General features: G+C 47.4%; 2 protein-coding genes across 2 annotated transcripts; both read right to left on the bottom strand.

Moving 5' to 3' along the window:
* Nucleotides 1-753: 753 nt before the first annotated feature.
* On the bottom strand, nt 754-22,739 carry LOC147121026 (calpain-1 catalytic subunit-like). Its single transcript, XM_085980330.1, has 9 exons — nt 22,677-22,739; nt 16,426-16,485; nt 15,010-15,067; nt 14,053-14,117; nt 13,430-13,498; nt 12,619-12,697; nt 9,217-9,333; nt 3,515-3,573; nt 754-1,521 (listed from the first exon to the last, which is right to left on the bottom strand). The coding sequence occupies exons 4-9, from the start codon at nt 14,056-14,058 to the stop codon at nt 1,498-1,500; spliced, it is 354 nt and encodes a 117-aa protein (XP_085836456.1). The 5' UTR covers nt 14,059-14,117; nt 15,010-15,067; nt 16,426-16,485; nt 22,677-22,739; the 3' UTR covers nt 754-1,497.
* A 2,346-nt stretch (nt 22,740-25,085) lies between these two features.
* On the bottom strand, nt 25,086-109,739 carry LOC147121027 (calpain-2 catalytic subunit-like). The gene is made up of 12 exons (XM_085980331.1): nt 109,306-109,739; nt 103,682-103,751; nt 58,660-58,778; nt 57,833-57,966; nt 53,829-53,997; nt 39,843-39,926; nt 36,945-37,030; nt 34,230-34,304; nt 29,159-29,319; nt 28,348-28,517; nt 26,924-26,935; nt 25,086-25,301 (listed from the first exon to the last, which is right to left on the bottom strand). The coding sequence occupies exons 1-12, from the start codon at nt 109,540-109,542 to the stop codon at nt 25,086-25,088; spliced, it is 1,533 nt and encodes a 510-aa protein (XP_085836457.1). The 5' UTR covers nt 109,543-109,739.
* Between the last annotated feature and the right edge of the window lie 34,440 nt (nt 109,740-144,179).

A 144,179-nucleotide genomic window follows, 5' to 3' on the forward strand; every position in this document is an offset into this window, starting at 1 on the left:
TGAGGGAAAAAAATTACCAAAAATTTTAGATAGCAGTTTGAGCAATCTGTGGGGAAAATATAACACAGAACTACCCTGTGGCCGAATTGGGCAATTATAGGCTGATGATGATGATTCTAAGTCCTAGGCAGGAAACTGGAGGGAGCCAATAACCTTCCTGCCCAGAAGTTTGAGAGAAGTCACAGTCTATTTTAACTGGCCCTCATTTACATCCTGCCAGACAGCAGCCTAAAATTGCAGTGCGTCTAGGCTGCTGGCAAGCACCAAGTCGCATGCGGCTGGTGACTGAGACCTTATCTCTCTAACGGGGGGACTGCGGAGCACAGGGCATTAGAAGGCCAGAGTTTCCATGTGGGCCTGTGACTGACACCCTATTCAGTTGGCTGTTAAAATGCCATTGGGATTCTTTGGATGTCATAGGCAATCTCGGCACCTGCCTGACTGAGGCTAACAAAAGGACTTAGAATGGTGGCTGGTGGGAATCATGCAGGAACAGGGCAGTAAATCATTGCAGTGCTATTTTAACTGCACATCTGCCTCGTGCCCATTGGGTGGGATGGGTTAGAATTGCCCTTTAGCAGTTTCTAAAAAAAATTGACAAGGCTTTATTGCCAGGAAGTGCATGGGATTTTTTTAATAAGATAATTACATATTGCTGTATCATGCTGAATAATCACTGTCCCTTAGTATGTACTGGGAGGGAGAGAGTATTGAACAGTATCAACTTCTGGAACAAACCATAAGCAAATGAGCCAGTTACCCATATTCTGTATTTAATTCCCAGATACATTTTTGTCCAAATAAAAGCAGTTTTTAATTTGAGTATTCAGTTTAGTATAAATCAGAAAATATATCAAACAGCTCTACCAAAACCATCCAGCATCCTTGTCAAAAATATAGTAAAAACACCAGCTATTTAATTTTAATAGAAATTCAACTAGGTTTAGGCATCATTGGCTACTCAACCAATCAGGAAAAATTGGCATGAGCTCAAACATCACATCCATTAATTTTAGCTACAGAGCAGAAAGCAAGCATTCTCTAAATTTAAAGCTCACTTCAGTTTGAATATTACATTTTAAACTTGGGAGGTTCCAAATCACCATCCCGATTCTCCTCATTGCCTGACATCATGATGCTGACCTCATTTTAAAAATATGCGAAGTTTTAAAGCTTTGGACTTTTTTTTAAATAAAAGTTAGTGAACATGTTGACAATTGCAGTGAATTATGGGGGTCTCGGAAATGCAAATCATTGCATTATATAATATGGATTGATGCACAGTTCTGATTGGTTAAAATAACAATTTCCAAAATTCTGCATATAGGACAAGACAGCAATGCACTAAAAGAAAAACAAACCTGTTCCCTCACTCCACATTAATAATGCCCAACAAACTAAAATTAGTTCCCATTTTACTCCTTTATAGCTTAGAGATGTCTGTGGGAAGTGTCTGTTGATTGACCAAAGTCTGGCTTCTTGCAGCAGAGCAACACTTCAGTTTAGGCACAAAGTCAACCACTGTTGAGAAAAAGAAAAACAAATGAATCTTGGGTTACACTCAAAACTCGGGAGACCATATCCCGTTTGGGCCAGGAAAAAAACCCAACAAGCTTGGGATAAGCTGATTGTATAACATGAACTTAGTGTGCTGCCATAGCAAACTGACTTTGTCTCTGATCGAATCCAAAATACTAAATGCACAATAAATTAGAATGTTAACTTTTAGTTGGAGAATGGCCAAAATGCTGATAACATTTTAAAGTAACCGTCAGTGTGGTGAAAGAGGAATGTTTCAAACTATATTTGAATCTTTCCAGGCAGATTTTGGACTGATTGAAATGAAAGTTTACACCAAATTTCTGCTGTCGGCTCACTGGTAATAACACTGGATCGAAACCAGACAAGTGGTGGGAGAGGAAAACTGTATGTATGTCAAATTTAAAAGGGATGAGTACAATTAATGGCGAGTGTCACAATAGGGGCCAAGGCAGACGGGGCAGGGGACCAAGACATAGGAGAATATGAAAGGAAAGGAATTCCAAGGTGCAGGCACGATGCAGCAGTTTTTCTAACTGCTCACCACCACCTTTTTTGAGGGCAATTAGGGATGGGCAATAAATGCTAGCCTTGCTAGTGACACCCACATCCCGTGAACAAAAAAAAGTGCTGTGTGAGGTTGCTGCAAGGATAGTTGTCCTCAGTGCTACTCTGTCGTAGCATCCCCAAAGGTCAGCAATGCCTGCAAGGAGATGAAGCCAAGCTTCAAACCACAACTGACCATTACAGTCACTGCATGTGTCAGTAGTTATAGGTATCGGTATCCATACAGCAGTTCACATAGCTTTGCATCATCTTCTGGCTCAGACCATTCTCCATTGGCAGGTAGATGTATTAAGAAAATGGTTGGTTGAATCCACCCACGATGCCACCAATCAGGCTACACTGGTTCTTAGAAAAACCCAATAACCTTCTTTCATGCATTACATAGAAACATAGGAGCAGGAGTAGGCCCTTCGAGCCTGCTCCGCCATTCAACGAGATCATGGCTGATCATCCAAACCCTAGCACCCGGTCCCTACACCGACAGCCATCCCACCCAAGCCCTATCCCCGTAACCCCACGTATTTAATCCCCCCTAACACTAAGGGTCAATTTTTATCATGGCCAATCAACCTAACCCGCACATCTTTGGACTGTGGGAGGAAACCGGAGCACCCGGAGAAAACCCACGCAAACACGGGGAGAATGTGCAAACTCCACACAGACAGTCACCCGGGTCCCTGGCGCTGTGAGGCAACAGTGCTAACCACTGCCATTGAAAGCAGGAGATACTGTGATTGGGGTACATCAGAGGATATTGGGGTTAGTCAAACATTCACACATCTAAGTCACTCAAATCTGGTCTGTTCCAGCTTCCTTTGGGAAGATGAACCTCTAATCTGCATTATTCATTTACTAAAGTGAGGCATATTCACCTCTCTGCAGATATGGGTGTGCAGTCATTGGTGACTGGATAGAGAGCATTTCAGGCATTCTTGGTTTTCCTCCTCTTCCAGACATGTCAGAGAGGGAGAATCCCATTGGGAAACCTAGTGTTGCCAGTAGGGAGGGTGGGCTGGGGAGAAACCCATTGACCTTTATATTCCTGTGTCATCTCGAATGACCATCTGGATGCTTACTGCCATCTATCAACCCTGCAGACTCACCCTGCCTGCAAGCCTGACACAGCCCAGATGTGTATTAAAATGATGCATCCACTCATTTGAGGCAGACATTACATCAAAATATGTATCAGCGGCAAACCCACTGCATTTCCAGCAGGACGGTTTAGGCAGTACAGCTGAGGAAAATCCCACCGGACATGTTTTTGTTTAAAATGACAAATATACTGTGCATGCAAATTATTCCCAGTTCACACACTGACGTAGAACAGGTGTGAATAAATACATTAAGGCATGACGAGCTCGTGTTTGTATGGCTTCTCTTTCATTTGGCAGCATCAAATACATACCTGAAGTATATCCAGCTCCACCATTCCCTCATCAGCCTGCTCTAATTGTTTGAATATTCCTGAAAAGGCAAGAACATAAATGGGCACATTTCAAAATTGAATCATCTTTCTCGTTTCTTTCACTTAGAGGGTTGGGGATCTTTTGGGATTTTCTGTAAAACAGCCAGGTGTTTCAGTATCTTTTTAGGTAATTCTGCAAAGCATAACTGAAGGCAGCAGCATAACAGGGTGAAATCTTCAAGAAATACATTTGAAGTGTAACCTTTTACCCACATTTGTATGCAAACTGAGTCTGATATTTTTAGTTTAAGAAATTAGACTAGGGTTACACACTTGTGCCAGCTGAACAAGGAAATACTGGGGCTAATAATCTCAAAGGTTGGCATCCAATCTGCTGTATTATTTGACATGGAAGCCCAAGCTTTGCAACGTGCTTGAGGCAGCCAGTGCAATCGGGGCATGCACAAGGTTTGCTGGGCTACACTAGCAGCGCCTGTTTGGAATGGGCGCTGAAGAAGAGACTGCAATTCAAAATTTTTTAGCACCATCGCCCCCATTATCTTATGCCCCCTTAAATTCAAGGCCGCCCACCACTGTAAAATTGCCTAGTATTAGACAAGTAGCCAGTCACTGGTTTCTGGCATCCTAAACCGTAGCCCTGGTATTCCTGGCATGTCACCGGAACACTAGAAAACATAAATGAGATAATCTTGTATTATCGGTGAGGCCAGCTCACTTGTTTGTAGGTACATGCAATGTGTGAACAACACTAGCGGGGGCCATATTATAAGAACATAACATAAGAAATAGGAGCAAGAGTAGGCCAATTGGCCCCTCGAGCCTGCTCCGCCATTCAATAAGATCATGGCTGATCTGATCCTAACCACCAATCTACTATCACAGAACCATCTCCTGAATCTAACAGAATTAGACACACGAAATAGGAGCAGGATCAGGCTACACGGCCCCTGGGCCCGCTCCGCTACCCACAGGACCATGTCCGATCCGAACCTAGACTCATGTCCAAATTCCTGCCCGCTCCCCGTAACCCTCAATTCCCTTTACTTCTATGAAACTCTCTATTTCTGTTTTAAATTTATGTAATGATGTAGCTTCTACAGCTTTTTGGGGCAGCATATTCCATGGACCTACCACCCTCTGAGTGAAGTAGTTCCTCCTCATCTCAGTTTTGAAAGAGCAGCCCCTTATTCTAAGACTATGCCCCCTAGTTCTAGTTTCACCCAGCATCGGGAACATTCTCCCCGCATCCACCCGATCCAACCCCTTCACAATCTTATATGTTTCAATAAGATCGCCTCTCATTCTTCTGAACTCCAATGAGTAGAGTCCCAATCTACTCGACCTCTCCTCGTATATCCATCCCCTCATCCCCAGGATTAACCGAGTGAACCTTCTTTGTACTGACTCGAGAGCAAGTATGTCTTTTCTTAAGTATGGACACCAAAACTGTATGCAGTATTCCAGGTGCGGTCTCACCAATACCTTGTACAACTGAAGCAATACCTCCCTATTTTTATATTCTATCCCCCTAGCAATGAAAGCCAACATTCCATTGGCCTTCTTAATCACTTGCTGCACCTGCATACTAACCTTTTGAGTTTCGTGCACCAGGACCCCCAGATCCCTTTGTACTTCAGTACTTTCCAGTTTCTTGCCATTAAGATAATAACTTGCTCTACGATTTGTCCTGCCAAAGTGCATAACCTCACACTTTCCAGTATTGTATTCCATCTGCCAAATCTCTGCCCACTTACTTAGCCTGTCTATGTCCCCTTGCAGGTTTTTTATGTCCTCCTCACTCACTACTTTCCCTCCCATCTCAGTATCATCTGCAAACTTTGATATGTTACACTCGGTCCCCTCCTCCAAATCGTTAATATAGATTGTAAAGAGTTGGGGACCCAGCACTGACCCCTGCGGAACACCACTAGTTACTGATTGCCAGTCTGAGAACGAACCATTTATCCCAACTCTCTGCCTTCTGTTAGATAGCCAATCCTCCATCCATGCCAGAATATTACCCCCAATCCCGTGATTTTTTATCTTAAGCAATAATCTTTTGTGTGGCACCTTGTCAAATGCCTTTTGGAAGTCTAAATACACTACGTCCACTGGTTCCCCTTTATCCACCCTATATGTTACTTCCTCAAAGAACTCCAGCAAATTTGTCAAACATGACTTCCCCTTCATAAAACCATGCTGACTTTGTCCTATTAAATTATGATTATCCAAATGTCCTGTTACTGTCTCCTTAATAATGGACTCCAAAATTTTACCTACCACAGATGTTAGGCTAACCGGTCTATAGTTTCCAGCCTTCTGTTTACTGCCCTTTTTAAATAAGGGTGTTACATTAGCAGTTTTCCAGTCGGCCGGGACCTTTGCTGAGTCCAGGGAGTTTTGGAAAATTATTACCAATGCATCCACAATCCCTACCGCCACTTCCCTCAAGACCCTAGGATGTAAGCCATCAGGTCCAGGTGATTTATCCGCCTTGAGTCCCATTATTTTACCGAGTACCACTTCCTTAGTGATTTTGATCGTGTTTAGCTCCTTCGCCCCCCCCCCCCCCCCACCCCCCTATAGCCCCCTGTTTGTCCAGTGTTGGGATATTCTTAGTGTCTTCTACTGTAAAGACTGATGTAAAATATTCATTCAGTGTTTTTGCCATCTCCATATTTCCCACCATTAATTTCCCGGTCTCATCCTCTAAGGGACCAACATTTACTTTAGCCACCCTTTTTCTTTTTATATAACTATAAAAACTCTTACTATCTGTTTTTATATTTTTTGCTAATTTACTTTCTTAATCAATCTTTTTGTTATTTTTTGCTGTCTTTTAAAGTTTTCCCAATCCTCTATCCTCCCACTAGATTTGGCTACCTTATATGCCCTTGTTTTTAGTCGAATACTATCCTTAATTTTTTTACTTAGCCACGGATGGCTCTTTTCTTTTACACCCTTTTCTTCTCAGTGGAATATATTTTTTTTGGAAGTTGTAAAATAACTCCTTAAATGTACACCACTGATCATGTATCGTCTTACCCTTTAATCTATTTTCCCAATCCATTCTACTCAATTCCGCTCTCATACCTTCATAGTCTCCTTTATTCAAGCTTAGCACACTTGTTTGAGATCCAACCTTCTCGCCCTCCAATTGAATATGCAATTCAACCATGTTATGGTCACTCATTCCAAGGGGATCCTTTACTAGGACATTTTTAATTAATCCTGTCTCGTTACACAGGACCAGATCTAAGGTTGCGTGCCCCCTGGTCGGTTCAGTTACATGCTGCTCAAGAAACCCATCCCTAATACACTCAATGAACTCATCCTCAAGGCAGCTCTGCCCAATTTGATTTGTCCAATTAATATGAGAGTTAAAATCCCCCATAATTATAGATGTTCCCTTATTACAAGCCTCAACTATTTCCTGATTGATACTCCGTCCAACAGAGTTGCAACTGTTCGGAGGCCTATAGACTACGCCCACTAGTATTTTTTTCCCCTTATTATTCCTTACCTCCACCCAAACTGTTTCATTATCCTGATCTTTTGACCCAATATCATTTCTCTGTATTACAGTGATTCCTTCCTTTATTAACATAGCCACCCCACCTCACATTCCTTCCTGATCGTTAAATAACCTGGTATGTTTAATTCCCAGGCATTGTCACCCTGCAGCCATGTTTCTGTAATGGCCACAAGATCATACCCATATGTAGTTATTTGTGCCATTAACTCGTCTATTTTGTTACGAATGCTACGTGCATTCAGATAGAGAACTTTCAAATATGTTTTGTGACACTTAGTTCCTGCTTTTTCCCTTTTTATTACTTTACCTTTCACTCCATACTATCTGCTCCACTGTGTGATGGAGGCTCCCGTCAAATTGAGATGAGTTTCCGTTGAATACACTGATGGGAGAAGAGCCCAATCCTAGATGCAAATACTGTAAATAGCTGCACAAATCGCACTGAAAGCCAGATGAGGCAGGTAGATGAGTTACCTTGTGTGCCAGGCGTTTGGCAGCCTGATCTCAACCTGGCAGCCTCACTGGGTATGTTACAATCATTAACCATGTATATTAAATTATTTACATTAGCAGATAAAGAAATAGTTAATGTCATTTTTAAATCATTTATTGTAGTTAGTTAATTTCTGGAGACATGAGGAATTAAGGGGTATTGTGACAAGGCAGGTAAGTGGGACTGAGATACGCCAGAACTTTCAACTACGGCAGGGACATAAAACAGATGTTGGCCCGTTTTTTCTGATCCCTACGGGTGTGTACGGGCTTGACACCTGCCCTGGAGAAGGGCCTTTGCGGGTGGAGAGTTCCACTTTCTGCAGAACCTCCGCCCGCAGAAAACACTTAGAAATCTTACGCCTGGTTTTACCAGCATAAGAGTTGAAAAAGTTTAAAAAAAAAAAAAAAATTCACTCATTTATAATTTAAAAATATTTTTAAAAAGGTAAGTTTATTTTTAACCCCGTAAAAAACTTTAATTTTTTGCAAAAAATTACATTTTTGTTTAAAATATTTAATTTGTCATTTTAACTCATTTTTAAAAAGTGATGGGTTTTTAAAAATGCATTTAATGTTTTTAAAAAGTGATGGGTTTTTAAAAATGCATTTAATGTTTTACTGTGTTTTTGGGGTGATCTCCATTCATAATATTTGACAGGTTTCTGTCAATAGTATGAAGGGAGATTCCCTTCTGCTATTGGTTGGCCTGGCCCACGTGATCCCAGGGACGCTTGTGAACTGCATGCGCTTCTGGGATACGTGGGCCCTGCGCATTTTGAGTTTGGAGAGGCCCAGGATCGGAACTATCCGGACCTCGGGCGTCCTCCGGTAAGTTCGTAGATTTTTTCCCCGATAGGAGGCCTCCGCACGCGGGAAGCCTCCTATCGGAAATTACGGGCCAATATATGACGGTGCCCATTCTACATCCCATCTGATTTGCCTTTCCATTGACTTTTTGTGTTTAATGGATTTCAACTATTCCTATAAATTCTCAAGTTCCTAAATTGTTAATTTCTACTGGATAGACCCAACTGGGCCAAATTTCAAGTAGCTGGGGAGGGCCAAATGCCTGCCACAGGGTCGGGATTAGGGCAGAACCTCTGTCCACAGGGTTACCGTCTGGTTTAGATTCTGGCTGGGGAGTAGACCTTCTTGATGTGGCACATCCAGAGAAGAATGAAGGGAACAAGTATAAATTGTTGATGAACCAAGTTTGGGGAATGTCTGGGGGAGTTCCTGGGCTACCCTTTGGAATTCTGTCCAATATGCCATTAAGCCCAGCTGAGAAGGGATTGATTACTTCTCCAACAATGGCCATTAGCATGTTAAAAATGTATCACCTGCTACTCTTCAGCCAGCCCAGGCCTCCATTCCACCCTCTTAGTGTTATGGTACTCGTCTAAGTTTCCTCTTTATTTTGGGAGAAGCCACTCTGATGCTCCCTTACAGGCAAGGGCCACATGCCCCCGTGTATTTAAATGGCCTATTCCCCCATGATTTGGCAGAGGGTATGGGTCCGTCTCCATGAGTGGATGGGAGTTCTATTCTGCTGCACTTTCACCAGTGGAGCGGGGCTCCCAGAATTTTGGTCCCAACGTGCTTACTGAACTTGGGGCTTTAATGTAACAAGACATTTTGAAAAATAACTTACTGAACATGGTTTCCAGACGGATCAAACAGCCAACAAAATTATCAAAGTCAATGAGAAGGTTAGTGTCTGCGTAACGAGTAACAAGGATCTGAGTCAACATACTGTTCAGAGTGAAACCTGGGGAGAAAATCAGAAGTGTGTATATAAATACAACTGCTAATTTTATTGACAACCCATTCTACGTGCGTACCTACTTCTTACCACTGAGTTGGAATAAACGGGTCTTTTTCCGAGTGGCAGGCAGTGACTAGTGGGGTACCACAAGGATCGGTCCTAGGACCCCAGCTATTCACAATATATATTAATGATCTAGACGAGGGAACTAGATGTAATATCTCCAAGTTTGCAGACAACACAAAGCTGGGTGTGCTGTGAGGAGGATGCTGAGAAACTCCAGTATGATTTGGACAGGTTGGGTGATTGGGCAGATGCATGCATGGTAGATGCAGTATAATGTGGATAAATGCGAGGTTATCCACTTTGGTGGCAAAAACAGGAAGGCAGATTATTATCTGAATGGCAATAAGTTGGGAGAAGGGGAAGTGCAACGAGACCTGGGTATCCTTGTGCACCAGTCGCTGAAGGCAAGCATGCAGGTGCAGCAGGCGGTTAAGAAGGCAAATGGTATGTTGGCCTTCGTAGTGAGAGGATTTGAGTACAGGAACAAGGATGTCTTGCTGCAGTTGTACAGGGCCTTGGTGAGACCACACCTTGAGTATTGTGTGCAGTTTTGGTCGCCATATCTGAGGAAGGATGTTCTTGCCATGGAGGGAGTGCAGCGAAGATTCACCAGACTAATACCTGGGATGGCAGGAATGACGTATGAGGAGAGATTGGGTCGATTGGGCTTATACTCGCTGGAGTTTATAAGAATGAGATGGGATCTCATTGAAACTTTTAAAATTCTAATAGGACTAGACAGACTAGATGCAGGAAAGATGTTCCCGATGGCGGGGGAGTCCAGAACCAGGGGTCACAGTCTAAAGATAAGGGGTAGCCATTTAGGACAGAGATGAGGAGGAATTTCTTCACCCAGAGAGTGGTGAACCTGTGGAATTCTCTACCACAGAAGGCAGTTGAGGCCAATTCATTAAATATATTCAAAAAGGAGTTAGATATATTACTTAAGGCTAAAGGGATCAGGGGAGAAGGCAGGGACAGGGTACTGAATTTGGATGATCAGCCATGATCTCATTAAATGGCAGAGCAGGCTCGAGGGGCCGAATGGCCTACTCCTATCTTCTATGTTTCTATGAAATTATGGATGCATTAGAGTTGTTCAGCATGCAGGCACTGTTTGAGCAAGGTTTGGCATTGACTATGATGAGGTGGTATGAATGGGAACTATAAGAGTTAATCTGCAGAAAAAAGGTTTGGAGATGATGGTATTTGTGGAGAAAGTACATGTGGCTGTAGAGGGTAGCCTTGATCTCCCAGGGTGAAAGAGTACAGGCATGGTGGACTGACTTTAAACAGAGATTTTAATTAGGTAAGGGTATTAAGAGATATTGAACCAAGGCAGGTAAATGCAATTAAGATGCAGACCAACCATGATCTAATTGAATGGCATAACAGGCTCAAGAGACTGAATGGCCTACTCCTGTTATGTTTTTCCTCCAAGAAACAAACATCCAAGGGTATTCCCAATGGGAAACCTATTTTGCACATTTTAAAATGGGGGGGGAGAAACAAAGTTTCAGCACCAGGGAGTAATAGTGAAGTGTCTCCAAAAAAAAGCTCCAAATGAGATCAGCTTTCTATGAATCCTTTTACAGTAGCAGCTGAGCACTTTAAATTAACTTTGCCTTTTCCTCTGCAAAGTTGAATGCCCATTTTAGATGTGTAATTGATTCTTAGCTTTAAATGAGGCAATAAGGATGGAAAATGGGATACATGATAGCATTACCACCTCATTTAAATAAGCTCCCCGCCCACCCCCCACTGCCACTTGAGGGTGGGCGCTTCTGTTGCTGGCCAAATTATTATGGCAGACCATTGAGTAGGGATCCAGTGTACCAGATCCCTGCCTAAATTCTGCTCCTGCCCTGCTCGAATGTGACCAGAAAATTGGGCAGCAAAAGAAAAATGTAGGCTAGGACTAGAATCGTTACAGTGCAGTAGGAGGTCATTCGGCCCGTCGAGCCCGTGCCGCTCTCCGCAAGAGCACTTCACTCGTCCCACTCCCCCGCCCTTTCTCCGTAGCCCTGCAAAAATTTTTCTTTCAGGTAGTTATCCAATTCCCTTTTGAAAGCCACGATTGAATCTGCCTCCACCAGCCCTTCAGGCAGTGCATTCCAGATCATAACCACTCTCTGTGTAAAAAAGTTTTTCCTCATGTCGCCTTTGGATCTTCTGCCACTCACCTTAAAACTCTGTCCTCTGGTTCTCAACCCTTCCGCCAATGGGAACAGTGTCTCGTGCTCTACTCTGTCTGGACCCCTCATGATTTTGAACACCTCTTATCAAATCTCCCCTCAATCTTCTCTGCTCTGAGGAGAACAACCCCAGTCTATCCATGTAACTGAAGTTCCTCATCCCTGGAACCATTCTTCTAAATCTTTTCTGCACCCACTCTAAAGCCTTCACATCCTTCCTAAAGTGTGATGCCCAGAATTGGACACAATACTCCAGTTGTGGCTGGACCAGTGTTTTCTAAAGGTTCATCATAATTTCCTTGCTTTTGTACTCAATGCCTCTATTTATAAAGCCCAGGATCCCGTACGCTTTTTTAACCGCTTTCTCAACCTGTCCTGCCACCTTCAAAGATTGGTGTACATATACCCTCAGGTCTCTCTGTTCCTGCACCCCCTTTAGAATTGTACCCTTTAGTTTATATTGCCTCTCCTCGTTCTTCCTATCAAAATGTATCACTTCGCACTTCTCTGCGTTAAACTTCATCTGCCACATGTCCGCCCATTTCACCAGCCTCTCTGTGTCTTGAAGTCTATCCCTATCCTCCTCACTGTTCACTATACCTACAAATTTTGTGTCAGCCGCAAATTTTGAAATTGTGCCCTGTACACCTAAACCCAAATCATTAATATATATCAAGAAAAGCAGTGGCCCTTGTACCGACCCCTGGGGAACACCACTGTATACCTTCCTCCAGTCCGAAAAACAACCGGTCACCACTACTCTCTGTTTCCCGTCACTTAGCCAATTTCGTATCCATGCTGCCACTGTCCCTTTTATTCCATGGAAAGCCTGAAGGAGATGGTGATAAAGCAGGTTGATGAGACAAGAAGGAAGGTCTTGTTGGGCCTAAAACCGTTTTTTGTTTATAAGAACTCAAGAATTTTTAGGTCAGCTAAGTATACACTGAACATATTATACCCTAGAAATCAATAACTAACTCTCCAAATGCAGCTCAGTGAAGTATGGATGGCTGGTTTCAAACATTACCTGCTTCTTCAAGTGCTGTTCGCATTTCATGTGAACTCATGGCACCAGAATGATCAGCATCCATCTTCTTGAAGATTTTCTAAATGGAGGAAAAGAAAATGATTTAAGCTTTTCTAATCTTATTTTAACTTGTATCAAAGTTTTAGAATGAAAAAAACTCTCTAAAGCAGAAGGGACATCAAAGAGTAACAGATAAAACTGTGGTCACAGAGATGCACCAGGCTGGATAGGCCAGTCAGGTGGAAGCCAGAATTCATGAGCAGCGCCATATAACTTTTATAAAACAGTGCTTTCTCACAATTTCCACTTTTTTCTAATATTAAAAATTTACTTTCAATTGGGAAAAAAAGTACTCTCTCCCATGAATGTCACGTGCTCTACACACTCCTTTCAGTCATGATCGCATTGAATGGCGGAGCAGGCTCGAGGGGCCGAATGGCGTACTCCTGCTCCTATCTTTCTATGTTTCTATTGCAGGCTCACTTGTTCTATGGACTTCTTTAAATGTGTCATTCCAAGCTGCCACCAGGGGGTGTACAGATCACACTTAAAAAGATTTAACTGTGTGCTGTAGGCTTGAGGTTGATTTTCATATATAACTTTAACCAGATGGGTAGTAGGTGGATATACAGCCTGCTATCCTGATGGAATCAATGTGGTGTCTTGGTTGGGCCTCATTTAAATTAATCTGGCAAGGAGTCTGTGCGAAACACACTTCTTAAAGGCAGCTTGCCGATCTAGGAGCAGGAAATCTGGTAGGGAGGCTGACTTTGATCAGGAAACAAGGTTATTGTAAAAAGTTTTTACTTACCAGCATTTTCTGTATCTTGTTCCAAAATACCCTGAATTCCACTAGTCCAATTTTTCCAGATCCATCCTTCTGTTTTACAATTCTCATTCAGGAAAACTACTTGGAAATATGTCCAGTTATAGAAATATCAAATTCTATTGAAACCTGCCTTTTGTGTAAATCTTTAGAACCAATCTTAATTTGGGATGGATTGCTCATCTGCCAAGACCTTATCAGGGTTGGGGGTTGGGACCAGCTTGCGGCTGGGCCATTTGGAAATGAGGGAGACATGGTGGTCCAAACACGTTGATTCACCAGCACATGACAATGATAGGACATGGTTCACAATCTCTACCGGCCTATCTGGGAGAGGCAGCAAGTGAAGAGAAGGCACTTCTCCATGGTGAGGCAAAAAGACTGAAGGCAACTCATTGCAGCTTTTAAGCACCATCTGATTAGAGACTGACAATAGCAGAAGCCTGGATACAGATCATCTGATTGACAAGAGGATATTAATAAAGTTGACAGAGTTTTTTTAAATAACTGAAAGGTTTCATATCTGAGGACAAAAAATTAAACTTCCCTCTTACCCAGATGAAATCAAAATCTGGGTGAAGAAACAGGTGTAGTCATTAAAAGGATACATCCATTAGACTGATTACATTTCGACAGGTCTCCAAAGTAAAACCATCAGTTTTAATGTCGTCACCTGAAAATGAAACAGCACATATTATTATGGAATGGGGTCATGAGAATATACAAAAAGTTAATATTTATACAACAATATTATTGAGGCAACCAACTATTCTGTCGAGGAGGCTTCAGAGGCCCATCCTTTCTTTCAATTTAATGAAGTTTCCAATCAAGATTTGGAGTAATATTTGTGCTTCTATGCACTACATCAAACCTAGAGGCCTTAGGTGCTACCTGACTCTGGTTTCTTTCATGGTGATTTTTCCACATAGTAGAGGGAGTTGAAACCCAGGGCATACCTGGTGCACTTCTACCTTTAAAAGAAAATTCTGTTATGGACTCGATAATCACTTGTGTGTTCTGGGATTTAGAACGCTAGCTCAATTGCACTCGTCCAAATAAATCTAAGCAGAATCAGGGAAAAAGTAGTTTGGATGTGTCTGTATCTGCAGGAAACTCAGTTTTCTTTCAATTCAGCCAAAAAGGAGGGTAAATTTCCTGGCTTCATTTAGCTGGTCCACCTGGTGTAACTTTGCAATGTCAAAATACCTCTGCCTTCTACAAGTACTGATCAGACACGAATCCTGGCAGTTTTCCCCCCTGCCCAACCTAGAGGCATCATGGCCATATGTAGCACCCGATTACCATCCCAGCTGAGATCAGCTAACTAAACACAGACTAAGGATTGAACCAAGCATCCTTATTCTGCATGGTCCACCAACTAAGCCGCAGGTGAATCAAGGTTAGCACTCTATTCCACGGCATCATCATGGGAAGCTCATTCAAAAAAGGACCTGGTTTTCTTCTTTTATCCATGTGAAAATGCTCGCATGCAGTTAACAATAACTCCAATTCGAGCACCAGTACAGTCACTGGTGTGAACCTATAAAATGGATTCCTTTACTTACGGTTGGACACAATTCTGTTCAGTATTCTTTGCAGTTCAAAAGCCGAAATCTCTGAATCCTGAATTTGAAAGAGCAAAGAAAAAACTCAAAGTTCAAATAGCGGCCATGTCCTTTCCAGAAAATCAGCCCAAATCCAAACAAGTCAGGAGATGCCAAGATCAACCTTTTGTCTCAAAGTGGAAGGAAAATATTTGGGGTGCACTTCTCCCTGTTTTTTCAACTAATTATCCAATTCACTTTTAAATGATGTTATGATCTCTGCCTCAATAGCCACTTGTTTCGTGTTCTAATATACACCTTCTGTATAAAAACATTATTTTAATATGTCCCTTTGTTCTTCCAGTGATAATCCTTAATCTGTCATCTTGTTACCAATTTGTTAACTAGTGGAAAGTTGGCCAGATCAGAGATAATGTAATTACCCTATTATTTCTACTTTCTTGAACAGAGGTGTAACATTTGCCATCCTCCAGTCCTTTGGCACAGTTCCTATTTCTGAATACTTTTGAGGAATCATGGTTAGTGCCTATGCCATCTCTTCTACAACATCCTTCAGCTTTCTGGGATGCATACCATCTGAGTCTGGTGGCTTTTCAATACCTAATCCCATTAACTGTTTTAATACAGTTTTCGTTATGTATCTGTAATCATGGCTCTTTGACAACCTCCTCAGGTGCTCCTACAGTCCTATTCCGCCATTGTAAAAGCTGATGTGAAATACTTAAGCATTTCTGCTATTCTCTTACTTTGAAGTGCAAGATGCCCTCCTTTATCGCTCAGTGGTCATTCTCCATCTTTGACTATCCTATAGCCCTTGCTATTTCCATTTATGTTGAAATGCTCTTGCTCTCTTTCTATACCTTTTGCAATATGACTTTTTAAAATCATAATTTTTCACTAACCTCTCTATTTATACATGAAACTCCTGCCTTTGGCATACCCCTTTACTTCTCGTTGGAATGCATTTAACTGTACTTTATTTCCTATATGAATTATCTCCTAGTGATGGTCTGCTGTTTAATCTGCTATTTTTCCTAACAATTAGGGCTAGGTGCCCTTTCATGCCTTTGAAATTAGTTCATTTTCAGTCCAACACCTTTATGTTTATTTAATTTTAACGTAAACCTCATTAGGTTATGGATTACTAGATCTCAAGTGTCCTCCTAGGCTAGAGATGACCTATTTATCCTGTTTCATTATTCAGAACTGCTCTGCATCTTTACTACATGTGTACACCATACCGATTAAGGAAATATTCCTGGCTGCATTTTAAGAATCCCAGCCCATGTTTATCTCAATCTACTTTACAATAGGTAAAATTAAAATAATTATAGAATACTCTTCTAATGACATGCACGAGATTAAAGTTGGAAAAGACAAATGGAACAACCCTAGTAGTGAATGTAAATTTCTCACCTCCCCTGCTAAATGATCAAACAAATTCTCGAAGCTGGCGCTAATGTCTTCTTCATCAACCTTTAGGATTTTTTCCATAGAAGAAAAGAATTGAGTGCACATATAGCCATACATAGCCAGAAAAGAGAAATTAACCACAGTACTATATAGTATTGTATATCTGGGAATCAGACTCATCTACAATATAGCAGCTTACATACCATTAATATAGTGTCTTATACAAAGTTAAAAGCAAGAAGCCACACAACACCAGGTTATAGTCCAACAGCTTTATTTGAAATCACAAGCTTTCGGAGCGCTGCTCCTTCTTCAGGTGAAGTGGAGAAATGCATAAAGACACAGCTTATATAGTCAGAGAATCATGTCAGATGTTTACAGGTAACCTTTCCAACTGCCATTTATCACACCTCGGCAGAGAGATAATCACAGCAGTCAAAGGTGTGAATGGTGTCCAAACAGGTCAGTCAGGGAAACATTACATCAAAGAACAATGAGGTGGGGTCACAAGGGGTCAAATATTGCAGATGCTGGGGTCTGTGTGAAAAACAAAAAAAGACAAAAAACATTTTTTTTGGCTGGAAATCACAGCAGGTCCGGCCGCATCTGTGTAGAGAGAACAAGCCAATGTCGACTCGAGTCTGGATGACCCTGCATCAGGTGGGCTTACATGTAGCGTGACATGAACCCAAGATCTCGGTTGAGGCCGTCCTCATGAGTGCGGAACTTGGCTATCAGTTTCTGCTCGACGATTTTGCGTTGTCGTGTGTCTCGAAGGCCACCTTGGAGAATGCTTACCCGAAGATCGGAGGCTGAATGTCCTTGACTGCTGAAGTGTTCCCCGACTGGGAGGGAACACTCCTGCCTGGTGATTGTTGCGCGGTGTCCGTTCATCCGTTGTCGCAGTGTCTGCATGGTCTCACCGATGTACCATGCTCCGGGGCATCCTTTCCTGCAACGTATGAGGTAGACAACGTTGGCCGAGTCACATGAGTATGTACCATGTACCTGGTGGATGGTGTCCTCACGTGTGATGATGGTATCTGTGTTGATGATCTGGCATGTCTTGCAGAGGTTGCTGTGGCAGGGTTGTGTGGTGTCGTGGTCGCTGTTCTCCTGAAAGCTGGGTAATTTGCTGCGAACGATGGTCTGTTTGAGGTTAGGCGGCTGTTTGAAAGCGAGTAGTGGAGGCGTGGGGATGGCCTTAGCGAGGTGTTCGTCATCATCGATGACATGTTGAAGGCTGCGAAGAACATGGCGTAGTTTCTCCGCTCCGGGGAAGTACTGGACGACGAAGGGTACTCTGTTGGTTGTGTCCCGTGTTTGTCTTCTGAGGAGGTCTATGCGATTTTTCGCTGTGGCCCGTCGGAACTGTCGATCGACGAGTCGAGCATCATATCCCATTCTTACAAGGGCGTCTTTCAGTGTCTGTAGGTGTCCATCGCGTTCCTCCTCGTCTGAGCAGATCCTGTGTATTCGCAGGGCTTGTCCATAGGGGATGGCTTCTTTAACGTGGTTAGGGTGGAAGCTGGAGAAGTGAAGCATCGTGAGGTTGTCCGTGGGCTTGCGGTAGAGTGAAGTGCTGAGGTGTCCGTCTTTGATGGAGATTCGTGTGTCCAGGAATGAGACCGATTCTGAGGAGTAGTCCATGGTGAGTTTGATGGTGGGATGGAACTTGTTGATGTTATCGTGTAGTCTTTTCAGTGATTCTTCGCCGTGGGTCCATAGGAAGAAAATGTCGTCGATGTATCTGGTGTATAGCGTTGGTTGGAGATCCTGTGCAGCGAAGAAGTCTTGCTCGAACTTGTGCATGAAGATGTTTGCGTATTGGGGTGCGAATTTGGTCCCCATGGCTGTTCCGTGTGTTTGGGTAAAGAACTGGTTGTCGAAGGTGAAGACATTGTGGTCAAGGATGAAGCGGATGAGTTGTAGGATGGCGTCTGGAGATTGGCTGTTGTTGGTGCCATGTTCTTCGCAGCCTTCAACATGTCATCGATGATGACGAACACCTCGCTAAGGCCATCCCCACGCCTCCACTACTCGCTTTCAAACAGCCGCCTAACCTCAAACAGACCATCGTTCGCAGCAAATTACCCAGCTTTCAGGAGAACAGCGACCACGACACCACACAACCCTGCCACAGCAACCTCTGCAAGACATGCCAGATCATCAACACAGATACCATCATCACACGTGAGGACACCATCCACCAGGTACATGGTACATACTCATGTGACTCGGCCAACGTTGTCTACCTCATACGTTGCAGGAAAGGATGCCCCGGAGCATGGTACATCGGTGAGACCATGCAGACACTGCGACAACGGATGAACGGACACCGCGCAACAATCACCAGGCAGGAGTGTTCCCTCCCAGTCGGGGAACACTTCAGCAGTCAAGGACATTCAGCCTCCGATCTTCGGGTAAGCATTCTCCAAGGTGGCCTTCGAGACACACGACAACGCAAAATCGTCGAGCAGAAACTGATAGCCAAGTTCCGCACTCATGAGGACGGCCTCAACCGAGATCTTGGGTTCATGTCACGCTACATGTAAGCCCACCTGATGCAGGGTCATCCAGACTCGAGTCGACATTGGCTTGTTCTCTCTACACAGATGCGGCCGGACCTGCTGTGATTTCCAGCCAAAAAAAATGTTTTTTGTCTTTTTTTGTTTTTCACACAGACCCCAGCATCTGCAATATTTGACCCCTTGTGACCCCACCTCATTGTTCTTTGATGTAATGTTTCCCTGACTGACCTGTTTGGACACCATTCACACCTTTGACTGCTGTGATTATCTCTCTGCCGAGGTGTGATAAATGGCAGTTGGAAAGGTTACCTGTAAACATCTGACATGATTCTCTGACTATATAAGCTGTGTCTTTATGCATTTCTCCACTTCACCTGAAGAAGGAGCAGCGCTCCGAAAGCTTGTGATTTCAAATAAAGCTGTTGGACTATAACCTGGTGTTGTGTGGCTTCTTACATTTGTCCACCCCAGTCCAACTCCGGCATCTCCACACCAAAGTTAAAAGCATAACATAAAAGTAGTATGAAATATCTGGATATTCTTCTTTAGAGGACAAAGATATGTCTAATATACTAGCACCATCCTGCCTGAAATCTAGGGGGCCAGTGGAGGGTCTCAGTCCCATTTATTGGAGTCATTATTTCACAAGGACAGCCTGCAAGTCCACCAACTTTGTTGGGTCATTTTCAAGGATTACTAAGCCTTGGCAGATGGAGTGAAGATCCTCACCCTGAATACCTCCCAAGGCCGGTTCCACTGAGAGCTCCTATTAGTTTTCAAAAGAAGCACAAAACAATGAACTAGTCCATTACTCATCAACCTTTTATTGAGGACCACAATCCCAAACAGTGGCGCAACTTAGGAACTGTTCCCATGTGCTGTACCACAAAGTAATGAGATACGGGTCTGTGCCCATAACTCCTCACATGCCCAGGGTATCACAGTTGATGATGTGAAGACACATGAAAATCTAGAGAGAATGGCCATTTAGCCCATCAAATCCAGAGTCCATGCATGATTATTCTTTTGTGGACTTCCCTCCCACACCACACATCCTTCATAAATTTCAATGGCATCCAACAAATAAGCACTGGGTGCAGCAGGCATGAGAGTGAATTGTCAATGTGGTGTCTCATATCTACTATACACAACAGATACTTATGGCTGAGGAAGGTAATTTGGTCCATCTTAGTTTATCCATCCAGAATGACCCTGAAGGACACCGCCCCCCCCCCCACCACCCCCGGCACCATCCAATTGGTTCTTAAAGTTATTCCAGGGTTTTCGCCTCCACTACTCTATCCATATGTTCATCACTCTGTGTTAAGAACTTCTTAGGGTCCTTAATTTCTCTTTTATTTGTTTGAACTGGTAACCTCTGCACTACTCCTGTAATTTAATTTAAAATTATTTTTCAGATTTTACCTTTTTTGTTCTGTTTATATTCATATATACACACCGCTATAAAATTGCTTCTCTGGCCCCTCCTTTCAAGTCTAAAAAGTTCAAGTTTCTTTGGTCTTTCCTCATAGCTCGGGACTCTGGATTAGGAATCAGCCTTGTGGCTCTTCTCTGCACTGCCTCCCATGCTTGAATGTCTCCAGTGAGCAGAAGTGGACATAGTACTCAAGCTGCAGTCTGACTGGAGAAAAATACAGTTTGATCATGACTTTCTATGTGGTTGAATTCTTCTCTTCAGGGAGGAGTTACACCCAGCCCTCCAATTCTGCTCCAACCCCAACCCAGTCATCTGATATACCTGGTGGGATTCCCACTGCCAAGAGGGGAATCAGCCAGTGCTCAGCCATGAAATTCAGGCAGTCCTGTAGCCTGTGAAGAGGCGGCCGGGCATTTAAAGAGGCAGAACAGCGCTAAAGATTGGGAAATCGGCAGCCTTGTAGGCCTCTGCATTTAAGTGGGTGCCAGGTTGGAGGGAGAGGAGGCCGCTGAAAGTCCTCATGGCCGTTCCAGCGCTTCATATTTTGGTTCTGTCTTCACAAAGGAGGACACAAATAACCTCCCAGAGATGTCAGGGAACATAGGGTCTGATGAAAGGGTGGAACTGAAAGAAATCAGTATTTGTAGGGAAATTGACGGGATTGAAGGCCGATAAATCCCCAGGGCCTGATAATCTACATCCTAGGGTACTTAAGGAAGTGGCCCTAGAAATAGTAGATGCATTGCTGATCATCTTCCAACATTCAATGGAATCTGGAACAGTTCCCATGGATTGGAGGGTAGCTTATGTTACCCCACTATTTAAAAAAGGTGGTAGAGAGAAAACAGGGAATTACAGTAAGCCTGACATCGGTAGTGGGGAAAATGCTAGAGTCCATTATAAAAGATGTAATAGCAGAGCACTTGGAAAACAGTGACAGGATCGGACAAAGTCAACATGGATTTACAAAAGGTAAATCGTGCTTGACTAATCTACTGGAATTTTTTGAGGATGTAACTGGTAAAATAGATAAGGGAGAACCAGTGGATGTGGTGTATTTGGACTTTCAGAAGGCTTTCGATAAGGTCCCGCATAAGAGATTAGCGTGTAAAGTTAAGGCACATGGGATTGGGGGCAAGGTATTGACTTGGATAGAGAACTGGTTGGCAGACAGAAAGCAAAGATTTGGAGTAAACGGGTCTTTTTCCGAGTGGCAGGCAGTGACTAGTGGGGTACCGCAGGGATCGGTCCTTGGACCCCCAGCTATTCACAATATATATTAATGATCTAGACAAGGGAACTAGATGTAATATCTCCAAGTTTGCAGACGAATCAAAGCTGGGTGGGCGTGTGTGCTGTGAGGAGGATGCCGAGAAACTCCAGGATGATTTGGACAGGTTGGGTGATTGGGCAGAAGCATGGCAGATGCAATATAATGTGGATAAATGTGAGGTTATCCACTCTGGTGTCAAAAACAGGAAGGCAGATTATTATCTGAACGGCAATAGATTGGGAGAAGGGGAAGTGCAACGAGATCTGGGTGTCCTTGTGCACCAGTCGCTGAAGGTAAGCATGCAGGTGCAGCAGGCGGTTAAGAAGGCAAATGGTATGTTGGCCTTTGTAGCGAGAGGGTTTGAGTACATCTGGAGTATTGTGTGCAGTTTTGGTCGCCTTATCTGAGGAAGGATGTTCTTGCCATGGAAGGAGTTCAGCGAAGATTCACCAGGCTGATACCTGGGATGGCAGGAATGACGTATGAGGAGAGATTGGGTCGATTGGGCTTATACTCGCTGGAGTTTAGAAGAATGAGAGGGGATCTCATTGAAACTTATAAAATTCTGACAGGACTGGACAGACTAGATGCAGGAAGGATGTTCCCGATGGTCGGGGAGTCTAGAACCAGGGGTCACAGTCTAAGGATAAGGGGTAAGCCATTTAGGACAGAAATGAGGAATTTCTTCACCCAGAGAGTGGTGAACCTGTGGAATTCTCTACCACAGAAGGCAGTAGAGGCCAATTCATTAAATATATTCAAGAAGGAGTTGGATATATTTCTTAAGGCTAAAGGGATCAAGGGGTATGGGGAGAAAGCAGGGACAGGGTACTGAATTTGGATGATCAGCCATGATCGCATTGAATGGCGGAGCAGGCTCAAGGGGCCGAATGGCGTACTCCTGCTCCTATCTTCTATGTTTCTATGTTTCCTGGGGAAAGTTGGGACATGGGGATGGTGACACTTAACCTTTATGATAAAGAAGGACAAGCAAAACGAGCAGTTAGTGTACCTCAAAGAACAAACAGAGAGAGAATTAGTCGTATACCTCCTCATCTTCCAGTTTTGCATCAACGGCAACATCCATCACTCTGTAATAGGAAAATACAGAGTGAAACTTTCAGATGTGTTCCATATATCCAAAGCACATTTCAATTAAATATCTAGAAGCACATCAGTAATAATAACAAATTATAATACAAAACTACCAACTAATCCTTTCTAGGTTCAGTGATTGTTCTCGTTTCTTCCAACTTTCTCCTCATTTCCTCCTTATTCTGAAGTTAGGTGCACTGGGATATGGTTCCAAAGGCACGAGCAGCGCTCCAGTACTTTGCTCAAACAGCTGTTCTCACATGGCTGCCTAGACAGCAACTGCCTGCAAGCTATTTGACTATGTCAGCCATGGCTCAGTTGGTAGCACTCTTGTCTTTTTTGAGTCAGAAGGTTTGTGGGTTCAAGTCCCACTTCAGAGACTTGAGCACAAAAATCTAGGCTGACACTCCACTCCAGTGCCGTGCTGAGGGAGTGCTGCACTGTCAGAGGTGCCACCTTTCAGATGAGACGTTAAACCGAGGCCCCGTCTGCTCTCTTAGGTGGACGTAAAAGATCCCAAGGCACTATTTCGAAGAGCAGGGGAGTCATCCAATATTTATCCCTCAATCGAAATAACAAAAACAGATTATCTGGTCATTATCACCTTGCTGTTTGTGGGAGCTTACTGTGTGCAATTTTGGCTGCTGCGTTTCCTACAACAATGACTACACTCCAAAAAAAGTTCTTAATGGCTGTAAAGCGCTTTGGGGCATCTGGTGATCGTGAACGGTACTATATAAGTGCAAGTCTTTCAAGTCTTTCTTTTTATGGGGAGCATCACAGGCGAGTCCAATCCCACACTCAGCCAGTGTCCACCTGTGTGCACTTTCCAACACGGGAGAGCAATCAGGGGGGGAACGCTGGCCAAGCTTAACCTAGCTTAGGGATACAGAGACCAACAATAATGCCTCCCCCAGTTGAGATTGGCTAACTCATCAAACCTGGTACCTTCCTCGTCTGTATGGTTCAGATTTTAACACGTGCAAATCCACGGAGCCATGGGGACGGGGGGGGGGGGGGGGTGGTGGTGGGAGAGCTTGGTTTGGTATACTTTCATAACATTTTTGTTATGACCAAATCCATTAGTTGCATGCAATTTAATTCTAACCTTGACATTTAAAAAATATCCCTCTCTGCACATCCTTAACCTTTTAACATTTGTACATAAGAAAGATGAGGCTCAGATTTAGCAAACTATGCGAGAAAGGAATCTTGATTTCCAAACTGTATTTCTGCTGTTTTGTCTGAAATTAACAGTATAATGTTTGAGTGTATAGTATTTTTTTTCTTGAGAGATGCAAGTGTTAGGAAATTAAACACATTTTGCAGTGGTAGCGTTGTGCATTCACTGGGCAAACAGGCAGGGCTCATGAAATTAGAAGCTCCATCTACACTGATCTAATAATTTACTAATGTTCAAATGAGTGTCTGTGACTGTGCCAGTGTAACATTTCCACTCGGCACATCATCCACCCTTTGGACATGAGTGATGTTGCAGTTTCACAAAGCTCAGACTACTTATAATCATACGGCCCAGAAGGAGTTCATTCGGCTATTCTCGTGTTTGTGCCGGCTCTTTGGAAGAGCTATCCAATTAGTATCACTGCCTCCCCCCCCACCCCTCCCCACTCTAGCCCTTACATTTTTCCTTTACACGTTTTTATCCAATTCCCTTTTGAAAGTTACTATTGAATCTGCTTCCACCACCCTTTCAGGCAGTGCATTCCAGATCATCGTAACTTGCTGTGTAAAAAGAATTCTCATCTCCCATCTGGTTCTTTTGCCAAGTACCTTAAACCTGTGTCCTCTGGTGACCAACCCACCTACCAGTGGAAAGAATTTCTCCCTATGTACTCTATCAAAACCACATCAATTTTGAACACCTCTATTAAATCTCCCCTTAACCTACGCTGCTCAAACAATCCCAGCTTCCCTAATCTCTCCATATAACTTAAAAAACATTTTGTGTAGGATCCTTAGAACAGGCAGAGGTCGTTGGATGGGAATTTCCACAGAATTGGTCCTGCTCCATCATAATTTAGTCACAGGTGTAGTGGAAATCCCGTGTACACATGTAAACGAGGTTTCCACCGCACTTCCGTTGAAGTTACGGCAGCGGATCAGGACAAGCTCAGAGGACATTCTGGGCTGGATTTAAAGCCAAGTCGAGGGGTGACAAATATAGTAAAATCCTGAAAAAATCCTGAAAAAAAAGAGGAATGGCACCATCCAGTTCCCAAATGTTCCCTTTTTAAAAGAAATGATTTAACCACTGCCCTTCACAGCATTTGCTAATAGCCAATCCCTTTACCTGTGCTGTTTATACTTACTGTAAATCAACTTGTTTCTCTGTAAACACACGAATCGCAAAGTTTCCATTTTTATTTGGCTGGAAAGTGGATGGTATAATGAAATACTGTCCAGGTTCAAGAGCCAGCCGGCTCATGACCTCTCGCAGGTTGATGAAGGTTTCTGATCTCGCGCTGGATGCATGGGTCGTGAAAAAATCTCTCCTCAGTTGAATATTAGTTTGGCTTTTATACTAATTTATAGAAACAAAAAAAATGGCATCAACTTGTTTCTGATTTTGCAATGTTTTTGAAATGCTATTACACCACATAGATTATATAAAATACCTCAAATCTAAGATTTGTACTATAGACAGCACACAATTCATTTCCACTAAATGGGTTTCCCTCCAACTCCATTCACAATGATATCACCACTAACAGGCAAGCAACAGAACAGCATAGAATATTAGTCAACTCCTCATCCTCTTTCACTGTTAAGAATCCCCTTGAGGAACATGTTGTCTTGGTAGGGTTAGGTAGACAATGCAAGAGGAAAAAAATAATCCAATGGCATTCTTCATCCATTTTGGTCATTTGCAAATGTATGTTCTGGGCAGGCCTAACAAGGAGCTACACAGCACCCAAAGATACTGTCCAAACGCTGAACTGTCTATTGTGGCAAGACTTTATTGAATGCAAAAAGAGGCTAGAGTACAGTTAAAAAAAAAAATGGTGAACTCTGAATTCAATATCTGCTACTGGCAATATCATAGTTGAAGTTTCCAAGGAAAATTCCCTTCACAACACTAAAAAAAAGAAAAACTCCAAAGTAAAAGTTGCAGGGGCAGAAATTCGTCTTTCCGGCAGCACAAAACAGTCTTTGATATTGAATGGATATTGCATCAGCTGCCCGTTATACGCCCCAACCGATATTCAGTTCCATTGCCTTGGGCCACCCGATATTCAGTTCCATTGCCTTGGGCCGCCCGATATTCAGTTCCATTGCCTTCGGCCGCCCGATATTCAGTTCCATTGCCTTCGGCCACCCGATATTCAGTTCCATTGCCTTCGGCCGCCCGATATTCAGTTCCATTGCCTTCGGCCGCCCGATATTCAGTTCCATTGCCTTCGGCCGCCCGATATTCAGTTCCATTGCCTTCGGCCACCCGATATTCAGTTCCATTGCCTTCGGCCGCCCGATATTCAGTTCCATTGCCTTCGGCCACCTGATATTCAGTTCCATTGCCTTCGGCCGTCCGATATTCAGTTCCATTGCCTTCGGCCGCCCGATATTCAGTTCCACTGCCTTCGGCCGCCCGATATTCAGTTCGATTAATGTGACAGTACCCCTTTTGCGCTAGTGGCCAAGGTGAATTTCTACCCCACACTGATTTCTGAATGCTTGCCCTTGACCCCAACTCTAGAGCCACAAATTAGGGAGAGTTAGACAGCCGTTAGCCACTTTTGAAAAAGGACACTTACTGGAGTTGGAGTGTCAGTGTGCTATTCAATGGCATGGTAAAATGCGAGTCTGCTCTCAATTCCCCCCACAAAAATCCTTTACAGCCACAATGTCAGTGTCAAAAAAGGAGATTCTCCTTCACCAAATCCACTCTCATGCACCACCTAGCAGGTGACAAAGGAGTATTACTGGGAGCAGGTCAGTTACTCGCTCCCTTGGCTGGAGTATGGTGTGTAATAAGGGGAAAATATTAAATGAAAAAAAAACTTGCCATTTTTTTAGTAGCCCTCTCAGAACTGGTTTGAAGATTAACCGGGTAATACTCCATGTATTATTAAAAACTAGCAAAATACCACCTGCATATAAAAATCGAATTAAAAATTTGTAGTTCTGGATCTTAATCCTACGCACCTCGTCAGGGACCTATGGAATAAAGAAAACAGCGTAAGTCTAAAAGCTTTTACAAGGTTAAAAGAACTGCATAAGTTGTGTCATTCGAACACAACTGAGCTCATGTTTTCAAGTTCTGTGACAACAGTGAATCCCATAGTAACATCTCAGTAATAGCACTAATGACAGAGTTAATAATGTCTGTGCCATAAAATGCCTTTTTACATTGGTGAAGCTTCGGCACTGAGTCATGCAAGCACATTTAAGTTACAAGCAAATGGAATGTTTGTCACCATCTGCCCCTGGGAGCTACAAGTTTTTCTGCACAAGGAACACAAGAAAGTGTGGAATATGAAAAGGCCATTTACCCGTTAAGTGAGCTCCAACCTCTAACCATGTAAAAAATTTCCTGTCACGGACACTATTCCACTCATTTCATCACTTGAGGGAAAGGTTCTGCATATTTTTTTTCTATACCCAAAGTAATCAAGCAAAGCTCAAGAACATTCAACCATTCTCACATCTCCACTTGGGGGGGGGGGGTAACATTGCTATGGCAATATTTATTGCTCATCCCTGATTATCCTGAGGGCATTAAGAATCAACCATATAAATGTGGGACGAGACTCATTTAGTGGCTAGACCAGGTACGGGTGGCAGATTCCCTTCCCTAAAGGAAGTGTGTTTTACAACAACTTGGCAGCTTTAACAGTCATTTTGTAGTGCTAATCCACAGATTACCAGATTTACAAAATTTAAGGTCACAACTTGCCATATTGGGATTATAAAACGCAAGACATCTGAGTTACCAGTTACCACTAGGTTCCCAGCCTTCTGCCTGCCACGTTGCCATGTCAGCCTTAGCTTATTGGTAGCACGGTCACCCGAGTCACAAGGCTGTGGAGTTAAACTCCACTCCAGAGACTTGAGTACCAAGGTTGCTGACCAGCTCTGTGCGCTGGCTTAAAAGTGATTCAACTATCATTTGGCTACAATGTGCAATGCCGTGGCTCAACACTAACCAAACTGCACATGCTGCACCATCTGAACCAGTGTATTACAATAGGAGCCATCAGTCAATGGAAATACAGAAAACAAAGATACCTACTTCTTTAAAAGTTAGTGGCAAATGACTGGTAGAATAGAGCATCATAATCATGTGCAGTCCAGTGAAGTGACAGGTCTGGTTCAACAATAATATTCGAACAACAAACCAACTTTTGAAAAGTGCTCTTCACCAGACATGATACTATATTATTGAAATACTGACAAGTTTTCAATGGTCTGCACCATTAGCTTTGTATGGTCATTTTTTTTGTTTGTGTGAATATGTGAACCTGGAAAGCTCATAGAGATTAGTATTGAAGGAATCTATTATTGTATTTCTTTTACCCTTTTGTTTATTTTGTAAGGCAACAAGAGGCAAGTAAAATCCTAAAACCTGCCTCATAGACCGCGAAGCCTATGGTATGCATGTCCTCGCCCATTTTTCTTTGCCTTCTACGATTCTTTTGAATCACACCAACCAGAAAGCTACACTTATCATCGTCATCATCAGGATCATCATCCGCTTCATCCAACTGGATCTTAAATTGAGGATTAGTCCAAAATGTTTCTATAAATGGAAACCAAAATGGTTAGCAATCAGATCAGCCATTCAACAGTTGATGAATATACACATCATTCCAGTAGGATCGATGCAGAGCGGTTCCTTTTTTCACTACAGCCTAGAAATTACTGTTGGTGATACTAGTGAATGAACACATAACGTAGTGTATGACACTGCTTGGTCTGCTATTAACACCGGCATTAACCCAACCCATTTATTTTAAATGGTTAACACCGCTACTGAATAGTGGACAAAGGAATAGAATACAAAAGAAGGGAAGTAACATTAGATTTCTAGGAGAACTTTGGTTAGCCTCTGTTGTATTTGAATAAAAGTGTTGTCATTACTGATGAAAAAAATGGGGTTTGCTAGAGTTCACAGTTATTAAAAAAAACTGACTTAACAGAAACATTCAAAATAGACTGAATAGTACGGACTTGGCACAGGAAAACAATGTAAAGCAGTAATAGCGGGCCTTGATATTTACTAAATTATCTTCAGCCCAAAGTGAAGTCAAACCCGCACATTAAAGTGTCTAGGGCTGAGAATACGCAATGTCATTGCTCTGACAGTGTTGCCAAGTTACTAAACGTAATAAATTCAACAAAAGATAATGCCAAAAAGAGGGGGAAATTGGAATTTCGTACTTGGGTAGTTTCGACATCCCCCTGCAGTAGATCCATTCCTCCAGCTCCCATCAAACACCTTCATGCTCCACTTGTGAACTTCATCACTGGCAAGAGTGTCAGGAGTGAGGTTGCAGATTTCCACTCGGGAGAAATTGCTTAGAAAATCGGAAAATGACATCCTGCAAGGTGAGGGTAGGGGAACAACAAAAATGTTTTAAGACAATTGGGGACAAAGTACCCTTACTATTGTCAAAGAATGGCTAACTGTAATTTAATTACCCAAATGCAGTTATTTGTGAATGGGCTTTGTCTCTTAAATATAGGCACATTCATTACTTCTTGGGATTTTATATTCTGCAAGTCTTGAGATAAACCTTAGAATTCTATTAGCTTTTTAAAATAGCCTTAGCCATCTGAGGTGCTCTTTTTAATATCCGCTGGGGGCTAACCTCACCAACCTCCTTCCCATCCCGCTTGCCTGACCCCACCACTGCCCCTTGTATTCTGCCAAAGAATCAATCACTACCGTCTATGCATTTCCCTCTAAAATGTTAATTCACTACACCCATAATCTCGATCACAGACAAGGTCTTACCTGATGGCTTCCTTCTACCCCTTACCATCCACATCACCCTACCCTCTTCCAACCCCACACTCGTCTGTCTGCTCCGGAAATAACTCTCTTTCAAGCTCCCAACTGCCTAGCCTTTGTAGTTGCATTCACCACAATACATCTGCTGCCACTAATTTTTCTCAACCACTCCCTCACCACCACCTTTGATTTCCTTGTCCACAGGAAATCTCTGCTGTCTGCTATCCCAGTTGGTTGCTCTGGTGTGGTCCTCATCTTAACTCCCCCAAGTCCAAGGGGTGCAGACTTGAGTATATCTGCATATAATTGGCTTCAATGTCACGATCAACCATCTCTTTAAACCCCTTTCCTCTGCCTTCCTCCCTCGCCGCCAACAACTGAAAGGAGTTCATGGACTTCTTCGTAACTAAGATTTTAAAAATTCATTCCTGGGATGTGGGCGTCATTGGCAAGGCCAGCATTTATTGCCCATCCCTAAAGGCCCTCAAGAAGTTGGTGGTGAGCCGCCTTCTTGAACCGTTGCAGTCTACATGGTGAAGGTACTCCCACAGTGCTGTTAGGGAGGGAGTTCCAGGATTTTGACCCAGCAACGATAAAGAAACGGCGATATATTTCCAAATCAGGATGGTTTGTAACTTGGAGGCGATGGTGTTCCTATGTGCCTGCTGCCCTTGTCCTTCTAGGTGGTAGAGGTCGCGGGTTTGGGAGGTGCTGTCGAAGAAGCCTTGGCAAATTGCTGCAGTGCATCTTGTAGGTGGTACACACTGCAGCCATGGTGTGCCGGTGGTGGAGGGAGTGGATGTTTAAGGTGGTGGATGGGGTGCCAATCAAGCGAGCTGCTTTGTCCTGGATGGTGTTGAGCTTCTTGAGTGTTGTTGGCGCTGCACTCATCCAGGCAAGTGGAGAGTATTCCATCACACTCCTGACTTGTGCCTTGTAGATGGTGGAAAGGCTTTGGGGAGTCAGGAGGTGAGACACTCACTGCAGAATACCCAGCCTCTGACCTGCTCTTATAGCCACAGTATTTATGTGGCTGGTCCAGTTAAGTTTCTGGCCAATGGTGACCCCCAGGATGTTGATGGGGGGGGGGGGGGGGATTCAGCAATATTAATGCCGTTGAATGTCAGGGGGCGGTGGTTAAGACTCTCTCTTGTTGGAGATAGTCATTGCCTGCCACTTATGTGGCGCAAATGTTAATTGGCACTTAGCAGCCCAAGCCTGAATGTTGTCCAGGTCTTGCTGCATTCGGGCAGGGACTGTTTCATTATCTGAGGAGTTGCAAATGGAACTGAACATTGTGCAATCATCAGCGAACATCCCCACTTCTGATCTTATGATGGCGGGAAGGTCATTGATGAAGCAGCTGAAGATGGTTGGGCCTAGGAGACTGCCCTGAGGAACACCTGGGGCTCAGATGATTGGGTCCAACAACCACAACCATCTTCCTTTGTGCTAGGTATGACTCCAGCCAGTGGAAAGTTTTCCCCAATTCCCTTGACTTCAGTTTTACTAGGGCTCCTTGATGCCACACTCAGTCAAATGCTGCCTTGATGTCAAGAGCAGTCACTCACACCTCACCTCTGGAATTCAGCTCTTTTGTCCATGTTTGGACCAAGGCTGTAATGAGGTCTGGAGCAATGTGATCCTGGCGGTACTCAAACTGAGCATCGGTGAGCAGGTTATTGGTAGGTGCTGCAAAACCACCATCATCACCACCCCTCCTCAAAACTTCCACCTTCCTCCCCTCTGTTCTTGCAAACTACCGCCCATCTCCAACCTCCCTTTCTTCTGTAAAGTTCTTGCGCGCGTTGTCGCCTCCCAAATCCGTGCACATCTCTCACGAAATTCCCCGTTTGAATCTCGCTAATCAGCATTGAAACGGCCCTAACCAAAATCACGAACAACATTCTCTGTGACTAGGCTGCGTTATCTCTTCTCGTCCCCTTATGATTTCACTGCACTTCCATTCTCCTCAAATGTCCAGCTCTGTGGGACTGCCAACACTTGGTTCCACTTCTATCTATACTATCTGGTCATAGCCAGAAAATCTCTAGCAATGGTATCTTTCCTGCCCCTGCACAGTTAGGTGTAGATTTTCCGGAAGCTGTCGGGAAGGAGGCGGGACTACAACTTTCAGGTTTTAGTCCCGCCTACATCGAAATCCAGCCAATCCGCGCGATTTTCCCTTGATTGACCTTGTTGAGCCTGCCCAGCGGGCTCAGCAGGCCAATTAAGGGCCACCCGGCAACAGGTGACGTCACAGACTGAAATTTCATCTGTCAAGAGTTCTTGACAGATGAAATATCAGTGCTTCACAGCTGTTTGAAGCTGTCAAACACTGACAGTCTGACTTCTAACCTGAGTCCTTCTACACAGACTCAGTTAGAACTGTCAACGGCAATGAAAGCTGAAGGCTGTCACTTTTGACAGATCGCAGCCATTTTGCTTTCAGTGCCGGCTGAGTGATGGACTCCCGAAACCTAGAGGAAGAAAGGCTGTTAAGGTAAGCACAGGTAATTTAAACTTCTTTACACACTTTAGAAACACCAAACACACTTACCTTTACACTTATGCACCCATCACTCACCTGAGCACCGACATCGCGACCCCTCCAAGTCCTTCAACCCGACGGCCCACCTGCTCTAACCTGGCGTGGTTTGGAGCCGTCGGGAATCCCACACGACACCCTTCAAAATAAGGATTAGGCTAAAAACTGCCTGTTAACTACCTGTTAACAGGCAGTTAATTGGCACTAATCCCTTCCTGCCTCGGGTCGGCGGGTCCCAGTGCGGGGTGGGTACCCGCCTCCTGTGAAACTTACATGGAGGCGGGTTTTGGGTGGGATGGTGTCAGGACCCCCGAATTTGGGATTTCCCCCCCCCCCACATGCCTGAGACCCCGCCCGACGGCTCCAGGAAAATCTACCCCTTAGTAACAGTGAATTCCACAAGGATCAATCCTTGGCCCCCTCATCTTCATACTGCCCCTTGGCAAAATAATCTGCAGGCATAGGGTGAGCTCCACATGTACACCTTTCTTGACCCCTCCATTACATTTGTGTTGTCATACTGTTCATCTAACATGCAAGGCTTAGATAAACCACAATTTTCTCTAGCTAAACATTGGGAAGACCCAAGCCACTGCCATTGCTCCCCACCCCCCCAACCCCACCACACACTCTATAGCCTCGCCATTAACTCCAACCACCTCCGCAGTCACCGCCTCAGGCTTAAATCAGACTATTCGCAACCTCTGCATCCTATTCAACCCCATGCAGAGCTTCCTATCCCATACCCTCTCCATCACAAAGACCACCTACTTCACCGTTGTAACAATCATCCGACTCCGCTCTCACCTCAGCCCATATGGTTCCAAGACCCTCATCCATGCATTTGTTACCTCCTCACTATTCCAAGTGTCTCCTGGCTGGCCTCCCATCCTCTGCCCTCTGTAAATTTCAGCTCATCCAAAACTAGGCTGACGGTATCAAAACCTGCACCAAGTCCCACTTGCCTGTCACACCAATCCTCGCAGAGCTAGACTCCCCCCCTGCCCCGGTGCCTCAAATTTAAAATTCTCATCTTTGTGTTTAAGTGCCTTCATGGCCTTGCTCGACCCTACCTATGACCTCCTACAGCTCTACAATCTTCCCCCACCGAACCCCACCCCCACGCCCCAAAAAAGCTTCTGCATCCTCTGAATCTGGCATTTTGCGCATCTGCTCCCTTCACTCTTCTATTTTTGGCTGTGCCTTCAGCCATCTAGGCTCCACATTCTCGAATTCTCTTCCTAAAGCCATCTGCAACTCCACCTCCCTCTCCTCCTTTAAGACCCTGCTTACACCCACCTCTGACAAACATTTCATCACCTCTCCTGTATCTTCTTCTGTGGCTCAGCATCTATTTTTCAATTACAGTTTTGTAAAGCACTTTGGGACACTTTTCTATATTAAAAGGACCAAACGAATGCAAGATATTGTTCTACCTATAGTGTGTTGCACTGTGGGCTTACTACGTATCTACACTTTAAAAAAATAAAATAGGTGGTGGCGAACTGGTGCAGTAGTAATCTCTCTCTTTATGTATGTGGTCATTTAAAAAAAAATTTCATGGGATGTGTGCATCGCTGGCAAGGCCAGCATTTATTGCCCATCCCTAATTGCCCTCGAGAAGGTGGTGGTGAGCCGCCTTCTTGAACCGCTGCAGTTCGTGTGGTGAAGGTACTCCCACAGTGCTGTTAGGGAGGGAGTTCCAGGATTTTGACCCAGCGACGAAGAAGGAACGGCAATATAATTCCCCATCCCCTTTTCCCTTGCTGTGTTCCTCATTATAATCTGTAACATCTTCCAATTCTGACAAATGCTGCTGCATATTTCTAGCATTTTGTGTTTTATTTTAGATTTCCAGCTACCTGGTTGACCTGTTTTACCAGTATTATAACCATGTGTAAACAAGTCATAAAACCCATAAATAGGATCAGGGACTGAATCTACTTTACCAGAATTCGCCATCATCTGATTGGTTACATAGGCGCTCTTTTTCTTCATCAGGGACGCAATTCCACTCAGGTGCACTGGAATCAGATGAACAACACTTTGAAAAACAGTTATGTTGTTACAATTTACAGGAGTGGCATGTGAACATATGCATCAGCTTTCATCACAGTGAGCTCCATTATTTGCTCAGGTGCTAAACTGACTTGGGAACAACAAAGCTGATTTTGGAGTCCTATATATAATGGCCCATAATTTGAGGTCAGTGGCGAAGCAAAGACACTTGCCGCTGGCCCCGAAGAAAGCTGCCCACACAGAGATCTCGCGATCTATGTGGTGAGAAGCTTGCCTTTTTCGACATGTGATTGATTGCAGCGCTATCTGATGGGGATTCGCAGTGAAGAGCTGCAGTGATGCCAACAAGCTGTCCAAGCAGCCAATCACATTGAAGAATTCTCACAGACAGCAAACCAGGAAATGAAAAGCTGCTTTTATCTGACTTTTGTAAAATGTTAAGAGGGCGAAATAAAGATTGGGACTCTCACATGGAGATACGGTAGAAGCTGAAATATTATGAACAAACTTTAAAAGTTCTAAAAAAAAATTGTAATTTTTATATATTAGTGGAGCAATTCAACACTCCACAAATATAAAAATTAGTTTTTCACGGGCAGTACGTTTGTTTAGCACTCAACATGCTGTTAAAACCCCAGTTATACCTATTCCAACAAGGCTTAATATTTAATGGGGTATTTAACAGCAGTATTACAAAGGAAAAGCCCAAGTTTTTGTCAGTTCCACTGGTCACACCAACTACCAGCTATGAGGATGTTCCACAGCGCAGCCTGTGTCAGAGCAGTGAATGACTTACCACAACTTCAGGATTTCCACGTCTAGATGCGCATGTGCTCCATCCTGAAGTTGTGGTCAGTTTCAGAGGGGTAATGACAGCGAATCCGGGCCATTCTACTTATTTGCTTTGAAGGGCTGGTTCTAGGATCTTGTTTGATTGAATGGCATTACTACAATTTCAAAAGTGGTTTGTTAGTGTTTTAGATCAAAGGCCCAATTCCGCTAGTGATTCTAGCCCTCAGTTTGCACCTGGGATAAACTCTAGAACTGGAGAAAGGCACGTTTAGACAGCCAGAGGAAGCTTGGAGGGAGGATAGAATAGGTTGGCAATTGGCATCTGTTTTTTGGAGTTTATTGTATTAAGAGAGAATGTTGTGCTTTGTTATTCATGCGGATTACAGCCATACAGGAAATTATGCACTTATTTCATGCTAACATTCAATCAGGTGTTTATTTTTGGTGTAATCATGCAGGGACAAAGATTTGATGTATATTGATGTTCTAGGATGGGTACTGAACTGAAGGATTTGTTTATTATTTGAAGGTGAGGGAAGAAGGTCACAGAGAAGTTCTTTGACTGATGGTCACCCTGATGCTCTCCTCCAAGTACTTCTGCCTCCAAAACAGCTAGGGCTGCCTCCTCAAGAATGACTATGCCCAGATTTTTATTGATGATGAGTTTGTGCGGGGCACAGCAGGTCACAACTATGTGGCACACATGAACTGCAGCATATTGCAGAATCCCCCCCCCCCCGACCTGTCAAAGCAGAGACATTGGGCAGGATTTTCATTGGGCCATGGAGGGTGGCGTGTGGGGGGTTAAAATCCCGAAATTGGGGGGGCATGAACCCATCCCGCCCCCAACCCACCTCCATGTCTGTTTAAAAGGAGGCGGGTACCCACACTGGGACCCGCCTCCCTGAGGCGGGAAGGGGATTAGTGCCAATTAACTGCCTGTTAACAAGTAGTTAGGCAGTTTTTAGCCTAATCCCTATTTTCATTGGTGAAATGTGGGATTCCCGATGGCTCCAAACCACGCCAAGTTAGCAAGGCGTGCCGTTGGGATGAAGGGCTTGGAGGGGTCGAGATGTCTGGTGTTCAGGTGAGTGACGGGCGCATGAGTGCAGAGGTAAGTGTGTTTGGTGTGTGTAAAGTGTTTAAAGAAGTTTTACTTACATGTACTTACCTTTACAGCCTTCCTTCCTTCAGGTCTCGGGAGCCCCTCATCTCACCGGCACAGAAAGCAGAATGGCCGCGAGCTGTCAAAAATTGCAGCATTCAGCTTTCTGTTCTGGGGAGATCTCTAAATCATCCTGAGGAAGGAATTAACCTGAAGTACAGATTGTCAGTGTTTGACAGCTTCAAACAGCTGTGAAACGCTCATATTTCATCTGTCAAAAGGTCTTGACAGATGAAATTTCAATCTGTGATGTCACCTATTGCCGGGTGGCCCTTAATTGGCTTGCTGAGCCCGCTGGGCGGGCTCAACAAGGTCAATCAAGTCAAAATCGCATGGGTTGGCTAGAACTCGATGGAGGCGGGACTACAACCCCAAAAGTTGTAGTCCCGCCTCCTCAATGAAAATCCAGCCCATTGACTCCAAGACCTCGATGGTCCTCTTGATAACCGCTCTGGTTGAGGCACGTGCCGCCTTTTAGCACTCTTCTGCTGCTGCTGAATAACACGTAGTAGTGTCATTAACTATAGGAGATGGGGTCATGGCTTGTCACCCACAAACCGTCTGTTGACATGGGAGGGAGGGCAGAATTCTGAAGGACGAGTTCGTAGTGACAATTTCCAACAAGATCGTAAACATGTTTGATAACCATTATAACAGAAATGGGATTCTTGTATGCCCAAGAACCTACTTGTCACACCAGGATCCAGTCCACTCCACTTGACCCCAAGGGTTCCGGATCCGGATCAGTTTCTCCTCATCACCTTGATAATCCACCTACAAGGTTAAAATACATTCCCATAATGTTTCCATTTCATCCGTGGCCTCAGAAATAAATAAATAAATAGTCAGTGTCAGTTGTGTAACACCCTCCAGGAGAAATAAAGCAAAAATTACTGCAGGATTTTAAATGAGGCATTTCTCTTCCTGTGCTCCGAGCTAGTTTTTCCCCTATGGTGCCCAATGGAAGATGGTTTTTACCCAATTCATTGGTGATGTGACCACACTCATGGATGTCGCTCTAATTGTACAACAGCAGGTGGCTGGCTGTGGGTCTTGTTCATCCCAAGTAGAAAGGGCATCATAATCTCTAGTTTTCAAGCCAATCACTACCTCAAAGTTGTATTACATTTTTTAACTAATATATAATTTGCACACCCATATACATGCAAATATTGACAAAACCAAAATAAAGTCATGCTGCTGCACTAAGTAAAACTCTCCTAGTTAGAGTATGTGAGTAACGTTTTATTCAGGAAACAGTCAACCTGCCTCCATCAGGTATGGTAGCATAGTGGTTATGTTGCTAGACTAGTAATCCAGAGACCTGGACTAATGACCCAGAGACGTGAGTTCAAATCCCACCATGGCAGCTGGGGAATTTAAATTCAGTTAATTAATAAATCTGGAATAAAAAAAGCTAGTATCAGTAATGGTGACCATGAAATTTCTGGATTGTCGTAAAACCCCATCTGGTTCACTAATGTCCTTTTGGGAAGGAAATCTGCTGTCCTTATCTGGTCTGGCCTATATGCGACTCCAGACCCACAGCAATGTGGCTGACTCTTAACTGCCCTCTGAAATGGCAAGTCACTCAAACTGCTACAAAGAAGTATACTCACCCTCACCTCACAGGCTGCAAGGGTTCAAGAAGGCAGCTCACCATCACCTTCTCAATTAGGGATGGTCAATAAATGCTGGACGAGCCAGTGATGCCCACATCCCAGAAGCAAATGTTAAAAAATTCAGTAGATCAATAGCACGTTTCTGCAGAGATTGTCATGTGGGTATTGCAAAAATGAATCAGACTGGGGTCAACAAATAATGAGCACAGTTCAGCTAACTTCCTGAAGTGCTTAACTGAGACCTGGAAGGCAACAGCCTTCTTAGCCACGGAATGACATGTGGAGGTACCTTAAGGCTGAGGAAAAACTTGGCCAGGCAGGCAAAAGTAAACAATTCTTCAGTCTTGAGAACAAAAGATTAGCTTTAAATATAAACAGGGACCCAGCATTGCCTCAACGCAATACTTGTCTCAGATCCTTGTCCCGCCATCCTCCTCCTGATCAGTTCAGTGAGTTCTAAACCTCTTTTTAATGAAGCTGTGAGTGACTGTTTTGGGTAATGGCTGATATATCAGAGGCTTGCTGTACCTCTATAGCCACCTGTCCTGTCAGTATAACTCACAATCTTTAACAGAAACATAGAAGATAGGAGCAGGAGTAGGCCATTCGGCCCCTCGAGCCTGCTCTGTCATTCAATGAGATCATGGCTGATCATCCAAATTCAGTACCCTGTCCCTGCCTTCTCCCCATATCCCTTGATCCCTTTAGCCTTAAGAAATATATCTAACTCTTTCTTGAATATATTTAATGAATTGGCCTCAACTGCCTTCTGTGGTAGAGAATTCCACAGGTTCACCACTCTCTGGGTGAAGAAATTCCTCCTCATTTCTGTCCTAAATGGCCTACCCCTTATCCTTAGACTGTGACTCCTGGTTCTGGACTCCCCGACCATCGGGAACATCCTTCCTGCATCTAGTCTGTCCAGTCCTGTCAGAATTTTATAAGTTTCAATGAGATCCCCTCTCATTCTTCTAAACTCCAGCGAGTATAAGCCCAATCGACCCAATCTCTCCTCATACGTCATTCCTGCCATCCCAGGTATCAGTCTGGTGAATCTTCGCTGCACTCCCTCCATGGCAAGAACATCCTTCCTCAGATAAGGCGACCAAAACTGCACACAATACTCAAGGTGTGGTCTCACCAAGGCCCTGTACAACTGCAGCAAGACATCCTTGTTCCTGTGCTCGAACCCTCTTACTACAAAGGCCAACATACCATTTGCCTTCTTAACCGCCTGCTGCACCTGCATGCTTACCTTCAGCGACTGGTGCACAAGGACACCCAGGTCTCGTTGCACTTCCCCTTCTCCCAATCTATTGCCGTTCAGATAATAATCTGCCTTCCTGTTTTTGCCACCAAAGTGGATAACCTCGCATTTATCCACATTATACTGCATCTGCCATGCATCTGCCCAATCACCCAACCTGCCCAAATCATACTGGAGTTTCTCTGCATCCTCCTCACAGCACACACGCCCACCTAGCTTTGTGTCGTCTGCAAACTTGGAGATATTACATCTAGTTCCCTCGTCTAGATCATTAATATATATTGTGAATAGCTGGGATCCTAGCATCGATCTCTGCGGTACCCCACTAGTCACTGCCTGCCACTCGGAAAAAGACCCGTTTATTCCAACTCTTTGCTTCCTGTCTGCCAACCAGTTCTCTATCCAAGTCAGTACCTTGCCCCCAATCCCATGTGCCTTAACTTTACACGCTAATCTCTTATGCGGGACCTTATCAAAAGCCTTCTGAAAGTTCAAATACACCACATCCACTGGTTCTCCCTTATCTATTCTACCAGTTACATCCTCAAAAAAGAAAGGAAAGGGAGAAAAAAGGTTATTGAATTCATTAAAAGTTAGATTTGGCAGAGACCGCAGAGAAACAACTCCTCCCCCTTCCAGAGAAATTTAAAAGGGAGAGGAAGAAGGAGGAATATTAATAACATTGTTTTACACTTACTTTTTCTGCTCCAGTAAGGGAGTAAGCATGACCTTTGACCAACTTCTGTGAAGTAATTGCCTCAGTCTCTGCTGAGCTGGTGATCTAATGCATAAAACAGTATCAATTTAAATAGTCAACATTAACATATCATACAGGCCATTTATATAAATGTTTTATTAGTCACCCTCTAGGCATAATTTGTTACGTTATTTTTCATTTTTATTGCAGCACAAAATTTTAATCAATACAAGTTTTTGTATTTGAGAACCCATGAACAGTCAAGATCCATATTATATTACATTACCAAGCAAAGAAGAGTAGGAGGAGGTGAGGTAAATCAAAAAGTAGTTATTATCTGATGCTAAACCTGAACTTCAAAGGCTTGTAGATTATAGGATGAAGGGAAGAGTGAAGAAGGCCAGGAATTCCACAGTCTTGGGGGTCCTAGAAAATAATTAGATAGGAGATGGTGCGATAAAACAGCGAAGACAGAGGGAGCAAGAGCAGCATGCAGTTCAGTATATTTGGAGGCTTGCACTAGGTTCATGAGTTTACACAGATGCCAACAATTTAAAAGATGCAAATATGATCAGGTCCCTGAATTCAAGACCAAAGATACTGATAAACAGAAATTAAAAACTTTAATTCCTCTTAACTGAATTATAGCTGCAATGGCCTAAATACGTACTTTGTTCTCCAATCACACAATTATAGCCCCAATTACACACTCACCAGGATAGATTTACATCTTCACCCCCAGGACAGATTGCACGTACTTTATAGAACCTACCTGGTTTTCATTGAATGGAAAGAAAATAATAAAGAAAATAAAGATCTGCCCGACCAAGCAATAAAATCTACCCTCCCATTGGCACGATTCCTATTATATCTACAATACATCAGACCGTACATCAAAGTACAGCAAAGCAGAGGGACTTCACCTACGCTGCTGAGATGTGAAGGTTATTCCTTCATGTCCATAAAAAATGAATATTGGGTGAAAAATAGGAAGGCCTCCTATGAAGGCAGACAGTGAGAACATTTTAATGAGAATTGAATCGATATTTGAGGGAGTGGACGATATAGTTTTTGGGACCAGTCAGACAGATTTTCTTACTGCCCTTGGGTGTAAAGGATCCCTTGGACACAGCATGTACAGGCAAATTGTTCGGGGAGGATTGCTTGCATGTAACAGAGCCCATCCCACTATCTGTCCATCTAACATAATGGACAGGAAAAGTGGGCTGGCTCTGTTACAGGTGCGCGATCGCCCCCTGCACCATATTACTCTATGTACTGCGCCCAGGCAATCAGGAGATTTTAGAATACTGATAAATTTAAGAACATAAGAAATAGGAGCTGGAGTAGGCCATTTGACCCTTCGAGCCTGCTCCGCCATTCAACAAGATCATGACTGATGATCTATCTCAACTCCACCTTTCTGCACTATCCCCATATCCCTTAATTCCCCAATATTTATCGACGTCGGTTTTGAATATACTCATGACTGAGCATCCACAGCTCTCTGGGGTGCAGAATTCCAAAGATTCACAAGCCGTTGAGTGAAGAAATTTCTCCTCATCTCAGTCCTGAATGGCCGACCCTTATTCTGAGACTGTGACCCTGTGTTCGAGGTTCCCCAGCCAGGGGAAACATTTTCTCAGCATTAGCTCTGTCAAGCTCCTTAGAAATGTTGTATGTTTCAATTAGATCACCTTTTATTCTTCTAAACACTAGGGAATATAGATCTAGTCTACTCAATCTCTCCTCATAGAGAAATCCCCTCATCACAGGAACCAGTCTAGTGAACCTTCATTGCACTCCCTTCTAAGGCAAGTATGTCTTTCCTTGGGTAAGAGACCAGTACTCCAGGTGCGGCTTCACCAATGCCTTGTATAATTGTAGTAAGACTTCTTTACTCTTATATACTCCAATCCTTTTGTAACAAAAGCTAACATACCATTTGCTTTCCTAATTGCTTGCTGTACCTGCGTGCTAACTTTCTGTGATTCATCTACAAGGACACCCAGGTCCCTCTGAGTGCAAACATTTCCCAGTCTCTCACCATTCAAAAAATATTCTGCTTTTTTGTTTTTCCTACCAAAGTGAATAACTTCACACTTCCCCACATTGTATTCCATTTGCCATGTTCTTGCCCAATCAACCTGTCTATATCTCTCTGCAGCCTCTCTGCATCCTCCTCGCAACTTACTTTCATAGAGTCATAGAGTTATACAGCACAGAAAGAGGCCCTTCGGCCCATCGTGTCTGCGCCGTCCATCAAGCCCTGTCTAATCTAATCCCATTTTCCAGCATTTGGTCCGTAGCCTTGTATGCTATGGCATTTCAAGTGCTCATCCAAATGCTTCTTGAATGTTGTGAGGGTTCCTGCCTCTACCACCCTTTCAGGCAGTGAGTTCCAGACTCCAACCACCCTCTGGGTGAAAAAGTTCCTCCTCAAATCCCCTCTAAACCTCCTGCCCCTTACCTTGAATCTATGCCCCCTTGTTATTGACCCCCCTACTAAGGGGAAAAGTTCCTCTTTATCTACCCTATCTATGCCCCTCATCATTTTGTACACCTCAATCAGGTCCCCCCTCAGCCTTCTTTGCTCCAAGGAAAACAACCCCAGCCTGTTCAGTCTTTCTTCATAGCTGAGGCGCTCCATCCCAGGTAACATCCTGGTGAATCTTCTCTGCACCCTCTCCAAAGCAATCACATCCTTCCTATAGTGAGGCGACCAGAACTGCACACAGTACTCCAGCTGTGGCCTTACCAGCGTTTTGTACAGCTCCATCATAACCTCCCTGCTCTTATATTCTATGCCTCGGCTAATGAAGGCAAGTATCCCATATGCCTTTTTAACCACCTTATCTACCTGATCCGCTGCCTTCAGGGATCTATGTACATGTACACCAAGGTCCCTCTGACCCTCTGTGCTTCCTAGGGCCCTACCACTCATTGGCCTAGAAATTCAGTTGGCTGCGCCAGCCGTTAGCGCCTTAGGAGGAGCAGATCTCGAGCGCTAGGCGCAGCGCGATCTGCGCCTCGCCCCAACTTCAGTAGACATTTAGCGCCGGCGCAAAGTCTTTGCGCGCGCTCATCTGCGCGCGCAGATCATGACGTCATTTCGTCGTGCAACGCCCTTTGTGCGCCCGGAACCGGAACTTCACTCGCGCCGCCCCATTGTGCGTCGGGCGGCCCTAACGACTGTTGAGTGGAATGGTACACAGCCGAGGCGGGCCGCGGGGAGCGCAAATTAAAGGGCACTTACCCTGCACTATAAAGGGCAGCCATTTTGCAGCATTCACTCTTGTGCAATGGATTTTTGGAGAGAGACCAAGGAAGAGAGCTTACTGCTTTGGCCCAACACTAGGACAGGTATTTTTGGCTTCAGGCCAGAGCTTTGCAATTATCTTTGCCTTCATTGAGATCTCAGTGTTTGCCAGCATATTATGGGGGCTGCATTGGGTGCCAATGCTGAGTTTCAGCCTTATGTCGGAAGGGCTTACAGACGCCGTGAGAGAGTGGCAGCCCTGGCTAGACGCAGAGGGGGCAACAGGCGTCGCCAAGTGAGGCCTTACCCACCCAGGGTATACCGCCAGCAGTTCTCCTATCTCAACATGTCTGCCGCGCAGTGTGTTAGGAGCCTGCGATTCAGAAGGGAGGTGGTTGCAGACATCTGCCAGCTGCTTCACAGAGATCTGCATCCACAGCTGATGCGCAGGACGTCTCTGTCGGTGGCAGTGAAGGTGACGGTGGCTCTCAACTTCTATGCCACCGGCTCCTTCCAATCCGCTGCTGGGGACATCGCTAACATCTCCCAGTTCGCCGTGCATTGCTGCATCCGCCAGGTGACCAATGCCCTTTTCAGAAGGAGACGTCAATTCATCTCCTTCCCCATGACCCTGGACAAGCAACAGCAGCGTGCAGTGGGATTTGCAAGAATAGCGGGCTTCCCCATGGTGCAGGGCGCCATTGACTGCACGCATGTGGCTTTGCGGGCACCTCTGGAGCATGCCGAGGATTACCGCAACCGGAAGGGCTACCATTCCCTCAACGTACAGCTGGTGTGTGACCACAGGCAGCGCATCCTAGCTGTCAATGCCCGCTTTCCAGGCAGCAGCCACGATGCCTTTATCCTGCGACAGACAACTGTGGCCGACATGTTCCAGGCACAGCCTCACCCAAGAGGATGGCTTATCGGGGACAAAGGCTATCCTTTGTGTACCTGGCTCATGACCCCGCTCCGCGCGCCCACGACCCCTGCTGAAGAGGCATACAACGAGAGCCATCAAGCGACCAGGAACCTCATCGAACAAACAATCGGCGTCCTGAAGCAACGGTTCCACTGTCTGGATCGCTCCGGGGGAGCCCTCCAGTATTCGCAGGAGCGAGTCTCCCAATTCGTCGTCGTTTGCTGCATGCTGCACAACCTGGCTATCCGCAGGACTCAGGCACTGCCACCTCACGTTGGACCACCACCTCAGGAGGAGGAGCAGGAGGAGCATGAGGAGGAGGAGGAGTACCAGCCCAGGAGGGAGGCAGAAGGTCCAAGGGCCGCCCGTCGGCGGCTTATTGAACGTCACTTCTAGGCTCCCTGTCAGGGAATGGCTTGTGCCAATGAAAGAACATGATTGCAGCCGCTCCGCAAGCCCTCAGCCGGTTAAGGCAACAAACACTTCAAAGATCAAACATGGACAATGTGAATAAATAAAATGGTTTATTGTACAAACTCAGGGCCCTTCCCACATGAAAACCAAAAACACACGAAACCCCCAAGAAACACTCACACACATGACTCACTCCCACAACCTGGGGAGGATTAACAAAAGATGTAAACAAAAATGGCCTTCATCCTCGGCCTTCACAAAACACCCATTCCAAAAAACACAACATTTGGACACACCCTCTACTTTGTGGCCCGCGAGGGCGATGCCTTCTGCAAACTTTGGCGGCCCCTGCACGCCCTGCTGCTCCTCCTCAAAGTGAGGCGAGTGGCTGCTGCACGGCTGGGGTAATACTCCTGAGGGGCACATGTCGTGACGGCAGATGCCCTTGGGGGTTGGCCTAGACGAGGTCTGGCCGTCGAGGGGCCGGCTGGTGAATGCTGCAGCTGTGGCTGGGCAGCATCAGTCGCTGCAGCAGCTCGTGGCAGCTCCACTGGGGGAGTGGCAGTGGCGGCTGGAGGAATGGGGGCAAGCTGGCGGATGGCAGGCGCTCGCTGGTCATCTGAGACACTGGCACTCGCCCAGGCCAGCACTGCAGCATGCGCAGCAATCTGCCGAGGGACAGACCGCTGTGCTGCTGCAGCGCGCCGGGTGCCCTGGCGATGCCTGGCTGATACAGCGAGTGTGGCAGCAGTGAGTGCCCGTGTTGCCCTGTTCTGTGACCGCATCAGAGCAGCCAGTGACTGCACGGCACCACTGATCACCTGGCCAGTCGCTGCCTGACCTGCCCCAAATTCCGCCAAACTGGTGGCCTGCGAGGCCCCGAATTCAGTTACACTCCGAGACAGGGACTCGATGGCCTCAGGCATCCGTGCCACTACCCCCATGAGCTCCGTGTGCCGGCGCTCCGAGTCCGCGGACATGTCCTCGAGGCGGCGCATCTCCTCGGCGTTGACCGTCTCCGGACTGGAGGCCGGACTCTCCCTCTGGGGAGAAGGCCGCCGAACTGGCCGACCCTTCCTGCGTTGCTGGACGCCGCTGGGCCCAGCAATTGGACTCCCCTCCGACCCTTCCCCCCTCTGGGGAGAAGGCCGCTGAGCTTCCACCCCCCTCCCGCGTTTCTGCAGGCCGCTGGTCCCAGGAGCTACACTCCCCTCCGACACTTCCCCCATGCTCCCCTCCAGGGAAGACGTCTCCCCTACATTGGCATGGCTTGCCGTGGCTGAGGGTTCCCCTGATGGGCCGCCTTCCTCTTGCTCCTCCTCCTCCTCCTCCTCTTCTGAGGGGCTGTCACTGGCAACTTCAGGGACCTCCTCCTCACCATCTGAAAGCAGGAAGGCACAAGAGTAGCTTTAGAGTGAGGAGAGGGCGTCAGCGAGGGATGCATGAGTGGTGGCATTCAGTGCATTGGTCGGACAGTGGCAAAGGATGTAGATCTGATGCGCAAGTGGGACGAGAGAGGTCCAAAAGGTGATGTCCTTACCATTGGTGCCCAGAACAGGGTCGGCATCTCCAGATGCAACGGGGCCAATCACCCGGGCACCCATGATGCGCTCCACGCGCTGTTGCAGCTCGGTGAGCGGCTGGATCTGGGGTCCGCCTCCCACGGTCTCAGTCCGGCTCCTCTTATTATTGGCCAGCTTGGCCTGCAAGAGAAAGGACGGCCTCTAAGTACAGTGTGTAGCCCTGATCTTGTGTGCACTGCCTCCCATGGTGGAATAGCCTGGCCAGTGTGTAGCCCTGATCTTGTGTGCACTGCCTCCCATGGTGGAATAGCCTGGCCAGTGTGTTAAGTGCACAATGTGCAATTGATGTTCATGACTGTCCCATAGCTGCTGCATGAGGGCTGGCCATTAGGGCTTTCAGGTCCCTTTGCCCATAATGTGAGGTGCACATGCAAGGATGAGGAGGACACTGGAAAGGGTACTCACCCTGACAATCCTGGCGAGGTCATTTAGCTTTTTGCGGCATTGTACAGCGCTCCTGGGGACCTCACTGTTGGATGTCACCCTGGTGGCGACATGCCTCCAGGCTTTCCGGTAGACGCGGGCCGCCGGCTTCTTCCCATTGTCCGGAAACAAAATATGGCGTCTCTTCTCCACAGCGCCAACCAGCACCCTCAGATCATGCTCTGAGAAGCGCTGCGCTCGTTCACGGGCCTTCTCCATCCTTTCAGGCGCTATTTGGGTCCAGCAGCAGTGTTCAGGCCTAGCTGGAGGGCTGCAGTGTCCAGGGCGTGGCAGCAGACCAACTCGACCCTTCCCCCTTAAGAGCTGGCTGGCGCCAGGGTGTCTGCTGTCAATCAAGAAATGGCCGCACCTGCGCTGCGCCCGGCCTCGGCGGTATTGCTCAGCACCTCCGGCTTAGCGCCTAAAGAGAGCCGTGCATCGCCAGTTTTAGCGCTCGAGCAAACTCTTAGGGCAAAGCTAATGAATATCGGCGAAGTGGCCTCGAATTTGCGCCGGGCGCAAACTTTAGCGGCCGCCCGACTTTACCGCCCCAAAAGTGGCTATAATGAATTTCTAGGCCATTGTGTATTCCCTTGCCTTATTTGTCCGTCCAAAATGCATCACCTCGCACTTTTCAGGGTTAAATTCCATTTGCCACTTTTCCGCCCATCTGACCAACCCGTTTATATCATCCTGTAGCCTGAGGCTTTCCTCCTCGCAATTTACCACCCCACCAATTTTCGTGTCATCTGCGAACTTACTGATCATACCTTTTACATTCTCATCCAAATCATTTATGTAGATCACAAACAGCAAGGGACCCAGCACCGATCCCTGAGGTACCCCACTGGACACAGGCTTCCAGTCACAAAAGCAACCTTCGACCATCACCCTCTGCCTCCTGCCACTCAGCCAGTTTAGGATCCAACGCGCCAAGGCACCCTGGATCCCATGGGCTCTTACCTTCTTGACCAGTCTCCTATGCGGGACTTTGTCAAAAGCCTTACTGAAGTCCATGTATACCACATCCACAGCATTTCCCTCATCCACACACCTAGTCACCCCCGCGAAAAATTCAATCAGATTGGTCAGACATGATTTACCCTTGACAAAGCCATGCTGACTATCCCCGATTAATCCTTGCCTCTCCAAGTGGAGACTAATTTTGTCCCTCAGAATTTTTTCCAATAATTTCCCTACCACAGATGTTAGGCTCACTGGCCTGTAATTCCCTGGTTTATCCCTGCTACCCTTCTTGAATAATGGTACTACGTTAGTTGTTCTCCAGTCCTCTGGTACATCCCCTGTGGCCAGAGAGGTTCTGAAAATTTGTGTCAGAGCCCCTGCAATCTCCTCCTTTGCCTCACACAGCAGCCTGGGATACATCTCGTCCGGGCCTGGGGATTTATCCACTTTTTGGCCTGCTAAAACCGCTAGTACCTCCTCCCTCTCGATGCTAATATGTTCAAGTATATCACAGTCCCCTTGCCCGATTTCTATGTCTACATCGTCTTCCTCCATAGTGAACACAGATGCAAAAAATTCATTTAAAACCCCGCCTACATCATCTGGCTCTACACACAGATTGCCACTTTGGTCCCTAATGGGCCCTACCCTTTCCCTGGTTATCCTCTTGCCCTTAATATACTTATAAAACATCTTAGGATTTTCCTTTATTTTGTTCGCCAGTGTTATTTCATGGCCCCTCCTCGCTCTCCTAATTTCTTTTTTAAGTATGCCCCTGCACTTTTTATACTCCTCTAGGGCTTCCTCCGTCTTTAGTCTTTTGTAACTGCCAAAAGCCCCCCTTTTTTTCCTAATGCATTTTTGTATATCCCTTGTCATCCAAGGTTCCCTTTGCTTGTTGGTACCACCCTTGACCTTTACGGGAACATGTTGGCGTTGTACTCTCTCTATTTCCCTTCTGAAAGTCTCCCACTGCTTTGATGTGGATTTTCCTATAAGTAGCTGCTCCCAGTCCACTTTGGCCAGATCCTGCCTTATCATATTAAAATCGGCCTTCCCCCAATTTAGAACCCTTATTTCCGGGCCGTCTTTGTCTTTTTCCATGACCACCTTAAATCTCACTGAATTATGGTCACTGTCGCCAAAATGCTCTCCTACTGATACTTCCACCACTTGCCCGGCTACATTCCCTAGAATTAGGTCCAGTACCGCCCCCTCTCTTGTAGGACTTTCTACACGCTGGCTCAAAAAGCTCTCCTGGATGCACTTTAAGAATTCTGCACCCTCTAAGCCTTTCACACTCTGACTATCCCAATTAATATTGGGGAAGTTGAAATCCCCCACTATTATTACCCTATTATTTTCGCACTTCTCTGAGATTTGCCTACATATCTGTTCCTCTATCTCCGCCTGACTGTTTGGGGGCCTATAGTACACTCCCAGCAAAGTGCTTGCCCCCTTTTTGTTTTTAAGTTCTACCCATATGGCCTCATTAGAGGAACCCGCTAATATATCATCCCTCCTTACAGCAGTAATTGACTCCTTAATTAATATTGCAACACCCCCTCCCCTTTTACACCCCCCTCTGTCTCGCCTGAAGATTCTATACCCCGGAATATTGAGCTGCCAGTCCTGACCCTCCCTCAACCATGTCTCCGTGATAGCAACAATATCGTACTCCCATGTGTTCAACAACAACTTCAGTTCATCCACCTTATTTGCAAGACTCCTTGCATTAAAATAAATGCCTTCCAGCCTTGCCATATTCCCTTTTGCCTTCACATATTTGCTCTGCCTTCCCAGCTGACTTGTTTTTTCCTCCGTATTTGGCTGTAATTCACCCCCTACTATAGCTCCACTCTGTATCCCATCCCCCTGCCAAGTTAGTTTAAACCCCCCCCAACAGTGCTAGCAAACCTCCCCGCAAGGATATTGGTCCCCCTCTGGTTCAGGTGTAAACCGTCCGACTTGTACAAGTCCCACCTTTCCCAGAAGCAGACCCAGTGATCCAGGAAACTAAAGCCCTCCCTCCTGCACCAACTCTTTAGCCACGCATTCATCTGTTCTATCTTCCTATTCCTATACTCACTGGCACGTGGCACCGGGAGTAATCCAGAGATTACAACCTTTGAGGTCCTGCTCTTTAATCTTCTACCTAGCTCCCTAAATTCTTGCTGCAGGACCTCATCCCTCTTTTTACCTATGTCGTTGGTACCAATGTGGACCACGACCTCTGGCTGTTCGCCCTCCCCCTCCAGAATGCCCTGCAGCCGCTCAGTGACATCCTTGACCCTGGCACCAGGGAGGCAAGAAACCATCCTGGATTCATGTCTACGGCCACAGAAACGCCTATCTGTTCCCCTTACTATAGAATCCCCTACCACTATTGCTCTCCCACTCTTTTTCCTCCCTTCCTGGGCAGCAGGAGCACCCCCAGTGCCAGGAAGTTGGCTGCTGCTGCCTTCCTCTGGTAAGTCATCCCCCTCAACAGTATCCAAAGCGGTATACCTGGTTGAAAGTGGGATGGCCACAGGGGTCCCCTGCACTACCTGCCTGCTTCTATTGTTCCGCCTGCTGGTCACCCATTTCCCTTCTGCCTGTGCAGCCCTACCCTGCGGTGTGACCAACTCACTGTACGAGTAATTCGCGACCCTCTCAGCATCGTGAATGCTCCACAACCCATCCACCCGCAGCTCCAGTGCCGCAAGACGGCCCGTTAGTAACTGCAGCTGGATGCATTTCTGGCACATGTGTTGGTCAGGGATACTGGCAGCGTCCCTGAATTCCCACATAGAGCAAGAGGAGCACATCACGGGGCTGGGCTCTCCTGGCATGGCCTACCCCTTTAATCAATTTAAGTTAACTTAGTTCAATACCACCAGTAAAGTAAGCCTTACCTGGTCTCTGGAGCCCTTTGTAGGCCCGCTCTACCGCTGAAGCACCCGCCGAAGCTCTAAGGCCTTGCCCACTTTCCCACCTAACTTTGTATCATCAGCAAACTTGGATACATTACACTCAGTCCCTTCATCTAAGTCATTAATATAGATTGTAAATAGCTGAGGCCCAAGCACTGATCCTTGCGGTACCCCACCTGTCAACCCAAAAAAGTCCTGTTTATTCCTACTCTCTCTTTTCTGTCCATTAACCAATCCTCAATCCATGCTAATATATTACCCCCAATACCATGAGTCCTAATTTTATGTAATAACCTCTTGTGTGGCATCTTATCTAATATTTTTTGAAAATCCAAATACACTACATCCACTGGTTCCCCCTTATCCATCCTACTAGTTACACCTTCAAAAAACTAAGATTTATCAAACATGATTTCCCTTTCCTAAAACCCGATTTGCGCAGGGACCCGACACCTAGCGGCGGGAAGAGGATTATAGTCACTTAACTACTTGTTAACAGGCAGTTAAGAGGCTTTTTGCAATTTTGACAGGTCGACTGCGGGCTTCCCGACGTCCGGACACCACGCCAGGGTAAGTGTGATGTGCTGTGGGTCTACTGTAATGTTTGTGCATTGATGACAGCATCAGAAGTGGTGTGAAGGATCCAATGGTACACTGGTGAGTTTCAGAGGACATTTCTGTAGGTAACAAGTTTTGAAGTGTTTGTGTAGTCGCACCTCATTGGGAGAACCTCTCTCACCAGTGACAGATCGCTTCTGTAACCTCACCTGCAGCTGTCATCTGTTTTAACCTAAGGAGAGAGTCACTGGAGAGCCTGGTGCAAGGGCACACCTTTGTACAGTGATTGGCAGTGTTTGCAGCACCTCAATGCTGTCAAACACTGAAAAGTCATCTGTCAAAAACAAATGTGTGTGGCCCCTTTAAGAAAACCGGCAGATGATGCGTCATCAACTGACGTCATCTGACACCAGCTTTCTCTTAATTGGCGGGCTTAACAAGGCCAATTGACGCAAATTGGCGTCTGTGCGTCGGATGTCGTTGGGGGCGGGATCAGAACGTGGAAGGCAGCTGTCCCGCTCCTAGGCCGCACCAAAAGGTAAAATCCAGCCCAAAGTGTTTGTTTAATGTCTCTGCCATTTCCTTATTGCCCATTATAATTCCTCCTGTCTCTGCAAACGTTTACAATCTGTTTTTATGTATCTTGCTAATTTTTTTTTCTCTTTCCTTATCAATTTCTTGGTCCTCCTTTGCTGAATTCTAAAATTCTCCCAATCCTCAGGCTTTCTACTTTTTTGGCAACATTATAAGCCGCTTCCTTTGATCTAACACTATCTTTACCTTCTCTTGATAGCCACGGTTGGACCACTTTTCTTGTGGGGTTTTTGTGCCTTAAAGGAATGTATATTTGTTGTAATTTATGTATGAATTCTTTACATGCTAGCCATTGCTTGTCTACTGTCATACCTTTTAATGTAGTTTCCCAATCTACCTTAGCTAACTCGCCCCTCATACCTATGTAGTTTGCTTTGTTTAGATTTAAGACCCTAGTTTCAGACTTAACTAAATCACTTTCAAACTCAATGTAAAAATTCCATCATATTATGATCACTCTTCCCTAAAGGCCCCTTTACTACAAGGTTATTAATTAACCCTTTCTCATTGCGCAATACATTCCATGAACTCGTCCTCCACACTATTACTGCAAATTTGGTTTGCCCAGTCTATATATAGATTAAAGTCCTCCTTGTTACATGCGCCTTTAATTTCCTGATTTATACTCTGCCCTACATTACAACTACTGTTTGGAGGCCTATAAACAACTCCCATCAATATTTTCTGCCCCTTGCTGTTTCTTAGCTCCACCCAAACTGATTCTACTTCTTGATTTTCCGAGCCAAGAACCTTTCTCTCTATTGCCTTTATCCCACCCTTTATTATCAGGGCTACCCCATCTCCTTTTCCATTTTGCCTATCTCTTCTAAAATTTAAGCATCCTGGAATATTTAGGCCTAGAAATTCGGTGGCGCCCCGCTTGGGCGCCGGAATTACCGCTCTGGACGGAGCCGCTTGCGCCATCCCGATATTCAGTTTCAGCGCCCCAAACAGAAGCGGGGTGCTGCTCGAGGCGCCCCGCATCCCTCTTGGGGCGCTGCAACTGAATATCGCAGTGCAACGTGCCACAGCGCCACACGGCACACTGCGGTACTGCAGGCCTTCCTCCCCTTTAAAGGGGAGGGGCCTGCACCAGCGCGATCAGAGATCGCGAGTGCCGGCAAAAGAGCCCGGCACCGAGGAGAAGTGCCGGGCTCTTGGGACACAGCCGGCACTGCCCGGGGGGCTCAAGAGGCCAGGGATGGCGGCGCGAGGAGGTGCTGGCAGGCAGCCAGCAAAAAAAAATGGCCGCCCTGCACCTCCCCTTTAATTAGCGCCACTACCGCCGCAGGTAGGCCCCCCTGAATCGGTCGCAAATTGCAACCGCCGTTACCGCGGGGGGCGCGACCAAATATCGCGATCAGGGCGGTAGCGGGGCGCTGCGCACACCGATGACATCATCGGTGGCGGCGCAGCGCTACAGGCTAACGCCGCCATTAGCGCCCCACTAAATTTCACGGGAGGCGTGGCCAGTGGCGCTAAAACCATTAAGTGCCCTTTTTGGGCGCTAACTGGTGGCGCAGCCCACTGAATTTCTAGGCCTTAGTTCCTAACCTTGGTCACTTTGCAACCACGTCTCCGTAATGGTTATTAGATCAAACCTATTAATTTCTATCTGTGCTATTAATTCATCTATTTAGTTGCGAATGCTTCGCACATTCAGATACAGTGCCTTTAGCTTTGACTTTTTTCTATTTTTCCCTGATGACACCTTAGTCACTGATGCCCTATTATCTTTGTTAATTTAAGAAGGGTTTAATACAGCCTGACAAAGTTCAAGTCTTAGCATAGTTTATATGCTGCTTATAAACAAGGTGGTACAGGTGATTCCAGAATGACTCAGACCCACCCTGTGAGGTGGATTTCCAAGAAGCCTCTGGAGGAAAGTTGGCACTGCCAGCAAATGTTAAGTCTCCCATGGTAATGGTGCCGGATGCTGGAAATTGCCATTTGTTCTCAGGCAAGTGACACAATTTCTACTTTGCTACTATAGATTTTCCAATCACCACAGGGGAAGTTTCACGGCCAGAAACGTAAAACTGTGACTATGACATTTGAGCAACTTCACATATGCCTCGGTTTCAGTGTTGTTGCTGATGCTCTGATTACATCCCAGTTACGGGGCAACAGCAGACTTTCACACGTTACAGAACTGTTTACACTGCAATATAAACAAGGTGTAAAATGGGCCAATTTGGCATACTTGAAGGACCTAGATCTCCCAATCAGCACTTGCTAAGTGTATACAAAGCCTATTTGATGGATCGTCATTATAGTCAGCAAAAATCTTGAAGTAGACCAAAACCAGGAATGAGGAGTTCTGCTGACATTTTGGATTAAGTAGAGACTCACGTTAATAGAACAGCCAAGCAGTGATCCACATCTTAATGCCTTTTGGATGATCTTAAAGAGATTGCTTGGTGCTTTGTCTAATTCGTACCACTCCGAAATTCCTCCTGTAAAATCTTCAAACCCTTCAGTGGTGGATCCTCCGGAAAGTGCTTCATATGATCCATTTAACCTGGAAAACAGGCACATTTCAATCAGTCCATCTGACCGAGAACTGAATGGCAAGTTTCAGCCCGGTATGTGAAGCCAGTTTCCCCACTGAGAAAAGTGGAATTCGGCGGAAGTGGCAGAAAAATCATGCAGCTCGGAGGCGACCCACTGACACAGCAGGTGGCTGTCGGATGGGGTGGCGGGGAGTCCGCAGCAGGGGGAGGCCTAAGCTTTCCTTGTGGAACAAGAGGAGCACTCCTGCTCTTCCAGTCCCCGCAAGGAAAGTTCAAAATTAAAAAAAAGTTAAAAACCATATCCGTTTGGGCCTCATCAGACCCCAAATCCTCTTCCTATTGTCTTCACCTGGCGGGAAAGCCACTGCGGCTTCCCACTCAGGCCATGGAGTTAAAATTGCAGCTGTGTTCCAATGGCGTCATTGGGACCAAACAATTATATGTAAAAAAAAGGGCCCGCTGGCTTTGGGTGGATGTCCTTGCCACCTGCTCAGTTGAGCTGGTGAAAATTCGGAATGGCCAGCTCTCAAAGGCTCCAAGGCGGGTAAGTCATCCAGGCGATTTCAACTGCCCACCCGTCTCATCATGGTGAGCATCACAGCCTAATCCCTGCGCTCACCTGATGCATGCATCTTTTCCAGCAGGGCTACTGGACAACAATCGGCAGCAGGAATCCTGTAAGATTTTTCCTTTCCATCCCAGGAATACCAACTTTAACAACCTCACTCTCATCCTACCTGTGACCAGCTAATTCAACACAAACCAGGGACATAACCATTAGACTTTCCTGGTCCAAATGACACATGTATGCCAATGACACCCAACCTCACTGCACCCTTGATTGATCCCAGACTTTCCAACTGACAATTAAAATTTGTATAAGCAAAAGCCCAGGGATCCCTGGATGTCAAGGGATATACAAGAATTGATTAGGAAAAAAGGGAGGCTTTTGGTAGATACAAAGGACTAAAAACAGTGGAAGCCCTAGAGGTATGTAGAAAGTGCAGGGGGGTACATAAAAAAGAAATAAGGAGAGCGAAGAGGAGGCATAAAAAAACACTGGCGGGCAAAATAAAGGAAAATCCCACGGTGTTTTATAAGTATATTAAGGGCAAGAGGATAACCAGGGAAAGAGTGGGGCCCATTAGGGACCAAAGTGGCAATCTGTGTATAGAGACGGAAGATGTAGGTGAGGTTTTAAATGAATATTTTGCATCTGTGTTCACTATGGAGAAGGACAATGTAGGCACAGAAATCAGGCAGGGGGACTGTGATATACTTGAACATATTAGTATTGAGAGGGAGGAGGTACTAGTAATTTTAGCTGGCTTAAAAGTGGATAAATCCCCAGGCCCAGACGAGATGTATCCCAGGCTGCTGTGTGAGGCAAGGGAGCAGATTGCAGGGGCTCTGACACAAAATTTCAGAACCTCTCTGGCCACAGGGGAGGTGCCAGAGGACTGGAGAACAGCTAACGTAGTACCATTATTCAAGAAGGTTAGTAGGGATACACCAGGGAATTACAGGCCAGTGAGCCTAACATCAGTGGTAGGGAAATTATTGGAAAAAATTCTGAGGGACAGAATTAGTCTCTACTTGGAGAGGCAAGAATTAATCAAGGATAGTCAGCATGGCTTTGTCAGGGGGAGATCATGTCTAACCAATTTGATTGAATTTTGAGAGAGGGTGACTAGGTGTGTGGATGAGGGTAGTGCTGTTGATGTAGTCTACATGGACTTCAGTAAGGCTTTTGACAAAGTCCCACATGGGAGACTGGTCAAGAAGGTAAGAGCCCATGGGATCCAGGGCAATTTGGCACATTGGATCCAAAATTGGCTTAGTGGCAGGAGGCAGAGGGTGATGGTCGAAGGTTGTTTTTGTGACTGGAAGCCTGTGTCCAGTGGTGTACCGCAGGGATCGGTGCTGAGTCCTTTGCTGTTTGTAGTGTACATTAATGATTTAGATATGAATGCAGGAGGTATGATCAGTATGTTCGCAGATGACACAAAAATTGGTGGAGTGGTAAATAGCGAGGAGGGAAGCCTCAGGCTACAGGACGATATGGACAGGTTGGTCAGATGGGTAGAACAGTGGCAAATGGAATTTAACCCTGAAAAGTGTGAGGTGATGCATTTTGGGCGGACTAACAAGGCACGGGAATACACAATGACCCTAGGAAGGACAGAGGATCAGAGGGACCTTGGTGTGCATGTACATAGATCCCTGAAGGCAGCAGGACAGGTAGATAAGGTGGTTAAAAAGACATATGAGATACTTATATTCTATGCCTCTGCTAATGAAGGCAAGAGCAGGGAGGTTATGATGGAGCTGTACAAAACGCTAGTTAGGCCACAGCTGGAATACTGTGTGCAGTTCTGGTCGCCACACTATAGGAAGGATGTGATTGCATTGGAGAGGGTGCAGAGGAGATTCACCAGGATGTTACCTGGGCTGGAGCGCTTCAGCTATGAAGAGAGACTGGACAGGCTGGGGTTGTTTTCCTTAGAGCAGAGAAGGCTGAGGGGGGACCTGATTGAGGTGTACAAAATTATGAGGGGCATAGATAGAGTAGATAGAAAGGAACTTTTCCCCTTAGTAGTGGGGTCAATAACAAGGGGGCATAGTTTCAAGGTAAGGGGCCGGAGGCTTAGAGGGGATTTGAGGAAAAACTTTTTCACCCAGAGGGTGGTTGGAATCTGGAACTCACTGCCTGAAAGGGTGGTAGAGGCAGGAACCTTCACAACATTCAAGAAGCATTTAGATGAGCACTTGAAACGCCATAGCATACAAGGTTACGAACCAAGTGCTGGAAAATGGGATTAGAATAGACAGGGCTTGATGGCCGGCGCGGACACGATGGGCCTCTTTCTGTGCTGTATAACTCTATGACTATAAAATTCCTCCAGCTTTATGTCGACAAGTCCCATCAGTACCTACGTGCCATTAACCTCACCAGCTACCAACTTAGATCAAGTCCAGATTTGAATAACCATGGCATACTACTCAACCCCAAATTCAATTTCCTCTCCTATGTCTGATCATAATGAAAACAACCTCTGCTACCAATCTCCCCAACTGCTGCTGAAACCCAACCTCTTTATCCCCATAAAATTTGATTTTTCTAGTGTTCTTCTTGGTGGCCTCCACCATCCACAAACTACAACTCAATCACAATGTCGCTACCTACATCGTCACTTGCACCAAGTCCCGCACTCCCAGCGCCTATGTCCTTGCCAAGTTTCATTTGCTCCCAGTGGCCCAATTAATTGATTTCAAGAGCCTCATCCTCACCTTCCAATCTCTCATTGGCCTCAGCTCACCCTACCTCAACAATCGCCTCCTCCCGCTCCTCAGACACCAGCTTACTCATTGTTCTTCACTCCCCCTGCTGCATCACCATCTAGTAACTATGCCCATGGTTTCCGTAACTCTCTCCTTCAATGCCTCTACCTTGCCATCTACCCTCTTTCAAAAAGTCTCTCCAAACTTTTCTTTTTGACTGTTTTTGTTTGCCCCCCCTCACCTTTCTGTTTCCCTTCCCTGCTGCATGATGCCCATCTCTTGCTGTGCCCTGTGAAGGGCCTTGAGCCATCTTTCTGTACATAAGGAGTGCTGTAGAAGTTCAAGTAGCTGCTGTTGTCTGGCTCAGTTAACAGCAGTAAGGAGAGAGTCTTGGTGTTGGCTTACCAGCGCACCACATGATGCATTTACCCACTTATTAGGGAGGAGATTTACACAGATATTAAAAGCAAATACGCAAAGTTAAAAAGTTAAGACTGAAACCACAATTTCCGCATACAGATAAAGAACCGGATAATGGCCATGATGAGAATGTGGACTTACTTTGAATAGGCTTTTTCCAGCAGAGCACTCCAGAACTCGTTTCCGGATGCTGAATGCACAAACATCAGCTCATCACCCTTTGTGGGCAACCTGTCATCGATCACCACATCCACCCATTCTCCATACTGCCAGAACTGGACAAGAATATCGAGATATTATTACACTGTGGGGATAGAACTCGCACCTCCCAAATAAAGGACCAACAAGCTGAATTAATTAAATTCAGACATTTTTTAGCAAATCTCAGATGAATTTAGCATCCCTCTGCGTAGATAGTGCCACAAGTGGAGCCGCTTTTGTTCGAACAGAAGACATTTCACAGTGTTTAAAATTATCAAAGGATGGACCGAATTGATAAAAAGAGACTGTTTCCATTGATGGAGGGGTCCAGAATGAGGAGCATGCATACAAGGGGAATAAATGGATATGGAAACAGAGTGTTAGGACTACTGCTCACGTGGAGGACAATCACTGACAGACTGGTTGGGCCAAACAGCCTGCTTGCACTCCCGAAGATGTTGCATGCCTCTCAGCTGCCAGTTTTCCCTCCATCTCAATATAGTTTCCCAGCCCTTGCTCTCATCACTCAGTCTCCCCTCTTACCCCTCCCATTCCTCTCGTCCCCTTCCCCTCACTCTTACCCCTCTTACTGCCTCTTTCCCCACCGTGTGCACCCAAAATTCCAATATACGCTTCTCATGGGCAAGGCTCCTTTAACTCCCTGCTCTTCATTTAGAAGCAGAATTCGAGTCTTCAATTTCCACCACCTCTCCCCCCCCCCCCAAACACACACAGTAAAATCTAAAAACAACAGTGATGTGATTTACCTGGAAATGGAAGATTCCTGTATAATCAGAGCCAAAGTCTTGTCCACTGGGGACCACTCTGCTGAAGACCTCATTATTCAGGGTCAGCGATGCAATGGCAGCCAAGAGCCAGCAGTCACCTATAAAGAAAACCAGAGGTAACCGCGGAGTCATTTCACTTTTATATTCCCCAATCAATGCAAATACACGCATCCAGGCATCAGGTTTGTTTGTTTATTTATTTCAAAGTTCTGAAAGCTTCCTGAAACAGAACACCAGAGTTTCAGATATTTGTATATGTGCAGTTGGAAGAAGTGGGAGCAGTGTGATCAGAACCTGTGCGGTGAGGGGGGGAGGGGGGGTGGTTGGCGGCGGGAGGCTGGGAAAGAGACTATAAAAGATGTTGTAGATGTGTCCCGCTTAGTGGCTCAAAGAAGGAAAAAAACAATCTTTCCCTGTCTTTAGACAGCTAACTGTCCTTAACCAGCTGAGTTGAAAGTTGGAATAGTATTCAGCATCCCCACATCAATGAGCCCACTGTTAATGATGTACTCACCTGGTTGCAAGGGTTTTTACCATCATCTGTGTAAACAGCACGCAATATATACTCTGAACACACAAAGACAGCTTGCCCTTTGGGAGATATATGTGGAGGCACAAGATGATTCTTAAAGGACATTTGACAAGGTGCAGAGAAGCTGATCAGAGTGGTCAGGTGACCTTTCTGTTATGTATTGTGTGTTCTCCTCCCACCTGTGGTGGCGCTGTCACAGCAGATAAATGGTTGGGTGTTCTCTTGGTTAAGTTTAGCTCTCTTTGTTCGGAACTCTCCAGAACTTTCCTTTCCTTCCTGAATAAAGCACTTCATGTTTGAATCTCTGGGTTCTGAGTTCTAATTGTGTCTAGGTAGAAAGGTACCGACACAACAAAGTGGCAATGAGGATCGGATGAATCTGCGTTGTGGGAACTTTCTTGTTTTCGACTACAAAACACTCGGAACAGAGATTGCAGCATCACCTTAACGTTACGGGTGCAGTGAGTAAACAGAAATTTTAATTTGAAACGTGAGATGGCTACTATATTAGGAAACATCGGTGATTTTGATGAAAATGTGGAGCAATGGAGCGCTTATACGGAACGTTTTGACTATTTTGTATTGGCGAATGCGGTGGCAAACGAAAAGGTCGTGCCTACCTTTTTGAGTGTAATGGGACGGAAGACATTCAATTTACTTCGCAGCCTTGTGCAGCCAGATAAGCCAGGAACTAAAACATATAAGCAACTAGTGGAAATTCTTGGAGCACATTTTTCACCAAAACCTCTGGTTATTGCTGAGCGATTTAGATTTCACAAACGGAATCAAGAGAAGGGGGAATCAGTGACGATGTTTATTGCTGCTTTAAAAAGGTTGTCAGAACACTGCGAGTTCAAGGAGGTGCTGAATGACACCATTAGAGACAGACTTGTGTGTGGTCTGCAAAGTGCAGCCACACAGAAGCGCCTTCTTACTGAGGACAACCTTACTCTTGAAAAGGCCATTGAAGTTAGTGTCTCCATGGAGATGGCGGAAAAGGAGGCTCACCAGTTGAGTTCAACAGGGAGAGTTCACAAGGTGTCGTCTGAGCCTAAAGGTGTGCGGAACGGCACATGTTACCGTTGTGGGAAAACGGGCCATCATGCTAATGACTGCTGGTGTACGGAGCTGGAATGCCGAAATTGTGGCAAAAAGGGTCACATTGAATGCGCCTGTAGAGGTAAAAAAAGAACAGACAGAGCTGGGAAGCATGAAAGCAAAATGTCTGTATTTGGACAAGAGAGGAAAAAGAGTGTTCATTCAGTGCAGTATGATGGAACAAGCAAAACAGAGGGGAGCAACACCTCTGAGGAGGAAGAGGTGCACATACTGACGGTTGCAGGTGGTTCAAATGGCTACTGGGTGTCACCACTGGTGGAGGGACAATCAGTGCGGATGGAGGTGGACACAGGCGCGGCTGTGTCCCTTCTTTCAGACACTGTCTACAACAAAATGTTAAAGCATCTTACCCTTCAGCCAACAAACATTGTGCTAAAGACGTATACCGGCGAACCTGTGGCCATGAGAGGCGCCATTGAGGTGACAGTTAAATTGAACGGACAGACTGCGAAACTGCCACTATATGTGGTAAAGGGAAATTACCCATCACTACTGGGACGTGCGTGGCTAGAGAAAATCACGCTGGACTGGCCTGCCGTCGCATGATGTCAAAAGGGGAGTCAGGTCTGACTGCAGTGTTAAACAAACATGCAGAACTCTTCAATGGGGAACTTGGGAGCATGAAAAAGATCAGCATGAGACTGGACATTAAACCTGACAGCAAGCCGAAGTTTCACAAAGCCCGACCTGTACCCTATGCAATTAGGCCAAAAGTTGAGGCTAACTTGGAGGCCTTAGTCAAGAATGGAGTCCTGGAGCCTGTGAGCGTGAGCAAATGGGCCACACCCATTGTTCCTGTCCTGAAAAAGGATGGATCTGTTTGAATCTGCAGGGATTGTAAAGTGACTATTAACCCGGTGCTGTCTGTGGAACAGTACCCTCTTCCCCTCATTGATGATCTTTTTACGGGCCTGGCCGGAGGGCAAAAGTTCAGCAAAATAGACTTATGCCAGGCTTATCTACAAATGCATGTCGATGACAAATCAAAAGGAGCTGCTGACAATTGTGACACGCAAGGGGCTATACAGGTACTGCCGTCTTCCGTTTGGAATTACGTCGGCCCCTGCTCTATTCCAACGGGCAATGGATCAGATTTTAAGTGGACTGCCAGGAGTCCAGTGCTACCTGGACGGCATCCTTGTCACTGGGACAAATGAGGATCATCTTCTGAACTTGGATGCGACACTACAACGACTGAAAGAGTACGGATTCGGAGTTCGTAAAGACAAATGTGACTTCTTTCAGTCTTCAGTTGAGTACCTGGGGCATGTGATTGACGTTACTGGCCTGCATAAGGCGCCGTCAAAGGTCAAGGCGATCGTGGAGGCCCCAGCACCCCAGAATGTGAGCCAGTTACGTTCACTTCTGGGGCTACTTAACTACTATGGGAAGTTTATTCCAGACTTAGCAACATTGCTGAAGCCGTTACATCAGTTGCTATGTCAAGGCAAAACATGGAAATGGACTGAACTGTGCAACGAAGCTTTCGCCCAAGCAAAGAAAGCATTGCTGAAATCGGAGGCCCTGACACACTTCGACTCAAAGCTACCCGTGCAGCTAGCATGTGATGCGTCACCATATGGTGTGGGAGCAGTCATATCCCACATCATGCCTTCTGGTGAAGAAAAACCTATCGCCTTCGCATCACGCACCTTGAACAAGGCCGAGAGTAACTATGCACAGATTGAGCGCAAGGCCTTGGGAATCGTTTTTGGAATTCGAAAATTTCATCATGTTTGGGAGAAGGTTCACACTCCTGACGGGCCACCGTCCATTGACTTCAATCTTCGGGCCCCACACCGGAATTCCGTCTCTTGCTGCAAGCTGGATGCAAAGGTGGGCTTTACTGTTGTCAGGACACACATACATCAAATATCGCAAATCAGACTTGCACAGCAACGCAGACGGTCTCGCGAGGCTACCCTTGCCTGTTACTCCCCCAGAGCCTCGTCAGATAGACATCTTCTACTTTAGACAAGTGGAGGGAGCACCTGTCATGGCAATTCAGGTGCGAAGGTACACCCGCAACGATCCAGTCCTCTCTGAGGTAATGGACGATGTCATTCGAGGGAGAGCTATAGGAGATTCTCCTAGTTTGAAACCTTACGTTTCAAAAAGAAATGAGCTCTCCATCCAGGCAGGTTGTCTTCTTTGGGGACGCCGTGTCACCATTCCGCCACCTCTGAGGGAACCTATACTGCAACAACTTCATACAGGCCACAGTGGGATGGTTTGGATGAAGGAAATGGCAAGAAGCTACTTCTGGTGGCCAGGTCTCGATGGAAATATTGAGGAGAAAGCCAAAACATGTTCCCCATGTCAAAGGGTCCGGAATGTTCCATAGCTGGCAACCCTACAACCCTGGGATTGGCCTGCAAAAGTGTGGCAGCGAGTACATGTGGACTTCACCGGTCCTTTCGAAGAGAAGATGTTTATGGTGGTTGTGGACGCTTGTAGCAAGTGGCCGGAGGTCGCTGTGATGAGGTCTACCACGGCAGAGAAAACAATTGAGAAACTTGGTGAGATGTTCAGCCGTTATGGCTCACCAGAACAACTCGTAAGTGACAACGGTCCACAATTTGTATCACAGGAGTTTGCAACCTTCCTGCATGTGAATGGTGTCCAACACATCAGGTCTGCGCCCCATCATCCCTCTACTAACGGCCTGGCAGAAAGGTTCGTGCAAACTTTGAAGCGCGCCTTGAAGGCATCGCAAGGTCAGGACTCAATCCACCAACGTCTGAACAGCTTCCTGTTGTCCTACAGGAACGAGCCGCATGCCACAACCAAAACTTCCCCCGCTTCGCTCATGATGAAGAGGCAGTTGCGGACAAGTTTTGACTTACTCAAACCTCCAAGGGCAGAACAGGTTGTCCATTGTCAACAACAAGCTCAAATTGAAAAGAGAGAGAAAAGGGCCAAGGAGAGACGGTTTCACCCTGGAGAGCATGTCCTAGCTCAAAACTACAACACTGGACCGAAATGGGCTCCTGCTACGGTGATCGCGCAGACGGGCCCTGTGTCTTACACAGTTGAGACTGCTGAGGACGTCGTCTGGAGAAGACACACAGATCAACTGTTGCTCGGAGCAGAGACAGCCACAGAGGCTCCACCGGCTGGTTGGCCTGAACTGTTTCCGGATATACCGCAAACCAGCATCCTTTGCCACAGTGCTCTTCTCTAACACAGGAAGTCATAGAGACTGTTCCACCTGTGCAAACTCCTGACTTTCGACTGACACAGGCACCTTCTCTATCTAGGCCTGTGTCAATGCCTACTGCTGTGGAAGCCAGCGATGACCACTGGTATCCTGTCAGAGAGCGGCGGCCTCCAAGACGCTTGGATCTGTAGGCTTAGTGAGTGACTTACCCACAAGACTGGGGCAGAATAAACCCCAGGGTAAAGTCAGGGTTTGAGGCAGTCTACCTCGACCCTTGGTTAGTTGAGTGCATTGAAAGTAACTTACCTGTTGAGGAATAATGTGGACCTTTCATTTAAGAGGGGAGGAATATGTTATGTATTGTGTGTTCTCCTCCCACCTGTGGTGGCGCTGTCATAGCAGATAAATGGTTGGGTGTTCTCTTGGGTTAAGTTTAGCTCTCTTTGTTCGGAACTCTCCAGAACTTTCCTTTCCTTCCTGAATAAAGCACTTCATGTTTGAATCTCTGGGTTCTGAGTTCTAATTGTGTCTAGGTAGAAAGGTACCGACACAACACTCCTTTATTTGCCTAATAACAAAGGCAACTATTACATTTCAAAAGAATTCATTCCTAGGCTTATTCCGCAATCCTATGCTACCACTGCGAGCCATTCTCAGAGATTGGAGAATCAGGTTACAATTCTAACTCTGTCTCTGACTCACGCTCCCTTTGTGCATGATTTCCTTGGTGACATCATCTGAAAACACAGCGTCAGTTTCCACATGTACACTGACAACACCCAGCTCTATTTCACTACCTCTTCTCGAGCCCTCCACGGTGTTTAAATTGTCAGACTGCTTGTCCGACATACAGTTCTGGCTGAGCAAAACTTTTCTCCAATTAAATATTGGGAAGACTGAAGCCACTGTCTTCGGTCCCCGCCACAAACTCCGTTCCCTAGCCACCGACCCCATCCCTCTCCCTAACCTCTGTCTGAGGCTGAACCACACTGTTCGCAACCTTGGTGTCATATGTGACTCTGAAATGAGCTTCTGACCACATTTCCGCAGCATAACTAAGACCGCCTACTTCCACCTCTAACATCACCCGTCTCCACCCTTGCCTCAGCTCATCCGCTGCTGAAACCCCTCATCCATGGCTTTGTTACCCCTAGACTTGACGATTCCAATGCACTCCTGGCTGGCCTCCCACATTCCATCCTACGTAAACTTGAGGTCATCCAAAACTCGGCTGCCCGTGTCCTAACTCGCACCAAGTCCCGTTCGCCCATCACCCACCCCTGTGCTCGCTGACCTACATTGGCTCCCGGTTAAGCAGCGCCTCGATTTCAAAATTCTCATCCTTGTTTTCAAATCCCTCCATGGCCTCACCCCTTCCTATCTTTGTAATCTCCTTCAGCCCCACAACCCCCCCGCCCCGCCCCCCCCGCCCCCCCCCCCCCCCGAGATATCTGCACTCCTCAAATTCTGCCCACTTGAGTATCGCTGATTATAATCACTCAACCTTTGGTGGCCGTGCCTTCTGTTGCCTAGGCCCTGAGCTCTGGAATTCCCTGCCTAAACCTGTCCGCCTCGCTACCTCTCTTTCCTCCTTTAAGACACTCCTTAAAACCTACCTCTTTGACCAAGCTTTTGGTCATCTGCCCTAATTTATCCTTGTGGATCGGTGTCAAATTTGTTGTCTTAAAATACTCCTGTGAAGCGCCTTGGGACGTTTTACTACGTTAAAGGCGCTATATAAATACAAGTTGTTGTTGTTGTGCACGATTTCCTCACTGAAACACATGATTACCATCCTCAATGTCAAGTACTTTGGAAGATGCTGTATAACGACGTTATTTTCTAGGGGAAACAGCACTGACCAATTAAGTGTCAGGATGTAGCGATATGAGCGTAAAAATATTGATATGGGCACATTTTTGGTGGGAATGCAGCACAGCAGGACATCTGACGGACTTGTAGCACTTGGGTGTGTAGGAAATGTGCTTTGCAGAGGAGATATGGATACCAAAATGGTAGGAGAGATGACCAGAAGCCTAGTCAAAAACAAAAATATTTTGAGGAGACGGGACAAGGGGTGGGGGGAAAGTTTAGGGACAAAACTCCAGAGAGTAGGGCCGAGACAGCTGAAGGCTCTGCCACCAATGGTGGAGAGAAAGGGGGGGGGGGGGGGGGGGGGGAGCGGGGGAGTTGACTGCTTTTATAAATGAAACCAAGTGTCAGATTCAGCGCACCAGGTATCATCCAATATAAACAGACTGCTCAAATCAAAACACTGTTCAGAGAAAACTCTTGAGCCAAAATGCACTGAACTTCCTCCCTATCCCACAGCTAGAAATCATTCCAGAAGGGAACAGAGTGAAAGACTGTCTATTGATACAAAATATTTGAAGTCTCCAGCTATTTTGGAAACTTAGTATTGACCAAACCTACACGAACAAAGATCCTAAGTCAGTACTGACACATAGTTTTGTACTAAAGGTTTATGTAGTCACACATTTTAATTAGAGGCTGAACCTTCAATGATTTGTATTTAATGTACTTGAAAATAAACAGGTAATAAGTACCTTTGTGGCGTACCGATCACAGAAAGGACACAATCCGCTTTTCGGTCCGTAGACTATAAATCAGGCGTCATGCCTTTAAGAAGGATCACACCTTTAAGAAACTCGATCTGCAACATAGTTAAGCCTAGAGCGGGGGAGGAGCAGTCGAAGCTGTGGACTGATGAAAAGCAGTCAGACTTGGTGTAGTCTCTGACGCCATTTTGTGTTCAACATGTAGTCTCAACAATTAAGCCTTTTCTGTTGAACCTCTCCGAGTTCAGTATTTTTTGCTAGGAGTACATAGACTCCTACATTGGTGACCCCGACGCTCAGGACGACTCCTAAGCGTAACCATGGCTGACACAAACACAGTTTCTGTGAAGCTGCCGGAGCTCTGGGAGAACCTAGCCACCGCCTGGTTCCTTCAAGCCGAATTGCAATTCCGACTCCGCGGCATCACCACCGACGCAACGAGGTACGACTACCTCCTCGCCTTCGTGGGCAGCTCCACAATCACGAAAGTCTGGACAACACTACAAGACCCTCCGGAGGAAGGCAAGTACGCACATCTCAAGGCCGCGCTCCTTAAAAAATTCACAGCCTCCCAATTTTTGCGCAACGGCCACCTCCTCGACCTCCCGGGCCTCGGTGACTCCACGCCATCAGACTTGCTCTCACACATGCTTGCTCTGACCGACAAGAAACCGCCCGGCTCCCTCTTCCGCACGCTCTTTATCCGCCAACTACCTCCCAGCATCCGCCCGGCGATCGTGGCGTTCAGCCTCACGGACCTCGAGGTCCTGGCCGACGAAGCCGATAAGCTCCTGTCCGCCGGCTCCAACCACGCTGTCACCCCCGACCTGGCCTCCGCAGCGTCGGCGCGCACTCCACCCTCTATCGCGCGGCCACACAGCTCGGCCACGAGGCCCCCCAGGCCCCCACGTCCCCCAAGCCCTCCGACCCAGGGCTACTGCTACTTCCATACCCGGTTCGGCGCACGGGCACGCCGCTGCAGCCATCCCTGCACGTTTCCAACCACCCCCACACCGGCCTACATGATGGCTGTGGGGCAAGCAGGCGCGCTGCTGTACGTTACGGACAGCGCCTCCGGACGCCGTTTCCTATGCGACACAGGCGCGCAGCGCAGCATCATCCCCGCGTCCGCCCAGCGAGGCGGCCGCGGCCCTGCGCTGGCTGCCGCCAACGGCACCGACATCCGGACGTACGGCACCCGCACCCTCACCATCGACCTCGCAGGCCGCCGCTACCACTGGGAGTTTATCACCGCCAAGGTGCTCTCCCCGCTCCTCGGTGCGAATTTCCTGTGCGCCCACGGCCTGTTGGTCGACATGCCTCGGCGCCGCCTCGTGGACATGAACACCATGCCACCTATCCCGGGCGCCATGGCCCCCCCCCAACCCGCCGAAATGGCGTGGCAGTGCCGCGCCCGCTCAACGGACGACTACTCAGCACTCCTGGCTGAGTTCCCAGCCCTCACCAACCCGACCTTCTCCGCGAAAGTTGCTAAGCACGGGGTAGAACACATCATCCCCACCACAGGCCCACCGGTGTATGCCCACGCCCGCAGGCTGGACCCGGCTAAGCTGGAGATCGCGCGGGCCGAGTTCGCCACAATGGAACAGCTCGGCATCATCCGCCGCTCCAACAGCCCCTGGGCCTCCCCACTCCACATCGTCACCAAACCCGACGGGGGATGGCGCCCCTGCGGGGACTACCGGCGCCTAAACGACGCCACCACGCCGGATCGGTACCCCATATCGCACATTCAAGACTTCTCGGCTAGACTGGCCGGCCGCTCAGTCTTCTCCAAAGTCGACCTGGTGCGCGGTTACCATCAGGTGCCAGTCCACCCCACGGACGTTCCCAAGACGGCCATAATCACCCCTTTTGGACTATTCGAGTTCCTCCGAATGCCCTTCGGCCTCAAAAACGCGGCCCAGGCCTTCCAGCGGCTCATGGACTCGGTCCTCCGGGACCTGAAGTTCCTCTTTGTCTACCTGGATGACATCCTGGTAGCTAGTTCCTCCAAACAGGAACACATCGAGCACCTCCGCACCCTGTTCCAGTGGCTCAGTGAGCACGGGCTCATCATCAGCCCAGCCAAGTGCCAATTCGGCCTCAGCAGGATCGAATTCCTCAGCCACCACATCACGCAGGACGGAGCCATTCCCCTGCCCGCCAAGGTGCAAGCCGTCCAGCAGTTCCCCCGGCCTACCACCATCAAAGGCCTCCAGGAGTTCTTGGGGATGATCAACTTTTACAACCGCTTCATTCCCGGAGCGGCCTCCCTCATGCAACCCCTATACGAAGCCCTCCGGGGTAAGAAAGACAGAATGGCGAGCGAGTGGTCGGCGGACATGTTGACCGCTTTCGATTCGACCAAAAAGGCGCTCGCCGACGCCACCATGCTCGCTCACCCACAGCCCAACGCCAGGGTGGCCCTCACCACGGACGCCTCCGACCACGCCGTCGGCGCCGTGTACGAACAGTGGGTCGATGGGGCCTGGCAACCGCTGGCCTTTTTCAGCCGCCAACTGCGCCCCCCGGAGGCCAAATACAGCGCCTTTGACCACGAGCTCCTCGCACTGTACCTGGCAGTCCGTCATTTTAGATTTCTTCTGGAGGGCCGCCCCTTCACCGTGTTTGTCGACCACAAACCCCTGACATTCGCGATGGCGAAATCTGCGGACCCGTGGTCAGCCAGGCAACAACGCCAGCTCGCCGCGGTGTCCGAATTCACCACGGACATCTGGCACGTCTCCGGTCGAGACAACATGGTAGCTGACTGCCTATCCCGCCCCGCCGTCCACGGCGTCCACCTGGCAGTGGACTATGCTCAACTGGCAGCGGAGCAACGCACCGACCCCGATCTGCTCTCCGCGCCCACAACCCTCCCAGGGCTGCGACTGACCGACGTCGCCTGCGGCCCATCCGCCGTCACAGTCAAATGAGACACCTCCTTGGCGCAACCCCGCCCCGTAGTCCCGGCGTCCTGGCGAAAACGGGTGTTCGACATCATCCACGGCCTCTCACACCCCGGCACCCGCGCGTCCATTAGACTGGTGGCCAACCGATTTGTCTGGCGCGGCCTGTGCAAAGATGTGCGCGTCTGGGCCAGATCCTGCATAGCTTGCCAGCGTGCCAAAATCCACCAGCACGTCAAAGCCCCACTCGAGGAGTTCACCGTGGAAAGAAGGTTTGACCACGTCCACATTGACCTCGTCGGCCCCCTGCCGCCATCACAAGGTCACACGCACCTGCTGACAATCGTGGGCCGTACCACCCGCTGGCCCGAGGCCATTCCACTGACGTCCACCACCACCGCCGACATCGCGAGGGCGTTCATCGATACCTGGGTCGCTCGGTTCGGCGTCCCCTCCGACATGACGTCAGATAGAGGCCCGCAGTTCACCTCTGATCTGTGGGCCGCCATCGCCCGAAACCTCGGGGTGGCCGTTCACCGCACCGCACCACGGTTTACCACCCCCAAGCCAACGGACTGTGTGAGCAATTCCACAGGTCCATGAAGGCGTCCCTCCGCGCCAGCTTCGAGGACGAGGCTTGGATCGACCGCCTCCCGTGGGTGCTACTTGGCCTATGCTCCGCGGTCAAGGAAGACCTGCAAGCCTCGGCGGCGGAACTTGTGTATGGCCAGCCGCTGCGCGTACCCGGAGAGTTCCTGCCCACCGCCACGACCCCCTGGTCGGCTGACCAGCAACGCCGCGCTTTCGCCAACCGAGCACAACAGTTCGCTCCGGTACCCACCAGCCGGCACGGCGAACTAGCAACCCACGTACCACCTAGCCTGCACATGGCCAAATTTGTTTTCGTGCGCCATGACGCCCACCGAGGACCTCTACGGCCCCCATACGACGGACCCTACAAGGTACTCCAGACGGGGAACAATTCTTCCTCCTCGAAGTGGGCGGCAGAACCGACAAGGTGTCGGTCGACCGGCTCAAGCTGGCGCACCTAGAGCCCGACGAACCTGTTCAAGTGGGCCAACCCCCACCGCGGGGCAGACCGCCTAAGAGCCCGACGCGTCCGACCGCCCCGCTCCCGACACCAACCGCCAAGAGCCGCTCCGGCCGTGCCATCAAGCCGCCACGCCGGTTCGTACACTCCCTACTAGCGGATTCTGGGGGGAGCTGTGTGGAGTACCGATCACAGAAAGGACACAATCCGCTTTTCGGTCCGTAGACTATAAATCAGGCGTCATGCCTTTAAGAAGGATCACACCTTTAAGAAACTCGATCTGCAACATAGTTAAGCCCAGAGCGGGGGAGGAGCAGTCGAAGCTGTGGACTGATGAAAAGCAGTCAGACTTGGTGTAGTCTCTGACGCCATTTTGTGTTCAACATGTAGTCTCAACAATTAAACCTTTTCTGTTGAACCTCTCCGAGTTCAGTATTTTTTGCTAGGAGTACGTAGACTCCTACACCTTCATCATTAAATATAGAAGGCAGAAAGAAAAAAATTCAGACAGAAATCCCAGGAGGGTTGAATGGCAGGACCAGGAAATTGGGGCAGAATCTGGTTATGCAAGGATTCCACTCTGTTTACAATCACCCTTAAATTCTGGTTTTGGGGGGGGGGGGGGGGGGCTTAGGCAGATCTACCACCTCTCCCCACATCAAGGGGGCATATCTGGCAGAGTTCGTGGACTATCCCAATAATACCACTCTTTAAAAGCATCAGTGGAACTTGTTACACCTTAAGAGGCCCCAAACCTACTACAGAAAGGTAATTAATCTCAGGGGGAATCAAGTAAGTTCACACTAGACAGGATACTTTTTTGTCAGGATCTCACAGGCTAAGTGGCACTTTGAGGCAGGTGCCGCTGAAGTGTCCTTGCAGGCACTATTTGCCCACCCTGTCCACACAAATGCCCCACTGCCGCAATCTGGGATGGGCTTTGCAGCTACCCACATGGGCAGACAGGGGGTTCCACTCGACTGCACCTGCACCAGCAGAGCAAGTCCTCAGGAATTTCTGGGTCCAAGGGCTATAAATTCCGCAATCTTTTTTGGAGCAAAAATGGTTTTCCTAGACTGCATCCACTTTTCTGCTGTGATCCTCCCACTGAAATTTGTTTTCACTTTGTTAGTGGCTTTCCTTCTTTGTTTAGGCACTGTCCCATTCCCTTTCAAATCCACCATTATCACTGTTTGCACCCCCCGCCCCCCTCCGATACTATCCTCCTCCACTACCTCTCCTCAATGGCACTGCCCTTATGCAATTCCACTCCTCTCTGTTGCAATGCACCCAGCATATATCCACCAATTGAATTTTCCTCAAGCTCCCACATGGTCACTTCCAGAGTTCATGAAGGACCCATCTGAGGCCACCTGCAATTCCTTATCTACATGCTGCCTCCCATATATGCTGATGACACCCAGCTCCAGCTCTCCAATACCTCTCTTGATCCCACAATTATCCATCAGACTGCACCGTCTGACACCAAGGCCTAGAAATTCAGTTGCCTTAGCGCCGCTTTTGAGGCGCTAGAGGGACTAGCGCCAGAGTTATGGCCAGTTTAAAAATTCCCTGGGGCCCTAAATCGGCGTTGCACCGGTAGCGCTGCGCCGGCACCGATGACGTCATCGGTGTGCGCAGCGTCCCGGTTGCCATGCCGACGGGCCCTAGCGCCGAAATTCAGTTGCGGCCGCCTCGCCCGTGGCAGCCGCAACTAAGACTCTGGCAACAGAGTCTTGCATGAGTTTGCGCCGGCGCATTAAAGGCCCCGCGGCGGCCGGCCGCTTTCCCGCCGGCCGCCTGCCCGCAGCTCCCTCCCCGGACTTCTCCCCCCCACCCCCCGGAACAGATGCAAGCCCGGCACTTGTCCGAGGTGCCGGGCTCATTTTTAGACAGATTTGCGCGGGCCGCGGCCGGGTGCAGGCAGCTCCTCCTTAACGGAAGGAGGAGGCCTGCACTTCCCGAGCCTGCCGCACCGCATCGGGTGCCGCAGCGCCGGAATTGCGGCGCGAAACGGCAGTTAGCGCCGATTTACCGCCGCAAAGACCCTTCAGTAGCGCCGGCAGCCGTTTGGGCGCGGCCCTGCTGAATTTTTGGCGCGCGCAGGGGGACTTAGCGCCGGCACTAACTTCCGGCGCTAAAGCCCTGGCTAAGCCAAAACCCAATTTCTAGGCCCAAGTTATAGATGAGCCAGATTTCCTGCAATTAGACATCTAGATGGCCAAAGCCATTATTTTAGCTCCCAGCAAAAAATCTGCACCCATGCTTCTCCCTAACATGTCAGGCTGAACTGGATGGCAGGGAACCTCAATGTTTTGTTTGAATCACAGCTCTGTTTTAAACTCTAGTTCCTGTCCATTACCAAGACCACTTACTTGTACTTCCACATCGTTATCTGCCTCCACCCCTATCTTAACCCACTATTGCCAGATCCTTATTCACACCTTCACACTAACATTTCCAACATAGCGGATGCACTAAGGATGATTTTTCAGAATTCATTAGACTCGGGAACAGTGCCGATGGATTGGAGGGTAGCTAACGTTACCCCACTATTCAAAAAGGGGGGTAGGGAAAAAGCAGGTAATTACAGACCTGTAAGCCTTACATCAGTTGTGGGCAAAATGCTGGAGTCCATCATTAAGGATGAAATAGCGGAGCACTTAGCAAATGGGGACAGGATAGGACAGAGTCAACATGGATTTACAAAGGGTAAATCGTGCTTGACTAATCTATTGGAATTTTTTGAGGGAGTAACTGGTAGAATAGATGGGGGAGAGCCAGTAGATGTGGTGTACCTGGACTTCCAAAAGGCCTTCGATAAGGTCCCACATAAAAGATTAGCATGGAAAATTGAGGCTCATGGGATAAAGGGGAAAGTTTTGGCGTGGATAGGGAACTGGCTGTCAGATAGAAAACAGAGAGTTGGAATAAACGGCTCATTTTCTGAATGGCAGGCAGTAACAAGTGGGGTACCACAGGGATCTGTCCTGGGCCCCCAGCTGTTCACAATTTACATTAATGACCTGGATCAGGGAGTCGGATGCAGCATTTCCAAATTTGCAGACGACACTAAACTAGGAGGTGGGGTGGGCTCAGAGGAAGAGACCAGGAAGCTCCAGAGCGATTTGGACAGACTGGGCGATTGGGCGGATAAATGGCAGATGCACTATAATGTGGACAAGTGCGAAGTTATCCACCTTGGGTGCAGGAACGGGAGGGCAAATTATTATTTAAATGGCAATAGATTGGGAGAGGGGGAAGTACAGAGAGACCTGGGTGTTCTTGTACACCAGTCACTGAAGGCGAGCATGCAGGTGCAACAGGCGGTCAAGAAGGCAAACGGTATGCTGGCCTTCATAGCAAAAGGGTTAGAATACAGGAACAGGGATACCTTGCTGCAGCTGTACAGGGCACTGGTGAGACCACACCTCGAGTACTGTGTACAGTTTTGGTCGCCTCATCTGAGGAAGGATGTTCTTGCCATGGAGGGGGTGCAGCGGCGATTCACCAGGCTGATACCAGGAATGGCGGGAATGACCTATGAGGAGAGACTATGTAGTTTAGGGATGTACACACTGGAGTTTAGAAGATTGAGAGGGGACCTCATAGAAGTGTATAAAATTCTGACAGGTCTAGACAGACTGGATGCAGAAGGAATGTTTCCCTTGGCGGGTGAGAACAGAACTAGAGGACATAATTTAAGGATAAGGGCTAAACCATTTAGGACAGAGATGAGGGGGAATTTCTTCACTCAGAGAGTGGTGAACCTGTGGAACTCATTGCCACAGAGGGCAGTGTACGCCAACTCATTAAATATATTTAAGAGGGAATTAGATATATTTCTACGGGCAAAAGGGGTTAAGGGTTACGGAGAGAAGGCGGGGACGGGATACTGAATTAAAGGATCAGCCATGATCTCATTAAATGGCGGAGCAGGCACGAAGGGCCGAATGGCCTACTCCTGCTCCTATCTTCTATGTATCTATGTATCTATGTATTCACCTTGCCAGGCTCCATAAACTCTAAGCTGTCCAAAACTCAGCACGGAGATCGACACCGCAGCTGGGTAAGAGAGTGCGGTAGAGGGGTCTGCACGTGATGAAGAACCTAGCACTAGTGCACAGGGTAGGAAACTGCTCTGTGTCTCTGAAGGCAAAGTATCACTGGTGCCAAACGTAAAAGCTACCATGATGGCATTTCGGTCTGCCATTTTGATTCTAACAATACACATACTGTGTTCTCAACGACCATGTAAAGGCAAGCCATATGGCTGGCCTATGGAACCTTCCTCTACAATGGTAAAAGTCTGTTGGCAAATAGAAAAACACTGTTGTAACTGAATGCATAAAATCACTGGCAAATTCAGCATCAAGGAAACTGGCTCACATTATGGAACCGTCTTAGCTAGAAACAGTTCTAGAATATTAACTGGCTATGATTTTACAGAACAGATCTCACATTCATCTGAATTTACATATGAACTTCAGCAGCTAGAAGTTTGTGGCCTTAGCGCGACTTCGTAGAGCCATTAACTGGCGCTAAAACGGTGGGTGCCACTCTTTCGCCAGCTGCTGGCGTGTCCTGCAGTGGCCATCGTTTCCATCCTTACCTTTGCGCTGCCGGTAACTGACAGTGCTATCTCGAACAAAATGGCGGCCTTGTGACATAAATCAGCGTGCAATGCCGACTTAACATCACAAGCACGAACTTCGACCTTAGTGCTGAATTCAGCGCTGGGTCCTAAGCATGCCAGGTTAACCTGGCTGGTGGAAGGCTGCTGACTTTCAGTCGAGGACACTGCAAATCTCCTTGCTGGTTGACCTTGAGGAACTGGTGGCTGGGAATGTCAAATCAAAATCATCATCTTGTTCTTCACGCTCCTCTCCCTCTTCTTGGTCACCCATTGGCTGGGCAGACTGCATTTCTTGGGTGTGTGAAATGAGTAAGGCACAAGGGTAGAGTTGTGGTGATGGGAGGGTGAGGAAGCATGAGGTGCATGCCAAGAGGAGGATACCAACATCTTGTATCCTTTCAGCCCCACCGCTGGCCAAGGGCTGAGCTGTGCTCCTGCCAAGAATGGCCTGAACTGTCTGCTCCAAGGAGGTGAGGTGAGGCTAGGAATGGAAGATGTGCCTCATGATTGGTGCAGATTGTTGGTAGATGAGTGGTGGGGGTGGGGGTCGTGCATTGAGCTGTGTGTGAGGATAGTGGTGCACTTGGTAGGAGACGGCTTTTGAAGGTGCATTCACTGACCCTGACCAGTGGTCTGAGGTCATGAAGGTTCTTTGGGCACTGGAGCCAGATGGTGGTGGGGGGGGGGGGGGGCGACACTCCTGGCAGTGATGGCGTTGGTGATGTACTCCCACATCATTCTTTCTGGAGGGCCTCCTGGCCCCTGTCTTGTAGTGTTGACCCCTTGTACAAAGCTGTAGTGCTGCGTGCTAGATCCTGGGTGCCCCTTCCCTGGCATGCTGAAGCATTTGCGTTAGTGCTGTGGCATTTTCTTATTTTTTGAGGTATGAAAGGGAATTCAGCATTTAGAGCTGAATATCCACATTTGGGACTTTTTAATGTTAATTTTTTTTTAAGGCAGAAAGGGCTGAAAACTATGTTGTTTCACTTCATTTTCATTTGTATTGCTTCAGTGTGCATGGCCCCTTTAATTCTCAGACCTCTTCATTCCTTGCGAGCTCCACAGCCTCATTTCCAGAGGTTGTGCAAAGCTCCTACGCCACACCTGCACACGAACTTCGGGTCAGATGTCTCCGGTGACGCCGTTGCACGGCAGATAAGCGCTGCGTCAACAATCTCCACCATCCCCCTCCCCCAGACGAATTTTGCTCTGTTAGCGTTGCAGCCATTTTCTCCAGTTGCCGATGACAGTGGCAACTTTACTGGCTAAAACGAATTTCTCCCTCCCCCCGTCTATTTTGTAAACTAAACTTCATGGCAATTGTTATCTCTTCCCTTTGGTCCATCTAGCCCACTGTATTCCCTTGGTGCATTTCCAATAACCCTGAATCCCAGAAAAAAGTAGCTTCATTTGGATTTCTAGTTCAATATGAGGCTCGCAGTCACACCAGCTATCGAATGGGAACTGAAATGACAGAACCAAAGTGCACTGTATGGGTAAGACCGGGACCAGCCTTTACACAAAAAGGCTACACACATCCTCTTTTGTCTGTACTTGGTCAAACCTGCTTTGTCATTCACCAACTCAAATGATTTATATTCATCAGACTTGCCTAGATCAAATTACTTAAAATCTATATTTGTATTTATATAAGGCAAGAGAGCGAGTCAGATAAAATTGTAAAGAAAAACCACAAATTCTAAAAATCTGCAATAAAAGCAGAAAATGTTGGAAATGCACTGCTGGTCAATCAGTACATGAAAGAGGATGACAGGTTAGCGTTCTGGGTGTAAACTCTCCATCAGAACTCAACCATTTTCTTCTTTCAGATCATGCTCACCCCCACTATACTTCCCGCTTTTACTCGTGTCGGTAAGAAGAAATGCCTTTGGTCTTTCTGTGGTTTCGGCAAATTGTAAACATTGAGATCCCTGTGAATAGCATTACTATGAGGATTTATAAAAACTGAAGTGAACAGAACAGTTTTTAAAATGACTGCTGTAACTCAAACTTACTGCAGGATCAACAAAAAGCAGATGCTGGAAATCTGAAACAAAAAACAGAAATTCTCGAAATACTTAATGGGTCAGGCAGCATCTGCGGAGAGAACAGATGACTTAAGGGACAATTTTAACCGCGTAGCAGAAACAGGGCACTTAAAATCGGCCACACCCCGTACAGAATCCGCCATCTTCCACTTTAACCTGCTCTTCTGAGCAGGCGGCTAGGACACCCACCTGGAGCCAGCAGGGTCCTTCTTTAAATATGCGATGTCCAATGACATACAGTTTTAAAAGTGGCCTGAGTGAGGAAGCCATTGCGGCTTTCTCGCCAAGCAAAGTCAGCAGGAAACGGACCAAGGGATGGAAGAGGGCCAAACAGATAACGTTTTGCATAATTTCCATGTCCGAAACCCCCTCCCCACAACTTAGCTTGTTGCCGGAGACCGTTACAGGCGTCACGTTTCCCGTCGCCCAAAATTCTGCTCCCGTCTGGCGGCCATTTTGGGCGGCAGTGGCACGCGGACCGGGAGTTAAAATCATCAGATTCTCAAGCTGCTGAGGTCAGTGCGGTTTGGCGCTCACCTTGTGATATACCTATCAATTCATCCAATGAAAAGCGACGAGTTAAGATAGTAACTATAGGTTTTTATTGGCTAAATAACAGAGCCCACCCTCGTGGGTGATCGGGTCCAACAAGGAGGAATACCAGCCAGTCGACCACCTTTATACCTGGGCAAGCAGGCGGAGTCAGCTGTGGTCAGCCCAGGTATAACAGCGTGACAAGAGGTGACCTTGTGTAGTGATACAACAGTGTAAACAGTGATAACCATAGTGTAACGATATAAACAGTGATAACCATAGTGTAACGATAGTGAACGATAAAAGTGGTTTACCACATTCACCCCTTGTTTAGATTTGAGTCCGGCGGGGTGAAGTGTGCTACCAGTTCGGGTATGTCAGTCTGTCCGGAGGCCTCGTAAGTCTCTCCGATCGGCGCAGCAGCGGCGGCGGTGATGCAGTATCCGATGCTAATGCTGGTGTCTGCGTGGTCGGCGAAGGCTCGTGGGGTTCCGGCATGCCGTCTACCTGGGGTGGATTTGGGGGGGGGGGGTGGTGGTGGGGGGTAACGGTGGTGTCTCAGGGGTGCCCGAGGGTGCAAGGTCTCGTAAGGAGACTGTGTCCTCCCGCCCGTCTGGGTATGCCACATAGGCGTACTGGGGGTTGGCGTGCAGGAGGTCCACCCTCTTGACCAGGGGGTCCGTTTTATGGGCCCTCACGTGCTTTCGCAGCAAGACGGGCCCCGGAGAAGTCAGCCATGTTGGTAGCGAGGTTCCTGTAGTCGACTTCCTGGGGAAAACAAACATTCGTTCATGGGGGGTGGCGTTAATGGCCGTGCAAAGCAGTGACCGGATGGAGTGCAGCGCTGCCGGGAGGACTTCCTGCCAGCGAGAGGTTGGCAGGCCCTTAGACTTTAAGGCTAAGAGAACGGCCTTCCAGACAGTCGCGTTCTCTCTTTCCACCTGGCCGTTCCCTTGGGGGTTGTAGCTGGTGGTCCTGCTTGCAGCAATGCCTCTCGCTAGTAGGAACTGGCGAAGTTCCTCGCTCATGAAGGATGAGCCCCGGTCGCTATGTATATAGTTCGGGAACCCGAACAAGGCGAAGAGGTCGTTCAGGCATTTGATGACCGTGGTACTGGTCATGTCTGGGCAGGGGAAGGCAAAGGGGAAACGGGAGTACTCATCAATGATGTTGAGGAAGTACACATTACGGTCAGAGGACGGGAGGGGCCCCTTAAAATCGATGCTCAAGCGCTCGAAGGGGCGGGTGGCCTTGATCAGGCTTGCTCTGTCCGGCCTAAAGAAATGTGGTTTGCATTCGGCACAGGTTTGGCAGTTCCTGGTCATGGTCCTGACCTCCTCGATGGAGTAGGGCAGGTTGCGGGCCTTAATGAAGTGGTAAAGTCTGGTGACCCCGGGGTGGCAGAGGTCGTTGTGGAGGGTCTGCAGTCTATCAATTTGCGCGTTGGCGCATATACTTCGTGGTAGAGCATCTGGGGGTTCGTTCAGTTTACCAGGTCGGTACAAGATATCATAATCATAGGTGGAGAGCTCAATTCTCCACCTCAAGATCTTGTCGTTCTTGATTTTGCCCCTCAGCTTGTTATTAAACATAAAAGTGACTGAACGCTGGTCGGTGAGGAGGGTAAATCGTTTGCCTGCCAGGTAATGCCTCCAGCGTCTTACTGCCTCCACGATCGCCTGGGCCTCCTTCTCGACCGAAGAGTGTCGGATCTCAGGGCCCTGGAGGGTCCTTGAGAAGGCGGCCACAGGTCTCCCCGCCTGGTTAAGGGTTGCTGCTAGGGCGAAGTCGGATGCATCGCTCTCCACTTGGAAAGGGATAGACTCATCCACCGCGTGCATTGTGGCCTTAGCAATGTCTCCCTTTATGAGGGAGAAGGCTGCGCACGCTTCTGCCGTCAGGGGGAAGGAGGTGGACTTCATGAGGGGTCTGGCTTTGTCCGCATAATTTGGCACCCATTGGGCATAGTAGGCGAAGAGCCCCAGGGTTCTCTTCAGTGCCTTTGGACAGTGGGGGAGGGGTAGCTCCATGAGGGGGCGCATTCTTTCGGGGTCGGGGCCGAAGACCCCGTTCTCTACTACGCAGCCGAGGATGGCGAGACGCGAGGTGTTAAACACACATTTCTCCTTATTGTAAGTGAGGTTCAGCCGTTCGGCCGTACGGAGGAATTTCTCCAGATTAACATCGTGGTCCTGCCGGTCGCGGCCGCAGATGGTGACGTTATCTAGATAAGGGAACGTGGCCTGCAGCCCGTTCTGGTCAACCATCCGGTCCATCTCCCTTTGGAAGACCGAAACCCCGTTGGTGACGCCGAAGGGAACCCTAAGGAAGTGGTAGAGGCGGCCATTCGCCTCGAAGGCGGTATACTGGCGGTCCTCAGGGCGGATAGGGAGTTGGTGATAGGCCGACTTAAGGTCGATGGTGGAGAATACCCGGTACTGTGCAATCTGATTGACCATATCAGATATGCGGGGAAGTGGGTATGCGTCCAGCTGGGTGTACCGGTTTATGGTTTGGCTGTAGTCGATGACCAGGCGGTTTTTATTGCCGGTCTTAACGACTACGACCTAGAAGTCTGTTGCCTTTACTACTTGAGCTGTTCTGCTTCTCCCAGTTTGTGATAATTAAAATCTCCCCTGTAACCACATTGCTGACGCTACTTCCTTCCCCGTCGTCTGTATTTATACATTCCCCCATTACATTATTACTAATCAGGAGGCCTGTAGACCACTCCTACCAGAGTCTTGCATTCTTTGGTGTCCCTTAATTTTGTTTCCTGATCACCCTTACTGAAATCCCTTTTCTACTGCTGTAATTGTTTCTTATTAATATTGCTACACCCCCTTCTATATCAATTTCTTTGACCTTTCTAAAGATCATATGGCCTGAATATTTATCTTTCAATAAATCTATCTTTTAGCCAGGTGTCTCTGTAAATGGGTACTACATCATTAGTGCTTCTAACTTGCTGGTTTTGTTTCTTATGCTGCGTGCATTCATGCACAGAACTCTTAGTTGGGTATCTGTCCCCACCCTGCCCATATGCCCCACTGCTTTTTCCTCACACTTTATGACCCAGTGTGGATTTTCCCCTCTCAGCCCCCAATTTAGTTTAAATCTTTCCCCACTCCCCTATTTACCTTATCTGCAAGGACATAGGTGCCTCTCCCGTTTAGGCCATCCCATCTGTACAGCCTTCCCTGATCACAAAAGTGATCCCAGTGTTCCAAGAACCCAAAACCCTCCTTTCTGCTCCATCCTTCCTGCCATGCGTTGACTCCATGATGTCTATTACTCTGGCACCTGGAAAGCAACATACCATTGGCTCCTCAGTGTCTTATTGTCAGTCACTCAGTTACCCTCCTTTTGTGTCACCAATTTTGACCATATTACTGGTAACTAAACAGATATACCCATTAAGACAAATCCAGCGCCACAAATTATCCTCTTTCTACCCTCACCTGTTGCTTCCTACCCAGTCTGCCGATGGTCACCCAGTCTTCTTTACCAGCTTTACTATTCCTACTGACCAGTGAAGTGACCACCTTCCAGAAAGTCTGCTCCAAAAAACTTTCTTCCTCCCGAATATTGTGGAATGTGTCCAGTTGACTCTCAAGCTGTGCAACTTTCTGCTCAAGGAGTGCAATCTTCATACACTTCATACATGTGTATTAACAACTTTAATGTAATAAAACGTCCCAAGGCGCTTAACAGGAGCATCAAACAAAATTTGACACTGAGCCACTCAAGGAGATATTAGGGCAGATGACCAAATGCTTGCTTAAAAGAGGTAGGTTTTAAGGAGCGTCTTAATGGAGGAATGAGAGGGTGAGAGGTTTAAGGAGGGAATTCCAGATCTTAGGGCCTCAGCAGCTGAAGGCACGGCTGTCAATGGTGGAGTGATTAAAATCAGGAATGCGCAAGAGGCCAGACTTGGAGGAGCGCAGATATCTTGGAGGGCTGGAGGAGGTTACAAAGATAGAGAAGGGGCGAGGCAATGGAGGAATTTGAAAACAAGGATGAGAATTTTAAAATCGAGGCGTTGCTCAACCAGGAGCCAATGGAGGTCAGGGGTGATGGGGGAACAGGACTAGGTGCGAGTTAGGATATAGGCAGCAGAGTTTTGGATGAGCTTAAGTTTATGGAGGGTAAAAGATGGGAGGTTGGCCAAGTGTAGGTTGGCCAGGATTGCGTTGGAGTAGTCACTTTGGATGGCACGCCAGTCTAGGCTGGTCCACATCATGCACACATCACTCTAGACTTTGATCCTGCCATACCAATTTATATATTTAGCCATTACTTGAAAATTATTGCAATTTTAATTCATCAAAATGAGTGCAAGTGTATGAAGGGCCTCCCATTTAAGGTCTAGTTACCAACAATCTCAATTCCATGCATTAGCTCATTTGCTTAACTACAGCAAACACATCTTCAGGCTGCTGGTTGCCTGTCCTGACATGCTCATGGAATTCTTTCTGCATTTCATTCAGTATATTGAAAATTTGTTTGGAAACCACACCCACATTTATTTTGTTTTCTTGTTTCCGTACTACCAAAATAAAGCTATCCTTACTTCACTAAGAATAAATAAGTGAATCAACTTCATACAAGCCAAAAATGTAAGGGACTGAGTGGTGCAATGAGTCATCGCCCCAAAACCTTTGAAGCCTTGATTCAAATCATGATCTGACCGCAGTGATAGACGTATACGGTTATCGTCTATGTTTTCTGGCCAGATAGCCCATCTTTCTTAATGTGTGTTTTTTTTCCTGCTGTATTTATCACAACCTTCTTCCCATCACTGTACACAGATTATATTAAGATTCAACTGCCTGGAAAAAAGTGTGTTCTGCAGAAGATTTCTATTGTTCCCTTACTTCAACCCCCACCAAGGAAAATCCAGAATAACTCATAAAATCTGCCAAATGCCATTCATTAGAAGTGACCGTCAATTTTTTGAGATAAGGATGAAGTTATTCTGGGGTTTTCAATCAGAAGGAAGTTTGTGTAAAGATTTGATAATGGTCTAATGTGCGAGATGTAGACACATTTACTGAGACCCTGGCTTTCCCTCAAGTCCCCAGAATCCTTGCCTTCTCCAAATCTTTTATTTACTCCACCAAACACAGCTTCCCCTCCCCTTTCAGCATTCAGAAGGGACCGCTTCCTCCATGACATCCTGGTCCACTCTTCAATTACCAACAGCCCCTCCCCTTCCCACGGCACCAAACCTGTGCAAGCGCAGGAGATGCAACACTTGCCTTTTACCTCCTCCCTTCCCACTGTCCAGGGCCCCAAACACTCCTTCCAGGTGAAACAGCGATTCATTTGTACTTCTTGCAATCTAGTATACTGTATTCGCTGCTCACGATGTGGTCTCCTCTACTTTGGGGAGACCAAACGCAGATTGGGTGACCGCTTTGCAGAACACCTCCATTCATTCTGTAAGCGTGACCCCGAGCTTCCGGTCGCCTGTCACTTTAATTCTCCGCTCCACTCCCACTCTGATCTCTCCGTCCTCGGCCTATTACACTGTTCCAACGAAGCTCAACGCAAGCTCGAGGAACAGCACCTCATCTTTCAATTAGGCACTTTACAGCCTTCTGGACTCAACACTGATTCAACAATTTCAGACCATAACCTCTGCCCCTATTTTTTTTAATGGCACACAGAGAAAAACTTCATTCAGATGTCAGAGGTAACGCTCTGCGGTTTTAATATTGCAGCATGCTATCGGGGGCAGCATCCTGATATAGAGCCAAACTGGGACACTAAGCAAAGGAGTAAAAGCTTGGAGTCCATACCACCAGAAAAAGACAGTGCAAGCACAGATTACAGAGTTCTTCGCCATAGACTATGGTGCAAAATGTAAAGTACAGTACAATTATGTGCTCTATAATGAAATTAGAAGTTACTGTTTCATTTGACTTTTTTTTTAAAAAAGCATGGCTTAAATAAAATTTGTCAACCCGCATACATGCTGCTTTACACTGTTTACTGGTGATTTGGGGATATTTTGAATGTCAGGTTAATGTTTGAGAAGCGCTCATTTTACCATCCCCCTCATATAGCAGGCAAACTGCATTAACACCAATGCGCCCGATACAAGCGGTGGAGGAGCTGTACTCTAAGTGGATGTAAAAATTATTAAAATATGGCTGATTGTTCAGAAATTAGGGAGAAATTAGGGTGCTAGCCTAGAAATGTTGGGGACTTGGAAGGTCTTGTGTGCTGTATTGAGTGGGACATTCCAGTTTTAGAGTGGGAGGTTTGGAATTTTTAAAATGGAAACCAAACACACAAAAGCCTGGAATTCAGAACTTAAGCCATGTTCCCACCCAAAGGGGTCGATTTTCTCGCAGGTGCGGGGAATTGTCGGGTTCCCCGAATGTCGGGGTTCCCACACGAATCTAAATGGGTCTGCCAGATTGATGCAATTTTACTTCAATTGGCCAATTTATTTCCAGCGTGTGGGCACCCTTGCTAATTGACTATTTCCAGTCAGAAAGCCCCACAGTATGATGTCATCATTTGTGGTGCTTTTAAAGTCTATAGCAAGCATTGCAACCTCTGCAGGCTTCCCAACGATCCGTTCAGTATGGCAGAGGAGCCTGCAGCAGCTGTGGCCAGTGCCAGACCCCGAGCTGCCGTCAAATTCGACGAGTCGTCACTACAGACATTATTGGATGAGGTTAGGGCCCACAGGGAGGTCCTCTTCCCTAGGTCAGGGAGGAAGAGGCCTCCCACTGAGACCAAGGCTGCATGGATGCAGGTGGCAGCAGATGTCAACTCACTGGGAGTCACCAGAAGAACCTGGATGCAGTGTCGGAAGCGACTGCATGACCTTCACCGTACAGGAAAAGTAAGTATGAAGTTTCCATCACCCTCAAACTGATCCCCATTGCCTTTCCCCACCAGCACTCAGCTTTAGCACTCTCTTCCTCCACATCCCACTTCACATTCACATCCATGCACCCTTACCCATTCCCTCTCTCTCTATGCGCACGTTCACATAACTATTCCACCATGCAGCCCTCACACTCCCTCTCACTCTGATGCTTTGAGCACAACTGGCAACACACAGGGAGGACCCTTGGTCTTGCAGCTTCACACCATCTTTGTCTCCCTCTAAGTATCTATGCTATGCAATCGCTACACTCACTCCTTCATTCTCACTCAAACTCCACTTGTCTCCCTCATTGCAGGAAAAGAGAGCTCACAACAACAGAGAGTGAGCCAGGACTGGAGGAGGCCCACCCTCAGGAGCCCACCTGACCCCCTGGAAGGGAGCAGTGCTGGAAATTGTCGGGGCTGATGTGGCTGTGGAAGCTGGGGAAGGAGAGACAGGGGCAGGCCCGCAAGCTGGTGACAGAATAGTTTTCCATCTCTCTCATTGACATAGCATGAGTCGCTGTTAGGATTCTGAAGCTTCATCAATTGGACTTGTGAGCATTTGCAAAATCCAATGTGAATGTAACCTTGGCATCAGATCTCTAACTCTTTCCTTTACTCCCCCACAGGACCATCCGAAGCCCCCGTCCTCACTGCGGAGGAGGAAGAGGCTGAGCAGCCACACGCCTCAGAGGAAGCTCCAACATCCGAGGGCGCAGCATCAGCAGAATTCAGCGCACCCAGCACCAGCGCAGACACTCACACCTCGGTGGGACCTTCGCGAGATAGAGTAGTGTTGTCACCTGGTGTACCACAGCTCACAAGTGAGCATCAGCAGATGGTGGAGACAGGGACAGCAATGGAGAGTCCTCGTCGGAGGGCGCAGGACTCTGCCAGCTCAGCTCTGCTGCATGTCGACCCTCTGCCTCTGGGTCCATCCGCAAGAGCAGGGGTGATGGATCTCCATGCACAGATGCAGGAGTAGCAGACTGCTGGCGAGCCCTCACAGGCTCGCCACCCCAGAGGACGCCCACCAAAGGTGTCGAGACAGGAGCAGCAAGAAAGTGAGCAAGGGGCCTCCACATCTGCTGAAGCCACAGGGGAACCACTACGTAGGAGCACGCGCAAGAGAAAAATAAAGCACCACTAATCACAAGGGTAGTCACTTGGGTGAAATGTGTTTATTTTTTAAATGCCATCAGTTGGTTATTGTGAATAAAATTTCTGATGGCAACTTCTGCAGTTGTGGCGTGTGTCATTTTGCGAATGGGGCTGGAGGTCCTCTAATGCCAAGAGGGGAAGGAAAAAAAGGCCTCCCATGCTTCTGGTAGGTGCCTCAGTTGAGGGAGCGCTGAGTGAGGGTGGCGAGGGGGGCTTCCCAGGAGCTCACACTGGGAAAGTGTGTGAGGCTCCAACCTTCCACAGCTGTGCCTAAGCCTTGAACAAGTTGCCCCAAGCCTGAAACAACAAGGTCCTGCAACCTACAAATGCTGTCTGATTAAATCTCTTCTTTCCTGATTGACCTGCCGCTGAAAGTACGCAAGTCGATATTGTTCACGCCAGGTTTCATCAGCGGTGTTCCCACCAGGCATGTTTAGCATGGGAAAAGGCTGAAAATAGCAAGGGCCCCTTAAAATGGCATTATAGATGCCAATTATTGGTGATTAGGCTCCCGACGACCAGTCCCGCCAGCTGCGGGCGGGACCGATTCGGGTCGGTGTGAAACGCCGTGGTGAAAGTCGGACGGGGCGGGGAATCAGGCGGGGGGAGTCGCGACCCCCTATTTTTTCAATTCCCCCCCCCCCACACGCCTGAAACCCCGCCTGACGGCTCCAGGAAAATCGACCCCAAAGAGTCATCCACCTCCCATCAGGCCCCTTGAGTAAATGGTGTCTGCCCCAGGCATGTGAAAGTTTCACCGATGTCCACCTGAACTACAGAAAACACCCAGGAAGTACAATTATAAAAATTGTCTTTTCAAATGACAGTTGCACAAGCACTCACTAAGGATGGGCCAGGACTGAAATTTTACCAATCTGGTTTTCCAGCACATTTTAATAGAATGTAGTATGATCAGGCCTCAGGCCTGGGTGTCACAGCGAATTGCAACACAGTTCTTTCACCTTAAGGCCTGGATTCAAATCCAGCCAAGAAAGATGGTATAAATCCTGGTCAACCTCCAGGATTAAAGTTATTTCCATTTTAAGGCATTTTACCATGGCTCTGACAAGGCCAATTGCGAATAGCCTCAAACCATGTTTAAACAAAAATAAAATGTACAAACACCTTTGCATCTTATAGGGAAATTGATTTCTGCCGAGTTGTCACATTAATCGAAAATATTATGAAGGCAGATACCTATATAATTAGCATTTGACATTGCTACTGGGTGTTAGGTTTCAGAACTCTCATTTCTGAAATCCACCTTGCTGTGATATCATCACAAAGTATCGCTCCGGGGACATGGGAATAGCAGCAGTGGAAAGTTTACAATAGGATTTGAGGCTGGGGATTGCTGTTTTATAAGCACAGCAACTAATTCAATAATAAATACTGGCCTTAAATAGGCTGAGAAATGGTGACCTCACAAAATGAATAAAAGTAATAAACGCAAAGATTATTTTTGTAAAATTAAAAAAGTACTCATCCAGTGTCATAAGTAATGAAAAGCTGTTTCCACTGCTTAGCGAATCAGTAACAAAGGAGGATAGACAGAATTAGCTACAGAAAAGTGAAGGGAGCAGCTAGTAGATTTCCCCCCTCCCCCCAGATACATGGAATGCTTACCACAAATGTCAATTGAGGTAGAGACTCTAATAACATTTTAAAAAAGTGAACTGGATAAGTATTTGAAAAGGCAGAATGGCAGAGGGTACATGTGGGCTTTACAAAGGGGCAGCACCTAGGTATCAATGTTTTTAAGCCAGGCTCTGTTGCTGCAACAGCAGCTGCAAAAGCTCTGTTCCATCATGTTTATGCAGTTGCAGGACAATAACTCAGTATTTATTTTAGTTTTATTTAAATTAGATACAAATATCAATTGGTGGCACCACACATGATCCACATTGCAGCTCGTCATCGAACCCTCCCCTTTGTCTCAACAGGATTAAGTTTCTCACAAGATGCTCCTTTAATGATTTCCTATGTGCTCTTTGAATTTTCTGGGGCACATTAGTATTTGGTAATTAATCCTATTTGAACTAAACTCACAAAAGAAACCCTTTAGAAAAGTCTAAAGGGCGTGGACTAAATAGGCTGCTCAATGGGTGGTGTCCATTTTCAGCACGTCAGCTAACATCTACTTGCTCCACCTGTGAAATTAACCCTTACTCTCATGAAGAATCCACAAGGTTTTCACACAAACCTCTTTGGTGCCACATTTAGAAATATTTACATTTCAAACATGCAGCAAGACCTGGACAACATTCAGGCTTGGGCTGATAAGTGGCAAGTTGCAGTCATGCCACACAAGTGACAGACAATGACTATCTCCAACAAGAGTGTCTAACCACCGCCCCTTGACATTCAACGGGATTACCACTGTCGAATCCCCCACCATCAATATCCTGGGGGGTCACCATTGACCAGAAACTTAACTGGACCAGCCACACAGATACTGTGGTTACCAGAGCAGGTCAGAGGCTGGGTATTCTGCGGCGAGTGTCTCACCCCGACTCCCCAAAGCCTTTCCACGATCTACAGGAAACTCATTTAAACGGCACCTAAATATCCGGAATTCTCTATTAACCGGCAAAATTCTCACTCCAAAAACAACACCTCAATAACCGGCAATGTTGCCGAGTCCGAGTCTCCCACGGTGGCCAAGTTAGTCAGTGGGGGCAGTTCTCCAAACTGCCACTACTCGGCTTCTTGGTGCTGTCGGAAGTCGGAACACCTCAATACCCCTGTAACAGGAGTCTGACTCTCCCGCGCTGCCGGTAGTCTCTTCTGATCTGCCATTTTACACGCTGCTGGTAGTCATGTGAAGGAATAGCCATGATTCACAGAAATACACGATACCATGAACAGATTGCTAATATTATTAATAAAAGACATACTGGGTTTAAACAAGTCTCAGCACACAGGTTGTAAACAGAATACAGGCTGTAAACAGAATACAGGCTTCGGAGATAAGATCAGTTGATAACAAAGTTGTAAACAAGCTTTGAAATGGGAATTAGTTAAATATGCTAAAACAATGAAAGGCTGAAGCAAACCATTGGTGGTTCCGAAAGGTCTATGGTTTGCAACGAACACAATGAGAAGGCACAGTTTAAGGTGTTACAAACTAACACGTTGAAACAGAAATACAAACATTAAAAGAGGCATGTGCCTTAACATGACATCAAGAAAAGAAACAACTGCTGGTCAAATAGTTTTATGTTAAACTTGGAAAACAGGAACCATAAGATTAAATATGCAACCAATTGAAATAGCTAGAAAACAAGTAAACACACAGTTAAAGTGGTTTTGATTTACATATAGTAAAAACCATACCAGCAAGACTTTGAAGACATAACTTCAATAGAGACACCAAGCAATTGCATTGTGTTTGTATTGAACATGGAGAATAAGGAAAGACACAGGCCCCGATTTTCGGCTTGTGTGGGGAATGGTCGGATTTCCCCGAATGTGGGGTTTCTGACAACACACAAAAAAGTGTCAGCCAGCTCCACGCAATTTTCCCTCAAGTGGCCAATTAATTCCCAGCATGTGGGAAGCCTTGCTAATTGTCCAATTCGAGTCAGAAATCCCCACACTATGATGTCATCATTCGTGGTGCTTTCAAAGTGTCCAGCAAGCTTCTCCACCTCTGCAGGCTTCTCAACTACTCTTGCACAATGGCAGAGGAGCCTGCACCAGCTGCTGCCAGCGGCAGAGGCCGAGCTACCTTCAAATTCGACGAGGCTTCACTGCAGGCATTATTGGATGGGGTTAGGGCCCACAGGGAGGTCCTCTTCCCTAGGTCAGGGAGGATGAGGCCTCCCACTGAGACCAATGCTGCATGGATGCAGGTGTCAACAGATGCCAACTCGCTGGGAGTCACCAGAAGAACCTTGGCATTACATCTCAATCTCCTTCCTTTACTCCCCCGCAGTACCATCCAGAGCCCCCGTCCTCACTGTGGAGGAGGAAGAGGCTGTGCAGCCAGACTCCTCAGAGGAAGCTCCAACCTCGGAGGGCGCAGCATCAGCAGAAGTAAGCGCACCCAGCACCAGCGCAGACACTCACACCTCGGGGGGGACCTTCGGGACATAGAGTAGTGTTGTCACCTGGTGTTTCACAGCTCACAAGTGAGCCTCAGCAGATTCTGGAGACAGGGACAGCAGTGGAGAGTCTTCGTCGGAGGGCGCAGGACTCTGCCAGCTCCGCTCAGCTGTGCTGCATGACGACCCTCTGCCTCTGGGTCCATCCGCAAGAGAAGAGGTGATGGATCTCCATGCACAGATGCAGGAGTCTCTGGCAGGTTTTGTCTCCAGGGTCGCTGCGAGTGCTGAGCAAATGGAGGAGTCCATTGCGACTATGAGCAGAGCCTTTGTGGAGTCATTGGCACATGAACGCATCACCATGGAAAGGTTGGCAACCTCCATGCAGGAGATAACTCGCCAGGGTACGGAAAACATGGTGAGTGCTCATAAGAGAATGACATCTCTTGAGGAGCGTTGGCCATCTGTTGAACAGAGAAACCAGATCTTCATGGAAGTCGTTCTGAGTAGGACTGCCAGTGCAGAAACGAGTCCCACTGGCCCCCTAAAGCGCAGCAAGGTGCTCTCAAGCCACTTCCAAGTGCTGGCCCCTTCTGGCCTGTGCAGCTTCAGGTGAGTGAGCAGCAGCCTGGTGCTCCTGGTGCTCATCCTGCTGTTCCTGGTTCTGCTGCTGCCGCCTCTGCTGTTGGAGATCCTCTAATGCCAGGAAGGGAACGTCCCAAAGGTCTCCCATGCTTCTGGCAGATGCCTCCGTTGAGGGGGCGCTGAGTTAGGGTGGTGAGAGGGGCTTGCCAGGAGCTCACACTGGAGAAGTGTATGAGGCTCCAACTTTCTGCAGCTGCTCCTAAGGCTTCAAAAAGTTCCCCCAAGCCTTGATCAACAAGGTCCTGCAGCCTGCAAATGCTGCCTATTTAAATCTCTTCAGCCCTCAGTGACCTGCTGCTGCAAGCAAGCAAGCCAGCTGTTTTCACGCCAGCTCTCAGCAGCGGGGTTCCCCGCAGGCGGGTTTCAGGTGGGGAAAGCCCCAAAGTCGCAACGGCACGGGAAAATCCACTTCAACAAGCAGATAATTGCTTGTTAGTGCTCCGACGACCAGTCCCGCCAGCGGCGGCCAGGACTGAAGCGGGGCGTGCGGAAACGGCAGTCCGAAAGTCGGATGGGGCGGGGAATCAGGTGGGGGGGGGGGGGGTCCCGACCCGCTTTTTCACTGATTTTCGGCCCCCGGCCGCATGAAAAGCCGCCCAACAGCAGCCAGAAAATCGGGGCCACAATGTCTGCAAAAAAGCAGTTAAGCCAAAATTAAGAATTGCATGAAGAATCTTTGGTAAGAATGGCATCAAACAGAAACCATAGCTGTCATTGTTTTTATGATGGTTTTTGGAACACCTAAAAGTAGATAAATAATTATGCATGCAATAGTTGAATTGATAGTAACATAGAAAGCATTCAGAGGTATCAATAAAGACAATTAGCTGACATCAGCAGAGAACATCAAAGAAGAAACCAAAGCCAAAAGGGTATAAAAGTAAGACCTTTTTTAACAGAACGTCAGAACACGCTGAACGGGCAGGACGTTTCTCAACTTTCCAGAGGCATCTCTAAGTTTTTAACTATGAGTCTCGGGAAGTTAAAGTATTGATTTTTGGTGGATGTTCTGGATTTAGAAATAAGAAATGTAAGGATTTAGAAATAAGAAATAAGAAATGTAACGAAGTAAAGATTTGAGAATAAGGATGAGAAGTAAGAAATGTAAGCTAATTGTATTTTGAATTGTTAATGTTGCGACTGAGTCAACAGATGTTAACTGAATGTCGGCTCTTAAATAAAACGATATATATTTAGAATTGTCTCAAAGAGTAAATCTGTATAGACCCGCGAACCCACAAATTCTGTATACTCTTTTGTAAGGAGTTGCAGAATTCTGGGGGGTATTCCAGACCCTTATAACATCCGGAAGGTTACAGTCTAGCTTATTAAATGCACTATCTGATTCCGTTCCTTTAGGGAGATAGCCTGAACCTTGAAACCCATTTAAAGCGTCTTATGGAATTCGGCTATCTCTAACTTAAGTTGAAGGTGAACGTCTGGGGAATACACCTGATCTGGGGTAGCCCAAAAGGGCTAGGACTGTAATTATCCCTTCAGTCATTGCATTGTATTACCCTCAACTGGCAGTACTGTACTTAATCAAGCATCTTCCACCATCCATTTAACACAACATTCTGTAGGTGAGTACCCAATTACTGTATACTGCACATTTCTTGATTTTTAAATTTTTCTTTGTTAAAAATAGCCTTGGTAGATAACCCTCTCTGTCATCCGGAATTTTTGATCAGCCGGCAACACGCCGGTCCCGTCGGTGCCGGATACCAAAGAGTTTCCTGTACAAGGCACAAGGCAGGAGTGTGATGGAATACTCTTCACTTGCCTGGATGACTGTAGCTCCAACAATACTCAAGAACTCGACACCATTCAGTACAAAGCAGCCTGCTTGATTGGCACCCCATCCACCACCTTAAACATTCACTCCCTCCACCACTGGCGTACCGTGGCTGCAGTGTGTACCACCTACAAGATGCACTGCAGCAACTCGCCAAGGCTTCTTCGGCAGTACCTCCCAAACCCATGACTTCTACCACCTAGAAGGACAAGAGCAGCAGGCACAGGAGAACACCACCACCTCTAAGTTCCCCTCCAAGTCACACACCATCCTGACTTGGAAATATATCACCGTTCCTTCATCATCGCTGGGTCAAAATCCTGGAACTACCTTCCTAACAGCACTGTGGGAGTGCCTTCACCACACAGATGGCAGCGGTTCAAGAAGGCGGCTCACCACCACCTTCTCAAGGGCAATCTGCAACGTCCACATCCCATGAGCGAATAATTTTAAAAAACAACCCAAATCTACGAGGAAATGTTTGCTCTGTGGTCAACACAAAAATCTGGAAATTCTTGTTTCAATGCAAATGGTAAAACAATGCATTACGAGTGATTTCCTTGACTACATTTGTTTGGCCATTTACATGCGATATTCAGGATTTGCATATCTTGTGTATTCTCCAAGGTCTCACCTACACTCCTTAATGGAGCATTTGCACAATTTCAACAGTTGAGGCAAATTTAAATGGCAGCCATTTAATCTGCATCATTCCCAGCTGGATTAGAAGGAAAGAGGCTGTATCTGGAAATTAATGAGAGCTGAGGATGGAACCATGGGAGGTACATTTTCAGGGGGGTTCTCCCATTTGTCTGCCGAAAGTCTCAAGGAACCATCCCACCGGCCTCCCTTTGCCTTCAAGTATGCCGAGAAGGTGGTCATGTCCTACATTATAATGTTGTTGATGGTCAGTAACCAAGTTTACATTTCTTGAGTAGAAACCCCTTCTGTTCATGTAGGCCACAGCTTTGTAGCTTGGGGCCTCAATAGCCACATGGGTACTATCAATGACCCCTGTGTGCTGGAAAATTCAGCAGTGTAATGAAATTGGACAACTCTGCCCTGCCCAGTGTTGCTGTTCAATGGAAGAGGAGATGAAGGCACTGTTTAACAATGCATCAGTTACCCGTTTGATATATCTGAGAACAGCAAATTGGTTGATACTGCAGATGCTCCCTGTGCTAGCTTGGAAGGACCCAGAGGCACAAGAGTGGAGGGCCACTGTCAACTTGGCTGCAAGTCTCCTTGATGTAGATTGCACAGCTGTGTAACTGCCCCCCTCTGCTGGACTGGACCCTGCTGAGGCAATGCTCCTTTGTCATCATTAGGTGTTTGTACCTGGGCAGCTAGATACAGTAGGTAGAATACTGGTGACTATGGCCAGTGCACCTTGGTGTCATCGGATATCCATGGTATCATCCTTCTTTGTCCATTAAATAAAGTGAAAGGGGAACAATGAATGCAATTCCCATGTATGTGGCAGCAAAAATAAATGAATGCTTGTAACTTTAAGTGATCAGTTCCAAGATTCCACAGCCTTTTATGGCAATTTGAAATGGATGAAATTAGTGCATTGTATATACTGAAAATTGCAGGCTGCCTTCTTTAGTATGCATTAGCAAATTTGCATTGATAATGAGATAAACACACATTCTGCGCTGGTAGAGAAGCAGGACTGAGTGGATGGGAAAAAAGGAGCTTGCATTTATATAGTACCTTATTTGCATCTTCAGGACGCCCCAGCCAATGGATTAAAAAACTTGCATCTTTTATATAGTGTCTTTTGGGATCCAAAGGTTAATGAATTATTGTTTTTGTAGATAATCCCAACAGATAATTTGCACACAATGTCCCACAAACAACAAATGAATGACCAGTTGATTGAATTTAAAAAAAACACCAAAACATTCTCAGGATATGGGTGTTGCTGGCAATTCCCCATTTAAATTTTAAATTTGAGGCGTTGTGAACTGGGAGCCATTGTAGGTCAGCGAGAACATGGATGATGGGCGAGCAGAGCTTGGCGCAGGAGAGGGTATGGGCGGCAGAGTTTTGGACGAGCTGAAGTTTATGGAGGATGGAGGATAGGCCAGCCACGACATCACTGAAATAGTCAAATGTGGAGGTGATAAATGCATGGATGCAGGTTTCAACAGCAGATGGGCTGAGACAGATGTGGTGGCAGGTAAGGTTACAAAGGTGGAAGGAGGCAGTCTTTGTGATAGATAGGAAGAATATGGCATCTGAAGCTCAGTTTGGATAAATGTGAGGTTATCCACTTTGGTGGCAAAAACAGGAAGGCAGATTATTATCTGAATGGCAATAGATTGGGAAAAGGGGAAGTGCAACGAGACCTGGGTGTCCTTGTGCACCAGTCGCTGAAGGTAAGCATGCAGGTGCAGCAGGCGGTTAAGAAGGCAAATGGTATGTTGGCCTTCGTAGCGAGAGGGTTTGAGTACAGGAACAAGGATGTCTTGCTGCAGTTGTACAGGGCCTTGGTGAGACCACATCTTGTGTATTGTGTGCAGTTTTGGTCGCCTTATCCAAGGAAGGTTGTTCTTGCCATGAAGGGAGCTCAGCGAAGATTCACCAGGCTGATACCTGGGATGGCAGGAATGAGGTATGAGGAGAGATTGGGATGATTGGGCTTGTACTCGCTGGAGTTTAGAAGAATGAGAGGGGATCTCATTGAAACTTATAAAATTCTGACAGGACTGGACAGACTAGATGCAGGAAGGATGTTCCCGATGGTCGGGGAGTCCAGAACCAGGGGTCACAGTCTAAGAATAAGGGGTAGGCCATTTAGGACAGAAATGAGGAGGAATTTCTTCACCCAGAGAGTGGTGAACCTGTGGAATTCTCTACCACAGAAGGCAGTAGAAGCCAATTCATTAAATATATTCAAGAAGGAGTTGGATATATTTCTTAATGCTAAAGGGATCCAGGGGTATGGGGAGAAAGCAGGGACCGGGTATTGAAATTGGTTGATCAGCCATGATCGCATTGAATGACGGAGCAGCCTCGAAGGGCCGAATGGCCTACTCCTGCTCCTATCTTCTATGTTCCTATGTTTAGGGGATGAACATAATGTCAACATTGCAAACAGTCGGGTTCAGCCGGAGACAGCAGCCGCCGAGGGGACTGGAGTAGGTGATGAGGGCGAGAGGTTTGTGGCGTGACTTTAGTGTTTCCAATGTTTAGTTGGAGGAAACTACAGCTCATTCAAGACTGGATGTTGGACATCTCCTACTCTAACCCATTCTTTCCCAAGAGTGCAAAACTATGCAAATTCTTACCCTCCCCAGGTCTTCCTTTCCTAAAATTCACAAGTTTTTCCAAACTCAAGCATGGCGTCACCTAACCATCTCAATTCATCTTTTCTCGTAAAAAGCAAAATACTGTACTATACATGCTGGAAATCGGAAATAAAAACAGGAAGGGAAGAAAGACTTGCATTTATATAGGGCCTTTTACAACCACCAGACCTCTCAAAGTTCTTTACAGCCAATCTTTGAGTGTAGGCACTGTTGTAATTTGGGAAACGCGGCAGCCAATTTGCACACAGCAAGCTCCCACAAGCAGCAATGTGATAATGACCAGATAATCTGTTTTTGTAATATTGATTGAGAGATAAATATTGGCCAGGACATCGGGGATAACTTCCTTGCTCTTCTTCGAAATAGTGCCATGGAATCTTTTACGTCCACCTGAGAGAGCAGACGGGACCTCGGTTTAACGTCTCATCCGAAAGACGGCACCTCCAACAGTGCAGCACTCCCTCAGCGCTGCACTGGAGTGTCAGCCTAGATTTACGTGCTCAAGTCCCTGGAGTGGGACTTGAAATGCTGAATACACACAGCTGGTCAGTCAGCATTTGTGGAGAGAAAAGGCAAGTTAATGTTTCAGGTGCAGATCCTTCTACAAAACAGAGGGAGAATTTCTAGGCTTCTCCTGATCTCCGACAGTAACTTCAGTGGAAATCTTGGAGAAATGGTGTAAACGAGCATTTTAAGCCAGAACCCCCGTCGGGTGAACCCCTACGGCAATTCCAGCCAACTGAGCCTTGAAAAAATGGTTCACATCCAAAATGTTAATCTGTCTGATCGCTCCACAGATCCTGAATGATCCTGTGTGTTTCCAACATTTTCTGTTTTGTTTCATCTTTTCTCCTACTCTTTTCAGCCTTGGGCCTTCATCTAGTTTTCTCAATATGATAAATTTTACTAATATAGCACATATTTAAAAAAAGTTACATTTGTTGTGTAGGAGTTAAAAATAAGCATAAATTGCAATCTTTGGCTGAAAGAGCTGGGTCTATAAAATGAAGTGAATAGAGTAAAAAAAAATCGTAAAAGGTTCCCTGTTTTTAATGTTTATCCCTCAGGCTAGGGCCACACCAGAAAATCTGGATTTTGAAAATGTGTAACTCCCTTTTAAGTTTTACAAGGTATGTATTAATTTTAGGTGTCCCAAATGACTGAAGGTTATAATAAACAGGTTCTCTTGTGAAATTAAACATCTAGCATCTAAACCTGCCACTTGGCAGCATATTAGTATAAAACTTGGAGTATTGCAATTCCCTTGCATTCACCCACTTTTTTTAAGGGCAAATGTCACTGTACGCACAGCTAAACAAGCCCTTCTGTGTTTCACATTAGTGGAGGAAGAGACTGACCACACCAATGACCAACCCCAGCGACACAGCCGCTGTAATCTAGATCAGCAGATCACATATCCCCCAATAGCCTTTGAGGGAAAGCAAAGCCTTCTGAGGCACTGGTGTTCAGAAAAGTCTCAGTAAGACCTACTTGGTCTGTAAATCCTGGTGTGTGGGTAACTGCAGGTAGAGAAGTAACAACTTCTGTGATGTCTCACTCTAAATGCGCCTCTTCCATCTCCTCACAATCTGCCTTTTCATAACATAGATCTAAAGGTATTCACATTGGGAAATCCATGTTCCCATTCCAAAACTGCACTATATACAGAGTTCACTACAAATACCAACACAAGTCCCAGCAGAACCTACCAATTACTAAACGGATCGCTATGCAGGCAAAATAACACTTACCTTCAGTTGCAGCCAACAAAATGGCTGTCTCGATGTAGTATTCACTACAGGAATATCTTACCACAGGCAGTCATTATTTGGGGGAGTTTTAGGATGGATTTTGGGGAACCATGCCCACTTGACACCACTTAAATGCGATGGGGCAGGCTTGAAGGGAACTGTTTTGTGAGGATATGTCTGGTGCAACATTAGACCAGCAGTTTTGAAGTGGTTGTGTTATGTCGGACATTGGTGATAGGTACTCGATTGCCTTGGCCTGAGCACATGGAGTTTGATAGTGCTGTTATCATTGTATTGTGTATAGGTATTCGATTGCTTTTGCCTGAGTGTGTGTGTGTGTGGCAGCCATTAAAAAAGCAACATGAACTGAACTCTGCTTACGGTCTCTGGATTATCTTTGCAAACGCAACATTTGGCGAGAAGGATGGCTGAAATCTCTCTTCCACCACCTCCTCCCTTCCTTGCACTACCCGGTGAGTCCCCGATCCCATGGGTTCGCTGGTTACAGTCCTTTGAAACCTACCTCATTGCTCTTGGACTAGAAACTGTGAGTACGGCTCGGAAAAAGGCACCGTTATCCCATTGCTGGGGAGCGGAGGGCCAGCGTGTTCTTGGGACATTATGCACAGCAGTCTCAATTCAAACATATGATGAGGCTGTGGCTCTGTTAAGCACACACTTCTCTGCCCCACAAAGTGCCCTCTGCGGCGATTCATTTTTAGACAGCGTCACCAACTCCCCGGCGAGTCGGTGCATCAATACGTGGCTAATTTGAGGGGGTTAGCTAGCTCGTGCAAGTTTGGTGCACTACAAGATGAGATGGTGCGTGATCAACTAATAGAGCACACCAACGTGAGAGTGCGTGAAAGACTGTTACTCGAGTCCGACGATCTGTCGTCACAGGCAGTCAACATTGCCTTTCAAGTGGAGTCTGCAGCCGAATGTGCAGCGAAACTGGCACACACACCCAGTGACGGCGCCCTCGGCCCCGACAGCCCTGACACTGCAACGCTCACGCGATGGCAGCAACGCGCGCTAACGCGGCAACAGTGTGGAAACTGCGGATCTCGTTCACATGCTACCAGAGCACAGAATTGCCCCACGCGCAGCCAAGCCTGTCGCAATTGTGGAAAACAAAATCACTTGCCAATGTCTGCCGCTCTGCCCCTGTTGCTACAGATGAACACTCTCAGTCCTGAAGCAGTTGGCCTATAATTCACAACGTGAGCTCTGGGCCAGTAGTGGCTTTCAAGTCATGCACAATTAACCTAAATGATGTGTGCATCCCGCTGTTGTTGGATACCGGTGCCAGCGTCTCACTGCTGAATGTGGACACATTCAAACGCTTTTTCAGCTCCCTGCCACTCTCTGCGCCCTCCACTACGCTTTGCGGGTATGGGGTAATTCAAAAATTGGACTAGTGGGCTCAGTCAACCTCACTGTACGCTATGGAACAAAAGTTTTGCCAGATTTTTGTTTTCATGTGGCACGCCAAGGAGCTAACCTGATGGGACTGGATCTTTTCACTGACCTGGGTTTTTCTCTCTTGGACACTGGCGGGTCTGCGATTCTGCACGTCGCCTCACCGTGGCGCCAAACATGGCCAGCACTCTTCGAGGGTCTGAGCTGCCTGACTGCCTTCACCCACCAGCCCATGGTTGACTCAACCGTTACCCCTGTCATTCAGCCACTGCGCCGCATCCCACTTGCTCTCCGTGACGGGGTCACAGCTGAACTAAAGCAGCTACTGGAAGCCAGCATCATCGAACCAGTTGATGCCTCCCCATGGGTCTCCAACCTGGCGGTCACAACGAAAAAGTCAGGTGGTCTACGCGTCTGTGTCGATCTTCGAGCAGTGAATAAGGCCGTAATCCCTGACAAGTATCCACTGCCCACGTCAGAGGAACTCACAGCGCAGTTCTATGGTTCCATCCTGTTCTCGAAACTGGACCTTCGACAGGGCTATCTACAGGTTCCCCTCCACCCCAGCAGCAGGGACCTCACTGCTTTTGTGACACATGCTGGCGGCTTTCGGTACACCAGGATGCCATTTGGACTTAGCTCTGCACCCAGCTGCTTCCAAAAGGTGATGTCCTCTGTGTTCGCGGGCATTCCTGGGGTGGCCATCTACCTGGATGACATCGTCGTGCATGGACCCTCGACCTCCACTCACGACGAACGCCTTCACAGAGTTTTCACGGCTCTAGCAAAACACAAGCTCACATTGAATGGCGAAAAGTGTGTCTTTGCTGTTTCAGAGATCGAATTTGTGGGGTTTCGGTTGTCGGCTGACGGTATATCCCCACTCCAGTCAAACGTGGATGCCATTCACAGCATCCCAGAACCCAGCTCTGCAGCACAGGTTGCCTCCTTCCTTGGCATGACTGGGTACTACCTGAAGTTTTTGCCCCAGTACTCAGCCACCACAGCCCCACTGCGCCAGCTCCTGTGAAAGGATGAGCCCTGGGTGTGGTCACAAGCCTGTACGGAAGCTGTTCACCTCCTCAAATCGCAGCTCACGTCACCTCCAGTGTTGGCTCACTTTGACGTTGCCAGCCCCACCCTCGTCACCTGTGACGCGTCCGCTGCAGCTGTGGGGGCGGTATTATCGCAGATACAGAATGGAGTGGAGAAACCAATCGCCTTTGCTTCCCGAGCCCTTAGCCCCACCGAACAGAAGTACTCAGTAGGCGAGCGTGAGGCGCTGGCGTGCGTCTGGGCATGTGAGCGGTGGCACCTGTACACGTATGGCCGTGCCTTCACCCTGCGAACCGATCACCAGGCTCTCACTGCCCTGCTGTCGACATCCGGCACGGGCCACAGACCACTGCGTCTACACCGCTGGTCTGCCCGCCTCCGCCAATACAATTTCAGTCTCCAGTTCACACCAGGACGTGACAATGTTGTTGCAGATCTGCTCTCCCGCACTGTCTCTGCCCCAGCCCCACTCGGCGGGTCTGAACATGTGGAACAGGATATCGTCCAGATGCTGCACATGCCTCTCCAAACCACAGTCTCTCTCCAGGAGCTCAAAGAGGCCTCTGAACAGGATCCGGCCCTCTCCCAGCTGTGCACCTTCATCAGAGATGGCTGGCCTCGCAAGGTGCCTGAGGAACTGTCTGCCTACTCCAGAGTTAAAGAGGAGCTCTCCTGCTGGAATGACTCCTGTGTTGCACGTGGGCTCTGCACTGTGGTCCCAAGTGCCCTTCGTGCACGTGTTTTATCCATGGCGCATGAGGGCCACTTGGCCATAGTGAAGCTCAAACAACGATGCCGAGACCTAGTGTGGTGGCCGGGTATCGACAGGGAAATCAAGGCCCTGGTCAAGGACTGTGCAGCCTACCTTGTAAGTGGCAAGACTGGCCACCAAGCTCCCCCACCCCTGCAACCCCTTGCCTGGCCCTCTCAGCCCTGGGAGCACCTGGACGTCTGCGGAGAGATCCATGGTGTCCCCCACCATCAACGGTTCCTAGTGATGACCTATGACCTGCACTCAAAATGGCCAGAGGTCACTGCCGTGGGCTCCGTCACCTCTCGGGTCATCATTGATATCCTTGAGTCCCTCTTCTCCCGCTGGAGGCATCCAAAGGCCATCACCACAGACAATGGCCCCCAAATGGTCTCTTCGGAACTCTCCTCTTACCTTGAGAGCAAGGGCATCCGTCACATACCCGAGTCAAATGGGGGGGGGGGGGGGGGTGGAGCGTTTTAACCAGACACTGAAAAATGGCCTCAGAGCACACCTATCCCAGGGGTGTGCGTTTGACAAGGCCCTCCTCCACAACTGAGCCTCCCAGCATTCCACTACAGGGGTCTCACCCGCATCCCTCATGCTAGGCCGTGAGCTCATGCTGCCCCTTGGCAGGCTCCGCCCCTCGCTAGCTCAGAGCCCTGCTCCACCGGCTCAAGCCACAGTCGCTAGACAGCAGGAGAAGATGAAACTCCGCTTCGACCAGTCGAAGAGGGCCAAGGCGCCCAACATCTCAGTCTCCGATTGGGTCAGAGTCTGCAGGCCTCACCGCAACAATAAGATGGCGTCATTCTGGTCCTCCCCTCTCCAAATCAGCCGCCAACTTGGACCAGCCACTTTCTGCCTCACTGACGGCTCTCGGTGGCATGCCAGCCGCCTTCGGAAGGTGCCAGCACCCCCTGATGCGGGATTATATGGACCTAATCCCCAAGCCTTACCCCCAGAGTGGCGGGATGCACATGTGACTCAGCCAGCCAACCCCCAAGCAGATGTTGTGCCTCAGCCTGCTCCTCAGCAGTCCCCACTTCGGCCTGTTCGTACACGTTTTCGCCCTGGCCCCCTGCAGGACTTTTGTCACTACATTTCATGTTTGAAATTCTGTGAGGGGGGAGGAAATGTTATGTCTGACATTGGTGATAGGTACTCGATTGCCTTGGCCTGAGCACATGGAGTTTGATAGTGCTGTTATCATTGTATTGTGTATAGGTATTCGATTGCTTTTGCCTGAGAGTGTCTGTGTGGCAGCCATTAAAAAAGCAACATGAACTGAACTCTGCTTACGGTCTCTGGATTATCTTTGCAAACGCAACAGGTTGGAATTACCATCCCATTTATCACCTCAAAAACAAGCGGGAATGCAGAGCAACATCCAGCCTACCATTTCCTTCAATGATCATGAGCAAGGCTAAAGGAAATTCACTAGTGAAACACAAATTATGTTGATTTTTAATGCGAAGTAATAATACTTTCTCCTAAAAACGCTACAAGTTAAACAGATTTGCCACACTGTTTATACACGTCAGTACTCGGATCAATAGCCAGAAGTGGGAAGGGATGCTGATTTTCACTGAGATAAATGGCACTGGGCAGTGATGGACCCATTGGATTCATCATTACTGGTCTTCATGAAACTGCTTTACCAATTGTATAAACCAACTCAGCACATGAAAGTCTTTTAAACTCTGTGTTTAAACAGTTTTTCTTTGATAGGAAATCAAGCACTTTAAAGTGAAAGTACTCTCCCCTCCACCCCGGCAATATTCTCAACTTTGCAAAGAATGATACAACTGACAAAAGAGGACTACAGTAAAATGGAATCTTCAGTTTCTTTGTGTGCACTGGCAAAATGAGACTGAATATAAACTCATGGTTAGTGAGATAATAAGTACTGTGTTCCAAGCAATCATTATTTTTGGAGGCATTGAGCTTCTTCATTCTAAACTTCATAAAGTTGGCGTTCCCATCAGTGCAAAAGCTTAGGGTTCACTCAGGGCTCACTCTTGTATTTGTAGCTATTAATTAAAATGGCCACTGCCAGCTGTACCAACAAAATTCAAATTAGTCTTGTTTATTTTGTTTAAATTTAGTGTAATTTGTAAAGGAGGTGCTAAAATTGGAAAGGGGAGAAATTGTCCCTATGGTAATATATAATGTATGCACGTCCACAAGTTGTATGTGTAGTTCCTCCCCATCCTTTTCTTGCGCTCCTTATTTCAACTGCACCAAAAGGAGCCAAACCAATGCAAGTCTCATTTAAACAGCACAAGTAGATGATAGAAAAGGCACTCCATTTTTTATCCTATTTCTGTCACATTCCCCATGCCCTCCCCTGCAGCCACCCCCTTCTTTTGGCAAAATCCAAAAATCACAGGGGGGGGAATGATGGAAACTAATTGAAAGTCTCAACTTTAAAGCCTACACTTCAGAAAACAGAAGAAAGGACTTTTTAAAATGCAGACTGTGTGCTTGGACATTGCTGGATAACTAACTCAAAAATAAAACTACTGTAGTGGCAACCTAGTTTCTTTTTTTTCTGGGTCTGACAAGCTCAGATTTTATTCTGCAAAACTGGCTTATCCACTTTAGCACTTGGATCACATTACAGAAAGCTACTTTTTTTTCACGATCGCCATTACTGATACCAGCTTTTTTTTAATTCCGGATTTATTTAATTAACTGAATTAAAATTTCCCAACTGTTGTGGTGAGATTTGAACTCACATCTCCAGATCATTAATCCAGGCCTCTGGATTACTAGCCCAGTAACATAACCACTATGCTACTGTTCCTTATGTCAATTTTTTATCAAGTCCAAGCACAGAAAGTGGGTAGTAAGGGCTCAAGGTTTCATGTTTGCTTTACTAACCCACAATAAACTGTGGCACTACCAGGGCTGAGTACAACATTTCTTAATTTAATACAAAAGTACAGTACAACTACATAAGGCCGGTTGCTGTGTTGTAATCTATGTCTCTAGGCTGGCTAGAAATTTCTAAATTAAAAGCAGAAATCAAAAGTAAATTAAAAAAACACACAGCAAGTTGTTTTTCCACTTATGATGTGGCAGCATTATTAGTTAATATTTTCAATGTATTTTCATCATTAGAAAAGAAAACATCAGACCCAAGGACATGATTCCACCTCAGACCCAAGGACATGATTCCACCTCAGACCCTGCTCCAATCATGCCCCTGCCCAGTTGTGGAGAGAAAGATGGCCACCTTGCAACTGTTCATCTTGCAATCACCAATGTATCAGGTGACACCACAATCCAACAGGGAATTCAGGAGAAACTTCTTTACCCAGTGAGTGGTGAGAATGTGGAACTCACTACCACTTGGAGTAGTTAAGGCAAATAGCATAGATGAATTTATGGAGGAGCTAGATAAACACGAGGGAGAAAGGAATAGAAGGTAATGCTGATGGGGTTAGATAAAGTAGGGTGCGAGGAGCCTCGTGTGGAGTATAAACACCAGAACAGGCTGGTTGGGCCGAATGGCCTGTTTCTGAGCTGTACATTCCATGCAATTTGTGCTTTCCAAAAGAACCATTTGCAAAAGTCTCTCGCCACTTACCCAGTGCCCCCTGGCAGATGTCCGTGCGTGACGCTCCTCCAACAATAAATTCAGGGTTCGAGCACAAATCCTGAAATAATAAAAAAAATATATAGACAAATGGAGAAAGAATTTCATCTTCCTTTCTTGGGGCAAAACATGATGAAAGAATGAAAGGGAAGTTTGTTAATTATATAGTGTTATCAAGATACAATGAGCACTGGTGAGCAGTTTTATATTTTGTATAGTTATCTACCTGATGCACTAAAAAGCACAAAGCTTCAGAACACACAAGCAATCTCTCCATTAACAATGGGAAAACAACCCATTTTCCATTTCCCACATCAGCTATCAAAGAGACTGACAATTCTGTGCCAAATTATGGCAAGTTTTGTGTTGTAGGTCAATGTCCATTGGGAACAGCGTTGAGAGGGCCTAAACTCATTTCACACAGGAACCTTACAGTCAACAACAACAACAGCTTGCATTTATATAGTGCCTTTAACGTAGTAAAATGTTCCAAGGCGATTCACAGGAGCGTTATCAAAACAAAATTTGACACCGAACCATATAAGGAGATATTAGGGCAGATGATCAAAAGCTTGGTCAAACAGTTAGGTTTTAAGGAGCATCTTAAAAAGGAGGAAAGAGAGGTAGAGAGGCGGAGAGGTTTAGGGAGGGAATTCCAGAGCTTAGGGCCTTGGCAGCTGAAGGCACGGTCACCAATGATGGAGCGATTAAAATCGGGGATGCTCAAGAGGCCAGAATTGGAGGCGCGCAGATATCTTTGAGGGTTGTAGGGCTGGAGGAGATGACAAGAGCTAGCAGACTGGCATCGCATCAGACTGGGCACAATTTGGATGCTGGGCAATTATATGCCTTCAGAAACACCATCAGAACATCAGCTCCTGACCTTTTTTAAAAAATATAAACGGAGTTTTACACTCAGTTACAGAACGTTCAATGTGTGTAAAAGCTTGGCTGTAAAGTAGCTTACACTCCATCAGGCACATTATTCTCATTATCCTATATTATACATTATTTTGTTCTTGAATACTGAAACTACCATTCCCAAAAAACTGTACAACAACTTATCAAGTTCATTAACAAAGTCCCCCCCCCCATCCCACCATCAAACTCACCATGGACTACTCCTCAGAATCGGTTTCATTCTTGGACACACGAATCTCCATCAAAGACGAACACCTCAGCACTTCACTCTACCGCAAGCCCACGGACAACCTCACGATGCTTCACTTCTCCAGCTTCCACCCTAACCACGTTAAAGAAGCCATCCCCTATGGACAAGCCGTGCGAATACACAGGATCTGCTCAGACGAGGAGGAACGCGATGGACACCTACAGACACTGAAAGGCGCCCTTGTAAGAATGGGATATGACGCTCGACTCGTCGATCAACAGTTCCGACGGGCCACAGCAAAGAAATCGCACCGACCTCCTCAGAAGACAAACACGGGACACAACCAACAGAGTACCCTTCGTCGTCCAGTACTTCCCCGGAGCGGAGAAACTACGCCATGTTCTTCGCAACCTTCAACATGTCATCGATGATGGCGAACACCTCATTAAGGCCATCCCCACGCCTCCACTACTCGCTTTCAAACAGCCGCCTAACCTCAAACAGACCATCGTTCGCAGCAAATTACCCAGCTTTCAGGAGAACAGCGACCACGACACCACACAACCCTGCCACAGCAACCTCTGCAAGACATGCCAGATCATCAACACAGATACCATCATCACACGTGAGGACACCACCCACCAGGTACATGGTACATACTCATGTGACTCGGCCAACGTTGTCTACCTCATACGTTGCAGGAAAGGATGCCCCGGAGCATGGTACATCGGCGAAACCATGCAGACACTGCGACAACGGATGAACGGACACCGCGCAACAATCACCAGGCAGGAGTGTTCCCTCCCAGTCGGGGAACACTTCAGCAGTCAAGGACATTCAGCCTCCGATCTTCGGGTAAGCATTCTCCAAGGCGGCCTTCGAGACACACGACAACGCAAAATCGTCGAGCAGAAACTGATAGCCAAGTTCCGCACCCATGAGGACGGCCTCAACTGAGATCTTGGGTTCACGTCACGCTACATGTAACCCCACCTGACGCAGGGTCATCCAGACTCGAGTCGACATTGGCTTGTTCTCTCTACACAGATGCGGCTGGACCTGCTGTGATTTCCAGCAAAAAAAAATGTTTTTTGTCTGTTTTTTTGTTTTTCATACAGACCCCAGCATCTGCAATATTTGACCCCTTGTGACCCCACCTCATTGTTCTTTGATGTAATGTTTTCCTGACTGACCTGTTTGGACACCATTCACACCTTTGATTGCTGTGATTATCTCTCTGCCGAGGTGTGATAAATGGCAGTTGGCAAGATTACCTGTAAACATCTGACATTATTCTCTGACTATATAAACTGTGTCTTTATGCATTTCTCCACTTCACCTGATGAAGGAGCAGCGCTCCGAAAGCTTGTGATTTCAAATAAAGCTGTTGGACTATAACCTGGTGTTGTGTGACTTCTTACATTTGTCCACCCCAGTCCAACTCCGGCATCTCCACACCACCCCAAAAAAGGACAAGAATCATCTCAACTTTGATTTTTTGGGGCAAAAACATGAAGTGAGAGGGGCATGGGAGTTTAATTCCCCGTCCCTGCCAAGCAAACTTCACCGAAATTCAGAGCTACAACTTTGTCACCATACACGCCGGTGAAGTCTAAAAGCTGGGCGAGCAACAAGCAGCCAGGACACGTGCATTCTTGCCCCAATAATTGCAGTGCTGTAGGTAACACACTCTGTTTTGTCTGTACACATCAGTCTGTGTGCCTAAAGTTCAGACCATTGTTCTTAAGTCAATACAGCTTTTTTGTTTAAATTTTCTTTTGACAATATTCCTCATTTTGGTAGTTGTCAATAAAATAAATGCAAAATTTTCTTACCGACAATGTGTCAGGCATTTTTAAGCATTACATCTATGACCTAAATTGTCTTTATTGTGAAGGTGATATTATGATTAAGAATAGTAGTGATGCCATTGGAATAAATTCATAGTTAATATATGACTGTAACTCCCATTTAAAACTATGGCCTAGAAAGCAGGCATTGGGGGGGGGGGGGGGGGGGGAAGAGAGGGGGTGCATTTTGCACTGGCCTGATTGGTGCTGACAGCTCATTATGAGTCGGGCATGCAGCCAGCGCTACCCGTGCTATTCATAGAAGATAGGAGCAGGAGTAGGCCATTCGGCCCCTCGAGCCTGCTCCGCCATTCAATGAGATCATGGCTGATCATCCAAATTCAGTACCCTGTCCCTGCCTTCTCCCCATATCCCTTTAGCCTCAAGAAATATATCCAACTCTTTCTTGAATATATTTAATGAACTGGCCTCCACCGCCCTCTGGCAGAGAATTCCACAGGTTCACCACTCTCTGGGTGAAGAAATTCCTCCTCATTTCAGTCCTAAATGGCTTACCCCTTATCCTTAGACTATGACCCCTGGTTCTGGACTCCACAGCCATCAGAAACATCCTTTCTGCATCTAGTCTGTCCAGACCTGACAGAATTTTATAGGTTTCGATGAGATCCCCTCTCAATCTTCTAAACTCCAGTGAGTATAAGCCCAATATACGTCATTCCTGCCATCCCAGGTATCAGCCTGGGTAATCTTCGCTGCACTCCCTCCATGACAAGAACGTCCTTCCTCAGGTAAGGTGACCAAAACTGCACACAATACTAAAGGTGCGGTCTCACCAAGGCCCTGTACAACTGCAGCAAGACATCCTTGTTCTTGTACTCGAACCCTCTTGCTACGAAGGCCAACATACCATTTGCCTTCTTAACCGCCTGCTGCACCTGCATGCTTACCTTCAGCGACTGGTGCACAAGAACACCCAGGTCTCTTTGCACTTCCCCTTCTCCCAATCTATTGCCATTCAAATAATAATCTGCCTTCCTATTTTTGCCACCAAAGTGGATAACCTCACATTTATCCACATTATAGTGCATTTGCCATGTTTCTGCCCAATCACCCAACCTGTCCAAATCGTACTGGAGTTTCACGACATCCTCCTCACAGCATACCCTCCCACCCAGCTTTGTGTCGTCTGCAAATCTGGAGATATTACATCCAATTCCCTCGTCCAGATCATTAATATATATTGTGAACAGCTGGGGTCCTAGGACCGATCCTTGCGGTACCTCACTAGTCACTGCCTGCCACTCAGAAAACGACCCGTTCATTGGCTGCAGGCCTGTTTGGGGGCCATGGATCATGTACAGCAGGCACCGCAAAGCACTGGAGAGGTACCACCAACGCTGCCTCATCAAGATCCTACAAATCTATTGGCAGGAAAGGCGCACCAACGTCAGTGTTCTTGCTCAGGCCAACATCCCCAGCATCGAAGCTTTGACCACGCTCGATCAGCTCCGATGGACGGGTCACATCGTCCACATGCCCGATACGAGACTCCCAAAACAAGCGCTCTACTCGGAGCTCCGACATGGCAAGAGAGCCCCAGGTGGGCAGAGGAAACGCTTCAAGGGCACCCTCAAAGGCTCCTTGAAAAAGTGCAACATCCCCACTGACACCTGGGAATCCCTGGCCCAAGACCGCAGAGTCTCTTCACCAGGAGCAAGCGGAAGCCAAGCGCAGGCAGCGGAAGGAGCGCACGTCAACCCAAGCACCCCACCCACCCACCCGTTCAACCACCATCTGTCCCACCTGTGACAGAGACTGTAGGTCCCACATTGGACTCATCAGTCACCTGAGAACTCATTTTTAACGTGGAAGCAAGTCATCCTCGGTTCCGAGGGACTGCCGAAGAAGAAGACACTCCATCTCCTCCTACTCACACACTCAACACTTCCTACTCTCACCGCTATAGCAACCCTCACTACCCCACACCTTACCATGACAGGCACATTTTCTAAAAGGCTCACAAGGATGTCACTAACACACTCCCGCCTTTCTTGTAGGAAGCTATGCAAGGCGTGCAGCAGGAGGCTACAGCTGAGCTCACCCTGTCCCCATGCAGAGGGAAACGTGCTGGCAAGTGGCAATACTGGAGGAATGCTGAGCAAGGTTTCTTCACACTTTGCCTTGCCTTGCCCCTCCCCTTCCCTCCCACGAGAGAGAGTGGAGGAAATTACTTAAAATAAGAGAGCAACATCGAACATGCTTTTAAAGTACATCCCTAACCGAAAGCATAAACAATTAAACAAAATTGATTAATCGGGCACTTATTGTGCAGCCTGAAAGCAAAACTGGCAAAAGATTGGGAGCAAATGGCTGTGGGGAAGTGCATGACACAGGGAAGACGAACAAAATTAACGTGAAATCTTAACTATTACAAAACTAGTTTTCAAGTGCACGTTACCACCGCACAGCATTTGCACACACCCCAGATTCGCGTTTCTTGGCTGCGCCGGTTAACCGCAATTACTATTCAGTAAAACAAAACGAGTTCAAGTTGCCTGTCCTGTTGTGTTCTATTGTAAGCAGCAGGAAAGATAGCCGGAACACAGTCATTAATTAATTAATTAATTCACTAATTAAATAATTTAATTAATTAAATAAATACATGTATTTATTTAATTAAAGCTTAATAATACCTTTGGGCGTCTCCACTCGACATCTGTGGTTTTGTATGAATCTGGTCCCAGTTCATTGTAGCCCAAAGCTGAAGGACAGGCGGGGAACGACTCGTCGCAGAAGAGGCTCCCTGTTTCCAAGCACTGCTGTCGGAGAGCCTCAAAATCCTGATTGAGGAACTTGACGGGTTGCCCGTAGGTGCCGATCCCCGCCGTTCGCTCCCTCCGCTTCTTGATACAAGTTGCCATTCCTGACATTATGACGGCCAATCGACGGGTACAACTGGAAAATTCGGAATCGGCGGAAAAGCAGCACCAGATTCGAGCCTTGACTGGATGGGAGCGGACCGAAAGGAAACTCTGCTTTGCACCTTTTTTCAGACACCGTCAGTCAAAGCTGGGTGTGGTTCCCTCTACCTCTGCAGCATTACCTGCATTACAAGGAATAGCGTGTGGGCGGTTGAGTATTTCGCCACGTCCCACCCCGATTTTGGTCACCTCCCTACCGCCCATTGTCAAACAGGAGCCAATAAAGAAACAGGGATGGGATCCTAGCTTGAGTCCTGGGCTGACGAAGTTGTCATTCCAAGACAAAAGCAAAATACTGAACTTGAAATGAAAACAGAAAATGCTGGAAATACTCAGCAGGTCAGGCAGCATCTGTAGAGAGAGAAACAGAGTTAACGTTTCAGGTCCCTGACCCTTCCTCAGAACTGGAAAAAGTTAGAGATGTAACAGATTTTTAAGCAAGTGTAGGGGCAGGGAAAGGGGAGGAAAGAACAAAAGGGAAGGTCTGTGAAAGGATGGAAGGCAGGAGAGATTAAAAGACAAAAGGGATGCTGGTGCAAGGCAAAAGGAGATGGTAATGGGACAAGTTAAGAAACAAAAGATGACTTCAGATGAGGTGTAAATGGCAATGGCAAAAACATCAACAACTGCCATGTGAGAGGAAAAAAAACAGGGGTCGAGGTCCTAGCCTGAAATTGTTGAAGTCGATGTTGAGTCCAGAAGGCTGTAAAGTGCCTAATTGAAAGATGAGGTGCTGCTCCTCGAGCTTACGTTGTGCTTCGTTGGAACAGTGTAAGAGGCCAAGGACAGAGAGGTCAGAGTGGGAGTGGAGCGGAGAATTAAAGTGACAGGTGACCGGAAGCTCGGGGTCACGCTTACGGACTGAACGGAGGTGTTCCATAAAGCGGTCACCCAATCTGCGTTTGGTCTCCCCAGTGTAGAGGAGAATGCCCCTCCCCTCCCCTCGTCCCTTTCCCTACCCCTGCACTTGCTTAAAAATCTGTTACATCTCTAACTTTTTCCAGTTGTGACTAAGGGTCATCGACCTGAAATGTTAACTCTGTTTCTCTCTTTACAGATGCTGCCTGACCGGCTGAGTATTTCCAGCATTCTCTGTTTTCATTTGTCATTCCAGGATTAAGGTGTTAAATGGTTAATGCCTGCCTAAAAAGGAATGTATGAGCATATTAAGTTTTCCTTCATTAATTTTACCAAGTGGAAACATATCCCTTCAGAAACTTTCTTTGTGTTGATGCATTAAAAAGCTGAATGCCAAACATCATGGGTCAAAGGCGAATGGGAAAAATCATACTGGGAACACTTCCTCGGGTTACATTGTGTTAGTGGCATTGTAATCATCGCAAAAAGATTTCTTCTGATTGCTATTGGGACCTATTTATGACATTGCTAGAAATACCGACCAAAGACTATCTTCCTACTGTGCTTTAAATGTCTCAAACACATATCAACGTGAGGAGATCTTCCCCCATTGACCTCTATTATGTGAAACAAACGTTTGTATCTAGCGTACATCTAAATTGTTTCCAAACAGCCCACTCAAAAATTGGACAAGTGGCATCTCGGCTTCTGAAGGCCGAGATGTATGCTGGAGTTTTGTTCCATGGATACCAATAACTCTTCCAACCCTCGGGCAAGTGAACCAAGACAGTGAGTATCAGCAGGGCATTTGACAATTGAGCATGCCACAGCTCTGCCTGATGCTGTCCTCGCCCAATATCCATACATGCCCACTTTCCAGTAAGGGTCACTGGATAGTGATCAAGAGTGGGAACCAAGGTTAATTTTACATTACAGCGTCACTTTAGTTAAGTTGGGTAGGGACTATCGCCATCAACATCCTTTTAGAAGTCAAACCCGTTATAAGGTATTATGAATAGCATTAACCTCTTTGCATTTTTCCTGTCAATCCCAGTGATTTTATTTTTTAAGTTTTTTTGTGTATACAATGAGTGCTGATATCCTAGTAGGGAATGGATTACACTGGGATATTGGCCAAAACCCTGCCCAAACAGATAGAATGAAAATCTTTGAATCTGTGCAGTTTCAATCCCGTTCCCAAATTCCAGTAAATGCCAGTCCACTACACACGAATGCTCCATAATGTAGCTTAAATTTGGCAAGTACTAGCTTGATTCAGATGGTAGCACTTTTGCCTTTCAGTGAGAAGTTTGAAGATTCAAGTTTTGTTCCATCAGTTGGGCATATAATGTAAATTGAAATGCAGCATTGCCAGAAACATTGGGGTGGATTTTCAACTTGCCGCCCGGGCATAAAACTGGCGGTGTGGATAGGCTGCCCACTATAGAAACCGTCTGATATTCACTTCAATTGATTTCAATAGAAAAGAAAATCAGACAGTTCCTATTATGGACAGCCAATTCGCAACGCTAGTTTTACACTGAGGCAGCAAGTGGAAAATCTACCCCGCTAGCTCTTGAATGAGACACTAAACTGAAGCTGTATCTGTGTAGTTCAGTTGGATGTTAAAAATCCTGTGGCACAGTTTGAAGTGGAGCAGTGAGTTAATCTGGTGCCCTGTCCACCATTCTTTACTCATGCAACAGCACTGAAAAACAGGTGAAGTGACAATTCTTCTCATTGTCATTTGTGGGATCTTGCTGTACAGAAAATAGTTGCCACATTTGTCCAGATAGGAACAGGAGTAGGCCATCCAGCCCCTCAAGCCTGTTCTGCCATTCAATCAGATCATGGATGATCTGTACCTCATCTTCATTTGCCTATCTTGGTTCCATATCCTTGATAACCTTACCTAAAACAAAAGCTATCAATTTTAGTCTTGAAATTTTCAATTGACCCAACATCGACAACCTTTTGGAGAAGCAAGTTCCAAATTTCTACTACCCTTTACGTGAAAAAGCGCAACCTGATTTCACTCCGAAATGGCCTAGTTCCAATTTAAAGATTATGGGAGAAAAATTTGGTTGGTTAGCGCCTCCAGGGGGGCGCTAATGGGGCACTAGCAACTTACCGCCCGAGTGCGGCGATTTATAGTAATCTGGGATGTTATGATTAAGGTTATCCACCAGGTGGTGCTGTAGCCAATGCTGCTGCTAAGGTCAGAGTTTTGCTTCCTGTGAAGGTCAGCAAAGGTGGAATGCCAGGATGCAGGCATGATGTTTGTTACTCTGTTTGTTTAATAAAATACCCGTACTAGTTCCAAGATATTGCCTCTTCGAGTTCTTGTTCCACTACATGGATTTATCACATTTGGCGACGAGGTAAAAAGGACCCTGGATAAAGAAGAGAAGTCTGCCAGGACTTTTAAACAACAAAATCACGAGCTGAAGTTAGCTACCAGTTGGAAGAGAGCATGGCTGCCATGGTAGGAATGGTTTCCGCTTTTGATAGTCAAGCACAAACCTGGGAGGAACACTGTGAAGTGTTGGGTTATTTTTTTGAAGCAAATGAAATAAATGATGCTGGAAAAAGGAAAGCCATTCTGCGTAGTTCAGTGGGAAGCCAGACCTACAGTTTGATGAGGAATCTGCTCAGTCCTGAAAAGCCTGGAGACAACTCATTTGTTGAATTAGTGGCTTTGCTAAAAGAACATTTCAACCCTAAGCCTAGTGAGATTGTACAGCAGTTCAAGTTTAATTCAAGGAACAGGAAAGAGGAAGAGAGTGTAATGGACTATGTAGCGGTGTTGTGTAAATTAGCACAAGATTGCAATTATGGGAACAATCTGAAGGAAATGCTGCGAGATAGGCTAGTTTGCGGAATTATGGATGACCGAATGCAGCGTAGATTATTATCCGAGACTGGGCTTACTTATGAAAAAGCATTGGAACTTGCTCAAGCCATAGAGACAGCGAACCGAGATGTAAAAGAAATACAGGGTTCAGACAGGGCTAATGCTATGCAAGTTGCAGGTCAGGTTGTTGTGCACAAGTTGAACATGCGCCAGAAACCACAACGTGAGCATGTGAAAGCATGTTATAGATGCAAGGGCGATCACCTGGTGAGTGAATGCCAGTTTCTGGAGGAAAAGTGCTACAAGTGTGGGAAACAAAGACACATAAAATGAGCTTGCAGGGCGAAATCACCTGTGGAGGAATCCAAACCAAAAGGGGGAGGACAGCAAAACCAAGGGAGAGAAGTGAAAAAACATGGAGCACACCACATCAGCGGGGAAGCTGAGGAAGAAGAGGACATGTTCATAATGTATAGCATGTTAGAGAACATTCCAAAAGTGGCTCCTATCACATTGCAACTGATAGTAAATGACACTAAGGTGAACTTTGAAGTGGATACAGGGTGCAGCGTGACCATAATGAACAAGGCAGAGTACTCAAAATTGTGGAACCGTGCAAAAGTTCCAGAGTTAAAGCCTTGCTCCCTGCATCTTAAAACATATACAGGTGAACGAGTAGCGACATTAGGTACAGCTAATGTAACTGTGCAACACAGGGACACAGTGGAACAGCTACCTGTAGTTATAGTATCGGGTAGTTAGGTTGGGGCTGGATAAAAGAACTTAAATTAGACTGGGGAGCAGTAAATCAAATAGATGCGGGCAAACAGTTGACTTTGCAAGAAGTGTTGAGTGAACATGAGAATGTGTTCAAGGAGGAACTTGGCACATTTAATGGCCCCCCAGCTAAGATTTATGTCGACAAGGAGGCACTGCCAAGGTTTTTTAAACAACGACCTGTGCTTTATGCCATGAAGACAAAGGTAGAGGCTGAGCTTGACCGTCTATTGAGAGAGAACATACTGGAGCCAGTGAAATGTTCGGAATGGGCAGCTCCCATAGTACCTGTTTTGAAACCGGACAATTCGGTAAGACTCTGTGGAGGTTATAAATTGACAGTCAATCGGGTGTCCAAACTAGAGCAGTATCCGATTCCCAAAACAGAGGATCTCTTTGCAAACCTGGCTGGAGGAAAGAAATTCACAAAGTTGGATATGAGTCATGCCTACTTGCAGATTACACTGGATGACGAATCAAAGAAGTATGTCACCATAAATACACACAAGGGCTTGTTTACATATAACCGCTTACTGTTTGGTGTCTCATCTAGTCCAGCTATCTTCCAGAGGAGAATCGAAGGTGTACTGCAAGGGATTCCACATGTTTCCATCTATCTGGATGACATTCTGGTGACGTGAAGAACCGACCAGGAGCATCTGAGCACTCTGAGAGAGGTACTACAGAGATTGGAGAGGGCAGGGTTCCGGCTCAAGAGGAGTAAGTGCACTTTCCTGGGGAATGAGGCAGCGTTCCTGGGACACAGAGTGAACGCCACCGGGCTCCATCCACTCAAGGAGAAGGTACAAGCACTGCAGGACGCCCCTGCTCCTACAAATGTGGCTGAGTTAAAAGCTTACCTGGGACTGCTGAACTATTATAACAGGTTTTTACCAAACTTGTCAACTGTGTTAGCACCTCTTCACAAACTACTGCACAAGGAGACACAGTGGCAGTGGGGAGAGGAGCAGGGGGTTTCATTTGAACAGTCCAAGAAACTGATGCTGTCGTCGGATGTGCTGGTTCACTACAATGCAGAGAAAGACATCATTCTCTCTTGTGACACTTCACCTTATGGGGTGGGGGCAGTTCTTTCACACTGCATGGAAGATGGAACTGAAAGACCAATAGGGTTTATGTCCCGAACTCTAACACCAGCGGAAAAAAACTATTCCCAGTTAGACAAAGAGGGGTTAGCAGTAATGTTTGGGTTACAGAGGTTCCACAAGTACATATATGGCAGGAAGTTCACCATATGCACCGGTCATAAACCTCTTCTCTCTCTTTTCAATGAAATGAAAGCAGTCCCACAGATGGTGTCACCCCTGATCCAGAGGTGGGCAGTGACGTTGAGGGCATATGAGTATGTCATCGTCTACAAGGCGGGCAAGTACTATGGGAACGCAGATGCCTTGAGCCGTCTTCCACTGCCAGGCACACCTATCCGTGCAGCTCCAGAGGACAGAGTTTTGATGTTGGAGGACACTGACACAGCACTTGAGACTGCAGAGCAAGTAAGAACATGGACAGGTAAAGATCCAGTACTGTCTAGAGTTCGAGAATATGTGGTGAGGGGATGGCCACAGCATCCGGAAGGGGCTGACTTCACACCCTACAGTGTCAGGAAAACAGAGCTGAGTGTGCAGAATGGTTGCGTGTTGTGGGGAGCACGAGTGATTATTCCACAGCCAGCACGACAGTCTATCCTAGAGCAACTACATCAGTGTCATCCTGGGGTCTCGCGTACGAAAGCCTTGGCTAGGAGTTACTTGTGGTGGCCAAAGCTAGATGAGGAGATAGAAAATCTAGTCAAGACATGCAGCACTTGTCAGGAACACCGGAAGGCACCAGCAGCGGCTCCTCTCCACCCCTGGGAGTGGCCAGATAAACCATGGAGAAGATTGCACTTAGATTATGCGGGTCCATTCATGGGAAGATGTTCCTCATAATCATTGATGCACATTCCAAATGGATGGATGTTTATCCTGTAAATTCTGCTTCCGCCACTACTACTATAGACTGCCTGCATCGGAGCTTCAGTAATCAAGGGCTACCGGAGATCGTGGTGAGTGACAATGCCACTTGTTTTGTGTGTACAGAGACAAAAGAGTTCTTGAGAAAAAATGGCATAGTGCAGGTGACCTCGGCTCCATATCATCCGTCCTCGAATGGACTTGCAGAGAGAGCCGTACAAACATTTAAGGAGATGATGAAAAAAAGTGCAGAAGGGAGTTTAGCAGCCAAAGTGTCATGGGTTCTGTTCAGCTACAGAATAACACCTCAATCCACCACAGGACTCTCTCCTGCTGAGATGTTATTAGGTCGTAGATTACGCTCCACTCTTGACCTTGTCCACCCAGACCTAAAAAGGAAAATGGAAAACAGACAAAACAAACAAAAAGCGAACCATGACAAAAGAACAAAGAGCCGAAGTTTTGGAGAAGGAGATGCGGTCCTTACCAGGAATTTCTGTTATGGACCAAAGTGGATTCCTGGCTTCATAGACTCAATGACAGGTCCAGTATCATACAAGGTCATGTTGGGAGATGGTAGGGTAGTACGCAGACATGTAGATCAGATACTTCCCAGACAAGGGGAAATTGAAATGAAGGTTCCAGATGCAATGACTGAAGACAGGGTTGCCCCCAGTTATCCAAGTGCATCTGTGGTGCCACCCCCAGGGACAGAGACAATTCCACAGGAACCTATTCGTCAAGAGGAAACCATCGTTGCAGAGTCAGATACTCTGAGCGCTGCTCAGGAGCAGCTGGTGGCTTCACCACAAACAAGCAGGTTAGACGTTCACAAAGGACTCGCAAGCCACCAGAGAGATTGATACTGAACTGTTAGATTCGTCAAGTATGGAACATAATGAATGGAGACTCCTTATGTGACCCTCAGGAATGGTTGTCTGTTAAGAAATTCATACTTAAATCTTAAGGGGGGAGGGATATAGTAATCTGGGATGTTATGATTAAGGTTATCCACCAGGTGGTGCTGTAGCCAATGCTGCTGCTAAGGTCAGAGGTTTGCTTCCTGTTAAGGTCAGAGTTTTGCTTCCTGTGAAGGTCAGCAAAGGTGGAATGCCAGGATGCAGGCATGATGTTTGTTACTCTATTTGTTTAATAAAATACCCGTACTAGTTCCAAGATATCGCCTCTTCGAGTTCTTGTTCCACTACATGGATTTATCACAAGCGCTGCTCGCGAAATTAACCTGTCGTTTTGCAGTGGCGCTAAACACTACCACCATGATCTCCTGCGCCCGCAGATCGTGACGTCATGCAAGCATGCAACGTCCCAGACTGGCAATTGATTTGCATCCCCTGCCTTAGCGCCTGTCGCTGGGAACGACAGGTAGAGGGGAACGTTTTCAAGCCGGGAAGGGGCTGTGGGAGCACTACTTAAAGGCGTGCATTCCTGCTTTTTCTTGTCGGCAAAATTTTTGGTATATGCAGGTTGAGAGGGAGAGAGAAGTCTGGAGAGATTTAACGCTGTCCTAAGGAGTTTTGGTCCTCAGCACCACTTTTGAGGTTCCTATTTATCTGACCTTCATATTTAGCACATTTATAAGATTTTATGGGGGCTGCACTAACTCGGGACATCGTCCTCCAGCTTCACCTTCGGAGGTAGCAGAGGCGCAGAGAGAGAGTGGCAAACATGGCCAAAAGGAGGAGGGCCAACAGGCCTCTGCACAGGAGACCTTACCCTCCCAGGGTATTGCAGGAGCAATTCTCCTACATTAATTTGTCTGAGGAGCAGTGTTTCAGAAGGCTGCACTTCAGCAAGGAGGTGGTCACTGAGCTCTGCCACCTCCTGCAACCAGATCTGCAGCCTCCGCTCAGGACCAGGACGTCTCTATCAGTGGCAGCGAAGGGGTCGGTGGCTCTGAATTTCCAAGCCAGCGGCTCCTTCCAGGCTTCAACTGAGGACATCGCGAATATCTCTCAGTTCGCTGTCCATTGTTGCATCCGGGAGGTGACAAATGCTCTGTACAAAAGGAGACGGCAGTACATCTCTTTCCTCATGGCCTGGTTCAAACAGCATAAACACGCATGTGGCTTCGGTAGGATAACAGGCTTCCCCATGGTTCAGGGCGCCATTGACTGCATGCATGTGGCATTGTGGGCACCCCATGAGAATGCTGAGGTGTTCCGAAACCGCAAGGGCTTCCATTCTCTGAATGTCCAGTTGGTCTCGGGGGCAGGAAGGGAGCAAGGACTGGAGACAGTTAGTTGGATTGAAAGTGTAAAAGGCTGGTGTTGTGAGGGGGAAGTGGTATGAGAGATAAGAGAAAGCTGATAAACATACCATTGCTGTCTCCAAGGGGGTCAAAATCTCCACCTGCCATGGCACCTATGACCTGGCTGGCAATCAGCCTGTGGACTCTGTCCTCCAACTTAGTGAGGGGGTGTAGGTCCGCCTGTCCTCCTCCCATCTGTTGGGTCTCTCGGCGGTTATGTGAAAGCTTGGCCTGTAAGAAAATGAACAGCATGTGAGTGAATGTGCAGCCATGTGTTTGGCAGATGTGCCTACCATAGTTGAATAGCCATTAATATCTGCAAGGTGTGGGATGTGCATGTGAGTTTTATGAGATGGCCATAGTTGTTGGATGAGTGTTGGGCATTTGGGTATTTACACCGTCTGGGCACAGAGTGAAGTTGAGATGGTGGGACGTAGAGGTATTGAAAAGCAGGTACTCATCCTGACCACCCGAGTGAGATCGTTGAACTTCTTCCAACACTGATTGTGAGTCCTTGGCACCAGGCTCCTTGAGGACACGTGCTGAGCCACCTCCCTCCACACTCTTCGGAACTCCCGGGGCAATGGCCTCCTGCCACTCTCTGGTAATAGCACTGCCCATCTCCGTTCAACAGCGCCAACCAGAGCCACCAATGCCTGGTCGCTCAAGTGCCGAGCTCTTTCCCTGGGCCTATCCATCAGTGCTTTCAACACAATGCTGCTTTAGGTCTTTCCAGGCTGAGATTCGGTGCTGCAATGAGTAGGGTGTGGCTGGGCAGCAAGATGGCCCCTCCCCTTTAAGAACTGGACGGCCCCAGTCTGTCCGGCTTTTATGGTAACTGACATCGCCTAAGCTTCGGTTGCATTCTGAGGTAGCGCCTCGCTCCCTGACGTTAGCACCTTAAGAGAGGTGTGTAGCGCTTGATTTTGTGCTCAAATCACCTCCAGGGGCGATGGAGGTGAATTTTGCGGTCGGCGGCGATAATTAGCACCGGGCGCTAAACTTTGTGCCCGGCCGATATTAGCGCCCCAAAATGGGCGATACCTAATTTTTCCCCCTATGCCCCTTTGTTCTGGATTTTCCCACCATAGGAAATTGTTTCTTTGTATCAACCCGATCAAATCCCTTTATCTCTGTGATCACCCTCAACCTTCTAAATTCAAGGGAACACAAGCGAAGTTTATGCAACCTGTCCTCACAATTTAACCTTTTTAGCCCTGGTATCATTCAGGTGAATCTGCGCTGTATTCCCGCCAAGGCCAATATATCTTTTCTGGGGTTCAGTTCCCAGAACTGAATGCAGTACTTCAGATGGGGTCTGACCAAGGCTCTGTACAACTGAAGCATCACTTCCTCACTTTTGAATTCCAAGCCTCTTGAGATAAAGGGCAAGATTTCTTTTGCCCTTTTGAATACCTTTTTGTACCTGTGCACTAGCTTTTAGTTTTTTGTGTACATGGACACCTAAATTGCTTTGCTTTTCCACAGTTTCTAGTCTCTCAGGCCTAGAAATTGGGTATAGCCCCGCCAGCACGTTTGCGCCGAAAATTTTGCGCCCGCCGCGGAGCCAGTTGTGCCCGCCCCATATTCACTTTCAGCGCCCCAAAGTGGAACCGGGCGCTGGTACAGGGTGTGTCCGCCCCGCTTGGGGCGCTGAAAGTGAATTTCAGCGCTCCTGGTCCCGCTGCGCCACCCGATGCGGTGCGGCAGGCTGCTGTACTGCAGGCCTCCCCCTTCTCTTAAGGGGGAGGTGCCTGCAACGGCCGGAGCCCCGATTGCAAGTGCCGGCAAAAGAGCCCGGCACAACGGAGAAGTGCCGGGCTCCACGGAAACCAGCCGGCAATGCCGCGGGGGGGGGTGGAGGAGGCCGGGGAAGGAGGTGCGGGCAGGCGGCCGCCGAAAAAGCGGCCGCCCCGCACCTCCACCTTAACTTGCGCCGCTAAGGCTGCAGTAAGGGCCCGGTCTCCCGATGTTGTTAGCGCCCGCCACGGAAGAGGCGGCCGCTACTGAAGATGGGGATCGGCGTGGTTTCGGGCGGTACCGGGGCACTGCGCACACCGATGACGTCATCGGTGCCGGCGCAGCGCTACCGGCTAACGCCGATGTTAGGGCCCACCTAATTTCGGGCGCGACGCAACTTCCGGCGCAACCCACTCTTTCGCCCCTAATTGGGCGCAAACGCAACTGAATTTCTAGGCCTCAGTATTTAAAAAAATTCCAATTTGTCTTTCTCGGACCCAAAGTGGATGAGCTCACACTTCCCCACATTGAACTCTATCTGCCACAGTTTTTTCACTCACAGTCTCGCCTATGTCCCTTTTTAACTTCCTGCTCCCATCGAGACAACCTACTGTGCCTCCTAACTTAGCATCATCTGCAAACTTGAATATACAACTTTCCATTCCTTCATCCAAGTAAATAATAGATATGGTGAAAAGCTGAGGCTCCAGTACAGATCCCTGGGGAACACCACTTGCCACATCCCACCAATCAGAGTGCTAGGCACTTTATAAACTTAAGCAGAAATGTTTTCCAATGTTTTGGGACTAAGAATGTTTCTGCCCATGCTCTGCAAACATTACAATTTTAGTAGTTGCAAGCAGAACTCTGCAGTAACTCATAGGTACACACACGTAGGGGATAATCGGGAACTTGCCACCTAGGCTGTTGGTGGGCCGACTCAATGGAATGATATTCGGGCAGATTGTACAACGGGCAGGTGATCTACTCCATCAGGTTACAGCCCAGGTGACAAAGTTGAAAATTACTCCCATAGAGTTTTACCATGACAGATGGAGAGCAGATTCACGTTCATGGGCAGCCTGCAGTATAACTTCATAGAATCATAGAATGTTACAGCACGGAAGGAGGCCATTTCGTGCCCATCATGTCTGCGCCGGCCAACAAAGAGCTATCCAGCCTACTCCCACTTCCCAGCTCTTGGTCCGTAGCCCTGCAGGTTAGAGCATCCCAGGTGCACATCCAAGTACATTTTAAATGTGGTTAGGGTTTCTTCCTCTACCACCCTTTCAGGTAGTGAGTTCCAGACCCCCACAACCCTCTGGGTGAAGAAATTTACCCTCTAAACCTTTCCCCAATTATTTTAAATCTGTGACCCCTGGTTTTTGACCCCTCTGCTAAGGGAAATAGGTCCTTTCTATCCACTTTATCTATGTCCCTCATAACTTTATACGCCTTCATAAGGTCTCCCCTCAGCCTCCTCTGTTCCAAGGAAAACAGACCCAGCCTATCCAGTCTTTCCTCATAGCTAAGATTCTCTACTCCTGGCAACATCCTTGTAAATCTCCTCTGTACCCTCTCTAGTGCAATCATACCTTTCCTGTAATGTGGTGACCAGAACTGCACGCAGTACTCTAGCTGAGGCCTAACTAGTGTTTTATACAGTTGAAGCATAACCCCCCCCTGCTCTTGTATTCTATGCCACGGCTAATAAAGGCAAGCATTCCGTATGCCTTCTTAACCACCTTACCTACTTGGCCTGCTACCTTCAGGGATCTGTGGACATGCACTCCAAGGTCCCTTTGTTCCTCTACGCTACTCAGTGTTCTACCATTTAATGTGTATTCCCTTTCCTTGTTAGCTCTCCCCAAATGCATTACCTTACACTTCTCCAGATTGAATTCCATTTGCCACTGTTCTGCCCACCTGACCAATTTATTGATATCTCCCTGCAGTCTACAGCTTCCTTCTTCAGTATCAACCACACAGCTGATTTTAGCATCATCTGCAAACTTCTTAATCATACCCCCTATATTCAAGTCAAGGTCGTTGATATATACCACAAAAAGCAAGGGACCTAGTACTGAGCCTTGCAGAACCCCACTGGAAACAGCCTTCCAGTCACAAAAACACCCATCAACCATTACCCTCTGCTTCCTGTCTCCGAGCCAGTTTTGAATCCAACTTGACACTTTGCCCTGAATCCCATGGGCTTTTAACTTCGTGACCAGTCTGCCATGTGTGATCTTATTAAAAGCCTTGCTAAAGTCCATATACACTACATCAAACGCACTACCCTCATCTACCCTCCTTGTTACCTCCTCAAAAAATTCAATCAAGTTTGTCAGACACGACCTTCCCTTAACAAATCCGTGCTGACTATCCGTGTCTTTCTCAATGAAGATTTATCCTGTCCTTCAAAATTCTTTCCAATAATTTTCCCACCACCGAGGTTAGGCTGACTGGCCTGTAATTACTCGGTCTATCCTTTTCTCCCTTTTTAAACAAGGGTACCACATTAGCAGTCCTCCAGTCCTCCGGCACCACACCTGAAGCCAGAGAGGATTGAAAAATGATGGTGATGCGCTATTAATTACTCATAAAAGACGGAGAGTTAGGAGAGTAACTAAAAGGCTTTTATTAACAAAGAGCATGCCTCTCGTGGTTGACTGGTTTCCAAGAAAGCAGGGGGCTGCAGAGCAGTCACCTTTATACCTGGGCGTGTGGGTGGAGCCAGGGGCGGAGTCAGCTGAGGCATGCATAGATACAACAGTGTGCAACAACAACAACAACGGTGAGCAACAATAACAGTGGTTTACCACAGATGGTCAGGGCCTCTGCTACTTCATCTTTTGCTTCGCTTAACAGCTTGGGATACATTTCATCCGGGCCTGGGGATTTATCCACTTTTAAAGCTGCTAAACCCCTTAATACTTCCTCTCTCACTATGTTTATTTCATCTAATATTTCACACTCCTCCCCCCCGATAGCAATGTCTGCTTCGCCCCTCACCTTTGTGAAAACAGATGCAAATAATTCATTAAGAACCCTACTGACGTCTCCTGCCTCCACACACAGATTACCCTCATGTTCTCTAATAGGCCCTACCCTTTAGTTATCCTCTTACTCTTAATATATTTATAAAATATCTTTGGGTTTTACTTGATTTTACTTGCCAAGAATTTTTCATGCTCTCTCTTTGCTTTCCTAATATCATTTTTAATTGCACCCCTGCACTTTCTGTACTCCTCTAAAGATTCTGGAATATTTAGCCCTCGGTATCTGTCATACGCCTCCCTTTTTTTCTTTATCCTACCCTGTATGTCTCTAGATTTGTTAGTTCCACCTTTTTTCTTTAAGGGCACATATTTGGTCTGAACCCTCCGGATCTCCTCCTTGAATGCCTCCCACTGCTCTGACACTGATTTACCTTCAAGTAGCTGTTTCCAGTCCACTATGGCTAAATCCCCTCTGAGCTTAGCAAAATTTGCTTTTCCCCAATTTAGAATTTTTATTCCTGGTCTATCCTTGTCCTTTTCCATAACTACCTTAAATCTAACAGAATTATAGTCACTAGCACCAAATGCCCCCACTGATACGCCTTCTACCTGCCCAGCTCCATTCCCTAAAACTAAGTCCAGAATCACCCCCTCCCTTGTTGGGCTTGCTACATACTGGCTAAAAAAGTTCTCCTGGATGCATTTTAGGAATTCCGCACCCTCTATACCCTTCACACTAATTTTATCCCAGTTAATATTGGGGTAGTTGAAATCCCCTACTATTACTGCCCTATAGTTTTTGCACTTCTCAGAAATTTGTCTACATATTTGTTCTTCTATCTTCTTCTCACTGTTTGGGGGTCAGTAGTACACTCCCAGCAGTGTGATCGCCCCTTTCTTGTTTTTCAATTCGACCCATATGGCCTCGTTTGGTGATCCCTCCAACCTATCATCCCTCATCACAGCTGTAATAGTTTCTTTAATCAATACTGCGACCCCCCTCTCCCTTTTTACCTCCCTCTCTATCCCATCTGAAAATCCTGTAACCAGGAATGTTGAGCTGCCAGACCTGCCCCTCTTTCAGCCACGTCTCTGTAATAGCTATAATATCATAATCCCAAGTATCTACCTGTGCCCTCAGCTCATCTGCCTTGTTCGCTATACTCCTTGCATTGAAGTGTATACCATTTAGTACAGGCAAACCTCCTTGTTGACTACTATCTAGCCCTTGATTCCTCTGTCCTTCCAATTTACTTTCTACATTTTTGTTTTCCAATTCCAGATTTTCTTCCCTCCCTATTGACTCCATACTTAGGTTCCCATCCCCCTGCCAAGCTAGTTTAAACCCTCCCCAACAGCACTAGCAAACCCTCCCGCGAGGATATCGGTCCCGTTCCCGTTGAGGTGCAACCCGTCTGGCTTGTAGAGGTCCCACCTCCCCCAGAAACAGTTCCAATTCCTCAGGAATCTAAAGCGCTCCATCAATCCAGCCACGCATTCATCTGCTCTATCGTCCTATTTCTGTACTCACTAGCACGTGGCAGTGACAGTAATCCGGAGATTACTACCTTTGAGGTCCTGCTTTTTAACCTCTTTCCTAGCTCCCTAAACTCTGCCTGCAGGACCTCATCCCTCTTCCTACCTATGTTGTTGGTACCAATATGGACCACAACCTCTGGCTGTTCACCCTCCCCCCTCAGAATGCCCTGCAGCCGTTCAGTGACATCCTTGACCCTGGAACCAGGGAGGCAACGTACCATCCTGAAGTCATGTCTGCGGCTGCAGAAACGCCTGTCTGCTCCCCTAACTATTGAATCCCCTATCACTATTGCTCTCTCTCTCCAGTGTTAACCGCACTCTCCAGCTCTATTGCAGCCAGTTATTTCTAATAGAGGGTAGGAAATGATGGAAATTTGGACTACATTTGTGTAATACTTACCTGTGTAGATATATGACGAATAATATAAATCTCTAGCCACACCCCCCCCCCACCCCACCCCACCAGACTGTATACGTGTAGCTCAGGAGAGTTACAGGGAGAGATGCTGGAAGACATGAATCACTGTGGATCTAAGCTGGCTGATTTATAATCGTCACTTTTTTTTTAAACTAAATCTTTCAGTATGGACCTGCTTTTGCTCAGTGTAACCTCTTGAATCTAATTACAGTACCTCAGTTTGTGACATCCTGTTCAAGTATTCCAAGTATAGGTATCACATGTCACAGCAGATATACCTGAAGCTACACATTTGGTTCCTGTAGACATCCATATGCCCAATCTCTGTTTTGACTATTGTTCCACATATAATAGTTCTGGGGAACACCACAAATTCTGACTGTGAATACCTTAGTAAATATGAAGCCCTATTAATTGAAGAGTGGAAAATTACTGAAGGAAATTATGTAAGACTAGGGTGTAGTTCCTGAAAGATTACTCATCTCGTATTGTTTACGCACAATAGCTCATATAAACATTAGAAATTAGACCAATGTCATATATTTTAAATATGCTCCAGGGTGTGATTTAATTTGTCTTACAAACAATGATTTAAACGATATTCACCAAACCACGAACAATGATCTGCTAGAACATGTTCTTTGAGTTAATTATGCAAGCTGGCATGTGGTTTACAGAAACAGTAGCCCTGATTTTAACTCTGGGTGGGAATCATGTGGGCTGAGGGCACAGGCTGCAGGCCCTCATTATGTTGTTGGCGCGAAGCCTTGGCCATTTTAACTCCTGGGCCTCCTTAACATTTGAAGGGTGGGCAGGCCTCCCGATTGCCTGCAGAATCATTCCACCTTGCTCCTTCTACAACTCTCACGAGATCCACTACACGTCTCCACACATCTTCTCAACTGTAGTAACCTGGGAGGTTATGAGTAACCTGATCCACCAGGTGGTGCTGTGGCAATTGGTCTCCTGAGTTAAGTCTGGTCTGTACTGGTTGTACTCTTTGTTTTTGCTGCCTCATGGCAGAAGCTTTTATGTGCAAGTGTTGATTAAACCATGTTACGGAGCTAACCTGTGTCCGTCTCCATCTATGGCCACCTCAAGATACCACATATGGAGATGGCTAACAAGGATATTAAGGACTTAAACAGTATGAGCAAGGAGAAATGGAGTAAACCAGTGGGAGGAGCTGTTTTCAAGATGGAAGCTGGCGCGAAAGGTCCACCAGTCGGGGTTGGGGATTGCTACCGATGTGGTGGGACTTGCCATTATGCAAAGAACTGCAGGTTTGCAAAGGCAAAGTGCCACAATTGTGGAAAAATAGGGCACGTAAAGAAAGTCTGTAAAAGGGCAGTGAGTGAGAGAAGCAGTGCTAAAGGGGCAAAGCATGCTAAAGGGGGGAGGGAGGAGTACACAAAGCAGGCAAATTACATACAAGAGGAGGAAGAGTCTAGTGAGTCTAGTGAGGAGGTTTTCACTATATACAGTATAGACACTTCAAGGCCCAACGTATCCCCTCTCACTCAGTATTTGATAGTGAACGGAGGTCAAGTAAAGTTTGAGATTGACACCGGATGTAGTGTAACCATAATGTCGCAGACTGAGTATGCCAAGCTATGGGGGGAAGCAAAAGTACCAGAGCTAGGTACATGCCCCATTAGTCTCAAAACCTACACAGGACAGAAGGTGGACATTTTGGGGGCGGCCGAAGTACAAGTGGAACACAAAGGAGTCACCAAAGAGCTTACGGTGGTAGTGGTAGCAGGGTCAGGGCCAAACCTGTTAGGGTGAGGGTGGATCAGTGAGTTGAGTGTGGACTGGCAGGCAATGAATAAAATGGAGGACAGTACAGAGGCACTGCAAGAAGTGCTGATGAAGCATGAGTTAGTGTTCAAGGACGAACTGGGCACCTTAAGGGGAGCCACAGCCAAGATTCATGTAGCCAGTGATGCCACGCCTCGTTTCTTTAAACCAAGGTCAGTACCTTTTGCAATGAAAACCAAGGTTGAGGCGGAACTAGATCGCCTGCTAAAGGACAAAGTAATAGAACCAGTGAAATTTTCAGACTGGGCGGCACCAATAGTCCCGGTATTGAAGCCCGACGGTAACGTAAGGGTGTGTGGTGACTATAAGTTAACAGTGAACAGAGTATCATCACTGGAACAGTACCCCATTCCGAGAATGGAGGACATGTTAACATCGCTCGCTGGGGGAGAAAAATTCAGCAAACTGGACATGAGTCATGCGTCTCAGCAGATATTGCTAGATGAAGAATCAAAAAAGTTTGTCACGGTGAACACGCACAAGGGGCTGTTCACGTATGCCAGGTTACCATTTGGTGTCAGTTCTAGCCCAGCAATATTCCAACGGACTATGGAGGGCATTCTGCAGGGCATTCCAAAGGTGGCCGTGTACTTAGATGATATTCTGCTAACAGGAAGTGACGATCAGGATCACATAAAAACACTGGACAAAGTGCTACAGCAGCTGGAAGAGGCGGGGCTACACCTGAAACGGAGTAATTGTAGTTTCATGGAGAAGGAAGTTACATTCCTGGGACATCGGGTGGATGCCATAGGCCTCCATCCATTACCAGGGAAAGTGCGGGCAGTGCAGGATGCACCTGCACCCACCTCAGTGACTGAACTGAAAGCCTATCTAGGGCTCCTGAATTATTATAACCGGTTTCTTCCAAACTTATCGATGCTGCTGGCACCCCTGCACAAACTGCTGAGAAAGGAGGAGCCATGGCGTTGGGGGCCAGAGCAAGCGAAAGTGTTTCAGCAGTCAAAGGAGCTACTTTAGTCCAGCAGGGTGTTAGCGCATTACGACGAGAAGAAGGAGCTGATAATGTCCTGCGATGCATCACCCTATGGAGTGGGGGCAGTGTTGGCCCACCGCATGCCAGATGGAACGGAAAGGCCCATCGGGTTTGTTTCATGCACGCTCACAGCTGCGGAAAAGAACTATTCACAGCTTGATAAAGAGGGGTTAGCCATTATATTTGGAGTAAAGAAATTCCATAAGTACATATATGGGAGGAAGTTTGTAATCAGTACTGACCACAAGCCTCTTATTAGCTTACTGAATGAGATGAAAGCGGTGCCTCAAATGGCATCACAGAGAATAATGAGATGGGCAGTAATACTAAGAGCCTATGAATATGTGATCATGTACAGAGCCGGCAAGGAAAACGGGAACGCTGATGCTCTCAGCCGCCTGCCCCTCTCAAAATCTCCTCGCAGTACTTCCCCTGAGGAGCACGTCCTGATGCTGGATCAGGAGATCAGTCCCCTGATGACTTCAGCGCAAATCCAGGGCTGGACAGCCAAGGACCCCGTTCTGTCAAGGGTCCGTGAGTATGTGTTGAAAGGCTGGCCAGATCACCGTGAGGGACCGGAGTTCACGCCGTACAGACAGAGACAGCACGAGCTCAGTGTCCAAGATGGATGTGTGCTATGGGGAGCACGCATTATAGTCCCAGAGCAGGGACGCTCTACTTTGATGGAACAGTTGCATCAATCGCACCCAGGAATGACTGGAATGAAAGGATTGGCTAGGAGCTACCTGTGGTGGCCTAACTTGGATGCTGAAATTGAGTCAAAGGTAAAGTCATGCACTATATGTCAGGAGCAGAGGAAAGCACCTGCCGGGGCACCACTCCATCCCTGGGAGTGGCCCAGCAAACCCTGGAGGAGAATTCACATAGACTATGCGGGACCTTTTATGGGCAAAATGTTTTTGGTGCTGGTAGACGCTCACTCAAAGTCGATCGACGTTTATCCAGTGAGCTCTGCAACGACTGATGCCACACTAGATTGTCTCAGGAACAGCTTCAGCACGCATGGTATTCCAGAAATGATTGTATCCGACAATGCACAGTGTTTTGTTAGTGAAGGGAGCAAAGAATTCATGGTAAGGAATGGAATCACACATGTCACCTCGGCTCCATATCACCCAGCCTCAAATGGGTTAGCCGAGCGAGCCGTGCAGACTTTTAAGGAGCTCATGAGGAAGAGCTCAGGTGACACCCTGGAGACCAAGCTCAATAGAGCCTTGTTTAGTTATCGTATAACACCCCAAGCTACCACGGGGCTTTCTCTGGCTGAGTTGATGATGGGGAGAAAGTTGCGGTGCACATTAGACCTGATACACCCAGATCTCAAAAGCAAGGTTGAGACAAAACAAACAAACCAATAAGCGTACCATGACAAACATACTAAAGCTCGCCATTTTGCCATAGGGGACTCTGTGTACACCCGGAACTTCGGCTATGGACCTAAGTGGATACCAGGACTAATCCAGGACATTACAGGACCTGTGTCGTACTCCGTGTTACTAGGGGATGGTCGAGGGGTTTGTCGGCATGTGGATCAGCTTTTCAGCCGGCAGCAGGGGGAACTGCCTCAGATGGAACAAAGGGCAGTAGAGGAGGCTGTTCCAGGACCCAGCACGGCTTATAAGGTGCCAGTGGACACTGGTACTGCCAGGCCACAGCGGGACAGAGTAAAACCAACATCAGAGACTACTCCAATCTCAAGTGCGAGTGAATCTGAGAATCCACCACAAGTGGAATTAAGACATTCACAAAGGATTCGCAAGCAACCAGAAAGACTTATACAAACCTGTTAAATTAGTCAGGGGTTAACCATGGTTAGAGCATACTGGTTAATTAAAACGTAGTACCTAGTAAGGGTTATTGTTTAAGAATTGCATACGGCAATCTTAAGGGGGGAGGAGTGTAGTAACCTGGGCGGTTATGAGTAACCTGATCCACCAGGTGGTGCTGTGGCAATTGGTCTCCTGAGTTAAGTCTGGTCTGTACTGGTTGTACTCTTTGTTTTTGCTGCCTCATGGCAGAAGCTTTTATGTGCAAGTGTTGATTAAACCATGTTACGGAGTTAACCTGTATCCGTCTCTATCTATGGCCACCTCAAGATACCACATCAACCAACACTCACTCTCAGGAATTCACCCTCAGGACAAGTCTGTGCATAATGCCAGGGAGAGAAAGAGGATGGGCGGTGGAGTCTGTTCCCGGCAGGCAGGCTGTGTTAAAATTGACACGGGTGCTTCGGGCCAACTACAAGTTGTGGATTTTGGACTGTGGCAAACTCGTGCAAGATCGTTGTGACTATTTGGGCACCTGGTGCCAGCATCAGCTGGAAACCCACAGATGCAGAGTAGAGCGCTCTCAGAATAGCTGGAATAGAGTTCTGTAAACTATTGCTCAAACTTTTTCCAGCAGAATGTTTATGTAAGGAGAAAGAGCTGACACTAATCCATTCATCTGTGATAGATTTGTATCCAAATGGCTCACTGTGGCTAAAACCCCCAGCTTCATGTGGGCATTCCTATCACCACCCTGGCTGGGATCAGCTAACTCAATCTCTGATCAGGGATCATGTCTTTGACCTTCCTGATCTGTGTGGTGCAGTTTCACACTGGCTGTTGCATTCATCAGCTGAACCATTTGGTTGGTTCTGTTTAGTATCAGCCATGGCTCAGATGTAGCACTGTTGCCTCTGAGTCAGAAGGTTGTGGTTTCAAGTCCCACTCCAAAGAGGTAATCTAGGCCGGCACTTATAGTGCAGTACTGAGGGAGTGCTGCACTGTTGGAGGTGCCATCTTTCAGATGAGACATTAAAACCAAGGTCCTGTCTGCCTTCTCAGGTGGATGTAAAAGATCACACGGCTATTTCTTCCTTTCCACTTAAGCGCCCCTAACACAATGATTCAGCGTGGCATTTACAACGAGTGTGGAAATTAATGCCATTTCAGTGCTTCTGAGAAGATAGTTTGGCACAAAAAGTCTACTAACAGTGCAGTCATACCAGAGAATCAACATCAGCTGGTCAAAATAGCTGGTCTGGAAACCAATCCATTGTTTTACAGATAAAGCTTCAGATTACAGATCAAACAGGGAGGGAGGAGAATGAGGAGTCAGGGCTGAAAGCCATCATTTTAATTGGTGTAATATTAATAAGATATTAATCATCCAGTGACTCATGCAAGAAGGATTGCCTTGTTAACATTCTGGGAAACAATACATAGGAGTTACCCCAAATGAGTCAATAAATGGATAATAGTCACTAACTTGTAATACTTGTGATTTACAAAACTCCCAACAAAATATTTGTACAATTATCACATGAAGGCAAGCACTTGACATCCTAAACTGGCTAATATGTCAAGTACTACAAATGTCTATCTTCTTTCAGGAATATATGTCATATCCAACAATTACAATCCAGTAAGTAGAGCAAAGAACACAAGAAAGCATGGAATGAGAAAAGACCATTTGCTCTTTCCAAAAATCATGTAAAATCCGCCCTTTCATAGATGCTAGCCCAATTATTTAATTTCCTGAGGAAAGTTAAAACAATTCTCCATGGGTATAGAAGTAATTCCCACTATGCAATTCTGACTGCTTGTTTTCCACAGATGGCACTCCCTTGGTCATATCAGCATGAGTGCCATTGTTACCTGTATTTCATAAAATCACAGAAATTTCAGTTCAGAAAGAGGCCATTTGGCCCAGTGTGCCTGTGCAAGCTCCATCCTGGAGTTATCTAAAAAAAAATATTTTGAGCGCTCTACAAATTTATGGCCACTTAATACCAATTCCCCAATCAGTGGAAATAATCTTTCACTATTTAGTCTCTTAAATCCTTTTGGACATGTCTATTAGATCACTAATAACAACAGAAAATGCTGGAAATACTCAGCAGGCCAGGCAGCATCTGTGGAGAGAGAAACAGAGTTAACGTTTCAGGTCTGGGACCCTTCATCAGAACTGGAAAAAGCTGGAGATGTAACAGATATTAAGCAGGTGCAGAGACAGCAGGGGCGGGGGTGGGGGGGGGGCATTAGGAGGGGAGGAAGGAATTGAAAGAACATCCTGTACTTTTGTAAGAGGCAGGAAAGATAAAATGTTGCAAATGGGATTAGGCACTTTACAGCCTGCCGGACTCAACATTGAGTTCAACAATTTCAGATAATTATCCCTGCCCCCATTTTTCATGCAGTATGATTTTTGCCACTCCCATTTGCAACATTTTATCTTTCCTGCCTCTTACAAAAGCAGGCTCGAGGGGCCGAATAGTCTACTCCTGCTCCTATCTTCTATGTTTCTATGTTTCTTTCAATTCCTTCCTCCCCTCCTAACCCCGCCCCCCCATCTCTGCACTTGCTTAATATCTGTTACATTTCCAGCTTTTTCCAATTCTGATGGAGGGTCCCAGACCTGAAACGTTAACTCTGTTTCTCTCTCCACGGATGCTGCCTGGCCTGCTGAGTATTTCCAGCATTTTCTGTTGTTATTTCAGATTTCCAGCATCCGCAGTATTTTGCTATTCTATTAGATTGCTCCCTGACCTGCTTTGCTGTAGTAAATGCAGCCCTAGTTTTTCAAATCTCACTGTTATGTCTGACATTGGTGATAGGTACTCGATTGTCTTGGCCTGAGCACATGGAGTTTGATAGTGCTGTTATTGTTGTATTGTGTCTGACATTGGATATAGGTATTCGATTGCTTTTGCCTGTAAGTGTGTGTGTTTGGATCAGCCATTAAAAGCAATATGAACTGAGCTTTGCATACAGCCTCTGGATTATCTTTGCAAATGCAACATTTGGTGACGTGGATGGCTGAAATCTCTCTTCCACCACCTCCTCCCTTCCTTGCACTACCCGGTGAGCCCCCGGAGGGCCAGCGTGTTCTTGGGACATTATGCGCAGCAGACTCAATTCTGGCTGTGGCTCTGTTAAGCACACACTTCTCTGCCCCACAAAGTGCCCTCCTGCGGCAATTCATTTTTAGACAGCCTCACCAACTCCCCGGTGAGTTGGTGCATCAATTCGTGGCTAATTTGAGGGGGTTAGCTAGCTCGTGCAAGTTCGGTGCACTACAAGACGAGATGGTGCGTGATCAACTAATAGAGCACACCAACAACGTGAGAGTGCGTGAAAGACTGTTACTCGAGTCCGATGATCTGTTGTTGTCACAGGCAGTCAACATTGCCTTTCAAGTGGAGTCTGCAGCCGAATGTGCAGTGAAACTAGCACACACACCCAGTGACAGTGCCCTCAGCCCTGACAGCTCTGACACTGTAAAGCTCGTGCGACGGCAGCAACGCGCGCTACCGCGGCAACAGTGTGGAAACTGCGGATCTCGTTCACATGCTACCAGAGCGCAGAATTGCCCCGCGCGCGGCCAAGCCTGTCGCAATTGTGGAAAACAAAATCACTTTGCCGCTGCCCCTGTTGCTACAAATGAACACTCTCAGTCCTCAAGCAGCTGGCCTATAATTCACAATGTGAGCTCTGGGCCAGTAGTGGCTTTCAAGTCATGCACAATTAACCTGAACGATGTGTGCATCCCTCTGTTGTTGGATACCGGTGCCAGCGTCTCACTGCTGAATGTGGACACATTCAAACGCTTTTTCAGCTCCCTGCCACTCTCTGCGTCCTTCACTGCCCTTTGCGGGTATAGTAATTTGAAAATTGGACTAGTGGGCTCAGTCAACCTCACTGTACGCTATGGAACAAAAGTTTTGCCAGATTTTTGTTTTCATGTGGCACACCAAGGAGCTAACCTGATGGGACTGGATCTTTTCACTGACCTGGGTTTTTCTCGCGGGTCTGCGATTCTGCACATCGCCTTACCGTGGCGCCAAACATAGCCAGCACTCTTCGAGGGTCTGGGCTGCCTGACTGCCTTCACCCACCAGCCCATGGTTGACTCCACCGTTACCCCTGTCATTCAGCCACTGCGCTGCATCCCGCTTGCTCTCCATGATGGGGTCACAGCTGAACTAAAGCAACTACTGGAAGCCAGCATCATCGAACCAGTTGATGCCTCCCCATGGGTCTCCAACCTGGTGGTCGCAACGAAAAAGTCAGGTGGTCTACGCATCTGTGTTGATCTTCGAGCAGTGAATAAAGCCGTAATCCCTGACAAATATCCACTGCCCACGTCAGAGGAACTCACAGCGCAGTTCTATGGTTCCATCCTGTTCTCGAAACTGGACCTCCGACAGGGCTATCTACAGGTTCCCCTCCACCCCAGCAGCAGGGACCTCACTGCTTTTGTGACACATGCTGGTGTCTTTTGGTACACCAGGATGCCATTTGGACTTAGCTCTGCATCCAGCTGCTTCCAAAAGGTGATGTCCTCTGTGCTCGCAGGCATTCCTTGGGTGGCCATCTACCTGGATGACATCGTCGTGCATGGGCCCTCAACCTCCACTCACGACGAACGCCTTCACAGAGTTTTCACGGCTCTAGCAAAACACAAGCTCACACTGAATGGCGAAAAGTGTGTCTTTGCTGTTTCAGAGATCGAATTTGTGGGGTTTCGGTTGTCGGCTGACGGTATATCCCCACTCCAGTCAAACGTGGATGCCATTCACAGCATCCCAGAACCCAGCTCTGCAGCACAGGTTGCCTCCTTCCTTGGCATGACTGGGTACAACCTGAAGTTTTTGCCCCAGTACTCAGCCACCACAGCCCCACTGCGCCAGCTCCTGCGAAAGGATGAGCCCTGGGTGTGGTCAGAAGCCTGTACGGAAGCTGTTCGACTCCTCAAATCGCAGCTCACGTCACCTCCAGTGTTGGCTCACTATGACGTCGCCAGCCCCACCCTTGTCACCTGCGACGCGTCCGCTGCCGCTGTGGGGGCGGTGTTATCGCAGATACAGAATGGAGTGGAGAAACCAATCGCCTTTGCCTCCCGAGCCCTTAGCCCCACTGAACAGAAGTACTCAGTAGGCGAGCGTGAGGCGCTGGCATGCATCTGGGCATGTGAGCGGTGGCACCTGTACACGTATGGCCGTGCCTTCACCCTGCGAACCGATCACCAGGCTCTCACTGCCTTGCTGTTGACATCCGGCACGGGCCACAGACCACTGCGTCTACACCGCTGGTCTGATCGCCTCCGCCAATACAATTTCAGTCTCCAGTTCACACCAGGAGATGACAATGTTGTTGTAGATCTGCTCTCCCGCACTGTCTCTGCCCCAGCCCCACTCGGCGGGTCTGAACATGTGGAACAGGATATCATCCAGATGCTGCACACGCCTCTCCAAACCACAGTCTCTCTCCAGGAGCTCAAAGAGGCCTCTGAACAGGATCCGGCCCTCTCCCAGCTGTGCACCTTCATCAGAGATGGCTGGCCTCGCAAGGTGCCTGAGGAACTGTCTGCCTACTCCAGAGTTAAAGAGGCGCTCTCCTGCTGGAATGACTCCTGTGTTGCACGTGGGCTCTGCACTGTGGTCCCAAGTGCCCTTCGTGCGCGTGTTCTATCCATGGCGCACGAGGGCCACTTGGGCATAGTGAAGCTCAAACAACGATGCCGAGACCTAGTGTGGTGGCCGGGTATCGACAGGGAAATCGAGGCCCTGGTCAAGGACTGTGCAGCCTGCCTTGTAAGTGGCAAGACTGGCCACCAAGCTCCCCCACCCCTGCAACCCCTTGCCTGGCCCTCTCAGCCCTGGGAGCACCTGCAGCTGGACATCTGCAGGGAGATCCATGGTGTCCCCCACTATCAACGGTTCCTAGTGGTGACCTATGACCTGCACTCAAAATGGCCAGAGGTCGCTGCCGTGGGCTCCGTCACCTCTCGGGTCATCATCGATATCCTTGAGTCCCTCTTCTCCCGCTGGGGGCATCCAAAGGCCATCACCACAGACAATGGCCCCCAAATGGTCTCTTCGGAACTCTCCTCTTACCTTGAGAGCAAGGGCATCCGTCACGTACTACCACCCCGAGTCAAATGGGGGTGTGGAGCGTTTTAACCAGACACTGAAAAATGGCCTCAGAGCACACCTATCCCAGGGGTGTGCGTTTGACAAGGCCCTCCTCCACACACTGCTGCACTACAGAGCCTCCCAGCATTCCACTACAGGGGTCGCACCCGCATCCCTCATGCTAGGCCGTGAGCTCATGCTGCCCCTTAGCAGGCTCCGCCCCTCGCTAGCTCAGAGCCCTGCTCCACGGGCTCAAGCCACAGTTGCTAGACAGCAGGAGAAGATGAAACTCCGCTTCGACCAGTCGAAGAGGGCCAAGGCGCCCAACATCTCAGTCTCCGATTGGGTCAGAGTCCGCAGGCCTCGCCGCAACAATAAGATGGCGTCATTCTGGTCCTCCCCTCTCCAAATCAGCCGCCAACTTGGACCAGCCACTTTCTGCCTCACTGACGGCTCTCGGTTGCATGCCAGCCGCCTTTGGAAGGTGCCAGCACCCCCTGATGCGGGATTATACGGATCTAATCCCCAAGCCTTACCCCCAGAGTGGCGGGATGCACATGTGGCTCAGCCAGCCAACCCTCAAGCAGATATTGTACCTCAGCCTGCTCCTCACCAGTCCCCACCTCAGCCTGCTCTTCACCAGTCCGCACCTCGGCCTGTTCGTACACGTTCTCGCCCTGGCCACCTGCAGGACTTTGTCACTACATTTCATGTTTGAAATTCTGTGAGGGGGGAGGAAATGTTATGTTATAGGAATTAACGAATTCCTACGAATAACTGAGATCGACACAGGAGAACAATCAAACAGGTCTTTACTCAACGGAGATGCCACGAGGACTCCCTGGGCAGTCCCGTGGTTTGCGACGTGACGTCATCGCATTTGCCCGCGTTTTCCTGTGCTCTTAAAGGGGCCACGCCCCGTACATGCTGTTGTGTATGTAATAGGTATGTTACTTTAAACCTATGGCCAGGGCAGCACTACTTTGTAGGGCGTAGTGATACCGTAGTACCACTCCTGGCCATAGGGGTATAAATAGTACTGTGGGTACTGATCTCCCCTCAGTTCCCCGCCTGTTGGTATTAAGTAAAGACCTACGTTGAATCTTCCAAGCTGTCTCTTCATTATTGGATTAAGTATAGACACATACTTTACACTGGCGACGAGTAAGTTTCGAACTCACCAGTACATGGTGCAACAAAGGAACGGCAGCAGTACGGAGAGAGAAGGAGAGAGGCTTCTTACCAGCCAGCCTGCAGAGTCCAGCGTCGACCGAAGGAGGCCGCCCAGCACTCTGAGTTCGGGAGGAGCGGCAGCAACGGAGCGAGAGAGAGAGGTTTCCAGTGGAGGCTGCAGCAGCTGAGAGAAGAGGCTGAACAGGCGCTCCAGCCACGGGGCAAAAGTCCACCCAGGGCCAGGTAAACTGAAATCCTTCCCGGGGAACGGGAGCTGCAAGGGCCAGAACGGGCAGGCGATCTGGGGAACAAACGGAGCCACGAGGACTAGCAAGCCACGAGAGGGGAAGGTCTTTGTTAATAGCGGCAGTGGCAATAACGGGAGCTGCAAGGGCCAAAAATAACGAAGCTGGAGAGAGGTCGTTAGCAGCAGCAGGAGAAAAGGCGGGAAAAACGCCATCTAGTGGACAAAGGGGAAAGGTTTTTCTTTCTCTTCAGCAGTTTAAAATAAAAATAAAAAAACGCCATCTAGTGGAGAGGCGGGAAAAGCTCTTCAGCAGTTTAAAATGTCTAAAGAAGGCTGGTTGTCAGAATTTGTTGAGGACACAGAAGAGTGGGATGCCTATGTCGAAAGGCATGAACTTTATTGCATAGTACACAAGGTGAAAGATGACGAAAAGGCAGCAACCTTATTAAATTTTATGGGGGCAAAAACCATACGGTCTGCTGAGGAATCTTCTTACTCCAGAAAAGCCAGCAGACAAAACGTATGCCCAAATTGTTGATACATTAAGGGAACATTTAAACCCTAAGCCACCATTTATAGCGGAAAGGTACCGCTTCTACAGACGCGACCAAAGGAATGATGAGTCGCAGGCAGCCTATTTGGCTGAGCTCAGAAGGTTGTCCAAACATTGCCAGTTTGGAGCCTTTTTGGTGGACGCGATCAGAGACAGATTTGTCTGTGGCATGTTAAATGAGAGTACACGAAAACGGTTGCTAGCCAAGAAACAGCTCAGCCTAGATCAGGCGATTGAAATAGCATCGGTCCATGAAGCAGCAGCACAGAGTGCTGCTCAAATGCGACAAAACACAACCTGCTATGACACCCATGAGGTGACATTTCACAAAGGTAAATGCTACCGTTGTGGCAAAACCACCCACGACCAAAGTAATTGTTGGTTTTGTGATAAAATATGCCGGCAGTGTGGGAAAAAGGGGCATATAGCGAAAGTTTGTCGGTCGGGTACGAAACCCAATCGTGGGGGCAATCCGAGCAGTACCAAGGCAAGGACAAAAATACATAAGATGTCTGACAGTAGCTCAGACGAGTCACAGGAAGGCACAAAAGCAGAGCCTAAAGGTCTGGGATGTCTCAAGTTATATGGTGTAGACAAAACGGAGGACCACAGCACAATGTGGGTTAAAATGAAGGTAGCAGGCGTCGAAGTTAATATGGAGCTGGACATGGGTTCAGCCCTATCAGTAATTAATGAACAAGATTATAACAGGCTGTTCAAACACATTCCCTTAAAGGATACGGAAATTAAATTAAAAACATATATGGGACAAAAAGTTTACCCGAAGGGAAAAATGCAAGTAACAGTTAAATACAACGGCAGAAAAGTGCCAGGACTTTATTTATACGTCCTACCAAATGGTGGACCACCACTTTTGGGTAGGGAATGGATAAGAAAAATCCATTTCGACTGGAAGTCGATACACGAGTTAAAAGTAGAGACCACCAAGGATGATACAACCATTACAAGCAGGCTGTCGAAAATATTGGCAAAAACGCCAGAGGTGTTCCAACAAGGGCTGGGGACCTTAAAGGACATTAGAGCAAAAATAACTATTGCTCAAGACGCAAACCCCAAGTTTTGTAAGGCCAGACCGGTGCCTTACGCCATTCGGCCAGCTGTGGAAGCAGAACTGGATGCCTTAGAGAGTGCAGGTGTCCTTACAAAGATTGAGTGGAGTGAGTGGGCCACGCCCATTGTCCCAGTTATAAAGAAATCTGCAAATAACACACCGGGGGAACCAAAGAAGGTTCGCATTTGCGGGGATTTTAAGATAACTATTAACCCTGTCCTGCACACGGTACAGTATCCGCTGCCGCGGATAGAGGACATATTCGCATCGTTAGCTGGGGGTAGACACTTTACGAAGATTGACCTTTGTCAAGCTTATTTACAGATGGAGGTGGAACAGGACTCGAAAAAGCTCCTAACGATTAACACACACAAGGGATTGTACCAGTACAATCGCCTGGTATTTGGTGTGGCGTCCACCCCGGCAATATGGCAGAGGACCATGGAACAGGTCCTACAGGGCCTTCCAGGAACGCAGTGCTACCTGGATGACATCCTGGTGACAGGACAAACGGATAACGACCACCTCGCTAACCTGGAGCGAGTACTTCTGCGGTTGCAACAATACGGACTCAGGGCGAACAAGCAGAAATGTGAGTTTTTCCAGGAACGTATCTCATACTGTGGTCACATTATAGATAAGGAAGGCCTGCATAAGTCCCCGGAAAAGATCGAGGCAGTAGTGAAGGCCCCGCCCCCTGAGAATGTATCTCAGTTACGATCATTCTTAGGCCTTATAAACTATTACCATAAGTTCCTCCCGAACTTATCGTCCATTTTACATCCACTAAATTCCTTGCTGCAAAAGAGAGTCTCCTGGAATTGGGACGAAGCGTGTGAGGCTGCTTTTAAAAAGGGTAAACAACTCATTACATCAAAGGAAGTGCTCGCACACTTTGACCCAAAAATGCCAATGAGGTTGGCATGTGACGCCTCCCCGTACGGTATGGGGCAGTGTTGTCACACAAATTTCCCAACGGGACGGAGAGGCCAATAGCATTTGCCTCAAGGTCGTTAACTACAACCGAAAGAAACTATGCGCAAATCGACAGGGAGGCCCTCAGTCTGGTGTGGGGTGTAAAAAAATTCCACCACTACCTGCATGGGCAACGTTTCACACTACTGACGGATCATCAACCGTTGGTGTCGATATTTAATCCAACAAAAGGGGTGCCCCTGATGACGGCCCAAAGGCTACAGAGATGGTCACTGTTCTTAGGAGCACACCAGTACCTTATCGAATATAAGGGTACCAAACAGCATGGCAATGCGGATGGCCTGTCGCGGCTACCCTTGCCTGCCGAGATCGAAGAGATAGTACAGGACCCCGTGGAAATATATCATACGGCTGTTATGGAACAGTTGCCCATCACCAGCCAATGTATCGAGCGGGAAACACGGAACGACCCGACATTGGCAAGGGTTTACGAGTTAACCGTGAAAGGCTGGCCGGCGCAGGGTGACGCATCTTTGCCGGCGTTTTCAGCAAGGAAGGACCAGTTGTCCGTCTGCCGGGGCACATTGATGTGCGGAGCCAGGGTGGTGGTCCCTCAAAAATTACAACATAAAGTGTTGCAGGACTTACACGAAGGTCATCTGGGGGGTGTCAAAATGAAAAGCCTCGCCAGAGCCTACGTCTGGTGGCCCGGCATTGACAGGGACATTGAGGAAGTAGCAAAAGCGTGCCAAGGGTGCCAGATGGTACAGAACGTACCACCACAAGCCCCGCTACATCCGTGGGAGTGGCCCTCAACGCCGTGGCAAAGGATCCACGTGGACTTCGCTGGCCCCTTCCTGGATGCGATGTTCCTTATTGTAGTGGACGCCCATTTAAAATGGCCGGAGGTCATAAAGATGTCATCAACGACAGCCGAAAAGACGGTCGCAGTCTTAAGGACCATTTTTGCCCGAAACGGGGTGCCCGAGCAAGTCTGTTCGGACAATGGGCCACAATTTGTGGCAGAAGAATTTCAAGCATTCCTAAAAAGGAATGGAGTGCGACATTATACGTCCGCACCATATCATCCGGCTACAAATGGGCTGGCAGAGCGCTTTGTACAGACTTTTAAAAAGGCCATCAAGGCGATGGGGGAGGAAAGGTTGCCACTACAACACAAGGTGGACAACTTCCTATTCGCATACCGTAATGCTGCACATATGGTGACCAACCAGGCCCCCGCCGTCATGTTCTTTAATAGAAGGTTAATGTCTCGCCTTGAATTGCTCAGACCAAACATTCGGAGAGTTGTGGAAAACCGAGTATTTCGTAGGGCTCCTGACAGACAGGCACGGAGCTTCGAGGTGGGGCAGCAAGTGTTGGCCCGTGATTATCGGAATGAAAAGTGGCGGTCTGGTACGATAAAGGCCCGCCAGGGACCCTTGATGTACACAGTTGAGACAGGGGAAGGCATAATCAGACGACATGCTGATCAACTTGTGGAGTCCAGAAACCCAACTGATTCACTACCTCAAACGTCTCAGCACATTGTTACAACGGAATCACGGCCCAGCTCGTCGTTACAGAGGTCTCAGGATTGCGAGGAGTTCAGCGCTCCAGTGATCTCCACGGCACAGGATGTGCCATCAGACACCGACGAGTCCAGCGATGAAGGGGTGACGGAAGTACCGCCGCCTACACTGAGACCGACTAGAGAAAGACGTTATCCTAGTCGAGATCGGAGGCCTCCTCAGAGACTGAATCTATAACATGTTTCTGTTTATATATATATATAAGTAGACGACTCTTGATGTAAATATGTTATGTATATTGTGTTACCAAATGTTATTAGCCCTAGTTATGGGGCAGCTATTGACTTAATTGCACGGGTACGTTTTAATTAAAAGGGGAGGAATGTTGTGTATGTAATAGGTATGTTACTTTAAACCTATGGCCAGGGCAGCACTACTTTGTAGGGCGTAGTGATACCGTAGTACCACTCCTGGCCATAGGGGTATAAATAGTACTGTGGGTACTGATCTCCCCTCAGTTCCCGCCTGTTGGTATTAAGTAAAGACCTACGTTGAATCTTCCAAGCTGTCTCTTCATTATTGGATTAAGTATAGACACATACTTTACACATGCAAACTCTATATACAAAACACAGTAATGCCTAACACAATGGTACAGGTTTAGGCTGATGTTAGAACATCGTTAAAGAGAATTATATACAGTTAGCCAGAGTCATTCAGTGGTTCTGCCACATGCGCCCCCCCAGAATTCGCTTTAACGGACAAAGTCAAACGGTGAGGGGGTCTGACGAGCCTGTCAGTACGACTCCTGTACTCTCGAGGCGGAAGCTGCAGGGTGGCTGGTGGTCTGGCGGGCGGTCGCGCTTGGTCTGCCGTAACGACGATGGGTGGCCGACCCCGTCTCGGCGGTTGTGCTGTCTCGACGGGGCGGTCGAGGTCCAAATGTGCTGGCTTTAAGCGGTCGACCGAAATGTGGTCCGGTTTACCACCGACATCTACCATGAAGGTTTTGTCCCCTGCTTCCAACACGCGGAAGGGCCTTGAGCGGATCCCTATATGCGTCATGGCGAATAAAAACGTATTCAGCCTTGTGAAGCTCCGTGGGAACGTGTGACCTCTGCAGCGGGTGGTGCGAAGTGGGCACCGGTGCGAAACATCTGGCCACCTCTTGGTGACTAGCAAGCTGGGCAGACGCGGACCAGGGCTCCGTCGATGTTGGTAGGAAGTCCCCTGGGAGTCGCAGCGGCTGACCATACACGAGTTCCGCTGATGAAGAGTGAAGGTCTTCTGGACGTCTTGTGGATGAACTGGGACCTGGTGGTAGCCCCGGACGAGGTCGACTTTAGAGAACACGGTGTTCCCTGCCAAATGGGCAGAGAAATCCTGGATATGGGGGACCGGGTACCGATCGGGAGTGGTGGCGTCATTTAGGCATCGATAGTCGCCGCATGGCCGCCATCCGCCGCCAGGTTTCGGGACGATATGGAGGGGTGAAGACCAGGGACTATTCGACTGGCGAATAATCCCTAACCGTTCCATGGTTGCAAACTCCGCCTTTGCGACCGCCAGCTTGCCAGGTTCTAGGCGCCGGGCCCGCGCGTAGACCAGGGGGCCGTTGGTAGTGCTGTGGTGTTCCACACCATGTTTCATGGCTGTGGAGGAGAACGTGGGTCTTGTCAGGTTGGGGAATTCGCCGAGCAGGCGAGCGAACTCATCAGGAGTCGGGAACGCACAGGATACTGTGCGTGACGTAGTGTTACTGCGGTAACACGGAAGAGAATTAAAAGTTGCAGCGTTGATCAGTTGCCGGTTCCTGACGTCGACCAGGAGGCTGTTGGCGCACAGGAAATCCGCGCCGAGGAGGGGCTGGGAAACTTTGGCCGTAACAAAATCCCAGTGAAAACGTTGCCCCCCGAGGCACACCTCCACTTGTCGTCTGCCGAAGGTCCGAATTGCTCCGCCATTGGCCGCTTCAAGAGTGGGGCCATGATTCCCCGTCTGCACATCGAGGGTGGACGCGGGTAAAATGCTGCACTGCGCTCCGGTGTCACACAGAAAATGATGACCGGAGAGAGTATTGGTGATGAACAGCAATTTTCCCGCGTTGCCGATTGCCATCACAGCCGCAGGGTGCCCGTTAGACCCGTTTCTCGGTGGTCGCAGTGTCAGTTGTTGTTTTTTTGGAGTTACAGCGAAAATTTTGTCAGCCTCCGCAGTGAGTGTTGCGCAGTCTTCAACTTCAGATCTGGCCAGGGCAGCTTGTACCTGTTCAGGCAGTTGGCTGAGGAAAATCTCGCGGAATAGGAAACATTCCCGTTCTGAGCCCAGGAGTGTGAGCATTTGGCTCATCAACTCTGAAGGCTTGGAGTCCCCGAGCCCGGGCATAGCGAGTAATCGACGGGCACGCTCCGATTTCGTGAGCCCGAAAACCTGCAGTAACCGCGCTTTGAGGGTTTCATACTTGCGCTCCGTTGGGGGTTTTTCGAGGAGGCTGACGATCCGAGAGGCGGTAGAGCTGTCGAGTGCGGGGACCACATAAAGATACTTGGTCTGATCTGCATCGATGTTCCTCAGGGCGAACTGGGCCTCGACCTGAATAAACCATGAGGGTGCTTGCTGCTCCCAGAACTGCGGTAGCTTCAGCGAAATGGCATTTGCTTCCATGCTGTGCTCTTCTTTTGTGAAAACATTCACAAAAATGGGGTCACCAATGTAGGAATTAACGAATTCCTACGAATAACTGAGATCGACACAAGAGAACAATCAAACAGGTCTTTACTCAACGGAGATGCCACGAGGACTCCCTGGGCAGTCCAGTGGTTTGCGACGTGACGTCATCGCGTTTGCCCGCGTTTTCCCGTGCTTTTAAAGGGGCCACGCCCCGTACATGCAAACTCTATATAC

The sequence above is a fragment of the Somniosus microcephalus genome, chromosome 3 (assembly GCF_052327205.1).
Source record: "Somniosus microcephalus isolate GS21.2 chromosome 3, FLI_Smic_1.0, whole genome shotgun sequence".
Lineage (NCBI taxonomy): Eukaryota > Metazoa > Chordata > Chondrichthyes > Squaliformes > Somniosidae > Somniosus > Somniosus microcephalus.

Bases quoted from the DNA above. Each gene is read 5' to 3' on its own strand.
- LOC147121027 (XM_085980331.1), bottom strand. From the start codon at position 109,542: ATGTCAGGAATGGCAACTTGTATCAAGAAGCGGAGGGAGCGAACGGCG. The intron at 53,998-57,832 runs GTAAGTCCACAT...CCTGTTTTCCAG, and splicing joins CTGGAAAAAGCCTATTCAAA to GTTAAATGGATCATATGAAG. The intron at 29,320-34,229 runs GTAAAGTAGATT...CTCACCTTGCAG, and splicing joins TCAGATGATGGCGAATTCTG to GATGTCATTTTCCGATTTTC.
- LOC147121026 (XM_085980330.1), bottom strand. The intron at 3,574-9,216 runs GTAAGTTATTTT...TTGCCTTTTCAG, and splicing joins CCGTCTGGAAACCATGTTCA to GAATATTCAAACAATTAGAG. The intron at 1,522-3,514 runs GTATGTATTTGA...TTTTCTCAACAG, and splicing joins TGGAGCTGGATATACTTCAG to TGGTTGACTTTGTGCCTAAA.